At 41.5% G+C, this 144179-nt stretch overlaps 1 protein-coding gene across 2 annotated transcripts; it reads left to right on the top strand.

Moving 5' to 3' along the window:
- The first annotated feature begins 48596 nt into the window (after positions 1 to 48596).
- PUF60 (poly(U) binding splicing factor 60) lies at positions 48597 to 118478 on the top strand. 2 transcript variants are annotated; one of them, XM_073680035.1, is made up of 11 exons: positions 48597 to 48749; positions 51253 to 51348; positions 62226 to 62315; positions 62762 to 62812; positions 115181 to 115342; positions 115604 to 115696; positions 115905 to 116118; positions 116379 to 116569; positions 116751 to 116886; positions 117705 to 117940; positions 118052 to 118478. In XM_073680035.1, exons 1-11 carry the CDS (start codon positions 48696 to 48698, stop codon positions 118349 to 118351), a joined length of 1623 nt encoding a protein of 540 aa, XP_073536136.1. In that variant the 5' UTR covers positions 48597 to 48695; the 3' UTR covers positions 118352 to 118478. The 2 variants fall into 2 exon arrangements, with proteins under 2 accessions (XP_073536136.1, XP_073536138.1); XM_073680037.1 differs by lacking the exon at positions 62762 to 62812.
- The last annotated feature ends 25701 nt before the right edge of the window (positions 118479 to 144179 follow it).

The raw sequence follows: 144179 nt of genomic DNA, 5'->3' as shown, positions 1-144179 counted from the left end.
GTATTATATATATATATGTGTACAGTATTATATATATATGTGTACAGTATTATATATATGTGTGTACAGTATTATATATATATGTGTACAGTGTTATATATATGTGTGTGCAGTATTATATATATGTGTGCACAGTATTATATATATATGTGTACAGTATTATATATATATGTGTGTACAGTATTATATGTGTGTACAGTATTATATTTGTGTGTACAGTATTATATGTGTGTACAGTATTATATATATGTGTGTACAGTATTATATATATGTGTGTACAGTATTATATATATGTGTGTACAGTATTATATATATATGTGTACAGTATTATATATATGTGTGTACAGTATTATATATATGTGTACAGTATTATATATATATGTGTGTACAGTATTATATGTGTGTACAGTATTATATGTGTGTACAGTATTATATATATGTGTGTACAGTATTATATATATATGTGTACAGTATTATATATATATGTGTGTACAGTATTATATATATGTGTGTACAGTATTATATATATATGTGTGTACAGTATTATATGTGTGTGTACAGTATTATATGTGTGTGTACAGTATTATATATATGTGTGTACAGTATTATATATATATATGTGTACAGTATTATATATATATGTGTGTACAGTATTATATATATGTGTGTACAGTATTATATATATATGTGTACAGTATTATATATATGTGTGTACAGTATTATATATATGTGTACAGTATTATATATATATGTGTGTACAGTATTATATATGTGTGTACAGTATTATTATATATGTGTGTACAGTGTTATATATATGTGTGTACAGTATTATATGTGTGTACAGTATTATATATGTGTGTACAGTATTATATATATGTGTGTACAGTATTATATATATGTGTACAGTATTATATATATGTGTGTACAGTGTTATATATATGTGTGTACAGTATTATATATATGTGTGTACAGTATTATATGTGTGTACAGTATTATATATATGTGTGTACAGTATTATATGTGTGTACAGTATTATATGTGTGTACAGTATTATATATATGTGTGTACAGTATTATATATATGTGTACAGTGTTATATATATGTGTGTGTACAGTATTATATATATGTGTACAGTATTATATATATGTGTGTACAGTGTTATATATATGTGTACAGTATTATATATATGTGTACATTATTATATATGTGTGTACAGTATTATATATATGTGTGTACAGAATTATATATATATGTGTACAGTATTATATATATATGTGTGTACAGTATTATATATGTGTGTACAGTATTATATATATGTGTGTACAGTTATATGTAATATATATATGTGTGTACAGTATTATATATATGTGTACAGTATTATATATATGTGTGTACAGTATTATATGTGGGAACAGTGTTATATATATATGTGTGTACAGTATTATATATGTGTACAGTATTATATATATGTACAGTATTATATACATGTGTGTACAGTATTATATATATGTGTACAGTATTATATATATATGTGTACAGTATATATATATATATGTGTACAGTATTATATATATATGTGTGTACAGTATTATATATATGTGTGTACAGTATTATATATGTGTGTACAGTATTATATATATATGTGTACAGTATTATATATTGGTGTGTACAGTATTATATATGTGTGTACAGTATTATATGTGTGTACAGTATTATATATATGTGTACAGTATTATATATGTGTGTGTACAGTATTATATATATGTGTGTACAGTATTATATATGTGTGTACAGTATTATATATATGTGTGTACAGTGTTATATATATGTGTGTACAGTATTATATATATGTGTGTACAGTATTATATATATATGTGTACAGTGTTATATATATATGTGTGTACAGTATTATATATATGTGTACAGTATTATATGTGTGTAAAGTATTATATATATATATGTACAGTATTATATATATATATGTGTGTACAGTGTTATATATATATATGTGTACAGTATTATATATATGTGTGTACAGTGTTCTATATATATGTGTACAGTATTATATATATGTGTGTACAGTATTATATATATATGTGTACAGTATTATATATATGTGTGTACAGTGTTATATATATATATGATATATATATGTGTACAGTATTATATATATGTGTGTACAGTATTATATATGTGTACAGTATTATATATATATGTGTGTACAGTATTATATATATGTATGTACAGTGTTATATATATGTGTGTACAGTATTATATATGTGTACAGTATTATATATATATGTGTGTACAGTGTTATATATATATGTGTACAGTATTATATATATGTATGTACAGTATTATATATGTGTGTACAGTATTATGTGTGTACAGTATTATATATATGTGTGTACAGTATTATATATATGTGTGTACAGTATTATGTGTGTACAGTATTATATATATGTGTGTACAGTATTATGTGTGTACAGTATTATATATATGTGTGTATAGTATTATATATATGTGTGTACAGTATTATGTGTGTACAGTATTATATATGTGTGTACAGTATTATGTGTGTACAGTATTATATATATGTGTGTACAGTATTATATATGTGTGTACAGTATTATATATATGTACAGTATTATATATATATGTGTACAGTATTATATATATGTGTGTACAGTATTATATATTTGTGTGTACAGTGTTATATATATGTGTGTACAGTATTATATATATGTGTGTACAGTATTATATATGTGTACAGTGTTATATATATATGTGTGTACAGTATTATATGTGTACAGTATTATATATATGTGTGTACAGTATTATATATGTGTGTGTACAGTGTTATATATATGTGTGTACAGTATTATATATATGTGTGTACAGTATTATATATGTGTACAGTGTTATATATATATGTGTGTACAGTATTATGTGTGTACAGCATTATATATATGTGTGTACAGTATTATATATATGTGTGTACAGTATTATATATATGTACAGTATTATATATGTGTACAGTATTATGTGTGTACAGTATTATATATATGTACAGTATTATATATGTGTACAGTATTATGTGTGTACAGTATTATATATATGTACAGTATTATATATGTGTACAGTATTATGTGTGTACAGTATTATATATATGTGTGTACAGTATTATATATGTTTTTACAGTATTATATCTATGTGTGTACAGTATTATATATATATGTGTGTACAGTATTATATATGTGTGTACAGTATTATATGTATGTGTACAGTATTATATATATGTGTGCACAGTATTATATATATGTACAGTATTATATATATATATATATGTGTACAGTATTATATATATGTGTGTACAGTATTATATATGTGTGTACAGTATTATATATATGTGTGCACAGTATTATATATATGTACAGTATTATATATATATGTGTACAGTATTATATATATGTGTGTACAGTATTATATATGTGTGTGTACAGTGTTATATATATGTGTGTACAGTATTATATATATGTGTGTACAGTATTATATATGTGTACAGTGTTATATATATATGTGTGTACAGTATTATATATGTGTGTGTACAGTGTTATATATATGTGTGTACAGTATTATATATATGTGTACAGTATTATATGTGTGTACAGTGTTATATATATGTATGTACAGTATTATATATATGTGTACAGTATTATATATGTGTACAGTGTTATATATATATGTGTGTACAGTATTATATATATGTGTGTACAGTATTATATATATGTGTACAGTATTATATATGTGTACAGTGTTATATATATATGTGTGCACAGTATTATATATATGTACAGTATTATATATATATGTGTACAGTATTATATATATGTGTGTACAGTATTATATATGTGTGTGTACAGTGTTATATATATGTGTGTACAGTATTATATATATATGTGTACAGTATTATATATATGTGTGTACAGTATTATATATATATGTGTACAGTGTTATATATATGTGTGTACAGTATTATATATATATGTGTACAGTATTATATATATGTGTGTACAGTATTATATATATATGTGTACAGTGTTATATATATGTGTGTACAGTATTATATATATGTGTGTACAGTGTTATATATATGTGTGTACAGTATTATATATATGTGTGTACAGTGTTATATATATATGTGTGTACAGTATAATATATATATGTGTGTACAGTATTATATATATGTGTACAGTATTATATATATGTGTGTACAGTATTATATATATGTGTACAGTATTATATGTGTGTACAGTGTTATATATATATGTGTGTACAGTATTATATATGTGTAAAGTATTATATGTGTGTACAGTGTTATATATATATGTGTACAGTATTATATATGTGTAAAGTATTATATATATGTGTACAGTATTATATATATGTGTGTACAGTATTATATATATATGTGTACAGTATTATATGTGTACAGTATTATATATATGTGTGTACAGTATTATATATATGTATGTACAGTGTTATATATATGTGTGTACAGTATTATATATATATGTGTGTACAGTATTATATATATGTGTACAGTATTATATATATGTGTGCACAGTATTATATATATGTGTACAGTATTATATATATGTGTGCACAGTATTATATATGTGTACAGTATTATATATATATGTGTGTACAGTGTTATATATGTGTGTGTACAGTGTTATATATATGTGTGTACAGTATTATATATATATGTGTGTACAGTATTATATATATATGTGTACAGTATTATATATATGTGTGTACAGTGTTATATATATATGTGTACAGTATTATATATATGTGTACAGTATTATCTATATGTGTACAGTATTATATATATGTGTGTACAGTATTATATATATATGTGTACAGTATTATATAGGTGTGTACAGTGTTATATATATGTGTGTACAGTATTATATATATGTGTGTACAGTATTATATATGTGTACAGTATTATATATATGTGTACAGTATTATATATATATGTGTGTACAGTGTTATATATATATGTGTGTACAGTATTATATGTGTACAGTATTATATATATGTGTACAGTATTATATATATATATATATATGTGTGTACAGTATTATATGTGTACAGTATTATATATATATGTGTGTACAGTATTATATATGTGTACAGTATTATATATGTGTACAGTATTATATATATGTGTGTACAGTATTATATATATGTGTGTACAGTGTTATATATATATGTGTGTACAGTATTATATGTGTACAGTATTATATATATATGTGTGTACAGTATTATATATATGTGTGTACAGTATTATATATATGTGTGTACAGTATTATATATGGGTATAGTATTATATATATGTGTGTACAGTATTATATATATGTGTACAGTATTATATATATATATGTGTGTACAGTATTATATATATATATATGTGTGTACAGTATTATATATATATGTGTGTACAGTATTATATGTGTGTACAGTATTATATATATGTGTGTACAGTATTATATATATGTGTACAGTATTATATATATATATATGTACAGTATTATATGTATGTGTGTACAGTATTATATATATATGTGTGTACAGTATTATATATGTGTACAGTATTATATATATGTGTGTACAGTATTATATATATGTGTACAGTATTATATATATATGTACAGTATTATATGTATGTGTGTACAGTATTATATATATATGTGTACAGTATTATATATGTGTACAGTATTATATATATGTGTGTACAGTATTATATATATATGTGTGTACAGTATTATATGTGTGTGTACAGTATTATATGTGTGTACAGTGTTATATATATATGTGTGTACAGTATTATATATGTGTGTGTACAGTGTTATATATATGTGTGTACAGTATTATATATATGTGTACAGTATTATATATATGTGTGTACAGTGTTATATATATATGTGTACAGTTTTATATATATATGTGTACAGTATTATCTATATGTGTACAGTATTATATATATATGTGTGTACAGTATTAAATATATGTGTGTGTACAGTATTATATATATGTGTGTACAGTGTTATATATATGTGTGTACAGTATTATATATATATGTACAGTATTATATATATATATGTGTGTACAGTGTTATATATGTGTGTGTACAGTGTTATATATATGTGTGTACAGTATTATATATATGTGTACAGTATTATATATATATATGTGTGTACAGTATTATATATATGTGTGTACAGTGTTATATATATGTGTGTACAGTATTATATATATATGTGTGTACAGTGTTATATATGTGTACAGTATTATATATATGTGTACAGTATTATATATATGTGTGTACAGTATTATATATATATGTGTGTACAGTGTTATATATATGTGTGTACAGTATTATATATATGTGTACAGTATTATATATATGTGTACAGTATTATATATATATGTGTGTACAGTATTAAATATATGTGTGTGTACAGTATTATATATATGTGTGTACAGTATTATATATATATGTGTGTACAGTGTTATATATATGTGTGTACAGTATTATATATATGTGTACAGTATTATATGTGTGTACAGTATTATATATATGTGTGTACAGTATTATATATATGTGTGTACAGTATTATATATATGTGTGTACAGTGTTATATATATGTGTGTACAGTATTATATATATATGTGTACAGTATTATATATATGTGTGTACAGTGTTATATATATATGTGTACAGTATTATATATATATGTGTACAGTATTATCTATATGTGTACAGTATTATATATATGTGTGTACAGTATTATATATATGTGTACAGTATTATATAGGTGTGTACAGTGTTATATATATGTGTGTACAGTATTATATATATGTGTGTACAGTATTATATATGTGTACAGTATTATATGTGTGTACAGTGTTATATATATATGTGTGTACAGTATTATATGTGTACAGTATTATATGTGTACAGTATTATATATATGTGTGTACAGTATTATATATGGGTATAGTATTATATATATGTGTGTACAGTATTATATATATGTATGTGTGTACAGTATTATATATATATATGTGTGTACAGTATTATATATATATGTGTGTACAGTATTATATGTGTGTACAGTATTATATATATATATGTGTGTACAGTATTATATGTGTCTACAGTATTATATATATATGTGTGTACAGTATTATATATATGTGTACAGTATTATATATATATGTACAGTATTATATGTATGTGTGTACAGTATTATATATATATGTGTGTGTACAGTATTATATATGTGTACAGTATTATATATATGTGTGTACAGTATTATATATATGTGTACAGTATTATATATATATATGTACAGTATTATATGTATGTGTGTACAGTATTATATATATATGTGTACAGTATTATATATGTGTACAGTATTATATATATGTGTGTACAGTATTATATATATATGTGTACAGTATTATATGTGTGTACAGTGTTATATATATGTGTGTACAGTATTATATATATGTGTACAGTATTATATGTGTGTACAGTGTTATATATATGTGTGTACAGTATTATATATGTGTGTGTACAGTGTTATATATGTGTGTACAGTATTATATATATGTGTACAGTATTATATATATGTGTGTACAGTGTTATATATATATGTGTACAGTATTATATATATATATGTGTACAGTATTATCTATATGTGTACAGTATTATATATATATATGTGTGTACAGTATTATATATATGTGTGTGTACAGTATTATATATATATGTGTGTACAGTGTTATATATATGTGTGTACAGTATTATATATATGTGTACAGTATTATATATGTGTACAGTATTATATATATATATATGTGTGTACAGTATTATATATATATATGTGTACAGTATTATTTATATGTGTGTACAGTATTATATATATATGTGTGTACAGTATTATATATGTGTACAGTATTATATGTGTGTACAGTGTTATATATATATGTGTGTACAGTATTATATGTGTACAGTATTATATATATGTGTGTACAGTATTATATATGTGTACAGTATTATATATGTGTGTACAGTATTATATATATGTGTACAGTATTATATATATATATGTGTGTACAGTATTATATATATATGTGTGTACAGTATTATATGTGTGTACAGTATTATATATATATGTGTGTACAGTATTATATGTGTGTACAGTATTATATATATAAGTGTGTACAGTATTATATATATATGTGTGTACAGTATTATATGTGTGTACAGTATTATATATATATGTGTGTACAGTATTATATATATATGTGTACAGTATTATATATATGTGTACAGTATTATATATATGTGTGTACAGTATTATATATGTGTGTACAGTATTATATATATGTACAGTATTATATATATATGTGTGTACAGTATTATATATATATGTGTGTACAGTATTATATATATGTGTACAGTATTATACATATATGTGTACAGTATTATATGTATGTGTGTACAGTATTATATATATATATGTGTACAGTATTATATATGTGTACAGTATTATATATATATGTGTGTACAGTATTATATGTGTGTGTACAGTATTATATGTGTGTACAGTGTTATATATATGTGTGTACAGTATTATATATGTGTGTGTACAGTGTTATATATATGTGTGTACAGTATTATATATATGTGTACAGTATTATATATATGTGTGGACAGTGTTATATATATATGTGTACAGTTTTATATATATATGTGTACAGTATTATCTATATGTGTACAGTATTATATATATATGTGTGTACAGTATTAAATATATGTGTGTGTACAGTATTATATATATGTGTGTACAGTGTTATATATATGTGTGTACAGTATTATATATATGTGTGTACAGTATTATATATATGTGTACAGTATTATATATATGTATGTGTGTACAGTGTTATATATGTGTGTGTACAGTGTTATATATGTGTGTACAGTATTATATATATGTGTACAGTATTATATATATGTGTGTACAGTGTTATATATATATGTGTACAGTATTATATATATATGTGTACAGTATTATCTATATGTGTACAGTATTATATATATGTGTGTACAGTATTATATATATATATGTGTACAGTATTATATAGGTGTGTACAGTGTTATATATATGTGTGTACAGTATTATATATATGTGTGTACAGTATTATATATGTGTACAGTATTATATGTGTGTACAGTGTTATATATATATGTGTGTACAGTATTATATGTGTACAGTATTATATATATGTGTGTACAGTATTATATATGGGTATAGTATTATATATATGTGTGTACAGTATTATATATATGTGTACAGTATTATATATATATATATGTGTGTACAGTATTATATATATATGTGTGTACAGTATTATATGTGTGTACAGTATTATATATATATATGTGTGTACAGTATTATATGTGTGTACAGTATTATATATATATGTGTGTACAGTATTATATATATGTGTACAGTATTATATATATGTACAGTATTATATGTATGTGTGTACAGTATTATATATATATGTGTGTACAGTATTATATATGTGTACAGTATTATATATATGTGTGTACAGTATTATATATATGTGTACAGTATTATATATATATATGTACAGTATTATATGTATGTGTGTACAGTATTATATATATATGTGTGCAGTATTATATATGTGTACAGTATTATATATATGTGTGTACAGTATTATATATATATGTGTACAGTATTATATGTGTGTGTACAGTATTATATGTGTGTACAGTGTTATATATATGTGTGTACAGTATTATATATGTGTGTGTACAGTGTTATATATGTGTGCACAGTATTATATATATGTGTACAGTATTATATATATGTGTGTACAGTGTTATATATATATGTGTACAGTATTATATATATATATGTGTACAGTATTATCTATATGTGTACAGTATTATATATATATATGTGTGTACAGTATTATATATATGTGTGTGTACAGTATTATATATATATGTGTGTACAGTGTTATATATATGTGTGTACAGTATTATATATATGTGTACAGTATTATATATGTGTACAGTATTATATATATATATATGTGTGTACAGTATTATATATATATATGTGTACAGTATTATTTATATGTGTGTACAGTATTATATATATATGTGTGTACAGTATTATATATGTGTACAGTATTATATGTGTGTACAGTGTTATATATATATGTGTGTACAGTATTATATGTGTACAGTATTATATATATGTGTGTACAGTATTATATATGTGTACAGTATTATATATGTGTGTACAGTATTATATATATGTGTACAGTATTATATATATATATATGTGTGTACAGTATTATATATATATGTGTGTACAGTATTATGTGTGTACAGTATTATATATATATATGTGTGTACAGTATTATATGTGTGTACAGTATTATATATATAAGTGTGTACAGTATTATATATATATGTGTGTACAGTATTATATGTGTGTACAGTATTATATATATATGTGTGTACAGTATTATATATATATGTGTACAGTGTTATATATATGTGTACAGTGTTATATATATGTGTACAGTATTATATATATATGTGTACAGTATTATATGTGTGTACAGTATTATATATATGTGTACAGTATTATATATATGTGTGTACAGTATTATATATGTGTGTACAGTATTATATATATGTACAGTATTATATATATATGTGTGTACAGTATTATATATATATGTGTGTACAGTATTATATATATGTGTACAGTATTATATATATATGTGTACAGTATTATATGTATGTGTGTACAGTATTATATATATATTTGTGTACAGTATTATATATATGTGTGTACAGTATTATATATATATGTGTGTACAGTATTATATGTGTGTGTACAGTATTATATGTGTGTACAGTATTATATATATGTGTGTACAGTATTATATATATATATATGTGTACAGTATTATATATATATGTGTACAGTATTATATATATGTGTACAGTATTATATATATGTGTGTACAGTATTATATATATATGTGTACAGTATTATATATATGTGTGTACAGTATTATATATATATGTGTACAGTGTTATATATATATGTGTACAGTATTATATGTATGTGTACAGTATTATATATATGTGTGTACAGTATTATATATATATGTGTACAGTATTATATATATGTGTACAGTATTATATATATATGTGTGTACAGTATTATCTATGTGTGTACAGTATTATATATATGTGTGTACAGTATTATATATATATATGTGTGTACAGTATTATATATGTGTGTACAGTATTATATATATATGTGTGTACAGTGTTATATATATGTGTGTACAGTATTATATATATGTGTGTACAGTATTATATGTGTGTACAGTATTATATATGTGTGTACAGTATTATATATATGTGTGTACAGTATTATATATATATGTGTACAGTATTATATATATGTGTGTACAGTGTTATATATATGTGTGTACAGTATTATATATATATGTGTACAGTATTATATGTGTGTACAGTATTATATATATGTGTACAGTATTATATATGTGTGTACAGTATTATATATATGTACAGTATTATATATATATGTGTGTACAGTATTATATATATGTGTGTACAGTATTATATATATATGTGTGTACAGTATTATATATATGTGTACAGTATTATATATATGTGTGTACAGTATTATATATGTGTGTACAGTATTATATATATGTACAGTATTATATATATATGTGTGTACAGTATTATATATATATGTGTGTACAGTATTATATATATGTGTACAGTATTATATATATATGTGTACAGTATTATATGTATGTGTACAGTATTATATATATATGTGTGTACAGTATTATATATATGTGTGTACAGTATTATATATATGTGTACAGTATTATATATATATATATATGTGTACAGTATTATATATATGTGTACAGTATTATATATATATGTGTGTACAGTATTATATATATGTGTGTACAGTATTATATATATGTGTACAGTATTATATATATATATGTGTACAGTATTATATATATGTACAGTATTATATATATATGTGTACAGTATTATATATATGTACAGTATTATATATATATGTGTGTACAGTATTATATATATATGTGTGTACAGTATTATATATATGTGTACAGTATTATATATATATATGTGTACAGTATTATATATATGTGTACAGTATTATATATATATGTGTGTACAGTATTATATATATGTGTGTACAGTATTATATATATATGTGTGTACAGTATTATATGTGTGTGTACAGTATTATATGTGTGTACAGTATTATATATATGTGTGTACAGTATTATATATATATATATGTGTACAGTATTATATATATATGTGTACAGTATTATATATATGTGTGTACAGTATTATATATATATGTGTACAGTGTTATATATATATGTGTACAGTATTATATATATGTGTACAGTATTATATATATATGTGTACAGTATTATATATATGTGTACAGTATTATATATATATGTGTGTACAGTATTATATGTGTGTACAGTATTATATATATGTGTGTACAGTATTATATATATATGTGTACAGTATTATATATATATGTGTGTACAGTATTATATATGTGTGTACAGTATTATATATATATGTGTGTACAGTGTTATATATATATGTGTGTACAGTATTATATATATGTGTGTACAGTATTATATGTGTGTACAGTATTATATATGTGTGTACAGTATTATATATGTGTGTGTACAGTATTATATATATATGTGTACAGTATTATATATATGTGTGTACAGTGTTATATATATGTGTGTACAGTATTATATATATGTGTGTACAGTATTATATGTGTGTACAGTATTATATATATGTGTGTACAGTATTATATATATGTGTGTACAGTATTATATGTGTGTACAGTATTATATATATGTGTGTACAGTGTTCTATATATATGTGTACAGTATTATATATATGTGTGTACAGTATTATATATATATGTGTACAGTATTATATATATATGTGTGTACAGTATTATATATATGTGTGTACAGTGTTATATATATGTGTGTACAGTATTATATATATGTGTACAGTATTATATATATGTGTGTACAGTATTATATGTGGGAACAGTGTTATATATATATGTGTGTACAGTATTATATATGTGTGTACAGTATTATATATATGTACAGTATTATATACATGTGTGTACAGTATTATATATATGTGTACAGTATTATATATATATGTGTACAGTATTATATATATATATGTGTACAGTATTATATATATATGTGTGTACAGTATTATATATATGTGTGTACAGTATTATATATGTGTGTACAGTATTATATATATATGTGTACAGTATTATATATATGTGTGTGTACAGTATTATATATATGTGTGTACAGTATTATATGTGTGTACAGTATTATATATATGTGTACAGTATTACATATATGTGTGTGTACAGTATTATATATATGTGTGTACAGTATTATATATGTGTGTACAGTATTATATATATGTGTGTACAGTGTTATATATATGTGTGTACAGTATTATATATATGTGTGTACAGTATTATATATATATGTGTACAGTGTTATATATATATGTGTGTACAGTATTATATATATGTGTACAGTATTATATGTGTGTAAAGTATTATATATATATGTACAGTATTATATATATATATATGTGTGTACAGTGTTATATATATATATGTGTACAGTATTATATATATGTGTGTACAGTGTTCTATATATATGTGTACAGTATTATATATATGTGTGTACAGTATTATATATATATGTGTACAGTATTATATATATGTGTGTACAGTGTTATATATATATATGTGTACAGTATTATATATATGTGTGTACAGTATTATATATGTGTACAGTATTATATATATGTGTGTACAGTATTATATATATGTATGTACAGTGTTATATATATGTGTGTACAGTATTATATATGTGTACAGTATTATATATATATGTGTGTACAGTGTTATATATATATGTGTACAGTATTATATATATGTATGTACAGTATTATATATGTGTGTACAGTATTATATATGTGTACAGTATTATATATATATGTGTGTACAGTGTTATATATATATGTGTACAGTATTATATATATGTGTGTACAGTGTTATATATATATGTGTACAGTATTATATATATATGTGTGTACAGTATTATATATATGTGTGTACAGTGTTATATATATATGTGTACAGTATTATATGTATGTGTGCACAGTATTATATATATGTGTGAACAGTATATATATATGTGTGTACAGTATTATGTGTGTACAGTATATATATATATGTGTACAGTATTATATGTGTGTACAGTATTATATATATGTGTGTAGTGTTATATATATATGTGTCCAGTATTATATATATGTGTGTCCAGTATTATATATATATGTGTGTACAGTATTATATGTGTGTACAGTGTTATATATATGTGTACAGTGTTTTATATATATGTGTACAGTATTATATATGTGTGTACAGTATTATATATGTGTACAGTATTATATATATATGTGTGTACAGTATTATATATATGTGTGTACAGTATTATATATATATGTGTACAGTATTATATATATGTGTACAGTGTTATATATATGTGTACAGTATTATATATATGTGTGTACAGTATTATATATATGTGTACAGTATTATATATATATGTGTACAGTATTATATATATGTGTACAGTGTTATATATATGTGTACAGTATTATATATATGTGTGTACAGTATTATATATATGTGTACAGTATTATATATATATGTGTACAGTATTATATATATGTGTACAGTGTTATATATGTGTACAGTATTATATATATGCGTACAGTATTATATATATGTGTGTGTACAGTATTATATATGTGTGTACAGTATTATATATATGTGTGTACAGTATTATATATATATATGTGTGTACAGTGTTATATATATATGTGTACAGTATTATATATATGTGTGTACAGTATTATATATATATGTGTACAGTGTTATATATATGTGTGTACAGTATTATATATATATGTGTACAGTATTATATGTGTGTATAGTATTATATATATGTGTACAGTGTTATATATATGTGTGTACAGTATTATATATATGTGTGTACAGTATTATATATATGTGTACAGTATTATATATATGTGTACAGTATTATATATATGTGTGTACAGTGTTATATATATGTGTACAGTATTATATATATGTGTGTACAGCATTATATATATGTGTGTACAGTGTTATATATATGTGTACAGTATTATATATATGTGTGTACAGTGTTATATATATGTGTACAGTATTATATATATGTGTGCACAGTATTATATATATGTGTACAGTATTATATATATGTGTACAGTATTATATATATATGTGTAAAGTATTATATATATGTGTGTACAGTGTTATATATATGTGTGTACAGTATTATATATATGTGTACAGTATTATATATATATGTGTACAGTATTATATATATGTATGTACAGTGTTATATATATGTGTGTACAGTATTATATATATGTGTGTACAGTATTATATATATGTGTGTACAGTATTATATATGTGTGTACAGTATTATATATATATGTGTGTACAGTGTTATATATATATATGTGTACAGTATTATATATATATGTGTGTGTACAGTATTATATATATGTGTACAGTATTATATATGTGTGTACAGTATTATATATATATGTGTGTACAGTGTTATATATATATGTGTGTACAGTGTTATATATATGTGTGTACAGTATTATATATATGTATGTACAGTGTTATATATATGTGTGTACAGTATTATATATATGTGTACAGTATTATATATATGTGTGTACAGTATTATATATATGTGTACAGTGTTATATATATGTGTGTACAGTATTATATATGTGTGTACAGTATTATATATATGTGTGTACAGAATTATATATATGTGTGTACAGTATTATATATGTGTGTACAGTATTATATATATGTGTGCACAGTATTATATATATGTACAGTATTATATATATATGTGTACAGTATTATATATATGTGTGTACAGTATTATATATGTGTGTGTACAGTATTATATATATGTGTGTACAGTATTATATGTATGTGTGAACAGTATATATATATGTGTGTACAGTATTATGTGTGTACAGTATATATATATGTGTACAGTATTATATGTGTGTACAGTATTATATATATGTGTAGTGTTATATATATATGTGTCCAGTATTATATATATGTGTGTACAGTATTATAGATGTGTGTAGTGTTATATATATATATGTGTCCAGTATTATATATATGTGTGTCCAGTATTATATATATATGTGTGTACAGTGTTTTATATATATGTGTACAGTATTATATATGTGTGTACAGTATTATATATGTGTACAGTATTATATATATGTGTGTACAGTATTATATATATGTGTGTACAGTATTATATATATGTGTACAGTGTTATATATGTGTACAGTATTATATATGTGTACAGTATTATATATATGTGTGTACAGTATTATATATATGTGTACAGTATTATATATATATGTGTACAGTATTATATATATGTGTACAGTGTTATATGTGTACAGTATTATATAAGTGTGTACAGTATTATATATATGTGTGTGTACAGTATTATATATGTGTGTACAGTATTATATATATGTGTGTACAGTGTTATATATATGTGTGTACAGTATTATATATATGTGTGTACAGTGTTATATATATGTGTGTACAGTATTATATATATGTGTGTACAGTATTATATATATGTGTACAGTATTATATGTGTGTATAGTATTATATATATGTGTACAGTGTTATATATATGTGTGTACAGTATTATATATATGTGTGTACAGTATTATATATGTGTACAGCATTATATATGTGTGTACAGTGTTATATATATGTGTACAGTATTATATATATGTGTGTACAGTGTTATATATATGTGTACAGTATTATATATATGTGTGCACAGTATTATATATATGTGTACAGTATTATATATATATATGTGTACAGTATTATATATATGTGTGTACAGTGTTATATATATGTGTGTACAGTATTATATATATGTGTGTACAGTATTATATATGTGTACAGTATTATATATATATGTGTGTACAGTATTATATATATGTGTACAGTGTTATATATATGTGTGTACAGTATTATATATATGTGTGTACAGTATTATATATATGTGTACAGTATTATATATATGTGTGTACAGTGTTATATATATATATGTGTGTACAGTATTATATATATATGTGTGTACAGTGTTTTATATATATGTGTGTACAGTATTATATATATGTGTGTACAGTATTATATATATGTGTGTACAGTTTTTTATATATATGTGTACAGTGTTATATATATGTATGTACAGTGTTATATATATGTATGTACAGTATTATATATATGTGTGTACAGTGTTATCTATATATGTGTGTACAGTATTATATATATGTGTGTACAGTGTTATATATATATGTGTGTACAGTATTATATATATGTATGTACAGTGTTATATATATGTATGTACAGTGTTATATATATGTGTGTACAGTGTTATATATATGTATGTACAGTGTTATATATATGTATGTACAGTATTATATATATGTGTGTACAGTGTTATATATATGTATGTACAGTGTTATATATATGTATGTACAGTATTATATATATGTGTGTACAGTGTTATATATATGTGTGTACAGTGTTATCTATATATGTGTGTACAGTATTATATATATGTGTGTACAGTATTATATATATGTGTGTACAGTATTATAGATATGTGTACAGTGTTATATATATGTGTACAGTATTATATATATGTGTACAGTGTTTTATATATATGTATGTACAGTATTATATATATGTGTGTACAGTGTTATCTATATATGTTTGTACAGTGTTATATATATGTGTGTACAGTGTTATCTATATATGTATGTACAGTGTTATATATATGTATGTACAGTATTATATATATGTGTACAGTGTTTTATATATATGTATGTACAGTATTATATATATGTGTGTACAGTATTATATATATATGTGTACAGTATTATAGATATGTGTACAGTGTTATATATATGTGTACAGTATTATATATATGTGTGTACAGTGTTATCTATATATGTATGTACAGTATTATATATATGTGTGTACAGTGTTATCTATATATGTGTGTACAGTATTATATATATGTGTGTACAGTGTTTTATATATATGTATGTACAGTATTATATATATGTGTGTACAGTATTATATATATATGTGTACAGTATTATAGATATGTGTACAGTGTTATATATATGTGTACAGTATTATATATGTGTGTACAGTATTATATATATGTGTACAGTATTATATATATATGTGTACAGTATTATATATATGTGTACAGTGTTATATATATGTGTACAGTATTATATATATGTGTGTACAGTATTATATATATGTGTACAGTATTATATATATATATATGTGTACAGTATTATATATATATGTGTGTACAGTATTATATATATGTGTGTACAGTGTTATATATATGTGTACAGTATTATATATATGTGTGCACAGTATTATATATATGTGTACAGTATTATATATATGTGTACAGTATTATATATATATGTGTAAAGTATTATATATATGTGTGTACAGTGTTATATATATGTGTGTACAGTATTATATATATGTGTACAGTATTATATATATATGTGTACAGTATTATATATATGTATGTACAGTGTTATATATATGTGTGTACAGTATTATATATATGTGTGTACAGTATTATATATATGTGTGTACAGTATTATATATGTGTGTACAGTATTATATATATATGTGTGTACAGTGTTATATATATATATGTGTACAGTATTATATATATATGTGTGTGTACAGTATTATATATATGTGTACAGTATTATATATGTGTGTACAGTATTATATATATATGTGTGTACAGTGTTATATATATATGTGTGTACAGTGTTATATATATGTGTGTACAGTATTATATATATGTATGTACAGTGTTATATATATGTGTGTACAGTATTATATATATGTGTACAGTATTATATATATGTGTGTACAGTATTATATATATGTGTACAGTGTTATATATATGTGTGTACAGTATTATATATGTGTGTACAGTATTATATATATGTGTGTACAGAATTATATATATGTGTGTACAGTATTATATATGTGTGTACAGTATTATATATATGTGTGCACAGTATTATATATATGTACAGTATTATATATATATGTGTACAGTATTATATATATGTGTGTACAGTATTATATATGTGTGTGTACAGTATTATATATATGTGTGTACAGTATTATATGTATGTGTGAACAGTATATATATATGTGTGTACAGTATTATGTGTGTACAGTATATATATATGTGTACAGTATTATATGTGTGTACAGTATTATATATATGTGTGTAGTGTTATATATATATGTGTCCAGTATTATATATATGTGTGTACAGTATTATAGATGTGTGTAGTGTTATATATATATATGTGTCCAGTATTATATATATGTGTGTCCAGTATTATATATATATGTGTGTACAGTGTTTTATATATATGTGTACAGTATTATATATGTGTGTACAGTATTATATATGTGTACAGTATTATATATATGTGTGTACAGTATTATATATATGTGTGTACAGTATTATATATATGTGTACAGTGTTATATATGTGTACAGTATTATATATGTGTACAGTATTATATATATGTGTGTACAGTATTATATATATGTGTACAGTATTATATATATATGTGTACAGTATTATATATATGTGTACAGTGTTATATGTGTACAGTATTATATAAGTGTGTACAGTATTATATATATGTGTGTGTACAGTATTATATATGTGTGTACAGTATTATATATATGTGTGTACAGTGTTATATATATGTGTGTACAGTATTATATATATGTGTGTACAGTGTTATATATATGTGTGTACAGTATTATATATATGTGTGTACAGTATTATATATATGTGTACAGTATTATATGTGTGTATAGTATTATATATATGTGTACAGTGTTATATATATGTGTGTACAGTATTATATATATGTGTGTACAGTATTATATATGTGTACAGCATTATATATGTGTGTACAGTGTTATATATATGTGTACAGTATTATATATATGTGTGTACAGTGTTATATATATGTGTACAGTATTATATATATGTGTGCACAGTATTATATATATGTGTACAGTATTATATATATATATGTGTACAGTATTATATATATGTGTGTACAGTGTTATATATATGTGTGTACAGTATTATATATATGTGTGTACAGTATTATATATGTGTACAGTATTATATATATATGTGTGTACAGTATTATATATATGTGTACAGTGTTATATATATGTGTGTACAGTATTATATATATGTGTGTACAGTATTATATATATGTGTACAGTATTATATATATGTGTGTACAGTGTTATATATATATATGTGTGTACAGTATTATATATATATGTGTGTACAGTGTTTTATATATATGTGTGTACAGTATTATATATATGTGTGTACAGTATTATATATATGTGTGTACAGTTTTTTATATATATGTGTACAGTGTTATATATATGTATGTACAGTGTTATATATATGTATGTACAGTATTATATATATGTGTGTACAGTGTTATCTATATATGTGTGTACAGTATTATATATATGTGTGTACAGTGTTATATATATATGTGTGTACAGTATTATATATATGTATGTACAGTGTTATATATATGTATGTACAGTGTTATATATATGTGTGTACAGTGTTATATATATGTATGTACAGTGTTATATATATGTATGTACAGTATTATATATATGTGTGTACAGTGTTATATATATGTATGTACAGTGTTATATATATGTATGTACAGTATTATATATATGTGTGTACAGTGTTATATATATGTGTGTACAGTGTTATCTATATATGTGTGTACAGTATTATATATATGTGTGTACAGTATTATATATATGTGTGTACAGTATTATAGATATGTGTACAGTGTTATATATATGTGTACAGTATTATATATATGTGTACAGTGTTTTATATATATGTATGTACAGTATTATATATATGTGTGTACAGTGTTATCTATATATGTTTGTACAGTGTTATATATATGTGTGTACAGTGTTATCTATATATGTATGTACAGTGTTATATATATGTATGTACAGTATTATATATATGTGTACAGTGTTTTATATATATGTATGTACAGTATTATATATATGTGTGTACAGTATTATATATATATGTGTACAGTATTATAGATATGTGTACAGTGTTATATATATGTGTACAGTATTATATATATGTGTGTACAGTGTTATCTATATATGTATGTACAGTGTTATCTATATATGTGTGTACAGTATTATATATATGTGTGTACAGTGTTTTATATATATGTATGTACAGTATTATATATATGTGTGTACAGTATTATATATATATGTGTACAGTATTATAGATATGTGTACAGTGTTATATATATGTGTACAGTATTATATATGTGTGTACAGTATTATATATATGTGTACAGTATTATATATATATGTGTACAGTATTATATATATGTGTACAGTGTTATATATATGTGTACAGTATTATATATATGTGTGTACAGTATTATATATATGTGTACAGTATTATATATATATATATGTGTACAGTATTATATATATATGTGTGTACAGTATTATATATATGTGTGTACAGTATTATATATATATGTGTACAGTATTATATATATGTGTGTACAGTATTATATATGTGTACAGTATTATATATATATGTGTGTACAGTGTTATATATATATGTGTACAGTATTATATATATATGTGTACAGTATTATATATATGTGTGTACAGTGTTATATATATGTGTACAGTATTATATATATGTGTGTACAGTATTATATATATGTGTACAGTATTATATATATATGTGTACAGTATTATATATATGTGTACAGTGTTATATATGTGTACAGTATTATATATATGTGTGTACAGTATTATATATATGTGTACAGTATTATATATATGTGTGTGTACAGTATTATATATGTGTGTACAGTATTATATATATGTGTGTACAGTATTATATGTGTGTAGAGTATTATATATATGTGTACAGTATTATATATATATATGTGTGTACAGTGTTATATATATGTGTGCACAGTATTATATATATGTGTGTACAGTATTATATATATATGTGTACAGTATTATGTGTGTACAGTATTATATATATATATGTGTACAGTGTTATATATATGTGTGTACAGTATTATATATATGTGTGTACAGTATTATATATGTGTACAGTATTATATATATGTGTGTACAGCATTATATATATGTTTGTACAGTGTTATATATATGTGTACAGTATTATATATGTGTGTACAGTGTTATATATATGTGTACAGTATTATATATGTGTGCACAGTATTATATATATGTGTACAGTATTATATATATGTGTGTACAGTATTATATATATATGTGTGTACAGTATTATATATATGTGTGTACAGTGTTATATATATGTTTGTACAGTATTATATATATGTGTGTACAGTATTATATATGTGTGTACAGTATTATATATATGTGTGTACAGTGTTATATATATGTGTACAGTATTATATATGTGTGCACAGTATTATATATATGTGTACAGTATTATATATATATGTGTACAGTATTATATATATATGTGTGTACAGTATTATATATATGTGTGTACAGTGTTATATATATGTTTGTACAGTATTATATATATGTGTGTACAGTATTATATATGTGTGTACAGTATTATATATATGTGTGTACAGTGTTATATATATGTGTGTACAGTATTATATATATGTGTGTACAGTATTATATATATGTGTGTACAGTGTTATATATATATGTGTACAGTATTATATATATGTGTGTACAGTGTTTTATATATATGTGTGTACAGTATTATATATATATGTGTACAGTATTATATATATATGTACAGTATTATATATATGTGTGTGTACAGTATTATTTATATGTGTACAGTATTATATATATGTGTGTACAGTATTATCTATATGTGTACAGTATTATATATATGTGTGTACAGTATTATATATATGTGTGTACAGTATTATATATATGTGTACAGTATTATATATATGTGTGTACAGTGTTATATATATATGTGTACAGTATTATATATATGTGTGTACAGTGTTTTATATATATGTGTGTACAGTATTATATATATGTGTGTACAGTTTTTTATATATATGTGTGTACAGTATTATATATATGTGTGAACAGTGTTATATATATGTATGTACAGTGTTATATATATGTATGTACAGTATTATATATATGTGTGTACAGTGTTATATATATATGTGTGTACAGTATTATATATATGTGTGTACAGTGTTATATATATATGTGTACAGTATTATATATGTGTGTACAGTATTATATATATGTGTGTACAGTGTTATATATATATGTGTGTACAGTATTATATATATGTGTGTACAGTATTATATATGTGTACAGTATTATATATATATGTGTGTACAGTATTATATATATGTGTACAGTATTATATATATATATGTGTGTACAGTATTATATATATGTGTGTACAGTATTATATATATGTATGTACAGTGTTATATATATGTATGTACAGTATTATATATATGTGTGTACAGTGTTATATATATATGTGTGTACAGTATTATATATATGTGTGTACAGTGTTATATATATGTGTGTACAGTATTATATATATGTGTACAGTATTATATATATATATGTGTGTACAGTATTATATATATGTGTGTACAGTATTATATATATGTATGTACAGTGTTATATATATGTATGTACAGTATTATATATATGTGTGTACAGTGTTATATATATATGTGTGTACAGTATTATATATATGTTTGTACAGTATTATATATATGTGTGCACAGTATTATATATGTGTACAGTATTATATATATATGTGTGTACAGTATTATATATATGTGTGTACAGTATTATATATATGTGTACAGTATTATATATATATATGTGTGTACAGTATTATATATATATGTGTACAGTATTATATATATATGTGTGTACGGTGTTATATATGTGTACAGTATTATATATGTGTACAGTATTATATATATGTGTACAGTGTTATATATATGTGTGTACAGTATTATATATATGTGTGTACAGTATTATATACATGTGTGTACAGTGTTATATATATGTGTGTACAGTATTATATATATGTGTGTATAGTGTTTATATATATGTGTGTACAGTATTATATATATGTGTGTACAGTATTATATATATATGTGTGTACAGTGTTATATATATGTGTGTACAGTATTATATATATATATGTGTACAGTATTATATATATGTGTACAGTATTATATATATATGTGTGTACAGTGTTATATATATGTGTGTACAGTATTATATATATGTGTGTACAGTATTATATATATATGTGCACAGTATTATATATATGTGTATACAGTATTATATGTGTGTACAGTGTTATATATATGTGTGTACAGTATTATATATATGTGTGTACAGTATTATATATATATGTGTACAGTATTATATATATGTGTGTACAGTATTATATATATGTGTACAGTGTTATATATGTGTGTACAGTATTATATATATTTGTACAGTATTATATATATGTGTGTACAGTATTATATATATGTGTGTAGAGTGTTACATATGAGTGTACAGTATTATATATGTGTGTACAGTGTTATATGTGTACAGTGTTATATATATGTGTACAGTATTATATATATATGTGTACAGTATTATATGTGTGTACAGTATTATATATATGTGTACAGTATTATATATATGTGTGTACAGTATTATGTGTGTACAGTATTATATATATGTGTGTACAGTATTATGTGTGTACAGTATTATATATATGTGTGTACAGTATTATATATATGTGTGTACAGTATTATGTGTGTACAGTATTATATATATGTGTGTACAGTATTATGTGTGTACAGTATTATATATATGTGTGTACAGTATTATGTGTGTACAGTATTATATATATGTGTGTATAGTATTATATATATGTGTGTACAGTATTATGTGTGTACAGTATTATATATGTGTGTACAGTATTATGTGTGTACAGTATTATATATATGTGTGTACAGTATTATATATGTGTGTACAGTATTATATATATGTACAGTATTATATATATATGTGTACAGTATTATATATATGTGTGTACAGTATTATATATGTGTGTGTACAGTGTTATATATATGTGTGTACAGTATTATATATATGTGTGTACAGTATTATATATGTGTACAGTGTTATATATATATGTGTGTACAGTATTATATGTGTACAGTATTATATATATGTGTGTACAGTATTATATATGTGTGTGTACAGTGTTATATATATGTGTGTACAGTATTATATATATGTGTGTACAGTATTATATATGTGTACAGTGTTATATATATATGTGTGTACAGTATTATGTGTGTACAGCATTATATATATGTGTGTACAGTATTATATATATGTGTGTACAGTATTATATATATGTACAGTATTATATATGTGTACAGTATTATGTGTGTACAGTATTATATATATGTACAGTATTATATATGTGTACAGTATTATGTGTGTACAGTATTATATATATGTACAGTATTATATATGTGTACAGTATTATGTGTGTACAGTATTATATATATGTACAGTATTATATGTGTGTACAGTATTATATATGTTTTTACAGTATTATATCTATGTGTGTACAGTATTATATATATATGTGTGTACAGTATTATATATGTGTGTACAGTATTATATGTATGTGTACAGTATTATATATATGTGTGCACAGTATTATATATATGTACAGTATTATATATATATATATGTGTACAGTATTATATATATGTGTGTACAGTATTATATATGTGTGTACAGTATTATATATATGTGTGCACAGTATTATATATATGTACAGTATTATATATATATGTGTACAGTATTATATATATGTGTGTACAGTATTATATATGTGTGTGTACAGTGTTATATATATGTGTGTACAGTATTATATATATGTGTGTACAGTATTATATATGTGTACAGTGTTATATATATATGTGTGTACAGTATTATATATGTGTGTGTACAGTGTTATATATATGTGTGTACAGTATTATATATATGTGTACAGTATTATATGTGTGTACAGTGTTATATATATGTATGTACAGTATTATATATATGTGTACAGTATTATATATGTGTACAGTGTTATATATATATGTGTGTACAGTATTATATATATGTGTGTACAGTATTATATATATGTGTACAGTATTATATATGTGTACAGTGTTATATATATATGTGTGCACAGTATTATATATATGTACAGTATTATATATATATGTGTACAGTATTATATATATGTGTGTACAGTATTATATATGTGTGTGTACAGTGTTATATATATGTGTGTACAGTATTATATATATATGTGTACAGTATTATATATATGTGTGTACAGTATTATATATATATGTGTACAGTGTTATATATATGTGTGTACAGTATTATATATATATGTGTACAGTATTATATATATGTGTGTCCAGTATTATATATATATATATGTACAGTATTATATATATATGTGTGTACAGTGTTATATATATGTGTGTACAGTATTATATATATGTGTGTACAGTGTTATATATATATGTGTGTACAGTATTATATATATATGTGTGTACAGTATTATATATATGTGTACAGTATTATATATATGTGTGTACAGTATTATATATATGTGTACAGTATTATATGTGTGTACAGTGTTATATATATATGTGTGTACAGTATTATATATGTGTAAAGTATTATATGTGTGTACAGTGTTATATATATATGTGTACAGTATTATATATGTGTAAAGTATTATATATATGTGTACAGTATTATATATATGTGTGTACAGTATTATATATATATGTGTACAGTATTATATATATGTGTGTACAGTATTATATATATGTATGTACAGTGTTATATATATGTGTGTACAGTATTATATATATATGTGTGTACAGCATTATATATATGTGTGTACAGTATTATATATATGTGTGTACAGTATTATATATATGTGTACAGTATTATATATATGTGTGCACAGTATTATATATATGTGTACAGTATTATATATATGTGTGCACAGTATTATATATGTGTACAGTATTATATATATATGTGTGTACAGTGTTATATATGTGTGTGTACAGTGTTATATATATGTGTGTACAGTATTATATATATATGTGTGTACAGTATTATATATATATGTGTACAGTATTATATATATGTGTGTACAGTGTTATATATATATGTGTACAGTATTATATATATGTGTACAGTATTATCTATATGTGTACAGTATTATATATATGTGTGTACAGTATTATATATATATGTGTACAGTATTATATAGGTGTGTACAGTGTTATATATATGTGTGTACAGTATTATATATATGTGTGTACAGTATTATATATGTGTACAGTATTATATATATATATATGTGTGTACAGTGTTATATATATATGTGTGTACAGTATTATATGTGTACAGTATTATATATATGTGTACAGTATTATATATATATATATGTGTGTACAGTATTATATGTGTACAGTATTATATATATATGTGTGTACAGTATTATATATGTGTACAGTATTATATATATGTGTACAGTATTATATATATGTGTGTACAGTATTATATATATGTGTGTACAGTGTTATATATATATGTGTGTACAGTATTATATGTGTACAGTATTATATATATATGTGTGTACAGTATTATATATATGTGTGTACAGTATTATATATATGTGTGTACAGTATTATATATGGGTATAGTATTATATATATGTGTGTACAGTATTATATATATGTGTACAGTATTATATATATATATGTGTGTACAGTATTATATATATATATATGTGTGTACAGTATTATATATATATGTGTGTACAGTATTATATGTGTGTACAGTATTATATATATGTGTGTACAGTATTATATATATGTGTACAGTATTATATATATATATATGTACAGTATTATATGTATGTGTGTACAGTATTATATATATATGTGTGTACAGTATTATATATGTGTACAGTATTATATATATGTGTGTACAGTATTATATATATGTGTACAGTATTATATATATATGTACAGTATTATATGTATGTGTGTACAGTATTATATATATATGTGTACAGTATTATATATGTGTACAGTATTATATATATGTGTGTACAGTATTATATATATATGTGTGTACAGTATTATATGTGTGTGTACAGTATTATATGTGTGTACAGTGTTATATATATGTGTGTACAGTATTATATATGTGTGTGTACAGTGTTATATATATGTGTGTACAGTATTATATATATGTGTACAGTATTATATATATGTGTGTACAGTGTTATATATGTATGTGTACAGTTTTATATATATATGTGTACAGTATTATCTATATGTGTACAGTATTATATATATATGTGTGTACAGTATTAAATATATGTGTGTGTACAGTATTATATATATGTGTGTACAGTGTTATATATATGTGTGTACAGTATTATATATATATGTACAGTATTATATATATATATGTGTGTACAGTGTTATATATGTGTGTGTACAGTGTTATATATATGTGTGTACAGTATTATATATATGTGTACAGTATTATATATATATATGTGTGTACAGTATTATATATATGTGTGTACAGTGTTATATATATGTGTGTACAGTATTATATATATATGTGTGTACAGTGTTATATATGTGTACAGTATTATATATATGTGTACAGTATTATATATATGTGTGTACAGTATTATATATATATGTGTGTACAGTGTTATATATATGTGTGTACAGTATTATATATATGTGTACAGTATTATATATATGTGTACAGTATTATATATATATGTGTGTACAGTATTAAATATATGTGTGTGTACAGTATTATATATATGTGTGTACAGTATTATATATATATGTGTGTACAGTGTTATATATATGTGTGTACAGTATTATATATATGTGTACAGTATTATATGTGTGTACAGTATTATATATATATGTGTGTACAGTATTATATATATGTGTGTACAGTATTATATATATATGTGTGTACAGTGTTATATATATGTGTGTACAGTATTATATATATATGTGTACAGTATTATATATATGTGTGTACAGTGTTATATATATATGTGTACAGTATTATATATATATGTGTACAGTATTATCTATATGTGTACAGTATTATATATATGTGTGTACAGTATTATATATATGTGTACAGTATTATATAGGTGTGTACAGTGTTATATATATGTGTGTACAGTATTATATATATGTGTGTACAGTATTATATATGTGTACAGTATTATATGTGTGTACAGTGTTATATATATATGTGTGTACAGTATTATATGTGTACAGTATTATATGTGTACAGTATTATATATATGTGTGTACAGTATTATATATGGGTATAGTATTATATATATGTGTGTACAGTATTATATATATGTGTACAGTATTATATATATATATGTGTGTACAGTATTATATGTGTGTACAGTATTATATATATATATGTGTACAGTATTATATATATGTGTGTACAGTATTATATATATGTGTGTACAGTATTATATATATGTGTACAGTATTATATATGTGTACAGTATTATATATATATATATGTGTGTACAGTATTATATGTGTGTACAGTATTATATATATATATGTGTGTACAGTATTATATGTGTCTACAGTATTATATATATATGTGTGTACAGTATTATATATATGTGTACAGTATTATATATATATGTACAGTATTATATGTATGTGTGTACAGTATTATATATATATGTGTGTGTACAGTATTATATATGTGTACAGTATTATATATATGTGTGTACAGTATTATATATATGTGTACAGTATTATATATATATATGTACAGTATTATATGTATGTGTGTACAGTATTATATATATGTGTACAGTATTATATATGTGTACAGTATTATATATATGTGTGTACAGTATTATATATATATGTGTACAGTATTATATGTGTATACAGTGTTATATATATGTGTGTACAGTATTATATATATGTGTACAGTATTATATGTGTGTACAGTGTTATATATATGTGTGTACAGTGTTATATATGTGTGTACAGTATTATATATATGTGTACAGTATTATATATATGTGTGTACAGTGTTATATATATATGTGTACAGTATTATATATATATATGTGTACAGTATTATCTATATGTGTACAGTATTATATATATATATGTGTGTACAGTATTATATATATGTGTGTGTACAGTATTATATATATATGTGTGTACAGTGTTATATATATGTGTGTACAGTATTATATATATGTGTACAGTATTATATATGTGTACAGTATTATATATATATATATGTGTGTACAGTATTATATATATATATATGTGTACAGTATTATTTATATGTGTGTACAGTATTATATATATATGTGTGTACAGTATTATATATGTGTACAGTATTATATGTGTGTACAGTGTTATATATATATGTGTGTACGGTATTATATGTGTACAGTATTATATATATGTGTGTACAGTATTATATATGTGTACAGTATTATATATGTGTGTACAGTATTATATATATGTGTACAGTATTATATATATATATGTGTGTACAGTATTATATATATGTGTGTACAGTATTATATGTGTGTACAGTATTATATATATATGTGTGTACAGTATTATATGTGTGTACAGTATTATATATATAAGTGTGTACAGTATTATATATATATGTGTGTACAGTATTATATGTGTGTACAGTATTATATATATATGTGTGTACAGTATTATATATATATGTGTACAGTATTATATATATGTGTACAGTATTATATGTGTGTACAGTATTATATATATGTGTACAGTATTATATATATGTGTGTACAGTATTATATATGTGTGTACAGTATTATATATATGTACAGTATTATATATATATGTGTGTACAGTATTATATATATATGTGTGTACAGTATTATATATATGTGTACAGTATTATATATATATGTGTACAGTATTATATGTATGTGTGTACAGTATTATATATATATTTGTGTACAGTATTATATATATGTGTACAGTATTATATATATATATGTACAGTATTATATGTATGTGTGTACAGTATTATATATATATGTGTACAGTATTATATATGTGTACAGTATTATATATATATGTGTGTACAGTATTATATGTGTGTGTACAGTATTATATGTGTGTACAGTGTTATATATATGTGTGTACAGTATTATATATGTGTGTGTACAGTGTTATATATATGTGTGTACAGTATTATATATATGTGTACAGTATTATATATATATGTGTGTACAGTATTAAATATATGTGTGTGTACAGTATTATATATATGTGTGTACAGTGTTATATATATGTGTGTACAGTATTATATATATGTGTGTACAGTATTATATATATGTGTACAGTATTATATATATGTATGTGTGTACAGTGTTATATATGTGTGTGTACAGTGTTATATATGTGTGTACAGTATTATATATATGTGTACAGTATTATATATATGTGTGTACAGTGTTATATATATATGTGTACAGTATTATATATATATGTGTACAGTATTATCTATATGTGTACAGTATTATATATATGTGTGTACAGTATTATATATATATGTGTACAGTATTATCTATATGTGTACAGTATTATATATATATGTGTGTACAGTATTAAATATATGTGTGTGTACAGTATTATATATATGTGTGTACAGTGTTATATATATGTGTGTACAGTATTATATATATGTGTGTACAGTATTATATATATGTGTACAGTATTATATATATGTATGTGTGTACAGTGTTATATATGTGTGTGTACAGTGTTATATATGTGTGTACAGTATTATATATATGTGTACAGTATTATATATATGTGTGTACAGTGTTATATATATATGTGTACAGTATTATATATATATGTGTACAGTATTATCTATATGTGTACAGTATTATATATATGTGTGTACAGTATTATATATATATGTGTACAGTATTATATAGGTGTGTACAGTGTTATATATATGTGTGTACAGTATTATATATATGTGTGTACAGTATTATATATGTGTACAGTATTATATGTGTGTACAGTGTTATATATATATGTGTGTACAGTATTATATGTGTACAGTATTATATATATGTGTGTACAGTATTATATATGGGTATAGTATTATATATATGTGTGTACAGTATTATATATATGTGTACAGTATTATATATATATGTGTGTACAGTATTATATATATATGTGTGTACAGTATTATATGTGTGTACAGTATTATATATATATATGTGTGTACAGTATTATATGTGTGTACAGTATTATATATATATGTGTGTACAGTATTATATATATGTGTACAGTATTATATATATGTACAGTATTATATGTATGTGTGTACAGTATTATATATATATGTGTGTACAGTATTATATATGTGTACAGTATTATATATATGTGTGTACAGTATTATATATATGTGTACAGTATTATATATATATATGTACAGTATTATATGTATGTGTGTACAGTATTATATATATATGTGTACAGTATTATATATGTGTACAGTATTATATATATGTGTGTACAGTATTATATATATATGTGTACAGTATTATATGTGTGTGTACAGTATTATATGTGTGTACAGTGTTATATATATGTGTGTACAGTATTATATATGTGTGTGTACAGTGTTATATATGTGTGCACAGTATTATATATATGTGTACAGTATTATATATATGTGTGTACAGTGTTATATATATATGTGTACAGTATTATATATATATATGTGTACAGTATTATCTATATGTGTACAGTATTATATATATATATGTGTGTACAGTATTATATATATGTGTGTGTACAGTATTATATATATATGTGTGTACAGTGTTATATATATGTGTGTACAGTATTATATATATGTGTACAGTATTATATATGTGTACAGTATTATATATATATATATGTGTGTACAGTATTATATATATATATGTGTACAGTATTATTTATATGTGTGTACAGTATTATATATATATGTGTGTACAGTATTATATATGTGTACAGTATTATATGTGTGTACAGTGTTATATATATATGTGTGTACAGTATTATATGTGTACAGTATTATATATATGTGTGTACAGTATTATATATGTGTACAGTATTATATATGTGTGTACAGTATTATATATATGTGTACAGTATTATATATATATATGTGTGTACAGTATTATATATATATGTGTGTACAGTATTATGTGTGTACAGTATTATATATATATGTGTGTACAGTATTATATGTGTGTACAGTATTATATATATGTGTGTACAGTATTATATGTGTGTACAGTATTATATATATATGTGTGTACAGTATTATATATATGTGTACAGTATTATATATATGTACAGTATTATATGTATGTGTGTACAGTATTATATATATATGTGTGTACAGTATTATATATGTGTACAGTATTATATATATGTGTGTACAGTATTATATATATGTGTACAGTATTATATATATATATGTACAGTATTATATGTATGTGTGTACAGTATTATATATATATGTGTACAGTATTATATATGTGTACAGTATTATATATATGTGTGTACAGTATTATATATATATGTGTACAGTATTATATGTGTGTGTACAGTATTATATGTGTGTACAGTGTTATATATATGTGTGTACAGTATTATATATGTGTGTGTACAGTGTTATATATGTGTGCACAGTATTATATATATGTGTACAGTATTATATATATGTGTGTACAGTGTTATATATATATGTGTACAGTATTATATATATATATGTGTACAGTATTATCTATATGTGTACAGTATTATATATATATATGTGTGTACAGTATTATATATATGTGTGTGTACAGTATTATATATATATGTGTGTACAGTGTTATATATATGTGTGTACAGTATTATATATATGTGTACAGTATTATATATGTGTACAGTATTATATATATATATATGTGTGTACAGTATTATATATATATATGTGTACAGTATTATTTATATGTGTGTACAGTATTATATATATGTGTGTACAGTATTATATATGTGTACAGTATTATATGTGTGTACAGTGTTATATATATATGTGTGTACAGTATTATATGTGTACAGTATTATATATATGTGTGTACAGTATTATATATGTGTACAGTATTATATATGTGTGTACAGTATTATATATATGTGTACAGTATTATATATATATATGTGTGTACAGTATTATATATATATGTGTGTACAGTATTATGTGTGTACAGTATTATATATATATGTGTGTACAGTATTATATGTGTGTACAGTATTATATATATATATGTGTACAGTATTATATATATGTGTGTACAGTATTATATATATATGTGTGTACAGTATTATATGTGTACAGTATTATATATATATGTGTGTACAGTATTATATATATGTGTACAGTGTTATATATATGTGTACAGTGTTATATATATGTGTACAGTATTATATATATATGTGTACAGTATTATATGTGTGTACAGTATTATATATATGTGTACAGTATTATGTATATGTGTGTACAGTATTATATATGTGTGTACAGTATTATATATATGTACAGTATTATATATATATGTGTGTACAGTATATATATATATGTGTGTACAGTATTATATATATGTGTAAAGTATTATATATATATGTGTACAGTATTATATGTATGTGTGTACAGTATTATATATATATTTGTGTACAGTATTATATATATGTGTGTACAGTATTATATATATATGTGTGTACAGTATTATATGTGTGTGTACAGTATTATATGTGTGTACAGTATTATATATATGTGTGTACAGTATTATATATATATATATATGTGTACAGTATTATATATATGTGTACAGTATTATATATATGTGTGTACAGTATTATATATATATGTGTACAGTATTATATATATGTGTGTACAGTATTATATATATATGTGTACAGTGTTATATATATATGTGTACAGTATTATATGTATGTGTACAGTATTATATATATGTGTGTACAGTATTATATATATATGTGTACAGTATTATATATATGTGTACAGTATTATATATATATGTGTGTACAGTATTATCTATGTGTGTACAGTATTATATATATGTGTGTACAGTATTATATATATATATGTGTGTACAGTATTATATATGTGTGTACAGTATTATATATATGTGTGTACAGTGTTATATATATATGTGTGTACAGTATTATATATATGTGTGTACAGTATTATATGTGTGTACAGTATTATATATGTGTGTACAGTATTATATATATGTGTGTACAGTATTATATATATATGTGTACAGTATTATATATATGTGTGTACAGTGTTATATATATGTGTGTACAGTATTATATATATATGTGTACAGTATTATATGTGTGTACAGTATTATATATATGTGTACAGTATTATATATGTGTGTACAGTATTATATATATGTACAGTATTATATATATATGTGTGTACAGTATTATATATATGTGTGTACAGTATTATATATATATGTGTGTACAGTATTATATATATGTGTACAGTATTATATATATGTGTGTACAGTATTATATATGTGTGTACAGTATTATATATATGTACAGTATTATATATATATGTGTGTACAGTATTATATATATATGTGTGTACAGTATTATATATATGTGTACAGTATTATATATATATATATGTGTACAGTATTATATGTATATGTACAGTATTATATATATATGTGTGTACAGTATTATATATATGTGTGTACAGTATTATATATATGTGTACAGTATTATATATATATATGTGTACAGTATTATATATATGTACAGTATTATATATATATATGTGTACAGTATTATATATATGTACAGTATTATATATATATGTGTGTACAGTATTATATATATATGTGTGTACAGTATTATATATATGTGTACAGTATTATATATATATATGTGTACAGTATTATATATATGTGTACAGTATTATATATATATGTGTGTACAGTATTATATATATGTGTGTACAGTATTATATATATATGTGTGTACAGTATTATATGTGTGTGTACAGTATTATATGTGTGTACAGTATTATATATATGTGTGTACAGTATTATATATATATATATGTGTACAGTATTATATATATATGTGTACAGTATTATATATATGTGTGTACAGTATTATATATATATGTGTACAGTGTTATATATATATGTGTACAGTGTTATATATATGTGTACAGTATTATATATATATGTGTACAGTATTATATATATGTGTACAGTATTATATATATATGTGTGTACAGTATTATATGTGTGTACAGTATTATATGTGTGTACAGTATTATATATATGTGTGTACAGTATTATATATATATGTGTACAGTATTATATATATGTGTGTACAGTATTATATATGTGTGTACAGTATTATATATATATGTGTGTACAGTGTTATATATATATGTGTGTACAGTATTATATATATGTGTGTACAGTATTATATGTGTGTACAGTATTATATATGTGTGTACAGTATTATATATGTGTGTGTACAGTATTATATATATATGTGTACAGTATTATATATATGTGTGTACAGTGTTATATATATGTGTGTACAGTATTATATATATGTGTGTACAGTATTATATGTGTGTACAGTATTATATATATGTGTGTACAGTATTATATATATGTGTGTACAGTATTATATGTGTGTACAGTATTATATATATGTGTGTACAGTGTTCTATATATATGTGTACAGTATTATATATATGTGTGTACAGTATTATATATATATGTGTACAGTATTATATATATATGTGTGTACAGTATTATATATGTGTGTACAGTATTATATATATATGTGTGTACAGTGTTATATATATATGTGTGTACAGTATTATATATATGTATGTACAGTATTATATGTGTGTACAGTATTATATATGTGTGTACAGTATTATATATGTGTGTGTACAGTATTATATATATATGTGTACAGTATTATATATATGTGTACAGTGTTATATATATGTGTGTGTACAGTATTATATATATGTGTACAGTATTATATATATGTGTGTACAGTGTTATATATATGTGTACAGTATTATATATGTGTGTACAGTATTATATATATGTGTGTACAGTATTATATATATGTGTGTACAGTATTATATATATATGTGTGTACAGTATTATATATGTGTGTACAGTATTATATATATGTGTGTACAGTGTTATATATATGTGTGTACAGTATTATATATATGTGTACAGTATTATATATATGTGTGTACAGTATTATATGTGGGAACAGTGTTATATATATGTGTGTACAGTATTATATATATGTGTACAGTATTATATATATGTGTGTACAGTATTTTATATGTGTGTACAATATTATATATATGTACAGTATTATATACATATGTGTACAGTATTATATATATGTGTACAGTATTATATATATATGTGTACAGTATTATATATATATGTGTGTACAGTATTATATATGTGTGTACAGTATTATATATATATGTGTACAGTGTTATATATATGTGTACAGTATTATATATATGTGTGTGTACAGTATTATATATATGTGTGTACAGTATTATATATATGTGTGTACAGTGTTATATATATATATGTGTGTACAGTATTATATATATATGTGTACAGTATTATATATGTGTGTACAGTATTATATATATATGTGTACAGTATTATATATGTGTGTGTACAGTATTATATATATGTGTGTACAGTATTATATGTGTGTAAAGTATTATATATATGTGTGTACAGTATTATATATATATATGTACAGTATTATATATATATGTGTGTACAGTATTATATATATGTGTACAGTATTATATGTGTGTAAAGTATTATATATATATATGTACAGTATTATATATATATATATGTGTGTACAGTGTTATATATATATATATATGTGTACAGTATTATATATATGTGTGTACAGTGTTATATATATAAGTGTACAGTATTATATATATGTGTACAGTATTATATATATGTGTGTACAGTATATATATATATATGTGTACAGTATTATATATATGTGTGTACAGTATTATATATGTGTACAGTATTATATATATATGTGTGTACAGTATTATATATATGTGTACAGTATTATATATATGTGTGTACAGTGTCATATATATGTGTGTACAGTATTATATATATGTGTGTACAGTGTTATATATATGTGTGTACAGTATTATATATATGTGTGTACAGTATTATATATATGTGTACAGTATTATATATATGTGTGTACAGTGTCATATATATGTGTGTACAGTATTATATATATGTGTGTACAGTGTTTTATATATGTGTACAGTATTATATATATGTGTACAGTATTATATATATGTGTACAGTATTATATATATGTGTGTACAGTATTATATATATGTGTGTACAGTGTTATATATATATATGTGTACAGTATATGTATGTGTGCACAGTATTATATATATGTGTGAACAGTATATATATATGTGTGTACAGTATTATGTGTGTGTACAGTATTATGTATATGTTTGTAGTGTTATATATATATGTGTCCAGTATTATATATATGTGTGTACAGTATTGTATATATGTGTGTAGTGTTATATATATATGTGTCCAGTATTATATATATGTGTGTACAGTATTATATATATGTGTACAGTATTATATATATGTGTGTACAGTGTTTTATATATATGTGTACAGTATTATATATATGTGTGTACAGTATTATATATGTGTACAGTATTATATATATATAGGTGTGTACAGTATTATATATATGTGTGTACAGTATTATATATATGTGTACAGTGTTATATATATGTGTACAGTATTATATATATGTGTGTACAGTATTATATATATGTGTGTACAGTGTTTTATATATATGTGTACAGTATTATATATATGTGTGTACAGTATTATATATGTGTACAGTATTATATATATGTGTGTGTACAGTATTATATATATGTGTGTACAGTATTATATATATGTGTACAGTGTTATATATATGTGTACAGTATTATATATATGTGTGTACAGTATTATATATATGTGTGTACAGTATTATATATGTGTGTACAGTATTATATATATGTGTACAGTATTATATATATGTGTGTACAGTATTATATATATGTGTACAGTATTATATATATGTGTACAGTATTATATATATGTGTGTACAGTGTTTTATATATATGTGTACAGTATTATATATATGTGTGTACAGTATTATATATATATGTGTGTACAGTGTTATATATATGTGTGTACAGTGTTATATATATGTGTGTGTACAGTATTATATATATGTGTGTACAGTATTATATATATGTGTGTACAGTATTATATATATGTGTACAGTATTATATATATGTGTACAGTGTTATATATATGTGTACAGTATTATATATATGTGTGTGTACAGTATTATATATATGTGTGTACAGTATTATATATATGTGTACAGTGTTATATATATGTGTACAGTATTATATATATGTGTGTACAGTATTATATATGTGTGTACAGTATTATATATATATATGTGTGTACAGTATTATATATATATGTGTGTACAGTGTTATATATATGTGTGTACAGTATTATATATATATGTGTGTGTACAGTATTATATATATATGTGTACAGTATTATATGTGTGTACAGTATTATATATATGTGTGTGTACAGTATTATATATATGTGTGTACAGTATTATATATATGTGTACAGTGTTATATATATGTGTACAGTATTATATATATGTGTGTACAGTATTATATATGTGTGTACAGTATTATATATATATATATGTGTGTACAGTATTATATATATATGTGTGTACAGTGTTATATATATGTGTGTACAGTATTATATATATGTGTACAGTGTTATATATATGTGTACAGTATTATATGTGTGTACAGTATTATATATATGTGTACAGTGTTATATATATGTGTACAGTATTATATGTGTGTACAGTATTATATATATGTGTACAGTGTTATATATATGTGTACAGTATTATATATATATGTGTGTACAGTATTATATATATGTGTACAGTATTATATATATATGTGTGTACAGTATTATATATATGTGTACAGTATTATATATATGTGTACAGTATTATATATATATGTGTACAGTATTATATATATGTGTACAGTATTATATATATGTGTGTACAGTATTATATATATGTGTACAGTATTATATATATGTGTACAGTATTATATATATATGTGTGTACAGTATTATATATATGTGTGTACAGTATTATATATGTGTACAGTATTATATATATATATGTGTGTACAGTATTATATATATGTGTGTACAGTGTTATATATGTGTACAGTATTATATATATGTGTGTACAGTATTATATATATGTGTACAGTATTATATATATGTGTACAGTATTATATATATATGTGTACAGTATTATATATATGTGAGTACAGTGTTATATATAAGTGTGTACAGTATTATATATATGTGTGTACAGTATTATATATATGTGTGTACAGTATTATATATGTGTACAGTATTATATATATATATGTGTGTACAGTATTATATATATGTGTGTACAGTGTTATATATGTGTACAGTATTATATATATGTGTACAGTATTATATATATATATGTGTGTACAGTGTTATATATATATGTGTGTACAGTATTATATATATATGTGTGTACAGTGTTATATATATATGTGTGTACAGTATTATATATATATGTGTGCACAGTATTATATATATGTGTACAGTATTATATATATATGTGTACAGTATTATATATATGTGAGTACAGTGTTATATATAAGTGTGTACAGTATTATATATATATGTGTGTACAGTATTATATATATGTGTGTACAGTGTTATATATATGTGTGTATAGTATTATATATATGTGTACAGTATTATATATATGTGTGTACAGTGTTATATATATATGTGTGTACAGTATTATATATATGTGTGTACAGTGTTTTATATATATGTGTGTACAGTATTATATATATGTGTGTACAGTGTTATATATATGTGTGTGTACAGTATTATATATATGTGTGTACAGTTTTTTATATATATGTGTGTACAGTATTATATATATGTGTGTACAGTGTTATATATATGTGCGTACAGTATTATATATATGTGTGTACAGTATTATATATATGTATGTACAGTGTTATATATATATGTGTACAGTATTATATATATGTGTGTACAGTATTATATATATGTGTGTACAGTGTTTTATATATATGTGTGTACAGTATTATATATATGTGTGTACAGTATTATATATGTGTACAGTATTATATATATATGTGTGTACAGTATTATATATATATATATATATGTGTACAGTATTATATATATATATGTGTGTACAGTATTATATATATATGCGTACAGTATTATATATATGTGTGTAGTGTTATATATGTGTACAGTATTATATGTGTACAGTATTATATATATGTGTGTACAGTATTATATATATATGTGTGCACAGTATTATATATACATGTGTGTACAGTGTTATATATATGTGTGTATAGTGTTTTATATATATGTGTGTACAGTATTATATATATGTGTGTACAGTATTATATATGTGTACAGTATTATATATATATATATATGTGTGTACAGTGTTATATATATGTGTGTACACTATTATATATATATATGTGTACAGTATTATATATATATGTGTGTACAGTATTATATATATATGTGTACAGTATTATATATATGTGTGTACAGTATTATATATATATGTGCACAGTATTATATATATGTGTGTACAGTATTATATGTGTGTACAGTATTATATATATGTGTGTACAGTATTATATATATGTGTACAGTGTTATATATGTGTGTACAGTATTATATATGTGTGTACAGTATTATATATATGTGTGTACAGTATTATATATATGTGTACAGTATTATGTATGTGTACAGTATTATATATATGTGTGTAGAGTGTTACATATGAGTGTACAGTATTATATATGTGTGTACAGTGTTATATATATGTGTACAGTATTATATATATATGTGTACAGTATTATATGTGTGTACAGTATTATATATATATGTGTACAGTATTATATATATGTGTGTACAGCATTATGTGTGTACAGTATTATATATATGTGTGTACAGTATTATGTGTGTACAGTATTATATATATGTGTGTACAGTATTATATATATGTGTGTACAGTATTATGTGTGTACAGTATTATATATATGTGTGTACAGTATTATATATGTGTGTGTACAGTATTATATATATGTGTGTACAGTATTATATATATGTGTGCGTACAGTATTATATATATGTGTACAGTATTATATATATGTGTGTACAGTATTATATATGTGTGTACAGTATTATATGTGTGTACAGTATTATATATATATGTGTGTACAGTATTATATGTGTGTACAGTATTATATATATGTGTACAGTATTATATATATATGTGTACAGTATTATATATATGTGTGTACAGTATTATATATATGTGTACAGTATTATATATATGTGTACAGTATTATATATATATGTGTGTACAGTATTATATATATGTGTGTACAGTATTATATATATGTGTACAGTATTATATATGTGTGTACAGTATTATATATATGTGTGCACAGTATTATATATATGTGTGTACAGTATTATATATATGTGTACAGTATTATATATATATGTGTACAGTATTATATATATATGTGTGTACAGTATTATATATATGTGTGTACAGTATTATATGTATGTGTACAGTATTATATATATATGTGTGTACAGTATTATATATATGTGTACAGTATTATATATGTGTGTACAGTATTATATATATGTGTGCACAGTATTATATATATGTGTGTACAGTATTATATATATGTGTGTACAGTATTATATGTATGTGTACAGTATTATATATATATGTGTACAGTATTATATATATGTGTACAGTATTATATATGTGTGTACAGTATTATATATATGTGTACAGTATTATATATATGTGTGTACAGTATTATATATATGTGTACAGTATTATATATATAGGTGTACAGTATTATATATATGTGTACAGTATTATATATATGTACAGTATTATATATATGTGTGTACAGTATATATGTGTACAGTATTATATATATATGTGTGTACAGTATTATATATATGTGTACAGTATTATATATATATGTGTACAGTATTATATATATGTGTACAGTATTATATATATATGTGTGTACAGTATTATATATATGTGTACAGTATTATATATATATGTGTACAGTATTAAATATATGTATGTACAGTATTATATATATGTGTGTACAGTATTATATATATATGTGTGTACAGTATTATATATATGTGTACAGTATTATATATATATGTGTACAGTATTATATATATGTGTACAGTATTATATATATGTGTGTACAGTATTATATATATGTGTGCACAGTATTATATATATATGTGTACAGTATTATATATGTGTACAGTATTATATATATATGTGTACAGTATTATATATGTGTGTACAGTATTATATATATGTGTGCACAGTATTATATATATATGTGTACAGTATTATATATATGTGTACAGTATTATATATATGTGTACAGTATTATATATATGTGTGTACAGTATTATATATATGTGTACAGTATTATATATATATGTGTACAGTATTATATATATGTGTGTACAGTATTATATATATGTGTACAGTATTATATATATATGTGTACAGTATTATATATATGTGTACAGTATTATATATATGTGTGTACAGTATTATATATATGTGTACAGTATTATATATATGTGTGTACAGTATTATATATATGTGTACAGTATTATATATATATGTGTGTACAGTATTTTATATATGTGTACAGTATTATATATATATGTGTGTACAGTATTATATATATGTGTACAGTATTATATATATATGTGTGTACAGTATTATATATATATGTGTGTACAGTATTATATATATGTGTACAGTATTATATATATATGTGTACAGTATTATATATATGTGTACAGTATTATATATATGTGTACAGTATTATATATGTGTACAGTATTATATATGTGTGTGTACAGTATTACATATATGTGTGTACAGTATTATATATATGTGTGTACAGTATTATATATATATGTGTGTACAGTATTATATATATGTGTGTACAGTATTATATATATATGTGTGTACAGTATTATATATATGTGTGTACAGTATTATATATATGTGTGTACAGTGTTATATATATATGTGTACAGTATTATATATATGTGTGTACAGTATTATATATATGTGTACAGTATTATATATATGTGTGTACAGTATTATATATGTGTACAGTATTATATATATGTGTACAGTATTATATATATATGTGTACAGTATTATATATATGTGTGTATAGTATTATATATATATGTGTACAGTATTATATATATGTGTGTACAGTATTATATATATATGTGTGTACAGTATTATATATATGTGTGTACAGTATTATATATATGTGTACAGTATTATATATATGTGTGTACAGTATTATATATATGTGTACAGTATTATATATATATGTGTGTACAGTATTATATATATGTGTACAGTATTATATATATGTGTGTACAGTATTATATATATGTGTACAGTATTATATATATGTGTGTACAGTATTATATATATGTGTACAGTATTATATATATGTGTGTACAGTATTATATATATATGTGTACAGTATTATATATATGTGTGTACAGTATTATATATATGTGTGTACAGTATTATATATATATGTGTGTACAGTATTATATATATGTGTACAGTATTATATATATGTGTGTACAGTATTATATATATATATGTGTACAGTATTATATATATGTGTGTACAGTATTATATATATGTGTGTACAGTATTATATATATGTGTACAGTATTATATATATGTGTGTACAGTATTATATATATATGTGTACAGTATTATATATATGTGTACAGTATTATATATATGTGTGTACAGTATTATATATATGTGTACAGTATTATATATATATGTGTGTACAGTATTATATATATGTGTACAGTATTATATATATATGTGTGTACAGTATTATATATATGTGTACAGTATTATATATATGTGTGTACAGTATTATATATATGTGTACAGTATTATATATATATGTGTACAGTATTATATATATATGTGTACAGTGTTATATATATATGTGTGTACAGTATTATATATATATGTGTACAGTATTATATATATATGTGTACAGTATTATATATATGTGTGTACAGTATTATATATATATATGTGTACAGTATTATATATATATGTGTGTACAGTATTATATATATGTGTGTACAGTATTATATATATATGTGTACAGTATTATATATATATGTGTGTACAGTATTATATATATGTGTACAGTATTATATATATATGTGTGTACAGTATTATATATATATATGTGTACAGTATTATATATATATGTGTACAGTATTATATATATGTGTACAGTATTATATATATATGTGTACAGTATTATATATATGTGTACAGTATTATATATATATGTGTGTACAGTATTATATATATGTGTGTACAGTATTATATATATGTGTACAGTATTATATATATATGTGTGTACAGTATTATATATATGTGTGTACAGTATTATATATATGTGTACAGTATTATATATATATGTGTGTACAGTATTATATATATGTGTACAGTATTATATATATATGTGTGTACAGTATTATATATATGTGTACAGTATTATATATATGTGTGTACAGTATTATATATATGTGTACAGTATTATATATATGTGTACAGTATTATATATATGTGTGTACAGTATTATATATATGTGTACAGTATTATATATATATGTGTACAGTATTATATATATGTGTACAGTATTATATATATATGTGTGTACAGTATTATATATATGTGTGTACAGTATTATATATATGTGTACAGTATTATATATATATGTGTGTACAGTATTATATATATATGTGTGTACAGTATTATATATATGTGTACAGTATTATATATATATGTGTGTACAGTATTATATATATGTGTGTACAGTATTATATATATGTGTACAGTATTATATATATGTGTGTACAGTATTATATGTGTACAGTATTATATATATGTGTACAGTATTATATATATATGTGTGTACAGTATTATATATATGTGTGTACAGTGTTATATATATATGTGTGTACAGTATTATATATATATGTGTACAGTATTATATATATGTGTGTACAGTATTATATATATGTGTACAGTATTATATATATATGTGTGTACAGTATTATATATATGTGTGTACAGTATTATATATATGTGTACAGTATTATATATATATGTGTGTACAGTATTATATATATGTGTACAGTATTATATATATGTGTACAGTATTATATATATATGTGTACAGTATTATATATATGTGTACAGTATTATATATATGTGTGTACAGTATTATATATATGTGTACAGTATTATATATATGTGTGTACAGTATTATATATATGTGTACAGTATTATATATATATGTGTGTGTACAGTATTATATATATATGTGTGTGTACAGTATTATATATATATGTGTGTACAGTATTATATATATGTGTACAGTATTATATATATATGTGTGTGTACAGTATTATATATATGTGTGTACAGTATTATATATATGTGTACAGTATTATATATATATGTGTGTGTACAGTATTATATATATGTGTGTACAGTATTATATATATGTGTACAGTATTATATATATATGTGTGTACAGTATTATATATATGTGTACAGTATTATATATATGTGTACAGTATTATATATATATGTGTACAGTATTATATATATGTGTACAGTATTATATATATGTGTGTACAGTATTATATATATGTGTACAGTATTATATATATGTGTGTACAGTATTATATATATGTGTACAGTATTATATATATATGTGTGTGTACAGTATTATATATATATGTGTGTACAGTATTATATATATGTGTGTACAGTATTATATATATGTGTACAGTATTATATATATATGTGTGTGTACAGTATTATATATATGTGTGTACAGTATTATATATATGTGTACAGTATTATATATATATATGTGTACAGTATTATATATATGTGTGTACAGTATTATATATATGTGTGTACAGTATTATATATATATGTGTGTGTACAGTATTATATATATATGTGTGTACAGTATTATATATATATGTGTGTACAGTATTATATATGTGTGTACAGTATTATATATATGTGTGTACAGTATTATATATATATGTGTACAGTATTATATATATATGTGTGTACAGTATTATATATATATGTGTACAGTATTATATATATATGTGTGTACAGTATTATCTGTGACTCTGCTTTTGTGTTCTGCGTTTGTATCAGTTATAAATAAAGTTAGAAGAAATTAAAAAAAAAAACAATCACCTCTCGCCCAGTGCATTCTCGCGGGAGCGGCAGACACGTGACTTCCTGCTTCCTTCTCTCGTTCTTCCTCTGTACTGTGGATCTCGCGATACTCATGGATTTGCTGCTACTGAGCCCGGAGCATCGGATGGCGGCTGCGGTTATGTTGGTGAGTCCGAACCGGAGACCTGATGTGTGAGGAAGGCGAAGAGGAGTGAGGGGAGACGGGGGGCGGCGGAGAGGAGAGACGGGGGGCGGCGGAGAGTAGAGACGGGGGGCGGCGGAGAGGAGCGAGGGGAGACGGGGGGCGGCGGAGAGGAGTGAGGGGAGACGGGGGGCGGCGGAGAGGAGAGACGGGGGGCGGCGGAGAGTAGAGACGGGGGGCGGCGGAGAGGAGCGAGGGGAGACGGGGGGCGGCGGAGAGGAGTGAGGGGAGACGGGGGGGCGGCGGAGAGGAGCGAGGAGAGACGGGGGGCGGCGGAGAGGAGAGACGGGGGGCGGCGGAGAGGAGCGAGGGGAGACGGGGGGCGGCGGAGAGGAGAGACGGGGGGCGGCGGAGAGGAGCGAGGGGAGACGGGGGGCGGCGGAGAGGAGAGACGGGGGGCGGCGGAGAGGAGCGAGGGGAGACGGGGGGGCGGCGGAGAGGAGCGAGGAGAGACGGGGGGCGGCGGAGAGGAGCGAGGGGAGACGGGGGGCGCGGCGGAGAGGAGCGAGGGGAGACGGGGGGCGGCGGAGAGGAGCGAGGAGAGACGGGGGGCGGCGGAGAGGAGCGAGGAGAGACGGGGGGCGGCGGAGAGGAGCGAGGAGAGACGGGGGGCGGCGGAGAGGAGCGAGGGGAGACGGGGGGGCGGCGGTGAGGAGCGAGGGGAGACGGGGGGCGCGGCGGAGAGGAGCGAGGGGAGACGGGGGGTGGCGGAGAGAAGCGAGGGGAGACGGGCGGCGGAGAGAAGCGAGGGGAGACGGGCGGCGGAGAGAAGCGAGGAGAGACGGGGGGCGGCGGAGAGGAGCGAGGAGAGACGGGGAGGCGGCGGAGAGGAGCGAGGGGAGACGGGGGGTGGCGGAGAGAAGCGAGGGGAGACGGGCGGCGGAGAGAAGCGAGGAGAGACGGGGGGCGGCGGAGAGGAGCGAGGAGAGACGGGGGGGCGGCGGAGAGGAGCGAGGGGAGACGGGGGGTGGCGGAGAGAAGCGAGGGGAGACGGGGGGCGGCGGAGAGAAGCGAGGAGAGACGGGGGGGCGGCGGAGAGGAGCGAGGGGAGACGGGGGGGCGGCGGAGAGGAGCGAGGAGAGACGGGGGGGCGGCGGAGAGGAGCGAGGAGAGACGGGGGGGCGGCGGTGAGGAGCGAGGGGAGACGGGTGGCGGCTTAGAGGAGCGAGGAGAGACGGGGGGCGGCGGAGAGGAGCGAGGGGAGACGGGGGGCGCGGCGGAGAGGAGCGAGGGGAGACGGGCGCGGCGGAGAGGAGCGAGGGGAGACGGGGGGCGCGGCGGAGAGGAGCGAGGGGAGACGGTGGGGGCGGCGGAGAGGAGCGAGGGGAGACGGGGGGGCGGCGGAGAGGAGCGAGGGGAGACGGGGGGGCGGCGGAGAGGAGCGAGGGGAGACGGGGGGGCGGCGGAGAGGAGCGAGGGGAGACGGGGGGGCGGCGGAGAGGAGCGAGGGGAGACGGGGGGCGGCGGAGAGGAGCGAGGGGAGACGGGGGGTGGCGGAGAGAAGCGAGGGGAGACGGGCGGCGGAGAGAAGCGAGGAGAGACGGGGGGCGGCGGAGAGGAGCGAGGAGAGACGGGGGGGCGGCGGAGAGGAGCGAGGGGAGACGGGGGGTGGCGGAGAGAAGCGAGGGGAGACGGGGGGCGGCGGAGAGAAGCGAGGAGAGACGGGGGGGCGGCGGAGAGGAGCGAGGGGAGACGGGGGGGCGGCGGAGAGGAGCGAGGAGAGACGGGGGGCGGCGGAGAGGAGCGAGGAGAGACGGGGGGGCGGCGGTGAGGAGCGAGGGGAGACGGGTGGCGGCTTAGAGGAGCGAGGAGAGACGGGGGGCGGCGGAGAGGAGCGAGGGGAGACGGGGGGCGCGGCGGAGAGGAGCGAGGGGAGACGGGCGCGGCGGAGAGGAGCGAGGGGAGACGGGGGGGCGCGGCGGAGAGGAGCGAGGGGAGACGGTGGGGGCGGCGGAGAGAAGCGAGGGGGGGCGGCGGAGAGGAGCGAGGGGGGGCGGCGGAGAGGAGCGAGGGGAGACGGGGGGGGCAGCGGAGAGGAGCGAGGGGAGACGGGGGGGCGGCGGAGAGGAGCGAGGGGAGACGGGGGGGCGGCGGAGAGGAGCGAGGGGAGACGGGGGGGCGGCGGAGAGGAGCGAGGGAGACGGGGGGGCGGCGGAGAGGAGCGAGGGGAGACTGGGGGGGCGGCGGAGAGGGGAGACGGTGGGCGGCGGAGAGGAGCGAGGGGAGACGGGAGGCGGCGGAGACGAGCGAGGGGAGACTGGGGGGGCTGCTTAGAGGAGCAGGGGTAAACGGGGGGGGGTGCGGCGGAGGGGAGACGGGGGGGCTGCAGAGAGGAGTGGGGGTAGACGGGGTGGCGTAGAATTTCCGTCTGTCCGGCCGCGCTGTCGCCGGCGGCTCTTGCTGTGGTCTGCCGTCCGGCGTTTCTTGTGTAGACAGAATTTCTAAGGTGTCTCTTCCTTCCTTACAGGGCGGTGACACCATTAAATTGGATAATGGACAGAGCACCTCGTCTAAGCTTGGGCTTCCCCCTCTCACCCCAGAGCAGCAGGAGGCGTTGCAGAAGGTAAGCTCCCCCTACCCTTGTAGGAAAGACATGAAGCCCCCGCACACTGCTGCTGTATCCCTCTGCTCACTGAGAGTGTCGCCCCCTGCTGGGTCTTCTGTCTGGGAGCGCTGGATGCTTTGTGCTGTCTTTACTGGTTTCTGGAGCTGCTGATAACTTTCTACTTTGTGGAGTTTTCTGGAAAAATAATAATAATAAAAAAAAATAATGTTTGTGTCTGCGTCTCCTGTCACCTCGCTGATGTGTGGTGCGGGATGAGGGCAACGCCATTTGTTAAGGTTTTTGTTTGTCCCTTTCCCCTCATCCACCAGAGAAGTTCAGTTGTCAGATAACCGTCTCCTGTGACTATTGTGAGTGGTCTCTGATATCTCCTCCCGTGCACCTCTGGTCGGCTCTGCTGCTCCACATATGTGGGATGGGCCAATGCAGATGGTGGTCGTGTGGTGTCTGTCCCGTGGCACAACGGAGGGCAGCAGCTTCAGTGACTACACATGGTGGTTGTTGCCAGTGGTCACCAGCCTGTGCCGTGCGTCCGTCTGCGTTTTTCTGAATTTCCGCTTGTTAGTGTGTGGCGACTGGGGGTCTCAGGGAGACGCGGTTACTGGGGGGGAGGCCCCTAGGCAAGACGCGGCGACTGAAGGGGAGGCCCCTCGGGGAGACGCGGCGACTGGGGCGGAGGCCCCTCGGGGAGACCTGGGGGGGGGGGGGGGGGCCTCCTGTTTTGTGAGTCAACAAGCCACAGGGCCCACACAATGGTTAATCAACATTTTGGCAAACATTCATTGTTCTTACCCTGAGTCACTGTCCCTCTTGACACATACAGTACAGACCAAAAGTTTGGACACACCTCATTTAAAGATTTTTCTGTATTTTCATGACTATGAAAATTGTACATTCACACTGAAGGCATCAAAACTATGAATTACCACATGTGGAATTATATACTTAACAAAAAAGTGTGAAACAACTGAAAATATGTCTTATATTCTAGGTTCTTCACAGTAACCACCTTTTGCTTTGATGACTGCTTTGCACACTCTCGGCATTCTCTTGATGAGCTTCAGGAGGTAGTCACCGGAAGTGGTCTTCCAACAATCTTGAAGGAGTTCCCAGAGATGCTTAGCACTTGTTGGCCCTTTTGCCTTCACTCTGCGGTCCAGCTCACCCCAAACCATCTCGATTGGGTTCAGGTCTGGTGACTGTGGAGGCCAGGTCATCTGGCGTAGCCCCCCATCACTCTCCTTCTTGGTCAAATAGCCCTTACACAGCCTGGAGGTGTTTGGGGTCATTGTCCTGTTGAAAAATAAATGATGGTCCAACTAAACGCAAACCGGATGGAATAGCATGCCGCTGCAAGATGCTGTGGTAGCCATGCTGGTTCAGTATGCCTTCAATTTTGAATAAATCCCCAACAGTGTCACCAGCAAAGCCCCCCACACCATCACACCTCCTCCTCCATGCTTCACGGTGGGAACCAGGCATGTAGAGTCCATCCGTTCACCTTTTCTGCGTCGCACAAGGACACGGTGGTTGGAACCAAAGATCTCAAATTTGGACTCATCAGACCAAAGCACAGATTTCCACTGGTCTAATGTCCATTCCTTGTGTTCTTTAGCCCAAACAAGTCTCTTCTGCTTGTTGCCTGTCCTTAGCAGTGGTTTCCTAGCAGCTATTTTACCATGAAGGCCGGCTGCACAAAGTCTCCTCTTAACAGTTGTTGTAGAGATGTGTCTGCTGCTAGAACTCTGTGTGGCATTGACCTGGTCTCTAATCTGAGCTGCTGTTAACCTGCGATTTCTGAGGCTGGTGACTCGGATAAACTTATCCTCAGAAGCAGAGGTGACTCTTGGTCTTCCTTTCTTGGGGCAGTCCTCATGTGAACCAGTTTCTTTGTAGCGCTTGATGGTTTTTGCAACTGCACTTGGGGACACTTTCAAAGTTTTCCCAATTTTTCGCACTGACTGACCTTCATTTCTTAAAGTAATGATGGCCACTCGTTTTTCTTTACTTAGCTGCTTTTTTCTTGCCGTAACACAAATTCTAACAGTCTATTCAGTAGGACTATCAGCTGTGTATCCACCAGAGTTCTGCACAACACAACTGATGGTCCCAACCCCATTTATAAAGCAAGAAATCCCACTTATTAAACCTGACAGGGCACACCTGTGAAGTGAAGACCATTTCCGGTGACTACCTCTTGAAGCTCATCAAGAGAATGCCAAGAGTGTGCAAAGCCGTCATCAAAGCAAAAGGTGGCTACTGTGAAGACCCTAGAATATAAGACATATTTTGAGTTGTTTCACACTTTTTTGTTAAGTATATAATTCCACATGTGGTAATTCATAGTTTTGATGCCTTCAGTGTGAATGTACAATTCTCATAGTCATGAAAATACAGAAAAATCTTTAAATGAGAAGGTGTGTCAAACTTTTGGTCTGTAATGTACATTGTAAAGTCATCACATACACTATTGTGTATTTCTTTTGGCTTAATAAATCTAGCTGTCTGGCTAATTAAGATGAGAAGCTGTGTCGTCACACATCTATGAAGTAAAGTTTGGGGCTCTTCTCTCACTTTCCCTTTTTGATGTATGGCGGGATCCTGACCCTCCCAGTGGCAGATCTTGGCCTTGTGGTGGATTCTTCCTGCTCCGCGCTGAATACACATGCTCGCTCACATAAGATTAGTGTACATGTGTAAAAGGAGCGTGAGGAGGAGTAGCTGTGGGCTGCCGCCGGCATGTGGCCGGGGGAGGAATCGCTGGGTGGTCACCTGCCGGCAGATCACCCCTCTTCCCTCAGAGATGATCATACAGGTGAGGAGGAGCATGCATGGCTTATGGAAAGGAGACTGCGGTGTCAGAGCCGGCTGTGCGTGCCAACGGTCGGCCTCGCTGCAGCGTTTATGGCCGCACTGTTACACGTATGACCACACGCCGTCCTACAGTCAGCACTGTGATAATCATGCTGTGCAGATCAGGGGCAACGGTGCCTACATGAGGGTCTTGACTTTACTGCGGTTTTGTGATGCCATAACTGTGATGACCCGGGGTCTTAGACACCACAGTGAGGGTAAAACAGTGCGGCAATACTTTATGGAACCACAAAGCGGACAGTAAACACACAGAACAGTCCCAGCAAATACCCAAGATGGTGCAACATTACACAGTCTCACCCTTCCTAATCCGCCCGCCGGGGATAGAACAGCTGCAACTTTGGAGACTTACAGGGCCGACTACCTCAACCAGTGGCCTCCCGCTTCTGGTGGGCCCCCACAGAGAGGAGGTAGCTGCAAGCTTAGGAAGCTAGCAGTCTATCGTGGTACAAGACTAGGAGACTCGAGGGTCCCACCCTGACCTCTCCGAGAGTTTCTATGGGGCCAGATGACTGGCTGGTCCCAATCTGGCTTCTCCGAAGGTCTCCATAGGTTCCGGGCGACCGGAGTGTCCTTCCTGGCAACCCCAAACAACATATCCATGGGGCCAGGTGACTTCATCGTCCCAACCTGGTCTCCCCAAATGCATCCATGTCTCTCTGATGGTCAGTGGAGCAGATCCGGACATTTCCAGTCGGGGCCATATATCCTTAGGCTGGAATCATGCAGAATCCAAAGCTGTGCCTCTTTGGATAAAGCCATGCTACCAAGCTGATGGTCTGAAGAGAGTCTGAACCTTGACTCTCCCTGTAATGTCTATTTCTAATTTCTGTCCCAAGTCTCTCTGCTACAGAAGCATATCTCCTTTTTAAGTCCACATCCACGGTTGGGGGGGAAAGGGAAGGTCTCATTGAGCATTTAATGAATTTGCTTAGTTTGTCCTCCTGTCTTGTGAGTCAATAAGCCACATGGTCCATAAAGGTTAATCAACATAATTAGCAAACATTCATTGTTCCACAGAGCAATAGAAGTCAACACAATGATAATAGTGTATTTCTCTTGGATTAACAAATCTAAACGTCTGGCTGATAAAGAGTTTAAGCTGAATCGTCACAGTCATCATTACAGAGTAAACCTATTTCATGTTTCACCAATAAAGAAACAAAAGTGCCCCCCGCCCCATCTGTGCCCCACGGACCTCCTGCATCCCCCCCATCTATCATTACTGTTCAAGCTTCATGTGTCACCGCTTGTATGCGATGGTGGTAACGGTCCCTTCCAATGCCCCCGCAAGAGAGGCCGCTGCCACTGGGTCTCACCCATGTGGAGGGTGGGCTCAGGAGAAATGGTGACTGACAAACAGTCATGAAAAAAAACTAAGTACACCCTCTTTGATTTTTATGGTTTTGCGGTCTTAAAATCTGTTAAATCCATGTTACACCGTGCCCTTTTTTATGGACCAAAAACCTAGGCCAAAATGTTAAAGCAGCATGTGATAAATTAAGTACACCCCATGAATCAGTAACGTATTAGAAACAGGTCTAGCAGCCCCGCAGAGCCTCCATGTGTGCCGTGCGAGCCCCGCAGAGCCTCCATGTGTGCCGTGCGAGCCCCGCAGAGCCTCCATGTGTGCCGTGCGAGCCGTGCGAGCCCCGCAGAGCCTCCATGTGTGCCGTGCGAGCCCCACAGAGCCTCCATGTGTGCCGTGCGAGCCCCGCAGAGCCTCCATGTGTGCCGTGCGAGCCCCGCAGAGCCTCCATGTGTGCCGTGCGAGCCCCGCAGAGCCTCCATGTGTGCCGTGCGAGCCCCGCAGAGCCTCCATGTGTGCCGTGCGAGCCCCGCAGAGCCTCCATGTGTGCCGTGGCATGTAAAAGTTTGGGCACCTCTGGTCAAAATTCCTGTTGTTGTGAATAGTTAAAGGGAATCTGTCCCCCCTGGGACCTATCTGACCTCTACTATGGGCGTACAGGTGACAGAAATGTGACTCTACACTCACCTGTACGGCCCATATTACAGGTCTGATTGCAGAGAAATCTCTTTTTGTAAACTCCCTTTTGCACAGGCTTGGCATCCGGGGGACACCATGAAATCCCCGCATATCTGTTTATTTTTCCCCGAAATCCCCGCCTCTCTGCTCAGTCACCATATTCCCCCTCCCCTGCACAGGGTCCTGTGACTGCACTGTGCTCCCTGACTTCCGGGCATGCGCAGAGCGCCGCTCACATAGAGCTCACATAGCGCGCGCTTTGCTCCCTCCCGGCCCCGTCTCTGTGCTCTGCACCGCAGGTTTCTATTGTTCAGGAGTCGGGAAGTGACAGTGACTCCCCGGCGCCTGCGCAATAGATTCCTGCGGCGCAGAGCACAGAGACGGGGCCGGGATGAAATAAAGCGCGCGCTATGTGAGCTCTATGTGAGCGGCGCTCTGCGCATGCCCGGAGGTCAGGGAGCACAGTGCATGGTAACGAAGCTCATAGGCGGGGATTTCTTGGCGTCTGGGGGACGCCACACCTGTGCAAAACGGAGTTTATAAAAACAGATTTCTCTGCAATTAAACCTCTACTCTGGGCCACTTATCTATACCCTGTACGCCCATAGTCTGATATCTCCCAGGGGGGACACATTCCATTAAGCAAGTTGAAGATGAAATGATCTAAAGGGCCGAAAGTTACAGATCACACATTTCCTTATATATATTTTCATCTTTTACATTTTAAAAATTACAAAAAGGAAAATGGGCCGATACAAAAGTTTGTGCCCCCGGCATGGTCAGTACCTAGTAGCGCCCCCTGCATGGTCAGTACCTAGTAGCGCCCCCTTTTGCAGTATCACAGCTTGTAAACACTTTTTGCAGCCAGACAAGAGTCTTTCCGTTCTTGTTTGAGGGATTTTCCTCCGTTCTTGCTTGGAGAATTCCTCCAGATCTGTGAGATTCCTGGGGCGTCTTGCCTCCTCTGCTATTTTGAGGTCACAGATTTTCAATGATGTTCAGATCAGGGGACTGTGAGGGTCATTGTAAAACCTTCAGCTTGCTCCTTCTGAGGTCGTCTATTGTGGATTGTGACGTGTGTTTAGGATCATTCTCCATGTGTAGAATCATCCTCTTCAGCTTCAGCTTTTTTACAGATGGTGTTATGTTTGCATCAAGAATTTGTTGAAATTTCATTGAATCCATTCTTCCCTCTACCCGTGAAATGTTCCCTGAGCCATTGGCTGCAACACAACCCCAGAGCATGATTGATCCTCCCCCATGCTTAATGGTTGGCAGGATGTTCTTTTCCTGTAATCCTGTGCCCTTTTTTCTCCACACATACCTGTGATCATTGTGGCCACAGAGGTCTATGTTACCTCATTGGTCCACAGGACTTGATATAAAATGCATCCGGCTTGTTTAGATTTTCTTTTGCACTTCTGAGGCTGAATTTTATGGTGAGGACTCAGGAGAGGTTTTCTTCTTCTTCTTCCATGAAGGCCATATTTGTGCAGGTGTCTCTGAGCAGTAGAACAATGGAACACAACTCCAGAGTCTGATAAATCTTTCTGAAGGTCTTTTGCAGTCAAGCGGGGGTTCTGATCTGTCTCTCTGGCAATCCTATTAGCATAACTCACTGATATTTTGCTTGGTCTTCCAGACCTTATCTTGACCTCCACTGGTCCTGGTAACTGCCATTTCTTAATCGCATTTCTAACTGAGGAAAGGGCAACTTGGAAACGCTCTGCCATCTTCTTGTATCGTCTCCTGCTTTGTGGCCCCCACCGTTCTCCGAGCTCGGCAGATGCTTAGAAGACCCCATGGCTGCTGTCTGGTGGCACAAGGTTAGAGGGGGGTTTATAAAGCTGGACATCTGCATCCCCGGCCCTTCCTAACGATGATGGTGAGCAAGCCATAACCCCAACAGGCTAATTAAGGTTTGAAAGGGTGCCTAAACTTTTGCATCGGCCCATTTTCCTTTTTGTAATTTTTAAAATGTAAAAGATGAAAATATATATAAGGAAATGTGTCATCTGTAACTTTCGGCCTTTTAGATCATTTCATCTTCAACTTGCTTCACTGTTCAATAACAGTAATTTTGACCAGGGGCGCAGAAACTTTTACATGTCACTGTATACATACAACGATGACATGCACATGAAATAAACCACCGCGCCGTATCCTGTCCTCGCTCCCGCTTGCCCGGCGCTCTTCTGCGCTGATTCTCGGCGTTTGCTGTCTCACGTTCTGATTGGTGGAGGACGGCGCCGGCGGCCCCTCATCCACCAGTGTATTCACCTCCTGAGGATGTGGCGGCCTCATGGTGCGTCTCGTGGGCCACGTGGGCTGTCATCGGCCCCCCGGCTGCCCCAGTCTGCGGGCCGCAGCTTGCCCGGGTCTGCTCTCCGGCATTGTGTTTATAGACGTCTGAATGCAGCAGACGGCACAGACCTCTGCTTTTCTGGAGGGGCTCGCACTCGCTGATGAGCGGCTAGCTGTGTTATGTCCTGGTGCGTATTACCATGGAATTCACAGAGGGTGTACTAAGTTTTCCTCATGATTGTATGTGATGTTTATGGCAGTTTTGTGATGTCCGGAGAGGAGCGGTCACGGTCGTCGTCGTCTCCTCCTCTTCCTCTCCTGTATAATGGCGTTGTATCTTTCAGATGCTGCGGGGGCTTCAGTCCTGCCGGTATTGGGGGCGGTCAGACACCGTAAGATCAGGACTCTGCTAGAGGAGACAGATTGGGTGGATATTGGTCTGATTGGGTAGAAATTGGTCAGAAATCTGTTATGTGAAAAGGAAAGTTACGGTAAAGTGCACATGTGATGAAACCGGCTTCAGGGCCAAGGCGGTGACTGCCAGCTTTACCCTCGCTATGACCATGGTATAACCGGCCGCCACTATTATTCAGGTCACTGATTCCCAGTCCGGACTGTTAATAGTTTGTATTAATAATCAATCCATCTGATAAATGACTGATCAGCCGTATGATTGCCGACCTCCTCCCGTCACCGCATGGATATAGGTCTACACTGCTGACTCAATACTACGCCTGATATAAAGCTCCAAATCCCCTAAGTGGACTGTGATTTACAGGATCACATGCCAGCTCTCTGCCTCCACCACCGGGGGGAGCTCTCTGCCTCCACCACCGGGGGGCGCTCCCTGCCTCCTCCCGTCACCGCATGGTTATAGGTCTACACTGCTGACTCAATACTACGCCTGATATAAAGCTCCAAATCCCCTAAGTGGACTGTGATTTACAGGATCACATGCCAGCTCTCTGCCTCCACCACCGGGGGGCGCTCCCTGCCTCCACCCGCCACCGGGGGGGGCGCTCCCTGCCTCCACCCGCCACCGGGGGGGGCGCTCCCTGCCTCCACCCGCCACCGGGGGGGGCGCTCCCTGCCTCCACCCGCCACCGGGGGGGGCGCTCCCTGCCTCCACCCACCACCGGGGGGGGGGGGCGCTCCCTGCCTCCACCACCGGGGGGGGGGGGCGCTCCCTGCCTCCACCACCGGGGGGGGGGGGCGCTCCCTGCCTCCACCACCGGGGGGGGGGGGGGGCGCTCCCTGCCTCCACCACCGGGGGGGGGGCGCTCCCTGCCTCCACCACCGGGGGGGGGGGCGCTCCCTGCCTCCACCACCGGGGGGGGGGGCGCTCCCTGTCTCCACCCGCAACCGGGGGGGGGGGGGGCGCTCCCTGCCTCCACCCGCAACCGGGGGGGGCGCTCCCTGCCTCCACCACGGGGGGGGCGCTCCCTGCCTCCACCACGGGGGGGGCGCTCCCTGCCTCCACCACGGGGGGGGGCGCTCCCTGCCTCCACCACGGGGGGGGGGGGCGCTCCCTGCCTCCACCACGGGGGGGGGGCGCTCCCTGCCTCCACCACGGGGGGGGGCGCTCCCTGCCTCCACCACGGGGGGGGCGCTCCCTGCCTCCACCACGGGGGGGGCGCTCCCTGCCTCCACCACGGGGGGGGCGCTCCCTGCCTCCACCACGGGGGGCGCTCCCTGCCTCCACCACGGGGGGCGCTCCCTGCCTCCACCCGCCGCCGGGGGGAGCTCCCTGCCTCCACCCGTCACCGCATGGTTATAGGTCTACACTGCTGACTCAATACTACGCCTGATATAAAGCTCCAAATCCCCTAAGTGGACGGTGATTTACAGGATCACATGCCAGCTCCCTGCCTCCACCACCGGGGGGCGCTCCCTGCCTCCACCCGCCACCGGGGGGGGGGGGGGGGCGCTCCCTGCCTCCACCCGCCACCGGGGGGGGGGCGCTCCCTGCCTCCACCCGCCACCGGGGGGGGGGTGCTCCCTGCCTCCACCCGCCATCGGGGGGGGCGCTCCCTGCCTCCACCCGCCACCGGGGGGGCGCTCCCCGCCCTATTGTTGACCAGAGTATCTGTATACAGGGAGCTCCCCCTAGTGGTGGCTGCAGACAGAATCTTATCATGTATCTCTGTATACAGGGAGCTCCCCCTAGTGGTGGCTGCAGACAGAATCTTATCATGTATCTCTGTATACAGGGAGCTCCTCCTAGTGGTGGCTGCAGACAGGATCTTATCATGTATCTCTGTATACAGGGAGCTCCCCCTAGTGGTGGCTGCAGACAGGATCTTATCATGTATCTCTGTGTACAGGGAGCTCCCCCTAGTGGTGGCTGCAGACAGGATCTTATCATGTATGTCTGTGTACAGGGAGCTCCCCCTAGTGGTGGCTGCAGACAGATTCTTATCATGTATGTCTGTATACAGGGAGCTCCCCCTAGTGGTGGCTGCAGACAGGATCTTATCATGTATCTCTGTATACAGGGAGCTCCTCCTAGTGGTGACTGCAGACAGAATCTTATCATGTATCTCTGTATACAGGGAGCTCCCCCTAGTGGTGACTGCAGACAGGACCTTATCATGTATCTCTGTATACAGGGAGCTCCCCCTAGTGGTGACTGCAGACAGGATCCTATCATGTATATCTGTATACAGGGAGCTCCCCCTAGTGGTGGCTGCAGACAGGATCTTATCATGTATCTCTGTATACAGGGAGCTCCCTCTAGTGGTGGCTGCAGACAGGATCTTATCATGTATCTCTGTATACAGGGAGCTCCCCCTAGTGGTGGCTGCAGACAGGATCTTATCATGTATCTCTGTATACAGGGAGCTCCCCCTAGTGGTGGCTGCAGACAGAATCTTATCATGTATCTCTGTATACAGGGAGTTCCCCCTAGTGGTGGATGCAGACAGTACCTTATCATGTATCTCTGTATACAGGGAGCTCCCCCTAGTGGTGGATGCAGACAGAATCTTATCATGTATCTCTGTATACTGGGTGCTCCCCCTAGTGGTGGCTGCAGACAGGATCTTATCATGTATCTCTGTATACAGGGAGCTCCCCCTAGTGGTGGCTGCAGATAGAATGTTATCCTGTATCTCTCTATATAGGAGCTCCCCCTAGTGGCCGGCATGTTCTCTTCTTAGTGCATTTCTGTTCTGGGGGTTTGGAGGGTTGCATCACACAGTGTTTCTATGGTCAGCGCAGAGCGTTGAGCGCTTCCCCTGTGTATATGGCTGGCGGTACTTCCAGGTGACTCTCCGGGGGTGGAAGGTGTAGTACTTGATGCCGGGGCTTGCTGTCTCTCTGGTGGCGTTTGTTGGTTTCGGTCTGTGGTGGGAAGCGGCCAGGCCTCCGTCTGTTCTTGCTTCTGTAGGTACGTACCCCCGACCATCATGTCAGAATCATAATTGGTTCATTGTCACTAAAACCAGCGCCAGAACCTCCTTGGGCTTCTCCCGCTTCTATTTTATAGAGCTCCCCCCAGTGCTGGAAGACCACCGAGAGTGGGACAGGTGACCCTCCTGGCCCAAGTCCTAGAGAGGTAAGGTGAGGGCGCCCTGTAGGGCGACTCTGGACCGAAGCTGCCGGACGTGGAGACGTGTCGCCAGCCCTGGTGCCCCCTCTGAAGTCTTGACCCCTTGTGCTTACAGCTGCCCGTTTCGCCCTCTTCTCATGTTTCTTTATGGCTTCTTCATAGGCGAAGAAATACGCGATGGAGCAAAGTATCAAGAGCGTGTTGGTGAAGCAAACCATCGCCCACCAGCACCAGCAGCTCACCAACCTCCAGGTAGGTGGCGTCCTCTCGCCCAGCATCTTCTGGCCTCCTGGACTCGGGGCGCACACCGCCGCGGCGCTGCTTACCCTCCTGCCTTTTATTTCCTCCCTTTCTTTATAAGTTTATCGTGATGTGGATTATTTTTGAGAGTGAAGTGCTATAACTCCGAGAGGTCCTCTCCCCTCCCCCCGATGGGTGAATACCATGGCCACCTCTAGACTATTGTATGTGGATTGTTTTCCTCCCACGGCTGTATGCCCACCAGCCCCGGACCCTCCAGCCCCAATTGAAGTGTTTTTGTCACCTACTAGTCGCCAATAAGCCCCTCTCGGAGGAAAACGCAGAGCCCCCCATTGTTTCTACAGGTTCCCTGTTACTTGTGTCTACTTGAATCTAGAGCAGAGGCCGGAGTGCGGCGGAGCGGCAGCGGACTGAACTCTGTCTTTACTGTCTTTCAGATGGCAGCAGTGACAATGAGCTTTGGAGATCCACTCTCACCTTTACAATCGGTCAATAGAAATATTCACTTCTTCTGGGGCACCATCCTGTGTGGTGGGAGGCGGGGGGCTGGTGTGTGGACCTGAGGAGGAGGGAGGAGGGGGCTTTGGTGTAACAACCTGTCACGAGGGCATTAGAAATGTACCCAAGGTGGAAGGTAAGGGGTCACCACGTCACGGTGGGGTCACCACGTCACGGTGCCGTCACTGCAGATGTAGGAGAGAAGAGGCGCACGGCAGCGGGAATCACGCACAGCTTCCATTGCACCTCATAAGTGTCCGTCTATAAGAAGGGGGTCGCACATTCATCTGGTCAGGTCGCCATAGAGCGGGGCGACAAGGGGGGAGGGGACCTGCACCCTTATATTCAGTGCTGTGCAGAAGTCTCAGGCCGCTGCAGCGGAGTCAGGAGCTCCAGACACAGAAGTGTTAATAGATTATCAATGAGCAAAATCCGAGCAATGACGAGAAATGTAAATAATCAGCATCTGTGACCGCCCGTCACCTCCATCATCAGTATCTGGTGATCGCCCATCACCTCCATCATCAGTTTCTGGTGACTGCCCATCACCTCCGTCGTCAGTATCTGGTGACCGCCCATCCCCTCCATCATCAGTATCTGGTGACCGCCCATCCCCTCCATCATCAGTATCTGGTGACCGCCCATCCCCTCCATCATCAGTATCTGGTGGCCGCCCGTCACCTCCATCATCAGTATCTGGTGACCGCCCGTCCCCTCCGTCGTCAGTATCTGGTGACTGCCTGTCGCTTCCATCATCAGTCTGACTAGATACTGACGATGGAGGCGGCGGGCGGCCACCAGATAATGACGACGGAGGCGGCGGGCGGCCACCAGATACTGACGACGGAGGCGGCGGGCTGCCACCAGATACTGATGATGGAGGTGACGGGCTGCCACCAGATACTGATGATGGAGGTGACGGGCGGCCACCGGATACTGATGATGGAGATGACGGGCGGCCACCGGATACTGATGATGGAGATGACGGGCGGCCACCAGATACTGATGATGGAGGTGACGGGCGGCCACCAGATACTGATGATGGAGGTGACGGGCGGTCACCAGATACTGACGACGGAGGCGGCGGGCGGCCACCACCTACTGGCGGCGGGCGGCCACCACCTACTGGCGGCGGAGGGGACGGGCGGTCACCACCTACTGCTCGGCTTCTGCTCATTGATAATACTCTCTTAACCCTTCTGTGTCTGGAGCTCCTGACTCTGCAGCGTTTATCTGGCACCGGCCTGAGGCTTCTGTACATTACTGTATGTGGGGATGATGGGCGGTGCAGGGACCTGTGCCCCTATATTCAGTGCTGTGCAGAAGTCTCAGGCCGCTGCAGCGGAGTCAGGAGCTCCAGACACAGAAGGGTTAATAGATTATCAATGAGCAAAATCCGAGCAATGACGAGAAATGTAAATAATCAGCATCTGTGACCGCCCGTCACCTCCATCATCAGTATCTGGTGATCGCCCGTCACCTCCATCATCAGTATCTGGTGACTGCCCGTCCTCTCCATCATCAGTATCTGGTGACTGCCCGTCCTCTCCATCATCAGTATCTGGTGACCGCCCGTCACCTCCATCCTCAGTATCTGGTGACCTCCCGTCACCTCCATCATCAGTATCTGGTGACCGCCCGTCACCTCCATCATCAGTATCTGGTGACCGCCCGTCACCTCCATCATCAGTATCTGGTGACCGCCCGTCACCTCCATCATCAGTATCTGGTGACCGCCCGTCACCTCCATCATCAGTATCTGGTGACCGCCCGTCACCTCCATCATCAGTATCTGGTGACCGCCCGTCACCTCCATCATCAGTATCTGGTGACCGCCCGTCACCTCCATCATCAGTATCTGGTGACCGCCCGCCGTCACCTCCATCCTCAGTATCTGGTGACTGCCCGTCGTCACCTCCATCCTCAGTATCTGGTGACTGCCCGTCGTCACCTCCATCCTCAGTATCTGGTGACTGCCCGTCACCTCCATCCTCAGTATCTGGTGACCGCCCGTCACCTCCATCATCAGTATCTGGTGACCGCCCGTCACCTCCATCATTAGTATCTGGTGACCGCCCGCCGTCACCTCCATCATTAGTATCTGGTGACCGCCCGCCGTCACCTCCATCCTCAGTATCTGGTGACCGCCCGCCGTCACCTCCATCCTCAGTATCTGGTGTCCGCCCGTCACCTCCATCCTCAGTATCTGGTGACCGCCCGTCACCTCCATCATCAGTATCTGGTGACCGCCCGTCACCTCCATCATCAGTATCTGGTGACTGCCCGTTCCCTCCATCATCAGTATCTGGTGACTGCCCGTTCCCTCCATCATCAGTATCTGGTGACTGCCCGTTCCCTCCATCATCAGTATCTGGTGACTGCCCGTCACCTCCATCATCAGTATCTGGTGACTGCCCGTCTCCTCCATCATCAGTATCTGGTGACTGCCCGTAACCTCCGTCGTCAGTCTGACTAGATACAACCGAGGCGACGGGCGGCCGCCGCCTACTGGCGACGGAGGGGACGGGCGGCCGCCGCCTACTGGCGACGGAGGGGACGGGCGGTCACCACCTACTGGCGACGGAGGGGGCGGGCGGCCACCACCTACTGGCGGCTGGCTGCCACCTCCTACTGGGGGCGGGCGGCCACCACCTACTGGGGGCGGGCGGCCACCACCTACTGGGGGCGGGCGGCCACCACCTACTGGGGGCGGGCGGCCACCACCTACTGGGGGCGGGCGGCCACCACCTACTGGGGGCGGGCGGCCACCACCTACTGGGGGCGGGCGGCCACCACCTACTGGGGGCGGGCGGCCACCACCTACTGGCGGCGGGCGGCCACCACCTACTGGCGACGGAGGGGACGGGCGGTCACCACCTACTGGCGACGGAGGGGACGGGCGGTCACCACCTACTGGCGACGGAGGGGACGGGCGGTCACCACCTACTGCTCGGCTTCTGCTCATTGAGAATACTCTCTTAACCCTTCTGTGTCTGGAGCTCCTGACTGCAGCGGTTATCTGGCACTGGCCTGAGGCTTCTGTACATTACTGTATGTGGGGATGATGGGCGGTGCAGGGACCTGCGTCCCTATATACTGTGCTGTGATGATGATAGGGGGGCGGTGACCTGCAGGAAGAGGGCTATGTATACAGTATACGCTGTATGTGCGGTGTAGACTCCTTCTCTCTATGGTGCCCTCCTGCTCTCCTTCCTCTGCTGGCCCTTGTAGGTATCGGGGCTGATTTACTAAACTTTTCTAACTTTTTGACTTTGCAAGCTTTGACTGGTCGGGGTTATTTTCCACGTTGTTTCCGGCCTGTGATCCGTGTGCGCGACCATATTAGATACGCCTTATTGTATGAATAGCGGAGAGAAGGCAGGACGGCACGAGAGCAAACCGGGACGTGCGCTGTCTGACAACCCATCAGAGCACAATGTCCCGGCCCAAGCAGCTTTGTAAACCTAAGTGTGCCACAAACGGACGTGCGAGTATCGGGAAGGGGCTGGGGAGGTGATCAGTGATGAATGAGAGGAAACGTCCAAGACCACAACAGAAGACAGGTCATAATCTCAGGACCTCTAATAAGAAAGGCGGAGCCCGGCGCTGACCCCAAACCCCAATATTATTTAGGATATGTCAGAAATGTCCAACAGATGCAAATCCCATCACTAGGACAGACATGATGTCCTACTCAGCACCTGCAGAAATGGAGCTGGGGCCGTGTATGGGAGACACAGAACTACCGTAATCTGTAAAAACATCAATGTCATCAGCTCCAACCAGCTGCACTCACTATTCTGCTGGTGCAGTCACTGTGTACATACATTACATTACTGATCCTGAGTTACATCCTGTATTATACTCCAGAGCTGCACTCACTATTCTGCTGATGCAGTCACTGTGTACATACATTACATTACTGATCCTGAGTAACATCCTGTATTATACTCCAGAGCTGCACTCACTATTCTGCTGGTGCATTCACTGTGTACATACATTACTGATCTTGAGTTACTTCCTGTATTATACCCCAGAGCTGCACTCACTATTCTGCTGGTGCAGTCACTGTGTACATACATTACATTACTGATCCTGAGTTACATCCTGTATTATACCCCAGAGCTGCACTCACTATTCTGCTGGTGCAGTCACTGTGTACATACATTACTGATCCTGAGTTACCTCCTGTATTATACTCCAGAGCTGCACTCACTATTCTGCTGGTGCAGTCACTGTGTACATACATTACATTACTGATCCTGAGTTACATCCTGTATTATACTCCAGAGCTGCACTCACTATTCTGCTGATGCAGTCACTGTGTACATACATTACATTACTGATCCTGAGTAACATCCTGTATTATACTCCAGAGCTGCACTCACTATTCTGCTGGTGCATTCACTGTGTACATACATTACTGATCTTGAGTTACTTCCTGTATTATACCCCAGAGCTGCACTCACTATTCTGCTGGTGCAGTCACTGTGTACATACATTACATTACTGATCCTGAGTTACATCCTGTATTATACCCCAGAGCTGCACTCACTATTCTGCTGGTGCAGTCACTGTGTACATACATTACTGATCCTGAGTTACCTCCTGTATTATACTCCAGAGCTGCACTCACTATTCTGCTGGTGCAGTCACTGTGTACATACATTACATTACTGATCCTGAGTTACCTCCTGTATTATCCTCCAGAGCTGCACTCACTATTCTGCTGGTGGAGTCACTGTGTACATACATTACATTACTGATCCTGAGTTACATCCTGTATTATACTCCAGAGCAGCGCTCACTATTCTGCTGGTGCAGTCACTGTGTACGTACATTACATTACTGATCCTGAGTTACCTCCTGTATTATACTCCAGAGCTGCACTCACTATTCTGGTGCAGTCACTGTGTACATACATTACTGATCCTGAGTTACCTCCTGTATTATACTCCAGAGCTGCACTCACTATTCTGCTGCTGCAGTCACTGTGTACATACATTACATTACTGATCCTGAGTTACATCCTGTATTATACTCCAGAGCAGCGCTCACTATTCTGCTGGTGCAGTCACTGTGTACGTACATTACATTACTGATCCTGAGTTACCTCCTGTATTATACTCCAGAGCTGCACTCACTATTCTGCTGGTACAGTCACTGTGTACATACATTACTGATCCTGAGTTACCTCCTGTATTATACTCCAGAGCTGCACACACTATTCTGCTGGTGCAGTCACTGTGTACATACATTACTGATCCTGAGTTACATCCTGTATTATACTCCAGAGCTGCATTCACTATTCTGCTGGTGCAGTCACTGTGTACATACATTACTGATCCTGAGTTACCTCCTGTATTATACCCCAGAGCTGCACTCACTATTCTGCTGGTGCAGTCACTGTGTACATACATTACATTACTGATGCTGAGTTACATCCTGTATTATATTCCAGAGCTGCACTCACTATTCTGCTGGTGCAGTCACTGTGTACATACATTACATTACTGATCCTGAGTTACATCCTGTATTATACTCCAGAGCTGCACTCACTATTCTGCTGGTGCAGTCACTGTGTACATACATTACATTACTGATCCTGAGTTACCTCCTGTATTATACTCCATAGCTGCACTCACTATTCTGCTGGTGCAGTCACTGTGTACATACATTACATTACTGATCCTGAGTTACCTCCTGTATTATACTCCAGAGCTGCACTCACTATTCTGCTGGTGCAGTCACTGTGTACATACATTACATTACTGATCCGGAGTTACATCCTGTATTATACTCCAGAGCTGCACTCACTATTCTGCTGGTGCAGTCACTGTGTACATACATTACATTACTGATCCTGAGTTACATCCTGTATTATGCCGTAGAGTTGCTGTCACGACTCTCTTGTCGGTTATCTCGGGGCCTGTGGGTCCTTCACTGTCTCTAACACTAGTGTTACCCTGGCAATCCACTTCTCCTTGGATTACTTCTGAAGGTGAAGATGCCGGGGCCACATACCTTGCTGAGCTCCTGAATCCGCCCTCAGTCTGTTTCCTCTCCCACCCAGGGAAGAGGAGAGTTGTAGTGCATGGTAATACACCAACCAGACTAACAAGGTAATACAAACAGGGATAAAGGAAAATACCAGTCATACAAATATGTTCTCACAAACTACAGAGGAAAACATCGGGGAGTGAAGGTTGGGGAAAAACCAAAGTAGAAGAGGATTTGCACCCAACCAAACCCAAGCAAGAGACTTAGATAAAACCACCAAACTCCTCCTCAAACAACAACTCTCCACCAACTCCTGAACCATGGAGCAATGAAGCTAGCTCTGGTAATGCCTGCTAGCCCGAGCCCAGTATAAATAGGAGAGAGGAGTGGTCAACTCAGAACAGCTGAGAGCCTTAATGCGGGTAATCTTCCAGGAGCTCTCAACTGAAATCATTAACCCATGCACTGCAAGAAGAAACCTGCATCGTTTAATATGAAGGTGAAGTGCTTCTAATCCGTGCAGGAGTAGGAGAAACCAGACGCTGCGGTCTTCTGGCTCCTATCTGTCGCAGTAAACCCGTGACAGCATTCCTCCTTCTCTGAGGGACCTCCGGAACCTTAGGCCCGGGTTTTTCAGGGTGTGCCGCGTGAAAACACCCGATCAACCTGACCGCATGGACGTCAGATGCTGGTACCCGTATCCTCTCCTCGGGACCGTAACCCTTCCAGTGTACCAGGTACTGAAGAGACCAACGAAACAACCGAGAGTCAATGATCTTGGCAATCGCTGAAGAAAGCGACAGATGTATCCTCAAACGAGCGCAAAACGCCTTCCAAAATTTGGAAATTGCACCTCCTGAACAGAAACAATATCAGTAGGAATGTGATTTTACAACCTCGTTGATGAAAGTTTGTGCTAATGTCTTGGCGTTGGGTAAAGCAGGTAGCGCAATTAACCACCACCCCCAAAATGACAGTAATACCTGCCGACACCGGGAGATCAGTGATGAAATGTACTGATAAAGGAGTCCAAGGAGAACCAGACGGACGAGTGTGAGGGGTCTCCGAACGCGCACAAAAACTATAGGCAGCTACGTACTCCCAGATATCTCGATGTACCCCCAGACCACCAAAACTGCGGCTTAAGGAGATCTGTGGTGGCTTTACTACAAGGATGTCCGGCCAAGACAGATCACGATTCTATAGTCTGCTCTTTGGCAGCTTGGCCCCCGGAATAAGATGAGCGGCGCAGCAGAGTTGTGCAGCGTAAGCCACCGTAGTCCAAGAACCGCAGGAGAGGCCGGACCCTCTAGCACAGAAGTCAATACATTCTGAGTGCACGGCCCCTACTTGTAGATGTATTCATAGAATCATAGAATGGTAGAGTTGGAAGGGACCTCCTGGGTCATCTGGTCCAACCCCCTGCTCAAAGCAGGATTCACTAGATCATCTCAGACAGATGTCTGTCCAGCCTCTGTTTGAAGACGTCCATTGAAGGGGAACTCACCACCTCTCGTGGCAGCCTGTTCCACTCATTAATCACCCTAACTGTCAAAAAGTTTTTTCTAATATCTAATCTGTGTCTCCTCCCATTTAGTTTCATCCCATTGCTTCTAGTCTTTCCTTGTGCAAATGAGAATAAAGATGATCCTTCTACAATGTGACAGCCCTTGACATATTTGTAGACAGCTATGAAGTCTCCTCTCAGTCTTCTTTTTTGCAAGCTAAACATTCCCAAATCCTGCAACCGTTCCTCATAGGACATGGTTTGCAGACCAGTCACCATTCTGGTCGCTCTTCTCTGAACTTGCTCCAGTTTGTCTATGTCTTTTTTAAAATGTGGTGCCCAAAACTGTACACAGTATTCCAGATGAGGTCTGACCAAAGAGGAGTAAAGACCGATAATGACTTCACGTGATCTAGACTCTATGCTTCTGTTAATACATCCCAGAATTGTATTTGCCTTTTTTGCTGCTGCATCACACTGTTGACTCATGTTCAGTCTATGATCTATTAGTATACCTAAGTCTTTTTCACATGTACTGTTGCTTAGCTCTATTCCTCCCATTCTGTATATACTTTTTTCATTTTTATTGCCCAGATGTAGTACTTTGCATTTTTCCCTGTTAAAAACCATTCTGTTGGTTGCTGCCCACTGCTCCAGTTTATTTAGGTCTTTTTGAATCCTCTCTCTCTCTTCTCTAGTATTAGCTATCCCTCCTAGCTTTGTGTCATCAGCAAATTTAATCAGTTTACCCTCAATTCCTTCATCTAAATCATTGATAAAGATGTTGAACAATACAGGTCCCAGGACGGAGCCCTGTGGTACCCCACTTGAGACATTCATCCAGCTGGATGTGAAGCCATTTACAACCACCCTTTGAGTCCGATCACTAAGCCAGTTATGAATCCACCTAACAGTTGCCTGGTCCATTGCATACTTGGTCATTTTTTCAATAAGGATGATGTGAGATACTTTGTCAAATGCTTTGCTGAAATCAAGATATACTATATCTACAGCATTTCCCTGATCCACCCAGTCAGTGATTCTGTCATAGAAGGAAATTAAGTTAGTCTGACATGACTTGTTAGTTACAAACCCATGCTGACTCTGGTTAATCACTTCATTCTTACCCATGTACTTACATACATGTTGTTTAATAATTTGTTCAAAGATCTTTCCTGGTATAGAAGTCAGACTCACCGGCCTATAGTTCCCTGGGTCCACCTTCTTCCCCTTTTTGAAGATAGGAACAACATTTGCTCTTCTCCAGTCTTCTGGGACTTCTCCTGTTCTCCAAGAATTTTCAAAGATTATGGAGAGTGGTTCTAAAATTTCTTCTACGATCTCCTTCAGTACTCTGGGGTGTAATTCATCTGGACCTGGAGACTTGAACTCATTTATGTTAGCTAAATATTCCCTCACAATCTTTCTGTTTACTGATAACTTGGATTCCTCTATTCCTTTAAAAGGACAGTGAAGATCAGTTGATGTTACATTTTCTTTCTGAGAGAAAACAGATGCAAAATAGGAATTAAAAAGTTCGGCCTTCTCAACATCCTCTCTTACCATTTCTCCATTTTCATTCTGTAAAAATCCTATAGCATCTTTGACTTTTCTTTTACTTTTGACATACCCCCAAAATCCTTTTTTATTGCTTTTGACATCTCTTGCAAGCCTTAATTCATTGTCAGCTTTAGCTAACCTGATACATGCCCTGCAGGATCTGCAGACTGCATTATAATCTTCTTTAGATATGCCTCCCTCTTTCCATTTAATAAACATTTCTTTCTTTCTTTTTAGCATGTGTTTAAGTTCTGTGTTCATCCATCCTGGTTTCCTTAAATGCTTCCCATTCTTCCTACTTTTCGGGATTGTTAACGATTGTGCTTTGAGAATCTCATTTTTAAAAATTTCCCATCCTTCCTGGACATTTTTGTCCTTAAGGACATCCAGCCATTGGATCCCTCCTATTCTCTTTCTGAGTCTCTTAAAATCTGCCTTTCTAAAATCTAACCTTGAAGTTTGAGTCTTCACATGTCTTCCTCCTCTAGTTATCCAAAATTCTATAATAGCATGATCGCTGCCTCCTAGGGTCCCAGCCACCTTTACCTCCTCAACCATTTCCTCCCTGTTTATAAGGATTAGATCCAAAGTAGCAGATCCCCTTGTTTTCTCCCCTACCTTTTGGAAGATAAAGTTGTCAGCAAGAGAGGATAAGAATTTGCTTGACCTGTTAGTTTTACTTGAGAGAGATTCCCAACAAATGTCTGGATAGTTGAAATCTCCCATGACCACTACGTCATATTTTTTGGAGAACTTGGTCATTTGATACATAAAGAGTTCATCCATATCTTCAGCTTGCCCAGGTGGCCTGTAGTAAATGCCTACAATGGTGTCCTTTCCGTTGTTCTCTCCTTGTATTCTTACCCAGACAGTTCCCACAGAACTCCCAGTCTCTGAAGCTTCAATCTCTGTGCAGATATTCGCTTTTCTAACATACAATGCGACACCTCCTCCTCGTTTATCAAGTCTGTTTCTTGCAAATAAGTTGTATCCTTTTAGCCTTTTATTCCAATCATGTGTATCGTCCCACCAAGTTTCAGTGATTCCAATGACATCATATTCCTTTTCCTGCATTAGTAGTTCCAATTCTCCTTGTTTGTTGCCCATGCTTTGTGCATTTGTATAAAAACATTTTAGTTTGTGATTGGTTTCTCTTCCTCCCATATTTTTATTATTTAAATTGTTTTGTCTTTGTTCTTCCTTTCCACTTCCAGTAGCAGAGATCTCAATAGTATTTGTCAGCTGTATGGCTTTTTCTGGCCTTTTGCTTCCCTTCCCACATTGTTCTGGTATAAAGCTCTTCTGATGAGTGTAGCAAGGCGACTTCCAAATACATGTTTTCCAGTCTTCGTAAGGTGACCCCATCTCTAGCAAGTAGTCCATCGTATAGGTAATTCATTCCGTGATCCAGAAATCCAAATCCTTGTTGACGGCACCATCGACGTAGCCAGTTGTTCACCTGTAGAATCTTATTCCACCTCATTGTTCCATGGCCATCCACTGGGAGGATGGATGAGAAGACCACCTGCGCTCCCAATTCTTTCACTTTCTTGCCTAAGTCTTCAAAGTCACTGCAGATGGTTTCCAGGTCCTTTCTTGCGGTGTCATTTGTCCCCACATGTATTAGCAGGAATGGGTAGTGATCTGTAGGTCTGAAGAGTCTTGATATCCTGTCAGACACATGTATAATTTTTGCTCCTGGAAGACAGCACATTTCTCTTGAGGTTATGTCTGGTCTGCAGATAGCGGCCTCTGTTCCTCTTAACAGGGAATCCCCTATGACCACCACTCTCCGTTTTTTCTTCACAACATTCTTCTTTCTCCATCCAGGAGGATTCTGAGGGCTTACAAGGTTATTCATTGCTGGCAAAGTCTTATCTTGCTGTATTTCTTCATGGTTCTCCTGCGTGAGAGCCTGGTACTGGTTCCTGAGCAGTATGGCTGCTGACTGCCTCTCGATCCTCCTGCTTCTCTGGGTCACAGGCTTCCATTCCTCTGTTTCCTCAGGTGCAGAGAGAATTTCTTCTCTTTCTGAATCATGAAGAGATAATTCTGCTCTGTCTAAGAACTCTTCACCTTCCTTAATGATTTTCAAGGTAGTTAACCTCTCTTCTAGATTTCGCAACTTTTCCTCCAACAGGGACACAAGCTGCATTTCTGGCATGTGAAGTTTGGCTTTTCCACTGGCAAGTCTGTGAACATGTAGCAGGATATGCAGCTCACCAAATGGCTCCTGGACTCTTCCATGTTCTTATTGTTAATGTTCTGAAAACAGTGAAAAAAGCTTAAAAAAAAAGCTTCAAAATGCGCGCGCCGGTAGGCGCGCGGTTTACCGATGTCCTCTTTTCAGCTCCAACAGCCAAAATCCAGTGTTCTTTGAGCTCGCGGAGACTCTTCACTTACCCCAAAATGCAGTGGGAATATGCAAATTATCTCCTCAGGACTCCTCCCCTGGACCACTTGAGTAAAATGCTCCGGCTCAAAGGTACGGAGTCAATGGCGATTATGGGAATTGGTCTATACAATGTATGTGGTTTGAGGGTCTGGACCTGGACGAATCTAGCGTCAATCAAATTAAACCCTGCCCCACTGTCCAGAGAGGCTGAAAGTACCATCTTATTTTTGCCCCGATGGATCTCAGCCGGTAGAAAGAATTGTGACCTACCCACTGAGGAGATATGTACACCGGATTGCTAACCTCCCCGCAACCCGGGTGCCTTAGTTTTCTGGCGGTTTTTTTGTGGTGTTGTAGGGAAGGACAAGCGCCCAAAAAATGACCCTTTCCACCACGGTAAAAACACACTCCACCTTTACTCTGAACTACAGTTTGACCAACAGAACGAGTCGCCCCACCCAACTGCATGGGTTCCTCAGATGACTCAGACCAAGGTTCCCGTGACCCCAGACCCCTGACAATTTTACTGTCTCTGGTGAAGACTACGACCCATTCGTAGAGCCGGAGACCTAGCTGCCGCAAGGGAAACCGGAGTCTCATGCAAAGCAAATGCATACTTTATAGATAGCCCTTGACAGAACTGACTACGGAGCGCAGGGTCATTCCACTTAGTATTTGACCACCTCAGAAACTGAGCAATACTGCCCTGCCAGCCGGTCTCTGCCAAAGCTGACGTAGTGAGGACTCGGTCAGGGTCGTCATATATATGACCCAGCGCCTGGAGGAACTCATCAACCGTCTAAAGCAACAGAGAGTCGGCTGGGAGAGAAAATCTCTTGGGATGGGTGTCACCCTGAAGGAGGGAAATTAAAATTACCCAACCGTTGCGCCTCGATTCCTGAGGAGTGAAGACTTCCATTAAAGTTTGGTTTACAGGCTTCCAAAAGACAACAAACTTGTCCCATCCCCCAGAAAACCTGTCGGGCAAAGCGATTTTGAGCTCCACTAGGGGTTGCCTTAGCATCACTGTCCCCAAAACTGACAGGTTAGGGTGCTGCAAAGCTACTATGCATAGGTCAGCCACCTCCGGGCTAAGTTGCTGCAGTTGCACTGGCAAAACAGTTACTGGATCCATGATGGATGAAAAAAAAAATGGTTACGGCCAGAGTTAGTCACGACTCTGTTGTCGGGTATCCCAGGTGCAGGGCCTCCTACCCTGTCCCTAATGCTAGGGGCGCCCTAGCTATCCCTTTTCCTCAGATTACTTCTAATGGTGAGGACACCGGGGCCACGTACCTTGCTAGGCTCCTGAATCCACCCTCAGTCTGTTCCCTACTCCGACCCAGGGAAGAGGGCAATACACTTACAAGGTAATACAGGGATAAAGGAAAATACTAATCTTACAAATATGCTCTCACAAACGACAGATAAAAACATCGGGGAGTGGAAGATGAGGAAAACCCAAAGTAGGAAGAGAAGATTTGCACACAACCAAAATCAAGCAACAGTCTCCGATAAATCCACCAAATTCCTTCTCCAGCAACTAAACTTCACCAACTCCTAAATCTTGCAGCATGAAGCTAGCTCTGGCAATGAGTGCTTGCCAGAGTCCAGTATAAATAGGAGACAAAAGTGGCCAACATTGAATACATGAGAGCCTTAATGCAGGTAAGTTTCCAGGAGCTCACAGCTGAGCAGATTAACCCCTTCACTGCTAGAAGAAACCTGCATCGTTTAATATGAAGGTGAATTGCTTGTAATCAGAGCAGGAGTAGGAGAAATCAGACGCTGCGGTCTGCTGGCAACTATCTGTCACTTTAAACCCGTGACAGCTGCACTCACTATTCTGCTGGTGTAGTCACTGTGTACATACATTACATTACTGATCCTGAGTTACATCCTGTATTATACCCCAGAGCTGCACTCACTATTCTGCTGGTGCAGTCACTGTGTACATACATTACTGATCCTGAGTTACATCCTGTATTATACTCCAGAGCTGCACTCACTATTCTGCTGGTGCAGTCACTGTGTACATACATTACATTACTGATCCTGAGTTACCTCCTGTATTATCCTCCAGAGCTGCACTCACTATTCTGCTGGTGGAGTCACTGTGTACATACATTACATTACTGATCCTGAGTTACATCCTGTATTATACTCCAGAGCAGCGCTCACTATTCTGCTGGTGCAGTCACTGTGTACGTACATTACATTACTGATCCTGAGTTACCTCCTGTATTATACTCCAGAGCTGCACTCACTATTCTGGTGCAGTCACTGTGTACATACATTACTGATCCTGAGTTACCTCCTGTATTATACTCCAGAGCTGCACTCACTATTCTGCTGCTGCAGTCACTGTGTACATACATTACATTACTGATCCTGAGTTACCTCCTGTATTATACTCCAGAGCTGCACTCGCTATTCTGCTGCTGCAGTCACTGTGTACATACATTACATTACTGATCCTGAGTTACATCCTGTATTATACCCCAGAGCTGCACTCACTATTCTGCTGGTGCAGTCACTGTGTACATACATTACATTACTGATCCTGAGTTACATCCTGCATTATACTCCAGAGCTGCACTCACTATTCTGCTGGTACAGTCACTGTGTACATACATTACTGATCCTGAGTTACCTCTTGTATTATACTCCAGAGCTGCACACACTATTCTGCTGGTGCAGTCACTGTGTACATACATTACTGATCCTGAGTTACATCCTGTATTATACTCCAGAGCTGCACTCACTATTCTGCTGGTGCAGTCACTGTGTACATACATTACTGATCCTGAGTTACCTCCTGTATTATACCCCAGAGCTGCACTCACTATTCTGTTGGTGCAGTCACTGTGTACATACATTACATTACTGATCCTGAGTTACATCCTGTATTATACTCCAGAGCTGCACTCACTATTCTGCTGGTGCAGTCACTGTGTACATACATTATATTACTGATCCTGAGTTACATCCTGTATTATACTCCAGAGCTGCACTCACTATTCTGCTGGTGCAGTCACTGTGTACATACATTATATTACTGATCCTGAGTTACATCCTGTATTATACTCCAGAGCTGCACTCACTATTCTGCTGGTGCAGTCACTGTGTACATACATTATATTACTGATCCTGAGTTACATCCTGTATTATACTTCAGAGCTGCACTCACTATTCTGCTGGTGCAGTCACTGTGTACATACATTACTGATCTTGAGTTACTTCCTGTATTATACCCCAGAGCTGCACTCACTATTCTGCTGGTACAGTCACTGTGTACATACATTACTGATCCTGAGTTACCTCCTGTATTATCCTCCAGAGCTGCACTCACTATTCTGCTGGTGCAGTCACTATGTACATACATTACATTACTGATCCTGAGTTAAATCCTGTATTATACTCCAGATCTGCGCTCACTATTCTGCTGGTGCAGTCACTGTGTACATACATTACATTACTGATCCTGAGTTACATCCTGTATTATACTCCAGATCTGCGCTCACTATTCTGCTGGAGCAGTCACTGTGTACATACATTACATTACTGATCCTGAGTTACATCCTGTATTATACTCCAGAGCTGCACTCACTATTCTGCTAGTGCAGTCACTGTGTACATACATTACATTACTGATCCTGAGTTACATCCTGTATTATACTCCAGAGCTGCACTCACTATTCTGCTAGTGCAGTCACTGTGTACATACATTACATTACTGATCCTGAGTTACATCCTGTATTATACCCCAGAGCTGCACTCACTATTCTGCTGGTGCAGTCACTGTGTACATACATTACTGATCCTGAGTTACATCCTATATTATACTCCAGAGCTGCACTCACTATTCTGCTAGTGCAGTCACTGTGTACATACATTACATTACTGATCCTGAGTTACATCCTGTATTATACTCCAGAGCTGCACTCACTATTCTGCTAGTGCAGTCACTGTGTACATACATTACTGATCCTGAGTTACATCCTGTATTATACTCCAGAGCTGCACTCACTATTCTGCTAGTGCAGTCACTGTGTACATACATTACATTACTGATCCTGAGTTACCTCCTGTATTATACTCCAGAGCTGCACTCACTATTCTGCTGGTGCAGTCACTGTGTACATACATTACATTACTGATCCTGAGTTACATCCTGTATTATACTCCAGAGCTGCACTCACTATTCTGCTGGTGCAGTCACTGTGTACATACATTACATTACTGATCCTGAGTTACATCCTGTATTATACTCCAGAGCTGCACTCACTATTCTGCTGGTGCAGTCACTGTGCACATACATTACATTACTGATCCTGAGTTACATCCTGTATTATACTCCAGAGCTGCACTCACTATTCTGCTGGTGCAGTCACTGTGTACATACATTACATTACTGATCCTGAGTTACATCCTGTATTATACCCCAGAGCTGCACTCACTATTCTGCTGGTGCAGTCACTGTGTACATACATTACTGATCCTGAGTTACCTCCTGTATTATACTCCAGAGCTGCACTCACTATTCTGCTGGTGCAGTCACTGTGTACATACATTACATTACTGATCCTGAGTTACATCCTGTATTATACTTCAGAGCTGCACTCACTATTCTGCTGGTGCAGTCACTGTGTACATACATTACTGATCCTGAGTTACATCCTGTATTATACTCCAGAGCTGCACTCACTATTCTGCTAGTGCAGTCACTGTGTACATACATTACATTACTGATCCTGAGTTACCTCCTGTATTATACTCCAGAGCTGCACTCACTATTCTGCTGGTGCAGTCATTGTGTACATACATTACATTACTGATCCTGAGTTACATCCTGTATTATACTCCAGAGCTGCACTCACTATTCTGCTGGTGCAGTCACTGTGTACATACATTACATTACTGATCCTGAGTTACATCCTGTATTATACTCCAGAGCTGCACTCACTATTCTGCTGGTGCAGTCACTGTGCACATACATTACATTACTGATCCTGAGTTACATCCTGTATTATACTCCAGAGCTGCACTCACTATTCTGCTGGTGCAGTCACTGTGTACATACATTACATTACTGATCCTGAGTTACATCCTGTATTATACCCCAGAGCTGCACTCACTATTCTGCTGGTGCAGTCACTGTGTACATACATTACTGATCCTGAGTTACCTCCTGTATTATACTCCAGAGCTGCACTCACTATTCTGCTGGTGCAGTCACTGTGTACATACATTACATTACTGATCCTGAGTTACATCCTGTATTATACTTCAGAGCTGCACTCACTATTCTGCTGGTGCAGTCACTGTGTACATACATTACTGATCTTGAGTTACCTCCTGTATTATACCCCAGAGCTGCACTCACTATTCTGCTGATGCAGTCACTGTGTACATACATTACATTACTGATCCTGAGTTACATCCTGTATTATACTTCAGAGCTGCACTCACTATTCTGCTGGTGCAGTCACTGTGTACATACATTACTGATCTTGAGTTACCTCCTGTATTATACCCCAGAGCTGCACTCACTATTCTGCTGATGCAGTCACTGTGTACATACATTACATTACTGATCCAGAGTTACATCCTGTATTATACTCCAGAGCTGCACTCACTATTCTGCTGGTGCAGTCACTGTGTACATACATTACTGATCTTGAGTTACCTCCTGTATTATACCCCAGAGCTGCACTCACTATTCTGCTGATGCAGTCACTGTGTACATACATTACATTACTGATCCTGAGTTACATCCTGTATTATACTCCAGAGCTGCACTCACTATTCTGCTGGTGCAGTCACTGTGTACATACATTACATTACTGATCCTGAGTTACCTCCTATATTATACTCCAGAGCTGCACTCACTATTCTGCTGGTGCAGTCACTGTGTACATACATTACATTACTGATCCTGAGTTACCTCCTGTATTATACTCCAGAGCTGCACTCACTATTCTGCTGGTGCAGTCACTGTGGACATACATTACATTACTGATCCTGAGTTACATCCTGTATTATACTCCAGAGCTGCACTCACTATTCTGCTGGTGCAGTCACTGTGTACATACATTACTGATCTTGAGTTACCACCTGTATTATACCCCAGAGCTGCACTCACTATTCTGCTGGTGCAGTCACTGTGTACATACATTACATTACTGATCCTGAGTTACCTCCTGTATTATACTCCTGAGCTGCACTCAGTATTCTGCTGGTGGAGTCACTGTGTACATACATTACTGATCTTGAGTTACCTCCTGTATTATACCCCAGAGCTGCACTCACTATTCTGCTGCTGCAGTCACTGTGTATATACATTACATTACTGATCCTGAGTTACCTCCTGTATTATACTCCTGAGCTGCACTCACTATTCTGCTGGTGGAGTCACTGTATACATACATTACATTACTGATCCTGAGTTACCCTCCTGTATTATACTCCAGAGCTGCACTCACTATTCTGCTGGTGGTGTCACTGTGTACATACATTACATTACTGATCCTGAGTTACATCCTATATTATACTCCAGAGCTGCACTCACTATTCTACTGGTGCTGTCACTGTGTACATACATTACATTACTGATCCTGAGTTACATCCTGTATTATACTCCAGAGCTGCACTCACTATTCTGCTAGTGCAGTCACTGTGTACATACATTACATTACTGATCCTGAGTTACATCCTGTATTATACCCCAGAGCTGCACTCACTATTCTGCTGGTGCAGTCACTGTGTACATACATTACATTACTGATCCTGAGTTAACTCCTGTATTATCCTCCAGAGCTGCACTCACTATTCTGCTGGTGCAGTCACTGTGTACATACATTACTGATCCTGAGTTACCTCCTGTATTATACTCCAGAGCTGCACTCACTATTCTGCTGCTGCAGTCACTGTGTACATACATTACTGATCCTGAGTTACATCCTGTATTATACTCCAGAGCTGCACTCACTATTCTGCTGGTGCAGTCACTGTGTACATACATTACATTACTGATCCTGAGTTAACTCCTGTATTATCCTCCAGAGCTGCACTCACTATTCTGCTGGTGCAGTCACTGTGTACATACATTACTGATCCTGAGTTACCTCCTGTATTATACTCCAGAGCTGCACTCACTATTCTGCTGCTGCAGTCACTGTGTACATACATAACATTACTGATCCTGAGTTACCTCCTGTATTATCCTCCAGAGCTGCACTCACTATTCTGCTGGTGGAGTCACTGTGTACATACATTACATTACTGATCCTGAGTTACATCCTGTATTATACTCCAGAGCAGCGCTCACTATTCTGCTGGTGCAGTCACTGTGTACGTACATTACATTACTGATCCTGAGTTACCTCCTGTATTATACTCCAGAGCTGCACTCACTATTCTGCTGGTGCAGTCACTGTGTACATACATTACTGATCCTGAGTTACCTCCTGTATTATACTCCAGAGCTGCACTCACTATTCTGCTGGTGCAGTCACTATGTACATACATTACATTACTGATCCTGAGTTACCTCCTGTATTATACCCCAGAGCTGCACTCACTATTCTGCTAGTGCAGTCACTGTGTACATACATTACATTACTGATCCTGAGTTACATCCTGTATTATACTCCAGAGCTGCACTCACTATTCTGGTGCAGTCACTGTGTACATACATTACATTACTGATCCTGAGTTACCTCCTGTATTATCCTCCAGAGCTGCACTCACTATTCTGCTGGTGGAGTCACTGTGTACATACATTACATTACTGATCCTGAGTTACATCCTGTATTATACTCCAGAGCTGCACTCACTATTCTGCTGGTGCAGTCACTGTGTACATACATTACATTACTGATCCTGAGTTACATCCTGTATTATACTCCAGAGCTGCACTCACTATTCTGCTGGTGCAGTCACTGTGTACATACATTACATTACTGATCCTGAGTTACATCCTGTATTATACTCCAGAGCTGCACTCACTATTCTGCTGGTGCAGTCACTGTGTACATACATTACATTACTGATCCTGAGTTACATCCTGTATTATACTCCAGAGCTGCACTCACTATTCTGCTGGTGCAGTCACTGTGTACATACATTACATTACTGATCCTGAGTTACATCCTGTATTATACCCCAGAGCTGCACTCACTATTCTGCTGGTGCAGTCACTGTGTACATACATTACTGATCCTGAGTTACCTCCTGTATTATACCCCAGAGCTGCACTCACTATTCTGCTGCTGCAGTCACTGTGTACATACATTACATTACTGATCCGGAGTTACCTCCTGTATTATACTCCAGAGCTGCACTCACTATTCTGCTGGTGCAGTCACTGTGTACATACATTACATTACTGATCCTGAGTTACATCCTGTATTATACTCCAGAGCTGCACTCACTATTCTGCTGGTGCAGTCACTGTGTACATACATTACTGATCCTGAGTTACCTCCTGTATTATACCCCAGAGCTGCACTCAGTATTCTGCTGGTGCAGTCACTGTGTACATAAATTACTGATCCTGAGTTACCTCCTGTATTATACCCCAGAGCTGCACTCACTATTCTGCTGGTGCAGTCACTGTGTACATACATTACTGATCCTGAGTTACATCCTGTATTATACTCCAGAGCTGCACTCACTATTCTGCTGGTGCAGTCACTGTGTGCATACATTACTGATCCTGAGTTACATCCTGTATTATACTCCAGAGCTGCGCTCACTATTCTGCTAGTGCAGTCACTGTGTACATACATTACATTACTGATCCAGAGTTACCTCCTGTATTATACTCCAGAGCTGCACTCACTATTCTGCTGGTGCAGTCACTGTGTACATACATTACATTACTGATCCTGAGTTACCTCCTGTATTATACTCCAGAGCTGCACTCACTATTCTGCTGGTGCAGTCACTGTGTACATACATTGCATTACTGATCCTGAGTTACCTCCTGTATTATACCCCAGAGCTGCACTCACTATTCTGCTGGTGCAGTCACTGTGTACATACATTACTGATCCTGAGTTACATCCTGTATTATACTCCAGAGCTGCACTCACTATTCTGCTGGTGCAGTCACTGTGTACATACATTACATTACTGATCCAGAGTTACATCCTGTATTATACTCCAGAGCTGCACTCACTATTCTGCTGGTGCAGTCACTGTGTACATACATTACATTACTGATCCTGAGTTACATCCTGTATTATACTCCAGAGCTGCGCTCACTATTCTGCTGGTGCAGTCACTGTGTACATACATTACATTACTGATCCTGAGTTACCTCCTGTATTATACTCCAGAGCTGCACTCACTATTCTGCTGGTGCAGTCACTGTGTACATACATTACATTACTGATCCTGAGTTACCTCCTGTATTATACTCCAGAGCTGCACTCACTATTCTGCTGGTGCAGTCACTGTGTACATACAGGAGGTAACACAGGATCAGTAATGTAATGTATGTACACAGTGACTGCACCAGCAGAATAGTGAGTGCAGCTCTGGAGTATAATACAGGAGGTAACTCAGGATCAGTAATGTAATGTATTATACTCCAGAGCTGCACTCACTATTCTGCTGGTGCAGTCACTGTGTACATACATTACATTACTGATCCTGAGTTACATCCTGTATTATACTCCAGAGCTGCGCTCACTATTCTGCTGGTGCAGTCACTGTGTACATACATTACATTACTGATCCTGAGTTACATCCTGTATTATACTCCAGAGCTGCGCTCACTATTCTGCTGGTGCAGTCACTGTGTACATACATTACATTACTGATCCTGAGTTACATCCTGTATTATACTCCAGAGCTGCACTCACTATTCTGCTGGTGCAGTCACTGTGTACATACATTACATTACTGATCCTGAGTTACATCCTGTATTATACTCCAGAGCTGCACTCACTATTCTGCTGGTGCAGTCACTGTGTACACGCATTACATTACTGATCCTGAGTTACATCCTGTATTATACTCCAGAGCTACACTCACTATTCTGCTGGTGCAGTCACTGTGTACATATATTACATTACTGATCCTGAGTTACCCCCTGTATTATACTCCAGAGCTGCACTCACTATTCTGCTGGTGCAGTCACTGTGTACATACATTACATTACTGATCCTGAGTTACATCCTGTATTATACTCCAGAGCAGCACTCACTATTCTGCTGGTGCAGTCACTGTGTACATACATTACTGATCCTGAGTTACATCCTGTATTATACTCCAGAGCTGCGCTCACTATTCTGCTGGTGCAGTCACTGTGTACATACATTACATTACTGATCCAGAGTTACCTCCTGTATTATACTCCAGAGCTGCACTCACTATTCTGCTGGTGCAGTCACTGTGTACATACATTACATTACTGATCCTGAGTTACCTCCTGTATTATACTCCAGAGCTGCACTCACTATTCTGCTGGTGCAGTCACTGTGTACATACATTGCATTACTGATCCTGAGTTACCTCCTGTATTATACCCCAGAGCTGCACTCACTATTCTGCTGGTGCAGTCACTGTGTACATACATTACTGATCCTGAGTTACATCCTGTATTATACTCCAGAGCTGCACTCACTATTCTGCTGGTGCAGTCACTGTGTACATACATTACTGATCCTGAGTTACATCCTGTATTATACTCCAGAGCTGCACTCACTATTCTGCTGGTGCAGTCACTGTGTACATACATTACATTACTGATCCTGAGTTGCATCCTGTATTATACTCCAGAGCTGGACTCACTATTCTGCTGGTGCAGTCACCGTGTACATACATTGCATTACTGATCCAGAGTTACATCCTGTATTATACTCCAGAGCTGCACTCACTATTCTGCTGGTGCAGTCACCGTGTACATACATTGCATTACTGATCCTGAGTTACATCCTGTATTATACTCCAGAGCTGCACTCACTATTCTGCTGGTGCAGTCACTGTGTACATACATTACATTACTGATCCAGAGTTACATCCTGTATTATACTCCAGAGCTGCACTCACTATTCTGCTGGTGCAGTCACTGTGTACATACATTACATTACTGATCCTGAGTTACATCCTGTATTATACTCCAGAGCTGCGCTCACTATTCTGCTGGTGCAGTCACTGTGTACATACATTACATTACTGATCCTGAGTTACCTCCTGTATTATACGTCAGAGCTGCACTCACTATTCTGCTGGTGCAGTCACTGTGTACATACATTACATTACTGATCCGGAGTTACCTCCTGTATTATACTCCAGAACTGCACTCACTATTCTGCTGGTGCAGTCACTGTGTACATACATTACTGATCCTGAGTTACATCCTGTATTATACTCCAGAGCTGCGCTCACTATTCTGCTGGTGCAGTCACTGTGTACATACATTACATTACTGATCCTGAGTTACATCCTGTATTATACTCCAGAGCTGCGCTCACTATTCTGCTGGTGCAGTCACTGTGTACATACATTACATTACTGATCCTGAGTTACATCCTGTATTATACTCCAGAGCTGCACTCACTATTCTGCTGGTGCAGTCACTGTGTACATACATTACATTACTGATCCTGAGTTACCTCCTGTATTATACTCCAGAGCTGCACTCACTATTCTGCTGGTGCAGTCACTGTGTACATACATTACATTACTGATCCTGAGTTACCTCCTGTATTATACTCCAGAGCTGCACTCACTATTCTGCTGGTGCAGTCACTGTGTACATACAGGAGGTAACACAGGATCAGTAATGTAATGTATGTACACAGTGACTGCACCAGCAGAATAGTGAGTGCAGCTCTGGAGTATAATACAGGAGGTAACTCAGGATCAGTAATGTAATGTATTATACTCCAGAGCTGCACTCACTATTCTGCTGGTGCAGTCACTGTGTACATACATTACATTACTGATCCTGAGTTACATCCTGTATTATACTCCAGAGCTGCGCTCACTATTCTGCTGGTGCAGTCACTGTGTACATACATTACATTACTGATCCTGAGTTACATCCTGTATTATACTCCAGAGCTGCGCTCACTATTCTGCTGGTGCAGTCACTGTGTACATACATTACATTACTGATCCTGAGTTACATCCTGTATTATACTCCAGAGCTGCACTCACTATTCTGCTGGTGCAGTCACTGTGTACATACATTACATTACTGATCCTGAGTTACATCCTGTATTATACTCCAGAGCTGCACTCACTATTCTGCTGGTGCAGTCACTGTGTACACGCATTACATTACTGATCCTGAGTTACATCCTGTATTATACTCCAGAGCTACACTCACTATTCTGCTGGTGCAGTCACTGTGTACATATATTACATTACTGATCCTGAGTTACCCCCTGTATTATACTCCAGAGCTGCACTCACTATTCTGCTGGTGCAGTCACTGTGTACATACATTACATTACTGATCCTGAGTTACATCCTGTATTATACTCCAGAGCAGCACTCACTATTCTGCTGGTGCAGTCACTGTGTACATACATTACATTACTGATCCGGAGTTACCTCCTGTATTATACTCCAGAACTGCACTCACTATTCTGCTGGTGCAGTCACTGTGTACATACATTACTGATCCTGAGTTACCTCCTGTATTATACCCCAGAGCTGCACTCAGTATTCTGCTGGTGCAGTCACTGTGTACATAAATTACTGATCCTGAGTTACCTCCTGTATTATACCCCAGAGCTGCACTCACTATTCTGCTGGTGCAGTCACTGTGTACATACATTACTGATCCTGAGTTACATCCTGTATTATACTCCAGAGCTGCACTCACTATTCTGCTGGTGCAGTCACTGTGTACATACATTACTGATCCTGAGTTACATCCTGTATTATACTCCAGAGCTGCGCTCACTATTCTGCTGGTGCAGTCACTGTGTACATACATTACATTACTGATCCAGAGTTACCTCCTGTATTATACTCCAGAGCTGCACTCACTATTCTGCTGGTGCAGTCACTGTGTACATACATTACATTACTGATCCTGAGTTACCTCCTGTATTATACTCCAGAGCTGCACTCACTATTCTGCTGGTGCAGTCACTGTGTACATACATTGCATTACTGATCCTGAGTTACCTCCTGTATTATACCCCAGAGCTGCACTCACTATTCTGCTGGTGCAGTCACTGTGTACATACATTACTGATCCTGAGTTACATCCTGTATTATACTCCAGAGCTGCACTCACTATTCTGCTGGTGCAGTCACTGTGTACATACATTACTGATCCTGAGTTACATCCTGTATTATACTCCAGAGCTGCACTCACTATTCTGCTGGTGCAGTCACTGTGTACATACATTACATTACTGATCCTGAGTTGCATCCTGTATTATACTCCAGAGCTGGACTCACTATTCTGCTGGTGCAGTCACCGTGTACATACATTGCATTACTGATCCAGAGTTACATCCTGTATTATACTCCAGAGCTGCACTCACTATTCTGCTGGTGCAGTCACTGTGTACATACATTACATTACTGATCCAGAGTTACATCCTGTATTATACTCCAGAGCTGCACTCACTATTCTGCTGGTGCAGTCACTGTGTACATACATTACATTACTGATCCTGAGTTACATCCTGTATTATACTCCAGAGCTGCGCTCACTATTCTGCTGGTGCAGTCACTGTGTACATACATTACATTACTGATCCTGAGTTACCTCCTGTATTATACTCCAGAGCTGCACTCACTATTCTGCTGGTGCAGTCACTGTGTACATACATTACATTACTGATCCTGAGTTACCTCCTGTATTATACTCCAGAGCTGCACTCACTATTCTGCTGGTGCAGTCACTGTGTACATACAGGAGGTAACACAGGATCAGTAATGTAATGTATGTACACAGTGACTGCACCAGCAGAATAGTGAGTGCAGCTCTGGAGTATAATACAGGAGGTAACTCAGGATCAGTAATGTAATGTATTATACTCCAGAGCTGCACTCACTATTCTGCTGGTGCAGTCACTGTGTACATACATTACATTACTGATCCTGAGTTACATCCTGTATTATACTCCAGAGCTGCGCTCACTATTCTGCTGGTGCAGTCACTGTGTACATACATTACATTACTGATCCTGAGTTACATCCTGTATTATACTCCAGAGCTGCGCTCACTATTCTGCTGGTGCAGTCACTGTGTACATACATTACATTACTGATCCTGAGTTACATCCTGTATTATACTCCAGAGCTGCACTCACTATTCTGCTGGTGCAGTCACTGTGTACATACATTACATTACTGATCCTGAGTTACATCCTGTATTATACTCCAGAGCTGTACTCACTATTCTGCTGGTGCAGTCACTGTGTACACGCATTACATTACTGATCCTGAGTTACATCCTGTATTATACTCCAGAGCTACACTCACTATTCTGCTGGTGCAGTCACTGTGTACATATATTACATTACTGATCCTGAGTTACCCCCTGTATTATACTCCAGAGCTGCACTCACTATTCTGCTGGTGCAGTCACTGTGTACATACATTACATTACTGATCCTGAGTTACATCCTGTATTATACTCCAGAGCAGCACTCACTATTCTGCTGGTGCAGTCACTGTGTACATACATTACATTACTGATCCGGAGTTACATCCTGTATTATACTCCAGAGCAGCACTCACTATTCTGCTGGTGGAGTCACTGTGTACATACATTACATTACTGATCCTGAGTTACCCCTTGTATTATACTCCAGAGCTGCACTCACTATTCTGCTGGTGGAGTCACTGTGTACATAAATTACATTACTGATCCTGAGTTACCTCCTGTATTATACTCCAGAGCTGCACTCACTATTCTGCTGGTGCAGTCACTGTGTACATACATTACATTACTGAACCTGAGTTACATCCTGTATTATACTCCAGAGCTGCACTCACTATTCTGCTGGTGCAGTCACTGTGTACATACATTACATTACTGATCCTGAGTTACATCCTGTATTATACTCCAGAGCTGCACTCACTATTCTGCTGGTGCAGTCACTGTATATATACATTACATTACTGATCCTGAGTTACATCCTGTATTATACTCCAGAGCTGCACTCACTATTCTACTGGTGCAGTCACTGTGTACATACATTACATTACTGATCCTGAGTTACCTCCTGTATTATCCTCCAGAGCTGCACTCACTATTCTGCTGGTGGAGTCACTGTGTACATACATTACATTACTGATCCTGAGTTACATCCTGTATTATACTCCAGAGCAGCGCTCACTATTCTGCTGGTGCAGTCACTGTGTACGTACATTACATTACTGATCCTGAGTTACCTCCTGTATTATACTCCAGAGCTGCACTCACTATTCTGCTGGTGCAGTCACTGTGTACATACATTACTGATCCTGAGTTACCTCCTGTATTATACTCCAAAGCTGCACTCACTATTCTGCTGGTGCAGTCACTATGTACATACATTACATTACTGATCCTGAGTTACATCCTGTATTATACCCCAGAGCTGCACTCACTATTCTGCTGGTGCAGTCACTGTGTACATACATTACATTACTGATCCTGAGTTACCTCCTGTATTATACTCCAGAGCTGCTCTCACTATTCTGGTGCAGTCACTGTGTACATACATTACATTACTGATCCTGAGTTACCTCCTGTATTATCCTCCAGAGCTGCACTCACTATTCTGCTGGTGGAGTCACTGTGTACATACATTACATTACTCATCCGGAGTTACCTCCTGTATTATACTCCAGAGCTGCACTCACTATTCTGCTGGTGCAGTCACTGTGTACATACATTACATTACTGATCCTGAGTTACCTCCTGTATTATACTCCAGAACTGCACTCACTATTCTGCTGGTGCAGTCACTGTGTACATACATTACATTACTGATCCTGAGTTACCTCCTGTATTATACTCCAGAGCTGCACTCACTATTCTGCTGGTGCAGTCACTGTGTACATACATTACATTACTGATCCGGAGTTACATCCTGTATTATACTCCAGAGCTGCACTCACTATTCTGCTGGTGCAGTCACTGTGTACATACATTACATTACTGATCCTGAGTTACCTCCTGTATTATACTCCAGAACTGCACTCACTATTCTGCTGGTGCAGTCACTGTGTACATACATTACATTACTCATCCGGAGTTACCTCCTGTATTATACTCCAGAGCTGCACTCACTATTCTGCTGGTGCAGTCACTGTGTACATACATTACATTACTGATCCGGAGTTACATCCTGTATTATACTCCAGAGCTGCACTCACTATTCTGCTGGTGCAGTCACTGTGTACATACATTACTGATCCTGAGTTACCTCCTGTATTATACCCCAGAGCTGCACTCAGTATTCTGCTGGTGCAGTCACTGTGTACATAAATTACTGATCCTGAGTTACCTCCTGTATTATACCCCAGAGCTGCACTCACTATTCTGCTGGTGCAGTTACTGTGTACATACATTACTGATCCTGAGTTACATCCTGTATTATACTCCAGAGCTGCACTCACTATTCTGCTGGTGCAGTCACTGTGTACATACATTACATTACTGACCCTGAGTTACCTCCTGTATTATACGTCAGAGCTGCACTCACTATTCTGCTGGTGCAGTCACTGTGTACATACATTACATTACTGATCCTGAGTTACCTCCTGTATTATACTCCAGAGCTGCACTCACTATTCTGCTGGTGCAGTCACTGTGTACATACATTACTGATCCTGAGTTACCTCCTGTATTATACTCCAGAGCTGCACTCACTATTCTGCTGGTGCAGTCACTGTGTACATACATTACATTACTGATCCTGAGTTACATCCTGTATTATACTCCAGAGCTGCTCTCACTATTCTGGTGCAGTCACTGTGTACATACATTACATTACTGATCCTGAGTTACCTCCTGTATTATCCTCCAGAGCTGCACTCACTATTCTGCTGGTGGAGTCACTGTGTACATACATTACATTACTGATCCGGAGTTACCTCCTGTATTATACTCCAGAGCTGCACTCACTATTCTGCTGGTGCAGTCACTGTGTACATACATTACATTACTGATCCTGAGTTACCTCCTGTATTATACTCCAGAGCTGCACTCACTATTCTGCTAGTGCAGTCACTGTGTACATACATTACATTACTGATCCTGAGTTACATCCTGTATTATACTCCAGAACTGCACTCACTATTCTGCTGGTGCAGTCACTGTGTACATACATTACTGATCCTGAGTTACCTCCTGTATTATACCCCAGAGCTGCACTCAGTATTCTGCTGGTGCAGTCACTGTGTACATAAATTACTGATCCTGAGTTACCTCCTGTATTATACCCCAGAGCTGCACTCACTATTCTGCTGGTGCAGTTACTGTGTACATACATTACTGATCCTGAGTTACATCCTGTATTATACTCCAGAGCTGCACTTACTATTCTGCTGGTGCAGTCACTGTGTACATACATTACTGATCCTGAGTTACCTCCTGTATTATACTCCAGAGCTGCACTCACTATTCTGCTGGTGCAGTCACTGTGTACATACATTACATTACTGATCCTGAGTTACCTCCTGTATTATACTCCAGAGCTGCACTCACTATTCTGCTGGTGCAGTCACTGTGTACATACATTACATTACTGATCCTGAGTTACCTCCTGTATTATACCCCAGAGCTGCACTCACTATTCTCCTGGTGCAGTCACTGTGTACATACATTACTGATCCTGAGTTACATCCTGTATTATACTCCAGAGCTGCACTCACTATTCTGCTGGTGCAGTCACTGTGTACATACATTACATTACTGATCCTGAGTTACATCCTGTATTATACCCCAGAGCTGCACTCACTATTCTGCTGGTGCAGTCACTGTGTACATACATTCCTGATCCGGAGTTACATCCTGTATTATACTCCAGAGCTGCACTCACTATTCTGCTGGTGCAGTCACTGTGTACATACATTACATTACTGATCCTGAGTTGCATCCTGTATTATACTCCAGAGCTGCACTCACTATTCTGCTGGTGCAGTCACCGTGTACATACATTGCATTACTGATCCAGAGTTACATCCTGTATTATACTCCAGAGCTGCACTCACACTTCTGCTGGTGCAGTCACTGTGTACATACATTACATTACTGATCCTGAGTTACATCCTGTATTATACTCCAGAGCTGCACTCACTATTCTGCTGGTGCAGTCACTGTGTACATACATTACATTACTGATCCAGAGTTACATCCTGTATTATACTCCAGAGCTGCACTCACTATTCTGCTGGTGCAGTCACTGTGTACATACATTACATTACTGATCCTGAGTTAACTCCTGTATTATACTCCAGAGCTGCACTCACTATTCTGCTGTTGCAGTCACTGTGTACATACATTACATTACTGATCCTGAGTTACCTCCTGTATTATACTCCAGAGCTGCGCTCACTATTCTGCTGGTGCAGTCACTGTGTACATACATTACATTACTGATCCTGAGTTACGTCCTGTATTATACTCCAGAGCTGCACTCACTATTCTGCTGGTGCAGTCACTGTGTACATACAGGAGGTAACACAGGATCAGTAATGTAATGTATGTACACAGTGACTGCACCAGCAGAATAGTGAGTGCAGCTCTGGAGTATAATACAGGAGGTAACTCAGGATCAGTAATGTAATGTATTATACTCCAGAGCTGCACTCACTATTCTGCTGGTGCAGTCACTGTGTACATACATTACATTACTGATCCTGAGTTACATCCTGTATTATACTCCAGAGCTGCGCTCACTATTCTGCTGGTGCAGTCACTGTGTACATACATTACATTACTGATCCTGAGTTACCTCCTGTATTATACTCCAGAGCTGCGCTCACTATTCTGCTGGTGCAGTCACTGTGTACATACATTACATTACTGATCCTGAGTTACGTCCTGTATTATACTCCAGAGCTGCACTCACTATTCTGCTGGTGCAGTCACTGTGTACATACAGGAGGTAACACAGGATCAGTAATGTAATGTATGTACACAGTGACTGCACCAGCAGAATAGTGAGTGCAGCTCTGGAGTATAATACAGGAGGTAACTCAGGATCAGTAATGTAATGTATTATACTCCAGAGCTGCACTCACTATTCTGCTGGTGCAGTCACTGTGTACATACATTACATTACTGATCCTGAGTTACATCCTGTATTATACTCCAGAGCTGCGCTCACTATTCTGCTGGTGCAGTCACTGTGTACATACATTACATTACTGATCCTGAGTTACATCCTGTATTATACTCCAGAGCTGCGCTCACTATTCTGCTGGTGCAGTCACTGTGTACATACATTACATTACTGATCCTGAGTTACATCCTGTATTATACTCCAGAGCTGCACTCACTATTCTGCTGGTGCAGTCACTGTGTACATACATTACATTACTGATCCTGAGTTACCTCCTGTATTATACTCCAGAGCTGCACTCACTATTCTGCTGGTGCAGTCACTGTGTACATACATTACATTACTGATCCTGAGTTACATCCTGTATTATACTCCAGAGCTGCACTCACTATTCTGCTGGTGCAGTCACTGTGTACATACATTACATTACTGATCCTGAGTTACCTCCTGTATTATACTCCAGAGCTGCACTCACTATTCTGCTGGTGCAGTCACTGTGTACATACATTACATTACTGATCCTGAGTTACCTCCTGTATTATACCCCAGAGCTGCACTCACTATTCTGCTGGTGCAGTCACTGTGTACATACATTACATTACTGATCCAGAGTTACATCCTGTATTATACTCCAGAGCTGCACTCACTATTCTGCTGGTGCAGTCACTGTGTACATACATTACATTACTGAACCTGAGTTACATCCTGTATTATACTCCAGAGCTGCACTCACTATTCTGCTGGTGCAGTCACTGTGTACATACATTACATTACTGATCCTGAGTTACATCCTGTATTATACTCCAGAACTGCACTCACTATTCTGCTGGTGCAGTCACTGTGTACATACATTACATTACTGATCCTGAGTTACATCCTGTAATATACTCCAGAGCTGCACTCACTATTCTGCTGGTGCAGTCACTGTGTACATACATTGCATTACTGATCCTGAGTTACCTCCTGTATTATACCCCAGAGCTGCACTCACTATTCTGCTGGTGCAGTCACTGTGTACATACATTACATTACTGATCCTGAGTTACATCCTGTATTATACTCCAGAGCTGCGCTCACTATTCTGCTGGTGCAGTCACTGTGTACATACATTACATTACTGATCCTGAGTTACCTCCTGTATTATACTCCAGAGCTGCGCTCACTATTCTGCTGGTGCAGTCACTGTGTACATACATTACATTACTGATCCTGAGTTACCTCCTGTATTATACTCCAGAGCTGCACTCACTATTCTGCTGGTGCAGTCACTGTGTACATACATTACATTACTGATCCTGAGTTACATCCTGTATTATACCCCAGAGCTGCACTCACTATTCTGCTGGTGCAGTCACTGTGTACATACATTACATTACATTACTGATCCTGAGTTACCTCCTGTATTATACTCCAGAGCTGCTCTCACTATTCTAGTGCAGTCACTGTGTACATACATTACATTACTGATCCTGAGTTACCTCCTGTATTATCCTCCAGAGCTGCACTCACTATTCTGCTGGTGGAGTCACTGTGTACATACATTACATTACTGATCCGGAGTTACCTCCTGTATTATACTCCAGAGCTGCACTCACTATTCTGCTGGTGCAGTCACTGTGTACATACATTACATTACTGATCCTGAGTTACCTCCTGTATTATACTCCAGAGCTGCGCTCACTATTCTGCTGGTGCAGTCACTGTGTACATACATTACATTACTGATCCTGAGTTACCTCCTGTATTATACTCCAGAGCTGCACTCACTATTCTGCTGGTGCAGTCACTGTGTACATACAGGAGGTAACACAGGATCAGTAATGTAATGTATGTACACAGTGACTGCACCAGCAGAATAGTGAGTGCAGCTCTGGAGTATAATACAGGAGGTAACTCAGGATCAGTAATGTAATGTATTATACTCCAGAGCTGCACTCACTATTCTGCTGGTGCAGTCACTGTGTACATACATTACATTACTGATCCTGAGTTACCTCCTGTATTATACTCCAGAGCTGCACTCACTATTCTGCTGGTGCAGTCACTGTGTACATACATTACATTACTGATCCTGAGTTACATCCTGTATTATACCCCAGAGCTGCACTCACTATTCTGCTGGTGCAGTCACTGTGTACATACATTACATTACATTACTGATCCTGAGTTACCTCCTGTATTATACTCCAGAGCTGCTCTCACTATTCTGGTGCAGTCACTGTGTACATACATTACATTACTGATCCTGAGTTACCTCCTGTATTATCCTCCAGAGCTGCACTCACTATTCTGCTGGTGGAGTCACTGTGTACATACATTACATTACTGATCCGGAGTTACCTCCTGTATTATACTCCAGAGCTGCACTCACTATTCTGCTGGTGCAGTCACTGTGTACATACATTACATTACTGATCCTGAGTTACCTCCTGTATTATACTCCAGAACTGCACTCACTATTCTGCTGGTGCAGTCACTGTGTACATACATTACATTACTGATCCGGAGTTACATCCTGTATTATACTCCAGAGCTGCACTCACTATTCTGCTGGTGCAGTCACTGTGTACATACATTACTGATCCGGAGTTACCTCCTGTATTATACCCCAGAGCTGCACTCAGTATTCTGCTGGTGCAGTCACTGTGTACATACATTACATTACTGATCCTGAGTTACCTCCTGTATTATACTCCAGAGCTGCACTCACTATTCTGCTGGTGCAGTCACTGTGTACATAAATTACTGATCCTGAGTTACCTCCTGTATTATACCCCAGAGCTGCACTCACTATTCTGCTGGTGCAGTTACTGTGTACATACATTACTGATCCTGAGTTACATCCTGTATTATACTCCAGAGCTGCACTCACTATTCTGCTGGTGCAGTCACTGTGTACATACATTACATTACATTACTGACCCTGAGTTACCTCCTGTATTATACGTCAGAGCTGCACTCACTATTCTGCTGGTGCAGTCACTGTGTACATACATTACTGATCCTGAGTTACCTCCTGTATTATACTCCAGAGCTGCACTCACTATTCTGCTGGTGCAGTCACTGTGTACATACATTACTGATCCTGAGTTACCTCCTGTATTATACTCCAGAGCTGCACTCACTATTCTGCTGGTGCAGTCACTGTGTACATACATTACATTACTGATCCTGAGTTACATCCTGTATTATACTCCAGAGCTGCTCTCACTATTCTGGTGCAGTCACTGTGTACATACATTACATTACTGATCCTGAGTTACCTCCTGTATTATCCTCCAGAGCTGCACTCACTATTCTGCTGGTGGAGTCACTGTGTACATACATTACATTACTGATCCGGAGTTACCTCCTGTATTATACTCCAGAGCTGCACTCACTATTCTGCTGGTGCAGTCACTGTGTACATACATTACATTACTGATCCTGAGTTACCTCCTGTATTATACTCCAGAACTGCACTCACTATTCTGCTGGTGCAGTCACTGTGTACATACATTACTGATCCTGAGTTACCTCCTGTATTATACCCCAGAGCTGCACTCAGTATTCTGCTGGTGCAGTCACTGTGTACATAAATTACTGATCCTGAGTTACCTCCTGTATTATACCCCAGAGCTGCACTCACTATTCTGCTGGTGCAGTTACTGTGTACATACATTACTGATCCTGAGTTACATCCTGTATTATACTCCAGAGCTGCACTCACTATTCTGCTGGTGCAGTCACTGTGTACATACATTACATTACTGATCCTGAGTTACATCCTGTATTATACCCCAGAGCTGCACTCACTATTCTGCTGGTGCAGTCACTGTGTACATACATTCCTGATCCGGAGTTACATCCTGTATTATACTCCAGAGCTGCACTCACTATTCTGCTGGTGCAGTCACTGTGTACATACATTACATTACTGATCCTGAGTTGCATCCTGTATTATACTCCAGAGCTGCACTCACTATTCTGCTGGTGCAGTCACCGTGTACATACATTGCATTACTGATCCAGAGTTACATCCTGTATTATACTCCAGAGCTGCACTCACACTTCTGCTGGTGCAGTCACTGTGTACATACATTACATTACTGATCCTGAGTTACATCCTGTATTATACTCCAGAGCTGCACTCACTATTCTGCTGGTGCAGTCACTGTGTACATACATTACATTACTGATCCAGAGTTACATCCTGTATTATACTCCAGAGCTGCACTCACTATTCTGCTGGTGCAGTCACTGTGTACATACATTACATTACTGATCCTGAGTTACATCCTGTATTATACTCCAGAGCTGCGCTCACTATTCTGCTGGTGCAGTCACTGTGTACATACATTACATTACTGATCCTGAGTTACCTCCTGTATTATACTCCAGAGCTGCACTCACTATTATGCTGTTGCAGTCACTGTGTACATACATTACATTACTGATCCTGAGTTACCTCCTGTATTATACTCCAGAGCTGCGCTCACTATTCTGCTGGTGCAGTCACTGTGTACATACATTACATTACTGATCCTGAGTTACGTCCTGTATTATACTCCAGAGCTGCACTCACTATTCTGCTGGTGCAGTCACTGTGTACATACAGGAGGTAACACATGATCAGTAATGTAATGTATGTACACAGTGACTGCACCAGCAGAATAGTGAGTGCAGCTCTGGAGTATAATACAGGATGTAACTCAGGATCAGTAATGTAATGTATGTACACAGTGACTGCACCAGCAGAATAGTGAGTGCAGCTCTGGAGTATAATACATTACATTACTGATCCTGAGTTACCTCCTGTATTATACTCCAGAGCTGCACTCACTATTCTGCTGGTGCAGTCACTGTGTACATACAGGAGGTAACACAGGATCAGTAATGTAATGTATGTACACAGTGACTGCACCAGCAGAATAGTGAGTGCAGCTCTGGAGTATAATACAGGAGGTAACTCAGGATCAGTAATGTAATGTATTATACTCCAGAGCTGCACTCACTATTCTGCTGGTGCAGTCACTGTGTACATACATTACATTACTGATCCTGAGTTACATCCTGTATTATACTCCAGAGCTGCGCTCACTATTCTGCTGGTGCAGTCACTGTGTACATACATTACATTACTGATCCTGAGTTACATCCTGTATTATACTCCAGAGCTGCGCTCACTATTCTGCTGGTGCAGTCACTGTGTACATACATTACATTACTGATCCTGAGTTACATCCTGTATTATACTCCAGAGCTGCACTCACTATTCTGCTGGTGGAGTCACTGTGTACATACATTACTGATCCTGAGTTACCTCCTGTATTATACTCCAGAGCTGCACTCACTATTCTGCTGGTGCAGTCACTGTGTACATACATTACATTACTGATCCTGAGTTACCTCCTGTATTATACTCCAGAGCTGCACTCACTATTCTGCTGGTGCAGTCACTGTGTACATACATTACTGATCCAGAGTTACATCCTGTATTATACTCCAGAGCTGCACTCACTATTCTGCTGGTGCAGTCACTGTATATATACATTACATTACTGATCCTGAGTTACATCCTGTATTATACTCCAGAGCTGCACTCACTATTCTGCTGGTGCAGTCACTGTGTACATACATTACATTACTGATCCTGAGTTACATCCTGTATTATACTCCAGAGCTGCACTCACTATTCTGCTGGTGCAGTCACTGTGTACATATATTACATTACTGATCCTGAGTTATCTCCTGTATTATACTCCAGAGCTGCACTCACTATTCTGCTGGTGGAGTCACTGTGTACATACATTACATTACTGATCCTGAGTTACCTCCTGTATTATTCTCCAGAGCTGCACTCACTATTCTGCTGGTGCAGTCACTGTGTACATACATTACATTACTGATCCTGAGTTACATCCTGTATTATACTCCAGAGCTGCACTCACTATTCTGCTGGTGCAGTCACTGTGTACATACATTACATTACTGATCCTGAGTTACACCCTGTATTATACTCCAGAGCTGCCCTCACTATTCTGCTGGTGCAGTCACTGTGTACATACATTACATTACTGATCCCGAGTTACATCCTGTATTATCCTCCAGAGCTGCACTCACTATTCTGCTGGTGCAGTCACTGTGTACATACATTACATTACTGATCCTGAGTTACATCCTGTATTATACTCCAGAGCTGCACTCACTATTCTGCTGGTGCAGTCACTGTGTACATACATTACATTACTGATCCCGAGTTACATCCTGTATTATCCTCCAGAGCTGCACTCACTATTCTGCTGGTGCAGTCACTGTGTACATACATTACATTACTGATCCTGAGTTACCTCCTGTATTATACCTCAGAGCAGCACTCACTATTCTGCTGGTGCAGTCACTGTGTACATACATTACTGATCCTGAGTTACATCCTGTATTATACTCCAGAGCTGCACTCACTATTCTGCTGGTGCAGTCACTGTGTACATACATTACATTACTGATCCTGAGTTACATCCTGTATTATACTCCAGAGCTGCACTCACTATTCTGCTGGTGCAGTCACTGTGTACATACATTATATTACTGATCCTGAGTTACCTCCTGTATTATACTCCAGAGCTGCACTCACTATTCTGCTGGTGCAGTCACTGTGTACATATATTACATTACTGATCCTGAGTTACCTCCTGTATTATACTCCAGAGCTGCACTCACTATTCTGCTGTAGGGTTTCTTGTGGACCTGCAGCTCTCTCCCTTCATGGATTGTGGGTGCGTTGAGCTTTTCCTCAGTCCGTGTACAGATATACTTCCTGATACTGGTGTAAACGCTCTGCAGGAGCAGGGGCTGCTGGGAGATTTCAGCAGTGGATTAGCTTTCTGTGGTGCACGGTGTAGTCCTGTACGTTGTATTCAACGTTTTGCACGCTGCGAGCACCTGCAGGCCGACCATGAAGCGACGCCTTCATACCTGCAGGTCCTTCGCTTGGCTCCGGATGACGACTCGACACCACAAAATGTATATGGATGGAGACAGCAGCACAGAGTATTTAAGCCCCTTGGCCTTGTATGTGGATGAGGGGAGGATTAGTGGAGCCGATGCTGGATCTTGTGTCTGTGACTGGGGTCTCCCGGTGCCGCTCGCCTCCTGCTGCCTCTCCCACGTCCACTGCGCCTTTTCTTTTTTATTAAAGTGTTTCCTTCTTGGACATTTATAGCAAATCCACGTCCTCGGCGGTAACTATCTTTATAGGGGGCTTCGCACCCATGGTGACACCTGCCGATCCCCCAGCATTGGCTATGACTGCAGCCTGGGGAGATATCCCATTCTTTACCCTGGATGTTTATAGGGCTCCCACGTGGGGCGGAGGGATTCCCTATATACATGGGAGGCTCCTATAGAAACAAAAGACCCTAAATACAGTGACAAAGATGGGAAAACTCAGTGCAGTCAGTCCATACTGTGCTCAGGGCAAGGAAAATGTAAGTGAACCCAAGACATCAAGAACTAATTGTCAAAAGGTTTTTCCGTGGAGGAAATGAGGGCTGGAGAGGAGGAGGAAATGAGGGCTGGAGAGGAGGAGGAAATGAGGGCTGGAGAGGAGGAGGAAATGAGGGCTGGAGAGGAGGAGGAAATGAGGGCTGGAGAGGAGGAGGAAGAGAGGGCTGGAGAGGAGGAGGAGGAAGAGAGGGCTGGAGAGGAGGAGGAGGAAGAGAGGGCTGGAGAGGAGGAGGAAGAGAGGGCTGGAGAGGAGGAGGAGGAAGAGAGGGCTGGGGAGGAGGAGGAGGAGAGGGCTGGAGAGGAGGAGGAGGAAGAGAGGGCTGGAGAGGAGGAGGAGGAAGAGAGGGCTGGAGAGGAGGAGGAGGAAGAGAGGGCTGGAGAGGAGGAGGAGGAAGAGAGGGCTGGGGAGGAGGAGGAGGAGAGGGCTGGAGAGAGGAGGAGGAGGAGAGGGCTGGAGAGGAGGAGAGAGAGAGGGCTGGGGAGGAGGAGGAAGAGAGGGCTGGAGAGGAGGAGGAAGAGGGCTGGAGAGGAGGAGGAGGAAGAGGGCTGGAGAGGAGGAGGAGGAAGAGAGGGCTGGAGAGGAGGAGGAGGAAGAGAGGGCTGGAGAGGAGGAGGAGGAAGAGAGGGCTGGAGAGGAGGAGGAAGAGAGGGCTGGAGAGGAGGAGGAAGAGAGGGCTGGGGAGGAGGAGGAAGAGAGGCTGGGGAGGAGGAGGAAGAGAGGGCTGGGGAGGAGGAGGAGGAAGAGAGGGCTGGAGAGGAGGAGGAGGAAGAGAGGGCTGGAGAGGAGGAGGAAGAGAGGGCTGGAGAGGAGGAGGAAGAGAGGGCTGGGGAGGAGGAGGAAGAGAGGGCTGGGGAGGAGGAGGAGGAGAGGGTTGGGGAGGAGGAGGAAGAGAGGGCTGGAGAGGAGGAGGAAGAGAGGGCTGGGGAGGAGGAGGAAGAGAGGGCTGGGGAGGAGGAGGAGGAGAGGGTTGGGGAGGAGGAGGAGGAGAGGGCTTGGGAGGAGGAGGAGGAGAGGGCTGGGGAGGAGGAGGAGGAGAGGGCTGGAGAGGAGGAGAGGGCTGGAGAGGAGGAGGAGAGGGCTGGAGAGGAGGAGGAGAGGGCTGGAGGAGGAGGAGGAGGAAGAGAGGGCTGGGGAGGAGGAGGAGGAGAGGGTTGGGGAGGAGGAGGAGGAGAGGGCTGGGGAGGAGGAGGAGGAGAGGGCTGGGGAGGAGGAGGAGGAGAGGGCTGGAGAGGAGGAGGAGAGGGCTGGAGAGGAGGAGGAGGAAGAGAGGGCTGGGGAGGAGGAGGAAGAGAGGGCTGGAGAGGAGGAGGAGGAAGAGAGGGCTGGAGAGGAGGAGGAGGAGGAAGAGAGGGCTGGAGAGGAGGAGGAGGAGGAAGAGAGGGCTGGAGAGGAGGAGGAGGAAGAGAGGGCTGGAGAGGAGGAGGAAGAGAGGGCTGGAGAGGAGGAGGAAGAGAGGGCTGGGGAGGAGGAGGAAGAGAGGGCTGGGGAGGAGGAGGAAGAGAGGGCTGGAGAGGAGGAGGAGGAGGAAGAGAGGGCTGGAGAGGAGGAGGAAGAGAGGGCTGGAGAGGAGGAGGAAGAGAGGGCTGGAGAGGAGGAGGAAGAGAGGGCTGGGGAGGAGGAGGAGGAGAGGGCTGGAGAGGAGGAGGAGAGGGCTGGAGAGGAGGAGGAGAGGGCTGGAGAGGAGGAGGAGAGGGCTGGAGAGGAGGAGGAGGAAGAGAGGGCTGGAGAGGAGGAGGAAGAGGAAGAGAGGGCTGGAGAGGAGGAGGAGGAAGAGAGGGCTGGGGAGGAGGAGGAAGAGAGGGCTGGGGAGGAGGAGGAAGAGAGGGCTGGAGAGGAGGAGGAAGAGGGCTGGAGAGGAGGAGGAGGAAGAGAGGGCTGGGGAGGAGGAGGAAGAGAGGGCTGGAGAGGAGGAGGAAGAGAGGGCTGGGGAGGAGGAGGAAGAGAGGGCTGGGGAGGAGGAGGAGGAGAGGGCTGGGGAGGAGGAGGAGGAGAGGGCTGGGGAGGAGGAGGAGGAGAGGGCTGGGGAGGAGGAGGAGGAGAGGGCTGGGGAGGAGGAGGAGAGGGCTGGGGAGGAGGAGGAGGAGAGGGCTGGAGAGGAGGAGGAGAGGGCTGGGGAGGAGGAGGAAGAGAGGGCTGGGGAGGAGGAGGAGGAAGAGAGGGCTGGGGAGGAGGAGAGGAAGAGAGGGCTGGAGAGGAGGAGGAAGAGAGGGCTGGAGAGGAGGAGGAAGAGAGGGCTGGGGAGGAGGAGGAAGAGAGGGCTGGGGAGGAGGAGGAGGAGAGGGCTGGGGAGGAGGAGGAGGAGAGGGCTGGGGAGGAGGAGGAGGGAGAGGGCTGGGGAGGAGAGGGCTGGGGAGGAGGAGGAGGAGAGGGCTGGAGAGGAGGAGGAGAGGGCTGGAGAGGAGGAGGAGAGGGCTGGAGAGGAGGAGGAGGAAGAGAGGGCTGGGGAGGAGGAGGAAGAGAGGGCTGGGGAGGAGGAGGAAGAGAGGGCTGGAGAGGAGGAGGAGGAAGAGAGGGCTGGAGAGGAGGAGGAGGAAGAGAGGGCTGGAGAGGAGGAGGAGGAAGAGAGGGCTGGAGAGGAGGAGGAAGAGAGGGCTGGAGAGGAGGAGGAAGAGAGGGCTGGAGAGGAGGAGGAAGAGAGGGCTGGGGAGGAGGAGGAAGAGAGGGCTGGAGAGGAGGAGGAAGAGAGGGCTGGGGAGGAGGAGGAAGAGAGGGCTGGAGAGGAGGAGGAAGAGAGGGCTGGAGAGGAGGAGGAAGAGAGGGCTGGAGAGGAGGAGGAAGAGAGGGCTGGAGAGGAGGAGGAGGAGGAAGAGAGGGCTGGAGAGGAGGAGGAGGAGGAAGAGAGGGCTGGAGAGGAGGAGGAGGAGGAAGAGAGGGCTGGAGAGGAGGAGGAGGAGGAAGAGAGGGCTGGAGAGGAGGAGGAAGAGAGGGCTGGAGAGGAGGAGGAAGAGAGGGCTGGGGAGGAGGAGGAAGAGAGGGCTGGGGAGGAGGAGGAAGAGAGGGCTGGGGAGGAGGAGGAAGAGAGGGTTGGAGAGGAGGGAGAAGAGAGGGCTGGAGAGGAGGAAGAAGAGAGGGCTGGGGAGGAGGAAGAGAGGGCTGGGGAGGAGGAGGAGAGGGCTGGGGAGGAGGAGGAGAGGGCTGGAGAGGAGGAGGAGAGGGCTGGAGAGGAGGAGGAGGAAGAGAGGGCTGGAGAGGAGGAGGAAGAGGGCTGGAGAGGAGGAGGAGGAGGGCTGGAGAGGAGGAGGAGGAAGAGAGGGCTGGAGAGGAGGAGGAAGAGAGGGCTGGAGAGGAAGAGAGGGCTGGAGAGGAAGAGAGGGCTGGAGAGGAGGACGAGGAATAGAGGGCTGAGAGGAGGAGGAGGAAGAGAGGGCTGGAGAGGAGGAGGAGGAAGAGAGGGCTGGAGAGGAGGAGGAGGAAGAGAGGGCTGGAGAGGAGGAGGAGGAAGAGAGGGCTGGAGAGGAGGAGGAGGAAGAGAGGGCTGGAGAGGAGGAGGAGGAAGAGAGGGCTGGAGAGGAGGAGGAGGAAGAGAGGGCTGGAGAGGAGGAGGAGGAAGAGAGGGCTGGAGAGGAGGAGGAGGGAAGAGAGGGCTGGAGAGGAGGAGGAGGAGGAGAGGGCTGGAGAGGAGGAGAGGGCTGGAGAGGAAGAGAGGGCTGGAGAGGAGACGAGGAATAGAGGGCTGGAGAGGAGGACGAGGAATAGAGGGCTGGAGAGGAGGAGGAGGAAGAGAGGGCTGGAGAGGAGGAGGAGGAAGAGAGGGCTGGAGAGGAGGAGGAGGAAGAGAGGGCTGGAGAGGAGGAGGAGGAAGAGAGGGCTGGAGAGGAGGAGGAGGAAGAGAGGGCTGGAGAGGAGGAGGAGGAAGAGAGGGCTGGAGAGGAGGAGGAGGAAGAGAGGGCTGGAGAGGAGGAGGAGGAAGAGAGGGCTGGAGAGGAGGAGGAGGAAGAGAGGGCTGGAGAGGAGGAGGAGGAAGAGAGGGCTGGAGAGGAGGAGGAGGAAGAGAGGGCTGGAGAGGAGGAGGAGGAAGAGAGGGCTGGAGAGGAGGAGGAGGAAGAGAGGGCTGGAGAGGAGGAGGAGGAAGAGAGGGCTGGAGAGGAGGAGGAGGAAGAGAGGGCTGGAGAGGAGGAGGAGGAAGAGAGGGCTGGAGAGGAGGAGGAGGAAGAGAGGGCTGGAGAGGAGGAGGAGGAAGAGAGGGCTGGAGAGGAGGAGGAGGAAGAGAGGGCTGGAGAGGAGGAGGAGGAAGAGAGGGCTGGAGAGGAGGAGGAGAAAGAGAGGGCTGGAGAGGAGGAGGAGGAAGAGAGGGCTGGAGAGGAGGAGGAGGAAGAGAGGGCTGGAGAGGAGGAGGAGGAAGAGAGGGCTGGAGAGGAGGAGGAGGAAGAGAGGGCTGGAGAGGAGGAGGAGGAAGAGAGGGCTGGAGAGGAGGAGGAGGAAGAGAGGGCTGGAGAGGAGGAGGAGGAAGAGAGGGCTGGAGAGGAGGAGGAGGAAGAGAGGGCTGGAGAGGAGGAGGAGGAAGAGAGGGCTGGAGAGGAGGAGGAGGAAGAGAGGGCTGGAGAGGAGGAGGAGGAAGAGAGGGCTGGAGAGGAGGAGGAGGAAGAGAGGGCTGGAGAGGAGGAGGAGGAGGAAGAGAGGGCTGGAGAGGAGGAGGAGGAGGAAGAGAGGGCTGGAGAGGAGGAGGAGGAAGAGAGGGCTGGAGAGGAGGAGGAGGAGGAAGAGAGGGCTGGAGAGGAGGAGGAGGAGGAAGAGAGGGCTGGAGAGGAGGAGGAGGAGGAAGAGAGGGCTGGAGAGGAGGAGGAGGAGGAAGAGAGGGCTGGAGAGGAGGAGGAGGAGGAAGAGAGGGCTGGAGAGGAGGAGGAGGAGGAAGAGAGGGCTGGAGAGGAGGAGGAGGAGGAAGAGAGGGCTGGAGAGGAGGAGGAGGAGGAAGAGAGGGCTGGAGAGGAGGAGGAGGAGGAAGAGAGGGCTGGAGAGGAGGAGGAGGAGGAAGAGAGGGCTGGAGAGGAGGAGGAGGAGGAAGAGAGGGCTGGAGAGGAGGAGGAGGAGGAGGAAGAGAGGGCTGGAGAGGAGGAGGAGGAGGAAGAGAGGGCTGGAGAGGAGGAGGAGGAGGAGGAAGAGAGGGCTGGAGAGGAGGAGGAAGAGAGGGCTGGAGAGGAGGAGGAAGAGAGGGCTGGAGAGGAGGAGGAAGAGAGGGCTGGAGAGGAGGAGGAAGAGAGGGCTGGAGAGGAGGAGGAGGAGGAGGAAGAGAGGGCTGGAGAGGAGGAGGAGGAGGAGGAAGAGAGGGCTGGAGAGGAGGAGGAGGAGGAGGAAGAGAGGGCTGGAGAGGAGGAGGAGGAGGAGGAAGAGAGGGCTGGAGAGGAGGAGGAGGAGGAAGAGAGGGCTGGAGAGGAGGAGGAGGAAGAGAGGGCTGGAGGTTATTTTAGGACTCTCGTCCGTGAAATAAAGGCACACACTGCCTGGTTCCTGCCCTCTCTCCTGGCCAGTGTCAGCCCTGCCTCCAGGACACATGACACTGGGTAATGTTACAAAAGCTGAAACTAGGGAGTGCGTCAGTCCACGGTCACACATTTCTACAAGGCAGGAATATTCAAGACTAGGGCTGTCTCCAGGGCTGTCTCCAGGGCTGTCTCCAGGGCTGTCTCCAGGGCTGTCTCCAGGGCTGTCTCCAGGGCTGTCTCCAGGGCTGTCTCCAGGGCTGGACATCTTGATCACTTCAAGAGCACAATGGGCGATTCAGAAAGGGAGAGAAGTCAGGGGTAGCAGCAAAAGCTCCTTCGCCACCGTGCAGACTGTAAAGCCTCTGATCACGTGTCCGCTGCTGCAAAACATTGAGCAAGAGCCGGCTCCAGGAGGAGGAGGAGGAGGCCGCTGCGTCTCCAGAAGAACTGAATGTTCCCCAATGCTCCCAGGACGGAGGAGATAAGACGAGGCGACTCAGAGCCGCACCGAAATCCTCTGAAACGTGGGGGGAAAACCTCTGTGTTTTGAAGATGTCGAGTTCCAACATTAACATCTTGGAGGTCTCGTGTTCAGACATTAACCCTGTGAAGGGGCCTCGTCCGGACGTTAACCCTGTGGCGATGCCGCGTCCGCACCTGAAGAGCGTTCTGCACATCTCAGAAATCAGCTGAAGCTTCAGGGAGGAGCTCCAGTTTTCCTCCTCGCCAGCATGCGTCTTATCTACAGCTACAAGTCCTTAAATATAGGGGTTCACTTAGTTTTCTCCCTGCACTGTGGATGATTGCTCATTACAGTGAATGATGGGTTCACCGGTCTGTGGTTTCCTTACATTGTCTATAATGGGAACCTACTTCTTAATCGCTGCAGAAATAGAGGGGTGAAGAAGGAAGTAATTCCTGTTTGGTTCCAGGGAGTGAGTGTCAGACCTGCCTCTTGGGACCCCCGGCCTAACGGAGGCGCACTCGGGGTCTACACCGACTAATAGTTGTAGCTGTGACTCCACGTTAGAGTGGACCCCACAGTTCCTAACCTTCATCTCTGCTTTATGAGCTGCCGCTTACATTCCCTACAGCGCGGCCTTTACACCTCTGTCTACACTGTGCAGAATCCCCAGCAGTGCGGAGGTCGCCAGATCATCCTTTCCTGAACTTTTCCCACCTCCACCTGTATAAACCTGCATGCTGATTGGCTGAAGCAGGTCAGGTGATATGTAATGAGAGGTGTGGCCTCAGGATACCCCGCTTTTTAGAAGGGTGTGCAGAATTGTTAGGAGCTTGTTCTCCAAAAATGAGCCAGAAAAGAAATGTACAGTGCCCTGCAAAAGTCTTCATACCCCACAAACTTTTTCGCACTTTTTTTTTCTCGTTACAGCCACAAACTTAAATGTAGGTTATTGGGATTTTCTGTGATACAAAGTAAGGAGTATTAGTGAGGAAATGATACGAGGTCACTGATTATTCTACAAATATAGATCTGACCATTGTGCCGTGCGTTAGTATTCAGCCCCCGAGTCACTACTATGTAGGACCACCTCTCACTGTGATCACTGCTGCAGTCTTTTGGGGTCTGTCTCCACCTTTCTCTGCAGTCTTTTGGGGTCTGTCTCCACCTTTCTCTGCAGTCTTTTGGGGTCTGTCTCCACCTTTCTCTGCTGCAGTCTTTTGGGGTCTGTCTCTCCACCTTTCTCTGCTGCAGTCTTTTGGGGTCTGTCTCTCCACCTTTCTCTGCTGCAGTCTTTTGGGGTCTGTCTCTCCAGCTTTCTCTGCTGCAGTCTTTTGGGGTCTTTTACATTTAGAAAAAGTTCTCCTGTGGTCTCCTCTGACCAGAGCCTCTTCTTCTACATGCTCACTGTGTCACCTTCATGGCTTACTGAAAACGGTAGGCTTTAAAAAAATGGCTTTTTTTTCTTGACGCTCTTCCATAAAGGCCAGATTTGTGGAGTATACGACGAATAGTTCTCCTGTGGACAGATTCTCCCCCTGAGCTGGGGATCTGCAGCTCCTTCAGTGACCATGGGATTCTTGGCTTCTCTAATTAGTGCTCTACTTGCTTGGGATGTCTGGTTAGGCGGACGACCAGGTCTTGGTAGCTTTGTAGTTGTGCCATACTCCCATGTTTAGATGTTGGATTGATGCTCCATGAAGTGTTCAGCACTTGGGCTATTTTTTATAACTTAACCCTGCTTTCGTCTTCAATTTATCCCTGACCTGTCTGGTGTGCTCCGTGGTTTTCAGCTTTATCCCTGGCCTGTCTGGTGAGCTCCTTGGTTTTCAGCTTTATCCCTGACCTGTCTGGTGTGCTCCTTGGTTTTCAGCTTTATCACTGACCTGTCTGGTGAGCTCCTTGGTTTTCAGCTTTATCCCTGACCTGTCTGGTGAGCTCCTTGGTTTTCAGCTTTATCCCTGACCTGTCTGGTGAGCTCCTTTGTTTTCAGCTTTATCCCTGACCTGTCTGGTGTGCACCTTGGTTTTCAGCTTAATCCCTGACCTGTCTGGTGAGCTCCTTGGTTTTAATGAACCTCTGAGGCCTTCACAGAGCAGCTGTGGTTATACTGAGGATAAATCACACCCAGGTGGACTCAGTGTGCTAATTATGTGACTTATGGAGACGATTGGTCACTTAGGATTTTATTTAGGGGCATCCGTCTACAGGGGGTTGAATACAAATGCACAATGTTCAGATTTATACGTGTAAATAATTACCATAGTAAACCATGTATCCTTTCCTTTACACATCACAAATGCTCGTTACTTTGTATCACAGAAAATCCCAATAAAATACATTTCAGTTTGTGGGTGTAACGTGAAAGATGTGGAAACATTTATGGGGTGTGAAGACATTTTCAAGGCGCTGTACTTGACTCTGAAAAGTAACCGATTGCTCCCAGTCTACAGAGGACGCAGCTCCTGCAAAATGTCAAGATATTGGGGCGATCACAAAACCAGCAAAACTTTTGTTGCAAATGGGGAGCAAAGAACGTGAGCCAAAAAAAGCCGCCGAAAAACACCAAAGACACAAGAAGAAGCCGATCTGCAGCCTCCAAGGAGGCCAGAAGTACAAGGTGCTCAGTGCTGAGAGACACAGCTGAGGAGGAGGTCGAGCCCGACCACCACTGAGCAAGACACAGAAGTACAAGGTGCTCAGAGACATGGCCGAGGTGAGGAGGCTGAGCCCGACCACCACTGAGCGAGACACAGAAGTACAAGGTGCTCAGAGACACAGCCGAGGTGAGGAGGCCGAGACCGACCACCACTGAGCGAGACACAGAAGTACAAGCTGCTCAGAGACACAGCCGAGGTGAGGAGGCTGAGACCGACCACCACTGAGCAAGACACAGAAGGACAAGGTGCTCAGAGACACAGCCGAGGTGAGGAGGCCGAGACCGACCACCACTGAGCAAGAAACAGAAGTACAAGCTGCTCAGAGACACAGCCGAGGTGAGGAGGCCGAGCCCGACCACCACTGAGCAATACTCAGAAGGACAAGGTGCTCAGAGACATGGCCGAGGTGAGGAGGCTGAGCCCGACCACCACTGAGCAAGACACAGAAGTACAAGGTGCTCAGAGACACGGCTGAGGTGAGGAGGCTGAGCCCGACCACCACTGAGCAAGACACAGAAGTACAAGGTGCTCAGAGACACGGCTGAGGTGAGGAGGCTGAGGTGAGGAGGCTGAGCCCGACCACCACTGAGCAAGACACAGAAGTACAAGCTGCTCAGAGACACAGCCGAGGTGAGGAGGCCGAGACCGACCACCACTGAGCAAGACACAGAAATACAAGGTGTTCAGTGCTCAGAGACACGGCCGAGGTGAGGAGGCTGAGCCCGACCACCACTGAGCAAGACATAGAAATACAAGGTGCTCAGAGAGAGAGCCGAGGTGAGGAGGCCGAGACCGACCACCACTTAGTAAGACACAGAAGTGGACAAGTAAAGACTAGGCCACGAAATATCTGATACAGATTGTTCACAGGTTTTATGGACTAATGAGATGAGAGCGACTCTGGATGGGCTGGAGCTGATCAGCCGGGCACAGACCTCCACTTCCCCTCAGACCCCAGCGAGGTGGAGGTGGGCACTGCTATGGGCCGGGATTATTACAGAGGAGCTCTTTGGACCCTTTTCGGGTTTAAGATGGATCACAGTCATCTCCCAAACCTCCTGCCGCTGATTAGAAGACACTACCAGCAGTGGAGCAGGAATTAGACTGCGTCTCTCCAGAAATCCAGGACTGTTCTGCAGGACAAGTCTCCATTGCAGCATCTCAGTCTCCACTGCTCGGGGCCAAGAAAGGCCACAAAGATGGAGAATAATGACCCGGCCCCGTCCTCTCCGGACCTAAACCCTAGTGAGAACTTGTGGCCCTTACAGAGAGATTTCTCATGAAGGAGAACAGTCCCCTCTCTGAGCCGTGTCTGGGGCTGTGGTGTAAGAAGCTGCAGCCTAATAGTCAGTCCTGATTCATATTAAATGTGTTTCTAAAACGGTGATGCAAGTTTTGGCATTGTAGACATTTACCAAAACACACTCCAGATCCAGTTCTATCATCAAACTGGGCTTAAAGTGCCGACTCTCAGCTTTAATCTGAGGGGGTTCACATCCTTATTGGGGGGAAGGGTTTAGGCATTACAGCTCTGTAATATGGAGCTGCCTCTTTATAAAGGGACCAAAAGTACTTAGACAATTATCTCAGAAGCTCTTTACTGGGCTGCATGGGCTTTTCCATCGTTAATCCTTCATCAATTAAGCAGGTAAAAGGTCAAGGTGCAGCATTTGCATTTGGAAGCTGTTTGCTGTGAACCCACAACATGCGGACAAAAGAGCTCTCAATGGAAGAGAAACGGACCATTGTTAGGCTAAAAAAAAAAAGGAATAAATTCATCAGAGGGCAAAAATATTCGTACTGGCCAAATCAACGTTTGTACATTCTGAAAAAAACTCAGAATGGCCTGGACGTCCCCGGAAGACACCAGGGATGGATGATCGCACAATCCTTCCCATGGTGAAGAAAATCCCCTTAACAACATCCCTCTTCAATTGAAGACCACCCTCCAGGAAGTCCTCCATAAACAGAAGACATAAGAGCAAATACCGAGGGGTCACCACAAGGTGCAAACCATTAATCAGCCAGAAAATAGAAAGGCCGGATTAGACTTTACCAAAAACATCTAAAGAAGCCGCCAGGGCTGGAAAAGCAAAACCAAGATCACCCTGCACCAGAATGATGGAAGGAGAAAGTCTGGAGACTGCTTGGAGCGGCTCCTGATCCTCGGCACATCCCATGTAACACATGGTGGAGGCGGTGTGATGGCGCGGACATGCATGGCTGCCAACGGGGCAGGGTCACCAGTGGTTACTGATGATGATGAGACTGAAGACAGAAGCAGCCGGATGAATCCTGTGTGTACAGGGCGAGACTGTCTGCTCAGATTCACCCAAATCCAGCAAGGATGATTGGAGGCTTCACAGGACAGACGGACCATGACCCAAAACATCCTGAGAAAGCAAAGACGGGGAATGTTCTGCAATGGCTTAATCCTCACCAGATCTCAGCCCATCGAGCCGTATTTCACCGGCTGAAGGCAAAGGGTAGAAAGAGCCACAAACAAGCGACAACTGAAGTCACTGCAGGAAAGGCGGCAAAGCCTCACACCGGAGGAGGCCAGCGATGGTGACAGCCGTGGCCTCCAGACTTCAGGCCATCATTGCTGCAAAGCCTCACACCGGAGGAGGCCAGCGATGGTGCCGGCCATGCCCTCCAGACTTCAGACCATCATTGCTGCAAAGCCTCACACTGAAGAAAACCAGCGATGGTGACGGCATGGCCTCCAGACTCCAGGCCGTCATTGCTGCAAAGCCTCACACCGGAGGAGACCAGCGATGGTGACGGCCATGGCCTCCAGACTCCAGGCCATCATTGCTACAAAGTCTCACACCGGAGGAGACCAGCGATGGTGACGGCCATGGCCTCCAGACTTCAGGCCGTCATTGCTGCAAAGCCTCACACCGGAGGAGACCAGCGATGGTGACATCCATGGCCTCCAGACTTCAGGACGTCATTACTGCAAAGCCTCACACCGGAAGAGGCCAGCGTCATTGCTGCAGAACCTCACACAGGAGACCAGCGATGGTGACGGCCATGGCCCCCAGACTTCAGCCCGTCATTGCTGCAAAGCCTCACACCGGAGGAGACCAGCGATGGTGACGTCCATGGCCTCCAGACTTCAGGCCGTCATTGCTGCAAAGCCTCACACCGGAGGAGACCAGCGATGGTGACATCCATGGCCTCCAGACTTCAGGCCATCATTGCTGCAAAGGGTTCAACATCGACATTTTATTTATGGAAAATTTAATTTGTCCGCTTACTTCTGAGACCCTGAAATGAGGAGGATTTGTAGAAAAATGGCAGCAATTCCTGAACGTGCCAATGTAGACTGAGGCACTCGCTCCGGCTGTGTTATCCCCGTCCTCTCTGTAGATTGAGGCGTTCGCTCCGGCTGTGTTATCCCCGTCCTCTCTGTAGATTGAGGCGTTCGCTCCGGCTGTGTTATCCCCGTCCTCTCTGTAGATTGAGGCGTTCGCTCCGGCTGTGTTATCCCCGTCCTCTGTAGACTGAGGCGCTCGCTCCGGCCATGTTATCCCCGTCCTTTCTGTAGACTGAGGCGCTCCCTTCGGCTGTTTTATCCCCAACCTTTTTGTAGATTGAGATGCTCACTCCGGCCGTGTTATCCCCGTCCTCTCAGTGGACTGAGGCGCTCGCTCCGGGGCTTTGTTATCCCCGTCCTCTCTGTAGATTGAGGCGCTCGCTCTGGCCGTGTTATCCCCGTCCTCTCAGTGGACTGAGGCGCTCGCTCCGGGGCTTTGTTATCCCCGTCCTCTCTGTAGATTGAGGCGCTCGCTCTGGCCGTGTTATCCCCGTTCTCTCTGTAGATTGAGGCGCTCGCTCTGGCCGTGTTATCCCCGTCCTCTCTGTAGATTGAGGCGCTCTCTCCGGCTGTGTTATCCTTGTCCTCTCTGTAGATTGAGGCGCTCGCTCCGGCTGTGTTATCCCCGTCCTCTCTGTAGATTTAGGCGCTCGCTCTGGCTGTGTTATCCCCGTCCTCTCAGTGGGCTGAGGCACTCGCTCTGGCTGTGTTATCCCCGTCCTCTCAGTGGACTGAGGCGCTCGCTCCGGCTGTGTTATCCCCGTCCTCTCTGTAGATTGAGGCGCTCGCTCCGGCTGTGTTATCCCCGTCCTCTCTGTAGATTGAGGCGCTCGCTCCGGCTGTGTTATCCCCGTCCTCTCAGTGGGCTGAGGCGCTCGCTCTGGCTGTGTTATCCCTGTCCTCTCAGTGGGCTGAGGCGCTCACTCTGTGTTATCCCCGTCCTCTCTGTAGATTGAGGCGCTCGCTCTGGCTGTGTTATCCCCGTCCTCTCAGTGGGCTGAGGCGCTCGCTCTGTGTTATCCCCGTCCTCTCTGTAGATTGAGGCGCTCGCTCTGGCTGTGTTATCCCCGTCCTCTCAGTGGACTGAGGCGCTCGCTCCGGCTGTGTTATCCCCGTCCTCTCTGTAGATTGAGGCGCTCGCTCCGGCTGTGTTATCCCCGTCCTCTCAGTGGGCTGAGGCGCTCGCTCTGGCTGTGTTATCCCCGTCCTCTCAGTGGGCTGAGGCGCTCGCTCTGTGTTATCCCCGTCCTCTCTGTAGATTGAGGCGCTCGCTCTGGCTGTGTTATCCCCGTCCTCTCAGTGGGCTGAGGCGCTCGCTCTGTGTTATCCCCGTCCTCTCTGTAGATTGAGACGCTCGCTCTGGCTGTGTTATCCCCGTCCTCTCAGTGGTCTGAGGCGCTCGCTCCGGCTGTGTTATCCCCGTCCTCTCTGTAGATTGAGGCGCTCGCTCCGGCTGTGTTATCCCCGTCCTCTCAGTGGGCTGAGGCGCTCGCTCTGGCTGTGTTATCCCCGTCTTCTCAGTGGGCTGAGGCGCTCGCTCCGGCTGTGTTATCCCCGTCCTCTCAGTGGGCTGAGGCGCTCGCTCTGGCTGTGTTATCCCCGTCCTCTCAGTGGTCTGAGGCGCTCGCTCTGGCTGTGTTATCCCCGTCCTCTCAGTGGACTGAGGCGCTCGCTCTGGCTGTGTTATCCCCGTCCTCTCTGTAGAGAGGCGCTCGCTCCGGCTGTGTTATCCCCATCCTCTCTGTAGATTGAGGCGCTCGCTCCGGCTGTGTTATCCCCGTCCTCTCAATGGGCTGAGGCGCTCGCTCTGGCTGTGTTATCCCCTTCCTCTCTGTAGACTGAAGTGCTCGCTCCCGTCAGTGCCTCTCAGGGGTTATAATAGCTCAGTAATGGCTGCTCCTTTATCTGTTGCAGTTTACCCTTTGTTGACCATGTCTGTATTATCTCGGGCAGGTAGCGGGTGCCCACTCAGGGGAAGGATCCATTTTTAGGCGGGTAGTAGTACTCTTTCTTGGCCGGCTGAGGAGGTGCGGAGATTGGAGGTAACGAGTCCTGGTCCTGTGATTTCTCACGTGTCTCTAACCAGTTTCCTCCTCCTGCAGGTCGGGAAGGGCTGTCCGCGGCCTCCGCTGGCAGCACTCACAATTGGGCGGTGGTGAGATACTGGGGTTAATTGTCCTGTGGATGGGGAGGTGGTCGGGGTCGAGGATGATGAGATTTAAGTTTTTTGCTCATGGCTCCTGTCGGTGGCGCTGCTCCTGATTGCTGGATTTTCTCTCCTAGATCGCTGCCCAGCGGCAACGTGCCCTCGCCATAATGTGCCGAGTCTACGTTGGCTCCATCTACTACGAGCTGGGAGAAGATACCATTCGACAGGCCTTTGCACCTTTTGGACCTATTAAAAGTATCGACATGTCCTGGGACTCGGTCACAATGAAGCACAAGGTAAGTAAAACCTAAAAGCATAAGTGATGTCCGGCCTCGGACGTGCCTTCCATGATCCTGCGGGACTCGAGCTGTCCACGTACATCCTTCTGCAGCTACATTCGGTGTTGTCAGCTGGGAAACATCTCAGGAGACGGCACCTTTTATTATTAGGGAGTTCGTTTTATGCTTATCCAGATCATCCGGCGACTTGTAGGAGGTGGTCGCCATCTCGGCCGCCTGCCGGAGCTGCATCTTCATTCTTCTCTCGTCTTCCTCCAGGGATTTGCGTTTGTGGAGTACGAGGTCCCGGAGGCTGCGCAGCTGGCACTGGAGCAGATGAACTCCGTCATGTTGGGCGGAAGGAACATAAAGGTGAGAGTATGGCGCTTATATCGCTGCGGATCCCATGTTATAGCAGCCTGGTCAGATTCCGGTCCTGGCAGCTTGGTGGTTTCCATCATTGCGTGCCCTGGCACCGCTTCATGCAGACCCCCACAAGCAATGTCACCCCACATAACGTCATGGACCCCCGTCCTCTGCAGGTTCTTGGCTTCACATGCCGTGGTCTCTCTCCCTCCAGGTGGGCAGACCCAGTAACATTGGCCAGGCGCAGCCCATCATCGACCAGCTGGCAGAGGAGGCACGTTCCTTCAACAGGATCTACGTGGCCTCTGTCCACCAGGACTTATCCGACGACGACATCAAGAGCGTGTTTGAGGCCTTTGGAAAGATTAAGTCATGTATGTTAGCCCGGGACCCCACGACAGGCAAACACAAAGGTTACGGCTTTATAGGTGAGTGCTCCCGTAGGGCGAGCTGTGGGTGTCGGATGCTTTACGGGTGAAGTATTTGTGCTAGTTCTGCAGCCGGGACTGAGCTGCGTTACCAGACACGGGTGCTGGCGAGAGCCATGCCATGTCTGCACTTGGGGTGAATGCGGCCACAGTCATTGGCGCATTCTGCAGCCCCCATGCATATCGCATTGTCTGCACCACATGTAAAATGAAGGGGGCCCTGCCCCGAGAGCTCACCGCCTTCCTTCCCCTACTTCCAGAGTATGAGAAGGCGCAGTCCTCGCAGGATGCCGTTTCCTCCATGAACTTGTTTGATTTGGGTGGTCAGTATCTCCGAGTAGGAAAAGCAGTAACGCCGCCCATGCCCCTGCTGACGCCCGCCACACCTGGAGGTCTGCCGCCCGCTGCTGCGGTAGCTGCCGCCGCTGCCACCGCCAAGATCACAGCTCAGGTGAGGAGGACTATGGCTTCATGTTTTCTGGGGTGGTGGGGCTCCGACTCCAACTTGTGTCCTTTCAGTGGCTGCTGCGTCCTGTATGGCGCGGCTCCCTCTCTCTCACTACGTTGCCTCTTGTGCCATTTTCTTCGTCACAGATGTTTATTTGACCTTGTGTTGCTTCTTTCTCCTGTAGGAAGCAGTAGCCGGAGCGGCGGTCCTCGGCACGCTGACCAGTCCTGGGCTTGTCACACCGGCACTAACCCTGGCACAGCCACTTGGGGCATTACCTCAGGCAGTGATGGCAGCACAGGCCCCGGGGGTTATTACAGGTAGGTGACCGGTGTGGGATGGGGAACCGATTGTACCACCACAGAGGCCATTAATCAATGCGGTACCAGGAGGCACAAGACTGATTTGTAATACAGTTATCTGATACCCATCAGGCAGCTCAGTCCTGTCCTCTGTCCTGTCCTCTGTCCCGTCCCCTGTCCCGTCCCCTGTCCCGTCCCCTGTCCCGTCCCCTGTCCCGTCCCCTGTCCCGTCCCCTGTCCCGTCCCCTGTCCCGTCCCCTGTCCCGTCCCCTGTCCCGTCCCCTGTCCCGTCCCCTGTCCCGTCCCCTGTCCCGTCCCCTGTCCCGTCCCCTGTCCCGTCCCCTGTCCCGTCCTCTGTCCCGTCCTCTGTCCCGTCCTCTGTCCCGTCCTCTGTCCCGTCCTCTGTCCCGTCCTCTGTCCCGTCCTCTGTCCCGTCCTCTGTCCCGTCCTCTGTCCCGTCCTCTGTCCCGTCCTCTGTCCCGTCCTCTGTCCCGTCCTCTGTCCCGTCCTCTGTCCCGTCCTCTGTCCCGTCCTCTGTCCCGTCCTCTGTCCCGTCCTCTGTCCCGTCCTCTGTCCCGTCCTCTGTCCCGTCCCCGTCCCCCGTCCCCGTCCCCCGTCCCCGTCCCCCGTCCCCCGTGTAAAGTAGTCTATTTGTAAAGTGTGTGCACTAATGATGCAGTGTTCTCAAGATTTTATACTATGGCTTAATCTGGAGAAGAAAGCACAGGGCGGTCTCCTTACCCCTGTTTGGGGGCGGTCTCCTTACCCTTTTTCACTCCGGTTCTTTTGTCTGCACTTTTTGGTGTTTTTTCTTAATGGTCTTGCCTTTGCTTTAGGTGTGACCCCAGTACGGCCGACACTACCAGTGGCTATCCCCCAGGTGGGGCTGGTGAACCCCATACTGTCCAGCCCCCCAGCCCTGGCGCAGATGGAAGCTAAGAAGGATAAGGAAGAGGAGGAGTTGGTGCCGGAGTCGGAGCGGCCGGAGATGCTGAGCGAGCAGGAGCATATGAGCATCTCGGGGAGCAGCGCCCGGCACATGGTGATGCAGAAGCTCATGCGCAAGCAGGAGGTGAGAGGCAGGAGCTCTGCAGGCCCGTCGGGAGGGGTCTTTGGAGGGCCCGCCGGGAGGGGTCATTGGAGGGCCGCAACGTTTGTCATCCATGTCTCTTGTCTCCCTCAGTCCACAGTCATGGTTTTACGTAACATGGTGGATCCCAGAGATATTGACGACGACTTGGAGGGGGAGGTAACGGAGGAATGTGGAAAGTTTGGCGCTGTCAACCGGGTGATCATTTATCAGGAAAAGCAGGGAGAGGAGGAAGACGCCGAAATCATTGTTAAAATATTTGTGGAGTTCTCCATGGCCAGCGAGACGCACAAAGCCATCCAGGCGCTGAATGGACGCTGGTTCGCTGGACGCAAAGTGGTGGCCGAAGTTTATGACCAAGAAAGGTTCGACAACAGTGATCTATCAGCGTGAGCCCCGGACTATCACCCCCATCCTCCCCCATCTGTCCATGTACTGTTTATTTTTTATCAATGATTGTGAATTTGTCCTTATTCTGCTGCGTAGAATTCTGGGTAATAAAATGTCTGCTTTTTTTTTTTTTTTTTTTCTTCTTCTCTTTGTCGTCCATTTCACTGATAATTCCAGCTGCTTGTACGTAGGGAGGCGTTCGCTATGGATCCCCTAGTATCAGTGCCAAGCCTTGTATTACTATAATTTCCACTGCAGCTCATAATCCCTTCCAAGCATGCACCTGCCATTTACTGCACTTATCGGGTGTGGAGGTCCGAGCCCTGCCGGGGGTAACCCCATAAATGCCACTATAAGGGGCCTCTGGGAGTACGCCGTGCTGGGTGCCCATCGGCCTCCTCCTCTAAGGGGGTCTATGTGTTTTCATGGCAGTGGGGGGGCTTGGTGAATGCCCCCATGACTTTAATGTTGGTCCTCCTGTGAAAGTCCGCCACGTGCAGGGGTTCATAGGGGACCTCGCTGTTAGCGCCGCCCTATAGAAGAAACGATAAGACGCTCAAAAGCCGCAGAAAACCCTTCACTATTGCACTTTCACACTCGCTGACAGCACCGTGTACATGGTGTGGGTGGGCATCGCCTCCCGTCAGCGGAGACGTGATCCTGGGGGCTCCTCTGGCCGCCGGCCCCACAAGCCGCCGGCCATAGGAGTCTTGTTCCACTACTGGATGGTCTTGGACCGCTGCCGCCGCTCAGTGTCAGGGTGTCGGCGATCTTCTTATGGCCTCGACATCTTTATGTGGAGCAAGAAGTCTATTGATCTGATTCTCAAAGAGTTCTGTAAGTATGAGAGAAGAGGAGAGCGAGACCCCCACATTTACCACCCTGCTCCTCGTTGACACCTGGTGACGCTAAGGAGTCACATGACACAGCGAGGGAAAAGGGCTAATTGGGCACATCAGACATCAAGCCCCGGGGTTAGTAATGGAGAGGGGTCTATCAGACATCAAGCCCTGGGGTTAGTAATGGAGAGGGGTCTATCAGACATCAAGCCCCGGGGTAAGTAATGGAGAGGTGTCTATCACACATCAAGCCCCAGGGTCAGTAATGGAGAGGGGTCTATCAGACTTCAAGCCCTGGGGTCAGTAATGGAGAGGGGTCTATCACACATCAAGCCCCAGGGTCAGTAATGGAGAGGGGTCTATCACACTTCAAGCCCTGGGGTCAGTAATGGAGAGGGGTCTATCAGACATCGAGCCCCGGGGTCAGTAATGGAGAGGGGTCTATCAGACATTGAGCCCCGGGGTCAGTAATGGAGAGGGGTCTATCAGACATCAAGCCCTGGGGTCTGTAATGGAGAGGGGTCTATCAGACATCAAGCCCTGGGGTTAGTAATGGAGAGGGGTCTATCAGACATCAAGCCCTGGGGTCAGTAATGGAGAGGGGTCTATCAGACATCAAGCCCTGGGGTCAGTAATGGAGAGGGGTCTATCAGACATCAAGCCCTGGGGATAGTAATGGAGAGGGGTCTATCGGACATCAAGCCCCGGGGTCAGTAATGGAGAGGGGTCTATCGGACATCAAGCCCCGGGGTCAGTAATGGAGAGGGGTCTATCGGACATCAAGCCCCGGGGTCAGTAATGGAGAGGGGTCTATCGGACATCAAGTCGCGGGGTCAGTAATGGAGAGGGGTCTATCGGACATCAAGCCCTGGGGATAGTAATGGAGAGGGGTCTATCGGACATCAAGCCCCGGGGTCAGTAATGGAGAGGGGTCTATCGGACATCAAGCCCCGGGGTCAGTAATGGAGAGGGGTCTATCGGACATCAAGCTCCGGAGTCAGTAATGGAGAGGGGTCTATCGGACATCAAGCCCCGGGGTCAGTAATGGAGAGGGGTCTATCGGATATCAAGCCCCGGGGTCAGTAATGGAGAGGGGTCTATCGGACATCAAGCCCCGGGGTCAGTAATGGAGAGGGGTCTATCGGACATCAAGCCCCGGGGTCAGTAATGGAGAGGGGTCTATCGGACATCAAGCTCCGGAGTCAGTAATGGAGAGGGGTCTATCGGACATCAAGCCCCGGGGTTAGTAATGGAGAGGGGTCTATCAGACATCAAGCCCCGGGGTCAGTAACGGAGAGGGGTCTATCAGACATCAAGCCCCGGGGTCAGTAATGGAGAGGGGTCTATCAGACATCAAGCCCCGGGGTCAGTAATGGAGAGAGGTCTATCAGACATCAAGCCCTGGGGCTAGTAATGGAGAGGGGTATATCAGACATCAAGCCCTGGGGTTAGTAATGGAGAGGGGTTGTTCAGACATCAAGCCCAGGGGAAAGTAATGGAGAGGGGTCTATCAGACATCAAGCCCTGGGGCTAGTAATGGAGAGGGGTCTGTCAGAAAGAAAGCCCAGGGGTCAGTAATGGAGAGGGGTCTATCAGACATCAAGCCATGGGGATAGTAATGGAGAGGGGTCTATCAGACATCAAGCCCCGGGGTCAGTAATAGAGAGGGGTCTATCAGACATCAAGCCCCGGGGTCAGTAATGGAGAGGTGTCTATCAGACATCGAGCCCCTGGGTTAGTAATGGAGAGGGGTCTATCAGACCTCAAGCCCCGGGATCAGTAATGGAGAGGGGTCTATCAGACATCAAGCCCCTGGGTTAGTAATGGAGAGGGGTCTATCAGACATCAAGCCCCGGGGTTAGTAATGGAGAGGGGTCTATCAGACATCAAGCCCCGGGGTAAGTAATGGAGAGGTGTCTATCACACATCAAGCCCCAGGGTCAGTAATGGAGAGGGGTCTATCAGACTTCAAGCCCCGGGGTCAGTAATGGAGAGGGGTCTATCAGACATCAAGCCCTGGGGTTAGTAATGGAGAGGGGTCTATCAGACATCAAGCCCTGGGGTCAGTAATGGAGAGGGGTCTATCAGACATCAAGCCCTGGGGTCAGTAATGGAGAGGGGTCTATCAGACATCAAGCCCTGGGGATAGTAATGGAGAGGGGTCTATCAGACATCAAGCCCCGGGGTCAGTAATGGAGAGGGGTCTATCGGACATCAAGCCCCGGGGTCAGTAATGGAGAGGGGTCTATCAGACATCAAGCCCCGGGGTCAGTAATGGAGAGGGGTCTATCAGACATCAAGTCGCGGGGTCAGTAATGGAGAGGGGTCTATCGGACATCAAGCCCTGGGGATAGTAATGGAGAGGGGTCTATCGGACATCAAGCCCCGGGGTCAGTAATGGAGAGGGGTCTATCGGACATCAAGCCCCGGGGTCAGTAATGGAGAGGGGTCTATCGGACATCAAGCTCCGGAGTCAGTAATGGAGAGGGGTCTATCGGACATCAAGCCCCGGGGTCAGTAATGGAGAGGGGTCTATCGGATATCAAGCCCCGGGGTCAGTAATGGAGAGGGGTCTATCGGACATCAAGCCGCGGGGTCAGTAATGGAGAGGGGTCTATCGGACATCAAGCCCCGGGGTCAGTAATGGTGAGGGGTCAGTAATGGAGAGGGGTCTATCGGACATCAAGCCCCGGGGTCAGTAATGGAGAGGGGTCTATCGGACATCAAGCCCCGGGGTAAGTAATGGAGAGGGGTCAGTAATGGAGAGGGGTCAGTAATGGAGAGGGGTCTATCAGACATCAAGCCCTGGGGTCAGTAATGGAGAGGGGTCTATCAGACATCAAGCCCTGGGGTCAGTAATGGAGAGGGGTCTATCAGACATCAAGCCCTGGGGTTAGTAATGGAGAGGGGTCTATCGGACATCAAGCCCCGGGGTCAGTAATGGAGAGGGGTCTATCAGACATCAAGCCCCAGAGTCAGTAATGGAGAGGGGTCTATCAGACATCAAGCCCCGGGGTTAGTAATGGAGAGGGGTCTATCAGACATCAAGCCCTGGGGTCAGTAATGGAGAGGGGTCTATCAGACATCAAGCCCCGGGGTCAGTAATGGAGAGGGGTCTATCAGACATCAAGCCCTGGGGTTAGTAATGGAGAGAGGTCTATCAGACATCAAGCCCCAGGGTCAGTAATGGAGATGGGTCTATCAGACATCAAGCCCCGGGTCAGTAATGGAGAGGGGTCTATCAGACATCAAGCCCCGGGGTTAGTAATGGAGAGGGGTCTATCAGACATCAAGCCCCAGGGTCAGTAATGGAGAGGGGTCTATCAGACATGAAGCCCTGGGGTTAGTAATGGAGAGAGGTCTATCAGTCATCAAGCCCTGGGGTCAGTAATGGAGAGGGGTCTATCACACATCAAGCCCCGGGGTCAGTAATGGAGAGGTGTCTATCACACATCAAGCCCTGGGGTCAGTAATGGAGAGGGGTCTATCAGACATCAAGCCCTGGGGTCAGTAATGGAGAGGGGTCTATCAGACATCAAGCCCTGGGGTCAGTAATGGAGAGGGGTCTATCAGACATCAAGCCCCGGGGTTAGTAATGGAGAGGGGTCTATCACACATCAAGCCCTGGGGTCAGTAATGGAGAGGGGTCTATCAGACATCAAGCCCCGGGGTCAGTAATGGAGAGGGGTCTATCGGACATCAAGCTCCGGAGTCAGTAATGGAGAGGGGTCTATCGGACATCAAGCCCCGGGGTTAGTAATGGAGAGGGGTCTATCAGACATCAAGCCCCGGGGTCAGTAACGGAGAGGGGTCTATCAGACATCAAGCCCCGGGGTCAGTAATGGAGAGGGGTCTATCAGACATCAAGCCCCGGGGTCAGTAATGGAGAGAGGTCTATCAGACATCAAGCCCTGGGGCTAGTAATGGAGAGGGGTATATCAGACATCAAGCCCTGGGGTTAGTAATGGAGAGGGGTTGTTCAGACATCAAGCCCAGGGGAAAGTAATGGAGAGGGGTCTATCAGACATCAAGCCCTGGGGCTAGTAATGGAGAGGGGTCTGTCAGAAAAAAAGCCCAGGGGTCAGTAATGGAGAGGGGTCTATCAGACATCAAGCCATGGGGATAGTAATGGAGAGGGGTCTATCAGACATCAAGCCCCGGGGTCAGTAATAGAGAGGGGTCTATCAGACATCAAGCCCCGGGGTCAGTAATGGAGAGGTGTCTATCAGACATCGAGCCCCTGGGTTAGTAATGGAGAGGGGTCTATCAGACCTCAAGCCCCGGGATCAGTAATGGAGAGGGGTCTATCAGACATCAAGCCCCTGGGTTAGTAATGGACAGGGGTCTATCAGACATCAAGCCCTGGGGACAGTAATGGAGAGGGGTCTATCAGACATCAAGCCCTGGGGTCAGTAATGGAGAGGGGTCTATCAGACATCAAGCCCTGGGGATAGTAATGGAGAGGGGTCTATCAGACATCAAGCCCCGGGGTCAGTAATGGAGAGGGGTCTATCGGACATCAAGCCCCGGGGTCAGTAATGGAGAGGGGTCTATCAGACATCAAGCCCCGGGGTCAGTAATGGAGAGGGGTCTATCAGACATCAAGTCGCGGGGTCAGTAATGGAGAGGGGTCTATCGGACATCAAGCCCTGGGGATAGTAATGGAGAGGGGTCTATCGGACATCAAGCCCCGGGGTCAGTAATGGAGAGGGGTCTATCGGACATCAAGCCCCGGGGTCAGTAATGGAGAGGGGTCTATCGGACATCAAGCTCCGGAGTCAGTAATGGAGAGGGGTCTATCGGACATCAAGCCCCGGGGTCAGTAATGGAGAGGGGTCTATCGGATATCAAGCCCCGGGGTCAGTAATGGAGAGGGGTCTATCGGACATCAAGCCGCGGGGTCAGTAATGGAGAGGGGTCTATCGGACATCAAGCCCCGGGGTCAGTAATGGAGAGGGGTCAGTAATGGAGAGGGGTCTATCGGACATCAAGCCCCGGGGTCAGTAATGGAGAGGGGTCTATCGGACATCAAGCCCCGGGGTCAGTAATGGAGAGGGGTCAGTAATGGAGAGGGGTCTATCAGACATCAAGCCCTGGGGTCAGTAATGGAGAGGGGTCTATCAGACATCAAGCCCTGGGGTCAGTAATGGAGAGGGGTCTATCAGACATCAAGCCCTGGGGTTAGTAATGGAGAGGGGTCTATCGGACATCAAGCCCCGGGGTCAGTAATGGAGAGGGGTCTATCAGACATCAAGCCCCAGAGTCAGTAATGGAGAGGGGTCTATCAGACATCAAGCCCCGGGGTTAGTAATGGAGAGGGGTCTATCAGACATCAAGCCCTGGGGTCAGTAATGGAGAGGGGTCTATCAGACATCAAGCCCCGGGGTCAGTAATGGAGAGGGGTCTATCAGACATCAAGCCCTGGGGTTAGTAATGGAGAGAGGTCTATCAGACATCAAGCCCCAGGGTCAGTAATGGAGAGGGGTCTATCAGACATCAAGCCCCGGGTCAGTAATGGAGAGGGGTCTATCAGACATCAAGCCCCGGGGTTAGTAATGGAGAGGGGTCTATCAGACATCAAGCCCCAGGGTCAGTAATGGAGAGGGGTCTATCAGACATGAAGCCCTGGGGTTAGTAATGGAGAGAGGTCTATCAGTCATCAAGCCCTGGGGTCAGTAATGGAGAGGGGTCTGTCACACATCAAGCCCCGGGGTCAGTAATGGAGAGGTGTCTATCACACATCAAGCCCTGGGGTCAGTAATGGAGAGGGGTCTATCAGACATCAAGCCCTGGGGTCAGTAATGGAGAGGGGTCTATCAGACATCAAGCCCTGGGGTCAGTAATGGAGAGGGGTCTATCAGACATCAAGCCCCGGGGTTAGTAATGGAGAGGGGTCTATCACACATCAAGCCCTGGGGTCAGTAATGGAGAGGGGTCTATCAGACATCAAGCCCCGGGGTCAGTAATGGAGAGAGGTCTATCAGACATCAAGCCCCGGGGTCAGTAATGGAGAGGTGTCTATCAGACATCAAGCCCCAGGGTCAGTAATGGAGAGAGGTCTATCAGACATCAAGCCCCGGGGTTAGTAATGGAGAGGCGTCTATCAGACATCAAGCCCTGGGGTTAGTAATGGAGAGAGGTCTATCAGACATCAAGCCCTGGGGTTAGTAATGGAGAGGGGTCTATCGGACATCAAGCCCCGGGGTCAGTAATGGAGAGGGGTCTATCGGACATCAAGCCCCGGGGTCAGTAATGGAGAGGGGTCAGTAATGGAGAGGGGTCTATCGGACATCAAGCCCCGGGGTCAGTAATGGAGAGGGGTCTATCGGACATCAAGCCCCGGGGTCAGTAATGGAGAGGGGTTAGTAATGGAGAGGGATCTATCAGACATCAAGCCCCAGAGTCAGTAATGGAGAGGGGTCTATCAGACATCAAGCCCTGGGGTCAGTAATGGAGAGGGGTCTATCAGACATCAAGCCCCGGGGTCAGTAATGGAGAGGGGTCTATCAGACATCAAGCCCTGGGGTTAGTAATGGAGAGGGGTCTATCAGACATCAAGCCCCAGGGTCAGTAATGGAGAGGGGTCTATCAGACATCAAGCCCCGGGGTTAGTAATGGAGAGGCGTCTATCAGACATTAAGCCCCGGGGTTAATAATGGAGAGGGGTCTATCAGACATCAAGCCCTGGGGTTAGTAATGGAGAGGGGTCTATCAGACATCAAGCCCTGGGGTTAGTAATGGAGAGGGGTCTATCAGACGTCAAGCCCTGGGGTCAGTAATGAAGAGGGGTCTATCAGACATCAAGCCCCGGGGTTAGTAATGGAGAGGGGTCTATCAGACATCAAGCCCTGGGGTTAGCAATGGAGAGGGTCTATCAGACGTCAAGCCCCGGGGTCAGTAATGTAAAGGGGTCTATCAGACGTCAAGCCCTGGGGTCAGTAATGAAGAGGGGTCTATCGGACATCAAGCCCCGGGGTTAGTAATGGAGAGGGGTCTAACAGAGATCAAGCTCTGGGGTTAGTAATGGAGGGGAGTCTATCAGACATCAAGGCCTGGGGTCAGTAATGGAGAGGGGTCTATGAGACATCAAGCTCTGGGGTTAGTAATGGAGAGGGGTCTATCAGACATCAAGCCCCGGGGTCAGTAATGGAGAGGGGTCTATCAGACATCAAGCCCTGGGGCTAGTAATGGAGAGGAGTCTATCAGACATCAAGCCCTGGGGTCAGTAATGGAGAGGGGTCTATCAGACATCAAGCCCTGGGGTTAGTAATGGAGAGGAGTCTATCAGAAATCAAGCCCTGGGGTCAGTAATGGAGAGGGGTCTATCAGACATCAAGCCCTGGGGTTAGTAATGGAGAGGTGTCTATCAGATATCGAGCCCCGGGGTCAGTAATGGAGAGGGGTCTATCAGACAACAAGCCCTGGGGTTAGTAATGGAGAGGGGTCTATCAGACATCAAGCCCCGGGGTTAGTAATGGAGAGGGGTCTATCAGACATCAAGCCCTGGGGTCAGTAATGGAGAGGGGTCTATCAGACTTCAAGCCCCGGGGTCAGTAATGGAGAGGGGTCTATCAGACATCAAGCCCCGGGGTCAGTAATGGAGAGGTGTCTATCAGACATCGAGCCCCGGGGTTAGTAATGGAGAGGGGTCTATCAGACATCAAGCCCCGGGGTCAGTAATGGAGAGGGGTCTATCAGACATCAAGCCCCGGGGTCAGTAATGGAGAGGGGTCTATCAGACATCAAGCCCCGGGGTCAGTAATGGAGAGGTGTCTATCAGACATCGATCCCCGGGGTTAGTATTGGAGAGGGGTCTATCAGACATCAACCTCTGGGGTTAGTAATGGAGAGGGGTCTATCAGACATCAAGCCCCGGGGTTAGTAATGGAGAGGGGTCTATCAGACATCAAGCCCCGGGGTAAGTAATGGAGAGGTGTCTATCACACATCAAGCCCCAGGGTCAGTAATGGAGAGGGGTCTATCAGACTTGAAGCCCTGGGGTCAGTAATGGAGAGGAGTCTATCAGACATCGAGCCCCGGGGTCAGTAATGGAGAGGGGTCTATCAGACATTGAGCCCCGGGGTTAGTAATGGTGAGGGGTCTATCAGACATCGAGCCCCGGGGTCAGTAATGGAGAGGAGTCTATCAGACATCAAGCCCTGGGGTTAGTAATGGAGAGGGGTCTATCAGACATCAAGCCCCGGGGTTAATAATGGAGAGGGGTCTATCAGACATCAAGCCCCGGGGTTAATAATGGAGAGGGGTCTATCAGACATCAAGCCCCGGGGTCAGTAATGGAGAGGGGTCTATCGGACATCAAGCCCCGGGGTCAGTAATGGAGAGGGGTCTATCGGACATCAAGCCCCGGGGTCAGTAATGGAGAGGGGTTAGTAATGGAGAGGGATCTATCAGACATCAAGCCCCAGAGTCAGTAATGGAGAGGGGTCTATCAGACATCAAGCCCTGGGGTCAGTAATGGAGAGGGGTCTATCAGACATCAAGCCCCGGGGTCAGTAATGGAGAGGGGTCTATCAGACATCAAGCCCTGGGGTTAGTAATGGAGAGGGGTCTATCAGACATCAAGCCCCAGGGTCAGTAATGGAGAGGGGTCTATCAGACATCAAGCCCCGGGGTTAGTAATGGAGAGGCGTCTATCAGACATTAAGCCCCGGGGTTAATAATGGAGAGGGGTCTATCAGACATCAAGCCCTGGGGTTAGTAATGGAGAGGGGTCTATCAGACATCAAGCCCTGGGGTTAGTAATGGAGAGGGGTCTATCAGACGTCAAGCCCTGGGGTCAGTAATGAAGAGGGGTCTATCAGACATCAAGCCCCGGGGTTAGTAATGGAGAGGGGTCTATCAGACATCAAGCCCTGGGGTTAGTAATGGAGAGGGTCTATCAGACGTCAAGCCCCGGGGTCAGTAATGTAAAGGGGTCTATCAGACGTCAAGCCCTGGGGTCAGTAATGAAGAGGGGTCTATCGGACATCAAGCCCCGGGGTCAGTAATGGAGAGAGGTCTATCAGACATCAAGCCCCGGGGTTAGTAATGGAGAGGGGTGTATCAGACATCAAGCCCCGGGGTAAGTAATGGAGAGGTGTCTATCACACATCAAGCCCCAGGGTCAGTAATGGAGAGGGGTCTATCAGACTTCAAGCCCTGGGGTCAGTAATGGAGAGGGGTCTATCAGACATCGAGCCCCGGGGTCAGTAATGGAGAGGGGTCTATCAGACATTGAGCCCCGGGGTTAGTAATGGTGAGGGGTCTATCAGACATCGAGCCCCGGGGTCAGTAATGGAGAGGAGTCTATCAGACATCAAGCCCTGGGGTTAGTAATGGAGAGGGGTCTATCAGACATCAAGCCCCGGGGTTAATAATGGAGAGGGGTCTATCAGACATCAAGCCCCGGGGTTAATAATGGAGAGTGGTCTATCAGACATCAAGCCCCGGGGTCAGTAATGGAGAGGAGTCTATCAGACATCAAGCCCTGGGGTTAGTAATGGAGAGGGGTCTATCAGACATCAAGCCCCGGGGTTAATAATGGAGAGGGGTCTATCAGACATCAAGTCCCGGGGTCAGTAATGGAGAGGTGTCTATCACACATCAAGCCCTGGGGTCAGTAATGAAGAGAGGTCTATCAGACATCAAGCCCCGGGGTTAGTAATGGAGAGGCGTCTATCAGACATCAAGCTCCAGGGTCAGTAATGGAGAGGGGTCTATCAGACATCAAGCCCCAGGGTCAGTAATGGAGAGAGGTCTATCAGACATCAAGCCCCGGGGTTAGTAATGGAGAGGCGTCTATCAGACATCAAGCCCCGGGGTTAATAATGGAGAGGGGTCTATCAGACATCCAGCCCTGGGGTTATTAATGGAGAGGGGTCTATCAGAGATCAAGCTCTGGGGTCAGTAATGGAGAGGGGTCTATCAGACATCAAGCCCTGGGGTTAGTAATGGAGAGGGGTCTATCAGACATCAAGCCCCGGGGTCAGTAATGGAGAGGGGTCTATCAGACATCAAGCCCTGGGGCTAGTAATAGAGAGGGGTCTATCAGACATCAAGCCCTGGGGTTAGTAATGGAGAGGGGTCTAACAGAGATCAAGCTCTGGGGTTAGTAATGGAGGGGAGTCTATCAGACATCAAGGCCTGGGGTCAGTAATGGAGAGGGGTCTATGAGACATCAAGCTCTGGGGTTAGTAATGGAGAGGGGTCTATCAGACATCAAGCCCCGGGGTCAGTAATGGAGAGGGGTCTATCAGACATCAAGCCCTGGGGCTAGTAATGGAGAGGAGTCTATCAGACATCAAGCCCTGGGGTCAGTAATGGAGAGGGGTCTATCAGACATCAAGCCCTGGGGTTAGTAATGGAGAGGAGTCTATCAGACATCAAGCCCTGGGGTCAGTAATGGAGAGGGGTCTATCAGACATCAAGCCCTGGGGTCAGTAATGGAGAGGTGTCTATCAGATATCGAGCCCCGGGGTCAGTAATGGAGAGGTGTCTATCAGACATCGAGCCCCGGGGTTAGTAATGGAGAGGGGTCTATCAGACATCAAGCCCTGGGGTTAGTAATGGAGAGGGGTCTATCAGACATCAAGCCCTGGGGTTAGTAATGGAGAGGGGTCTATCAGACAACAAGCCCTGGGGTTAGTAATGGAGAGGGGTCTATCAGACATCAAGCCCCGGGGTTAGTAATGGAGAGGGGTCTATCAGACATCAAGCCCTGGGGTCAGTAATGGAGAGGGGTCTATCAGACTTCAAGCCCCGGGGTCAGTAATGGAGAGGGGTCTATCAGACATCAAGCCCCGGGGTCAGTAATGGAGAGGTGTCTATCAGACATCGAGCCCCGGGGTTAGTAATGGAGAGGGGTCTATCAGACATCAAGCCCCGGGGTCAGTAATGGAGAGGGGTCTATCAGACATCAAGCCCCGGGGTCAGTAATGGAGAGGGGTCTATCAGACATCAAGCCCCGGGGTCAGTAATGGAGAGGTGTCTATCAGACATCAAGCCCCGGGGTTAGTAATGGAGAGGGGTCTATCAGACATCAAGCCCTGGGGTTAGTAATGGAGAGGGTCTATCAGACGTCAAGCCCCGGGGTCAGTAATGTAAAGGGGTCTATCAGATGTCAAGCCCTGGGGTCAGTAATGAAGAGGGGTCTATCGGACATCAAGCCCCGGGGTCAGTAATGGAGAGAGGTCTATCAGACATCAAGCCCCGGGGTTAGTAATGGAGAGGGGTCTATCAGACATCAAGCCCCGGGGTAAGTAATGGAGAGGTGTCTATCACACATCAAGCCCCAGGGTCAGTAATGGAGAGGGGTCTATCAGACTTCAAGCCCTGGGGTCAGTAATGGAGAGGGGTCTATCAGACATCGAGCCCCGGGGTCAGTAATTGAGAGGGGTCTATCAGACATTGAGCCCCGGGGTTAGTAATGGTGAGGGGTCTATCAGACATCGAGCCCCGGGGTCAGTAATGGAGAGGAGTCTATCAGACATCAAGCCCTGGGGTTAGTAATGGAGAGGGGTCTATCAGACATCAAGCCCCGGGGTTAATAATGGAGAGGGGTCTATCAGACATCAAGCCCCGGGGTTAATAATGGAGAGTGGTCTATCAGACATCAAGCCCCGGGGTCAGTAATGGAGAGGAGTCTATCAGACATCAAGCCCTGGGGTTAGTAATGGAGAGGGGTCTATCAGACATCAAGCCCCGGGGTTAATAATGGAGAGGGGTCTATCAGACATCAAGTCCCGGGGTCAGTAATGGAGAGGTGTCTATCACACATCAAGCCCTGGGGTCAGTAATGAAGAGAGGTCTATCAGACATCAAGCCCCGGGGTTAGTAATGGAGAGGCGTCTATCAGACATCAAGCTCCAGGGTCAGTAATGGAGAGGGGTCTATCAGACATCAAGCCCCAGGGTCAGTAATGGAGAGAGGTCTATCAGACATCAAGCCCCGGGGTTAGTAATGGAGAGGCGTCTATCAGACATCAAGCCCCGGGGTTAATAATGGAGAGGGGTCTATCAGACATCCAGCCCTGGGGTTATTAATGGAGAGGGGTCTATCAGAGATCAAGCTCTGGGGTCAGTAATGGAGAGGGGTCTATCAGACATCAAGCCCTGGGGTTAGTAATGGAGAGGGGTCTATCAGACATCAAGCCCCGGGGTCAGTAATGGAGAGGGGTCTATCAGACATCAAGCCCTGGGGCTAGTAATAGAGAGGGGTCTATCAGACATCAAGCCCTGGGGTTAGTAATGGAGAGGGGTCTATCACACATCAAGCCCCGGGGTCAGTAATGGAGAGGTGTCTATCAGACATCAAGGCCTGGGGTCAGTAATGGAGAGGGGTCTATGAGACATCAAGCTCTGGGGTTAGTAATGGAGAGGGGTCTATCAGACATCAAGCCCCGGGGTCAGTAATGGAGAGGGGTCTATCAGACATCAAGCCCTGGGGCTAGTAATGGAGAGGAGTCTATCAGACATCAAGCCCTGGGGTCAGTAATGGAGAGGGGTCTATCAGACATCAAGCCCTGGGGTTAGTAATGGAGAGGAGTCTATCAGACATCAAGCCCTGGGTTCAGTAATGGAGAGGGGTCTATCAGACATCAAGCCCTGGGGTTAGTAATGGAGAGGTGTCTATCAGATATCGAGCCCCGGGGTCAGTAATGGAGAGGTGTCTATCAGACATCGAGCCCCGGGGTTAGTAATGGAGAGGGGTCTATCAGACATCAAGCCCTGGGGTTAGTAATGGAGAGGGGTCTATCAGACATCAAGCCCTGGGGTTAGTAATGGAGAGGGGTCTATCAGACAACAAGCCCTGGGGTTAGTAATGGAGAGGGGTCTATCAGACATCAAGCCCCGGGGTTAGTAATGGAGAGGGGTCTATCAGACATCAAGCCCTGGGGTCAGTAATGGAGAGGGGTCTATTAGACTTCAAGCCCCGGGGTCAGTAATGGAGAGGGGTCTATCAGACATCAAGCCCCGGGGTCAGTAATGGAGAGGTGTCTATCAGACATCGAGCCCCGGGGTTAGTAATGGAGAGGGGTCTATCAGACATCAAGCCCCGGGGTCAGTAATGGAGAGGGGTCTATCAGACATCAAGCCCCGGGGTCAGTAATGGAGAGGGGTCTATCAGACATCAAGCCCCGGGGTCAGTAATGGAGAGGTGTCTATCAGACATCGATCCCCGGGGTTAGTATTGGAGAGGGGTCTATCAGAGCTCAAGCCCCGGGATCAGTAATGGAGAGGGGTCTATCAGACATCAAGCCCCGGGGTTAGTAATGGAGAGGGGTCTATCAGACATCAACCTCTGGGGTTAGTAATGGAGAGGGGTCTATCAGACATCAAGCCCCGGGGTTAGTAATGGAGAGGGGTCTATCAGACATCAAGCCCCGGGGTAAGTAATGGAGAGGTGTCTATCACACATCAAGCCCCAGGGTCAGTAATGGAGAGGGGTCTATCAGACTTCAAGCCCTGGGGTCAGTAATGGAGAGGGGTCTATCAGACATCGAGCCCCGGGGTCAGTAATGGAGAGGGGTCTATCAGACATTGAGCCCCGGGGTTAGTAATGGTGAGGGGTCTATCAGACATCGAGCCCCGGGGTCAGTAATGGAGAGGAGTCTATCAGACATCAAGCCCTGAGGTTAGTAATGGAGAGGGGTCTATCAGACATCAAGCCCCGGGGTTAATAATGGAGAGGGGTCTATCAGACATCAAGCCCCGGGGTTAATAATGGAGAGGGGTCTATCAGACATCAAGCCCCGGTGTCAGTAATGGAGAGGAGTCTATCAGACATCAAGCCCTGGGATTAGTAATGGAGAGGGGTCTATCAGACATCAAGCCCCGGGGTTAATAATGGAGAGGGGTCTATCAGACATCAAGTCCCGGGGTCAGTAATGGAGAGGTGTCTATCACACATTAAGCCCTGGGGTCAGTAATGAAGAGAGGTCTATCAGACATCAAGCCCCGGGGTTAGTAATGGAGAGGAGTCTATCAGACATCAAGCCCCAGGGTCAGTAATGGAGAGGGGTCTATCAGACATGAAGCTCTGGGGTTAGTAATGGAGAGCGGTCTATCAGTCATCAAGCCCTGGGGTCAGTAATGGAGAGGGGTCTATCACACATCAAGCCCCGGGGTCAGTAATGGAGAGGTGTCTATCACACATCAAGCCCTGGGGTCAGTAATGGAGAGGGGTCTATCAGACATCAAGCCCTGGGGTCAGTAATGGAGAGGGGTCTATCAGACATCAAGCCCTGGGGTCAGTAATGGAGAGGGGTCGATCAGACATCAAGCCCCGGGGTTAGTAATGGAGAGGGGTCTATCACACATCAAGCCCTGGGGTCAGTAATGGAGAGGGGTCTATCAGACATCAAGCCCCGGGGTCAGTAATGGAGAGAGGTCTATCAGACATCAAGCCCCGGGGTTAGTAATGGAGAGGTGTCTATCAGACATCAAGCCCTGGGGTCAGTAATGGAGAGGGGTCTATCAGACATCAAGCCCCAGGGTCAGTAATGGAGAGAGGTCTATCAGACATCAAGCCCCGGGGTTAGTAATGGAGAGGCGTCTATCAGACATCAAGCCCCGGGGTTAATAATGGAGAGGGGTCTATCAGACATCAAGCCCCGGGGTTAGTAATGGAGAGGGGTCTATCAGACATCAAGCCCCAGGGTCAGTAATGGAGAGGTGTCTATCAGACATCAAGCCCCGGGGTTAGTAATGGAGAGGCGTCTATCAGACATTAAGCCCCGGGGTTAATAATGGAGAGGGGTCTATCAGACATCAAGCCCTGGGGTTAGTAATGGAGAGGGGTCTATCAGACATCAAGCCCTGGGGTTAGTAATGGAGAGGGGTCTATCAGACGTCAAGCCCTCGGGTCAGTAATGAAGAGGGGTCTATCAGACATCAAGCCCCGGGGTTAGTAATGGAGAGGGGTCTATCAGACATCAAGCCCTGGGGTTAGTAATGGAGAGGGTCTATCAGACGTCAAGCCCCGGGGTTAGTAATGTAAAGGGGTCTATCAGACGTCAAGCCCTGGGGTCAGTAATGAAGAGGGGTCTATCGGACATCAAGCCCCGGGGTCAGTAATGGAGAGTGGTCTATCAGACATCAAGCCCCGGGGTTAGTAATGGAGAGGGGTCTATCAGACATCAAGCCCCGGGGTAAGTAATGGAGAGGTGTCTATCACACATCAAGCCCCAGGGTCAGTAATGGAGAGGGGTCTATCAGACTTCAAGCCCTGGGGTCAGTAATGGAGAGGGGTCTATCAGACATCGAGCCCCGGGGTCAGTAATGGAGAGGGGTCTATCAGACATTGAGCCCCGGGGTTAGTAATGGTGAGGGGTCTATCAGACATCGAGCCCCGGGGTCAGTAATGGAGAGGAGTCTATCAGACATCAAGCCCTGGGGTTAGTAATGGAGAGGGGTCTATCAGACATCAAGCCCCGGGGTTAATAATGGAGAGGGGTCTATCAGACATCAAGCCCCGGGGTTAATAATGGAGAGTGGTCTATCAGACATCAAGCCCCGGGGTCAGTAATGGAGAGGAGTCTATCAGACATCAAGCCCTGGGGTTAGTAATGGAGAGGGGTCTATCAGACATCAAGCCCCGGGGTTAGTAATGGAGAGGCGTCTATCAGACATCAAGCTCCAGGGTCAGTAATGGAGAGGGGTCTATCAGACATCAAGCCCCAGGGTCAGTAATGGAGAGAGGTCTATCAGACATCAAGCCCCGGGGTTAGTAATGGAGAGGCGTCTATCAGACATCAAGCCCCGGGGTTAATAATGGAGAGGGGTCTATCAGACATCCAGCCCTGAGGTTATTAATGGAGAGGGGTCTATCAGAGATCAAGCTCTGGGGTCAGTAATGGAGAGGGGTCTATCAGACATCAAGCCCTGGGGTTAGTAATGGAGAGGGGTCTATCAGACATCAAGCCCCGGGGTCAGTAATGGAGAGGGGTCTATCAGACATCAAGCCCTGGGGCTAGTAATAGAGAGGGGTCTATCAGACATCAAGCCCTGGGGTTAGTAATGGAGAGGGGTCTAACAGAGATCAAGCTCTGGGGTTAGTAATGGAGGGGAGTCTATCAGACATCAAGGCCTGGGGTCAGTAATGGAGAGGGGTCTATGAGACATCAAGCTCTGGGGTTAGTAATGGAGAGGGGTCTATCAGACATCAAGCCCCGGGGTCAGTAATGGAGAGGGGTCTATCAGACATCAAGCCCTGGGGCTAGTAATGGAGAGGGGTCTATCAGACATCAAGCCCTGGGGTTAGTAATGGAGAGGAGTCTATCAGACATCAAGCCCTGGGGTCAGTAATGGAGAGGGGTCTATCAGACATCAAGCCCTGGGGTTAGTAATGGAGAGGTGTCTATCAGATATCGAGCCCCGGGGTCAGTAATGGAGAGGTGTCTATCAGACATCGAGCCCCGGGGTTAGTAATGGAGAGGGGTCTATCAGACATCAAGCCCTGGGGTTAGTAATGGAGAGGGGTCTATCAGACATCAAGCCCTGGGGTTAGTAATGGAGAGGGGTCTATCAGACAACAAGCCCTGGGGTTAGTAATGGAGAGGGGTCTATCAGACATCAAGCCCCGGGGTTAGTAATGGAGAGGGGTCTATCAGACATCAAGCCCTGGGGTCAGTAATGGAGAGGGGTCTATCAGACTTCAAGCCCCGGGGTCAGTAATGGAGAGGGGTCTATCAGACATCAAGCCCCGGGGTCAGTAATGGAGAGGTGTCTATCAGACATCGAGCCCCGGGGTTAGTAATGGAGAGGGGTCTATCAGACATCAAGCCCCGGGGTCAGTAATGGAGAGGGGTCTATCAGACATCAAGCCCCGGGGTCAGTAATGGAGAGGTGTCTATCAGACATCGATCCCCGGGGTTAGTATTGGAGAGGGGTCTATCAGAGCTCAAGCCCCGGGATCAGTAATGGAGAGGGGTCTATCAGACATCAAGCCCTGGGGTCAGTAATGGAGAGGGGTCTATCAGACTTCAAGCCCCGGGGTCAGTAATGGAGAGGGGTCTATCAGACATCAAGCCCCGGGGTCAGTAATGGAGAGGGGTCTATCAGACATCGAGCCCCGGGGTCAGTAATTGAGAGGGGTCTATCAGACATTGAGCCCTGGGGTCAGTAATGGAGAGGGGTCTATCAGACATCAAGCCTCGGGTCAGTAATGGAGAGGGGTCTATCGGACATCAAGCCCCGGGGTCAGTAATGGAGAGAGGTCTATCAGACATCAAGCCCTGGGGTTAGTAATGGAGAGGGGTCTATCAGACATCAAGCACCGGGGTTAGTAATGGAGAGGTGTCTATCAGACATCGATCCCCGGGGTTAGTATTGTAGAGGGGTCTATCAGAGCTCAAGCCCCGGGATCAGTAATGGAGAGGGGTCTATCAGACATCAAGCCCCGGGGTTAGTAATGGAGAGGGGTCTATCAGACATCAACCTCTGGGGTTAGTAATGGAGAGGGGTCTATCAGACATCAAGCCCTGGGATCAGTAATGGAGAGGGGTTCTATCAGACATCAAGCCCTGGGGTCAGTAATGGAGAGGGGTCTATCAGACATCAAGCCCCGGGGTCAGTAATGGAGAGGGGTCTATCGGACATCAAGCCCCGGGGTCAGTAATGGAGAGAGGTCTATCAGACATCAAGCCCTGGGGTTAGTAATGGAGAGGGGTCTATCAGACATCAAGCTCTGGGGTTAGTAATGGAGAGGGGTCTATCAGACATCAAGCCCCGGGGTCAGTAATGGAGAGGGGTCTATCAGACATCAAGCCCTGGGGCTAGTAATGGAGAGGGGTCTATCAGACATCAAGCCCTGGGGTTAGTAATGGAGAGGAGTCTATCAGACATCAAGCCCTGGGGTCAGTAATGGAGAGGGGTCTATCAGACATCAAGCCCTGGGGTTAGTAATGGAGAGGTGTCTATCAGATATCGAGCCCCGGGGTCAGTAATGGAGAGGTGTCTATCAGACATCGAGCCCCGGGGTTAGTAATGGAGAGGGGTCTATCAGACATCAAGCCCTGGGGTTAGTAATGGAGAGGGGTCTATCAGACATCAAGCCCTGGGGTTAGTAATGGAGAGGGGTCTATCAGACAACAAGCCCTGGGGTTAGTAATGGAGAGGGGTCTATCAGACATCAAGCCCCGGGGTTAGTAATGGAGAGGGGTCTATCAGACATCAAGCCCTGGGGTCAGTAATGGAGAGGGGTCTATCAGACTTCAAGCCCCGGGGTCAGTAATGGAGAGGGGTCTATCAGACATCAAGCCCCGGGGTCAGTAATGGAGAGGTGTCTATCAGACATCGAGCCCCGGGGTTAGTAATGGAGAGGGGTCTATCAGACATCAAGCCCCGGGGTCAGTAATGGAGAGGGGTCTATCAGACATCAAGCCCCGGGGTCAGTAATGGAGAGGTGTCTATCAGACATCGATCCCCGGGGTTAGTATTGGAGAGGGGTCTATCAGAGCTCAAGCCCCGGGATCAGTAATGGAGAGGGGTCTATCAGACATCAAGCCCTGGGGTCAGTAATGGAGAGGGGTCTATCAGACTTCAAGCCCCGGGGTCAGTAATGGAGAGGGGTCTATCAGACATCAAGCCCCGGGGTCAGTAATGGAGAGGGGTCTATCAGACATCGAGCCCCGGGGTCAGTAATTGAGAGGGGTCTATCAGACATTGAGCCCTGGGGTCAGTAATGGAGAGGGGTCTATCAGACATCAAGCCTCGGGTCAGTAATGGAGAGGGGTCTATCGGACATCAAGCCCCGGGGTCAGTAATGGAGAGAGGTCTATCAGACATCAAGCCCTGGGGTTAGTAATGGAGAGGGGTCTATCAGACATCAAGCACCGGGGTTAGTAATGGAGAGGTGTCTATCAGACATCGATCCCCGGGGTTAGTATTGTAGAGGGGTCTATCAGAGCTCAAGCCCCGGGATCAGTAATGGAGAGGGGTCTATCAGACATCAAGCCCCGGGGTTAGTAATGGAGAGGGGTCTATCAGACATCAACCTCTGGGGTTAGTAATGGAGAGGGGTCTATCAGACATCAAGCCCTGGGATCAGTAATGGAGAGGGGTTCTATCAGACATCAAGCCCTGGGGTCAGTAATGGAGAGGGGTCTATCAGACATCAAGCCCCGGGGTCAGTAATGGAGAGGGGTCTATCGGACATCAAGCCCCGGGGTCAGTAATGGAGAGAGGTCTATCAGACATCAAGCCCTGGGGTTAGTAATGGAGAGGGGTCTATCAGACATCAAGCACCGGGGTTAGTAATGGAGAGGAGTCTATCAGACATCAAGCACCGGGGTTAGTAATGGAGAGGAGTCTATCAGACATCAAGCCCTGGGGTTAGTAATGGAGAGGGGTCTATCAGACATCAAGCCCCGGGGTCAGTAATGGAGAGGGGTCTATCAGACATCAAGCCCTGGGGTTAGTAATGGAGAGTGGTCTATCAGACATCAAGCCCTGGGGTTAGTAATGGAGAGGGGTCTATCAGACAACAAGCCCTGGGGTTAGTAATGGAGAGGGGACTATCAGACATCAAGCCCTGGGGTTAGTAATGGAGAGGAGTCTATCAGACATCAATCCCTGGGGTCAGTAATGGAGAGGGGTCTATCAGACATCAAGCCCTGGGGTCAGTAATGGAGAGGTGTCTATCAAGACATCAAGCCCCGGGGTCAGTAATGGAGAGGGGTCTATCGGACATCAAGCCCCGGGGTCAGTAATGGAGAGAGGTCTATCAGACATCAAGCCCTGGGGTTAGTAATGGAGAGGGGTCTATCAGACATCAAGCACCGGGGTTAGTAATGGAGAGGAGTCTATCAGACATCAAGCACCGGGGTTAGTAATGGAGAGGAGTCTATCAGACATCAAGCCCTGGGGTTAGTAATGGAGAGGGGTCTATCAGACATCAAGCCCCGGGGTCAGTAATGGAGAGGGGTCTATCAGACATCAAGCCCTGGGGTTAGTAATGGAGAGTGGTCTATCAGACATCAAGCCCTGGGGTTAGTAATGGAGAGGGGTCTATCAGACCTCAAGCCCCGGGATCAGTAATGGAGAGGGGTCTATCAGACAACAAGCCCCGGGGTTAGTAATGGAGAGGGGTCTATCAGACATCAAGCTCTGGGGTCAGTAATGGAGAGGGGTCTATCAGACATCAAGCCCCGGGGTCAGTAATGGAGAGGTGTCTATCAGACATCGAGCCCCGGGGTTAGTAATGGAGAGGGGTCTATCAGACCTGAAGCCCCGGGATCAGTAATGGAGAGGGGTCTATCAGACATCAAGCCCCGGGGTTAGTAATGGAGAGGGGTCTATCAGACATCAAGCTCTGGGGTTAGTAATGGAGAGGAGTCTATCAGACATGAAGCCTCGGGTCAGTAATGGAGAGGGGTTTATCAGACATCAAGCCCCGGGGTCAGTAATGGCGAGGGGTCTATCAGAGATCAAGCCCTGAGGTCAGTAATGGAGTGGGGTCTATCAGACATCAAGCCCTGGGGTTAGTAATGGGATCGGTCTATCAGACATCAAGCCCTGGGGTCAGTAATGGAGAGGGGTCTATCAGACATCAAGCCCTGGGGTCAGTAATGGAGAGGGGTCTATCAGACATGAAGCCTCGGGTCAGTAATGGAGAGGGGTTTATCAGACATCAAGCACCGGGGTTAGTAATGGAGAGGAGTCTATCAGAGATCAAGCCCTTGGGTCAGTAATGGAGAGGGGTTTCTCAGACATCAAGCCCTGGGGTCAGTAATGGAGAGGGGTCTATCAGACATCGAGCCCTGGGGTCCGTAATGGAGAGGGGTCTATCAGACATCAAGCCCTGGGGTCAGTAATGGAGAGGGGTCTATCAGACATCAAGCCCTGGGGTCAGTAATGGAGAGGGGTCTATAAGACATCAAGCCCCGGGGTCAGTAATGGAGAGGAGTCTATCAGACATCAAGCCCTGGGGTTTGTAATGGAGGGGGGTCTATTAGACATCAAGCCCCGGGGTTAGTAATGGAGAGGAGTCTATCAGACATCAAGCCCTGGGATCAGTAATGGAGAGGGGTGTATCAGACATCAAGCCCCTGGGTCAGTAATGGAGAGGGGTCTATCAGACATGAAGCCTCGGGTCAGTAATGGAGAGGGGTCTATCAGACATCAAGCCCCGGGGTCAGTAATGGAGAGGGGTCTATCGGACATCAAGCCCCGGGGTCAGTAATGGAGAGAGATCTATCAGACATCAAGCCCTGGGGTTAGTAATGGAGAGGGGTCTATCAGACATCAAGCACCGGGGTTAGTAATGGAGAGGAGTCTATCAGACATCAAGCCCTGGGGTTAGTAATGGAGAGGGGTATATCAGACATCGAGCCCGGGGTCAGTAATGGAGAGAGGTCTATCAGACATCAAGCCCCGGGGTCAGTAATGGAGAGGGGTCTATCAGACATCAAGCCCTGGGGTCAGTAATGGAGAGGTGTCTATCAGACATCAAGCCCTGGGGTTAGTAATGGAGAGGGGTCTATCAGACATCAAACCCTGCGGTCAGTAATGGAGAGAGGTCTATCAGACATCAAACCCTGGGGTTAGTATTGGAGAGGAGTCTATCAGACATCAAGCCCCGGGGTTAGTAATGGAGAGGGGTCTATCAGACATCAAGCCCCGGGGTTAGTAATGGAGAGGGGTCTATCAGACATCAAGCCCCGGGGTTAGTAATGGAGAGGGTTCTATCAGACATCAAGCCCTGGGGTCAGTAATGGAGAGGGGTCTATCAGACATCAAGCCCCGGGGTTAGTAATGGAGAGGAGTCTATCAGACATCAAGCCCTGGGGTTAGTAATGGAGAGGGGTCTATCAGACATCAAGTCCTGGGGTCAGTTAATGGAGAGGAGTCTATCAGACATCAAGGCCTGGGGTTAGTAATGGAGAGGGGTCTATCAGACATCAAGCTCTGGGGTTAGTAATGGAGAGGGGTCTATCAGACATCGAGCCCCGGGGTTAGTAATGGAGAGGGGTCTATCAGACCTCAAGCCCCGGGATCAGTAATGGAGAGGGGTCTATCAGACAACAAGCCCCGGGGTTAGTAATGGAGAGGGGTCTATCAGACATCAAGCTCTGGGGTTAGTAATGGAGAGGGGTCTATCAGACATCAAGCCCTGGGATCAGTAATGGAGAGGCGTCTATCAGACATCAAGCCCCGGGGTCAGTAATGGCGAGGGGTCTATCAGACATCAAGCCCTGGGGTCAGTAATGGAGAGGGGTCTATCAGACATGAAGCCTCGGGTCAGTAATGGAGAGGGGTTTATCAGACATCAAGCACCGGGTTTAGTAATGGAGAGGAGTCTATCAGAGATCAAGCCCTGGGGTCAGTAATGGAGAGGGGTCTATCAGACATCAAGCCCTGGGGTTAGTAATGGGATCGGTCTATCAGACATCAAGCCCTGGGGTCAGTAATGGAGAGGGGTCTATCAGACATCAAGCCCTGGGGTCAGTAATGGAGAGGGGTCTATCAGACATGAAGCCTCGGGTCAGTAATGGAGAGGGGTTTATCAGACATCAAGCACCGGGGTTAGTAATGGAGAGGAGTCTATCAGAGATCAAGCCCTGGGGTCAGTAATGGAGAGGGGTCTATCAGACATCAAGCCCTGGGGTCAGTAATGGAGAGGGGTCTATCAGACATCGAGCCCTGGGGTCCGTAATGGAGAGGGGTCTATCAGACATCAAGCCCTGGGGTCAGTAATGGAGAGGGGTCTATCAGACATCAAGCCCTGGGGTCAGTAATGGAGAGGGGTCTATAAGACATCAAGCCCCGGGGTCAGTAATGGAGAGGAGTCTATCATACATCAAGCCCTGGGGTTAGTAATGGAGGGGGGTCTATTAGACATCAAGCCCTGGGGTTAGTAATGGAGAGGTGTCTATCAGACATCAAGCCCTGGGATCAGTAATGGAGAGGGGTCTATCAGACATCAAGCCCCGGGGTCAGTAATGGAGAGGGGTCTATCAGACATGAAGCCTCGGGTCAGTAATGGAGAGGGGTCTATCAGACATCAAGCCCCGGGGTCAGTAATGGAGAGGGGTCTATCGGACATCAAGCCCCGGGGTCAGTAATGGAGAGAGGTGTATCAGACATCAAGCCCTGGGGTTAGTAATGGAGAGGGGTCTATCAGACATCAAGCACCGGGGTTAGTAATGGAGAGGAGTCTATCAGACATCAAGCCCTGGGGTTAGTAATGGAGAGGGGTCTATCAGACATCGAGCCCCGGGGTCAGTAATGGAGAGGGGTCTATCAGACATCAAGCCCTGTGGTCAGTAATAGAGAGGGGTCTATCAGACATCGAGCCCCTGGGTCAGTAATGGAGAGTTGTCTATCACACATCAAGCCCCGGGGTCAGTAATGGAGAGGGGTCTATCAGACATCAAGTCCTGGGGTCAGTAATGGAGAGGTGTCTATCAGACATCAAGCCCTGGGGTTAGTAATGGAGAGGGGTCTATCAGACATCAAACCCTGGGGTCAGTAATGGAGAGAGGTCTATCAGACATCAAACCCTGGGGTTAGTAATGGAGAGGAGTCTATCAGACATCAAGCCCTGGGGTCAGTAATGGAGAGGGGTCTATCAGACATCAAGCCCTGGGGTTAGTAATGGGATCGGTCTATCAGACATCAAGCCCTGGGGTCAGTAATGGAGAGGGGTCTATCAGACATCAAGCCCTGGGGTCAGTAATGGAGAGGGGTCTATCAGACATGAAGCCTCGGGTCAGTAATGGAGAGGGGTTTATCAGACATCAAGCACCGGGGTTAGTAATGGAGAGGAGTCTATCAGAGATCAAGCCCTGGGGTCAGTAATGGAGAGGGGTCTATCAGACATCAAGCCCTGGGGTCAGTAATGGAGAGGGGTCTATCAGACATCGAGCCCTGGGGTCCGTAATGGAGAGGGGTCTATCAGACATCAAGCCCTGGGGTCAGTAATGGAGAGGGGTCTATCAGACATCAAGCCCTGGGGTCAGTAATGGAGAGGGGTCTATAAGACATCAAGCCCCGGGGTCAGTAATGGAGAGGAGTCTATCATACATCAAGCCCTGGGGTTAGTAATGGAGGGGGGTCTATTAGACATCAAGCCCCGGGGTTAGTAATGGAGAGGTGTCTATCAGACATCAAGCCCTGGGATCAGTAATGGAGAGGGGTCTATCAGACATCAAGCCCCGGGGTCAGTAATGGAGAGGGGTCTATCAGACATGAAGCCTCGGGTCAGTAATGGAGAGGGGTCTATCAGACATCAAGCCCCGGGGTCAGTAATGGAGAGGGGTCTATCGGACATCAAGCCCCGGGGTCAGTAATGGAGAGAGGTGTATCAGACATCAAGCCCTGGGGTTAGTAATGGAGAGGGGTCTATCAGACATCAAGCACCGGGGTTAGTAATGGAGAGGAGTCTATCAGACATCAAGCCCTGGGGTTAGTAATGGAGAGGGGTCTATCAGACATCGAGCCCCGGGGTCAGTAATGGAGAGGGGTCTATCAGACATCAAGCCCTGGGGTCAGTAATAGAGAGGGGTCTATCAGACATCGAGCCCCTGGGTCAGTAATGGAGAGTTGTCTATCACACATCAAGCCCCGGGGTCAGTAATGGAGAGGGGTCTATCAGACATCAAGTCCTGGGGTCAGTAATGGAGAGGTGTCTATCAGACATCAAGCCCTGGGGTTAGTAATGGAGAGGGGTCTATCAGACATCAAACCCTGGGGTCAGTAATGGAGAGAGGTCTATCAGACATCAAACCCTGGGGTTAGTAATGGAGAGGAGTCTATCAGACATCAAGCCCCGGGGTTAGTAATGGAGAGGGGTCTATCAGACATCAAGCCCCGGGGTTAGTAATGGAGAGGGGTCTATCAGACATCAAGCCCCGGGGTTAGTAATGGAGAGGGGTCTATCAGACATCAAGCTCTGGGGTCAGTAATGGAGAGGGGTCTATCAGACATCAAGCCCCGGGGTTAGTAATGGAGAGGAGTCTATCAGACATCAAGCCCTGGGGTTAGTAATGGAGA

The sequence above is a fragment of the Phyllobates terribilis genome, unplaced genomic scaffold (genome assembly GCF_046119375.1).
Source record: "Phyllobates terribilis strain yellow unplaced genomic scaffold, ASM4611937v1 Scaffold_4__5_contigs__length_816908805, whole genome shotgun sequence".
In the NCBI taxonomy this organism is placed as follows: domain Eukaryota; kingdom Metazoa; phylum Chordata; class Amphibia; order Anura; family Dendrobatidae; genus Phyllobates; species Phyllobates terribilis.
Note: the sequence above shows the minus strand (reverse complement) of the source record. Positions and strands in the feature narration are given on the sequence as shown.

Coding starts and splice junctions, on each gene's coding strand:
- PUF60 (XM_073680035.1), top strand. CDS start 48,696: ATGGATTTGCTGCTACTGAGCCCGGAGCATCGGATGGCGGCTGCGGTT. Junction 115,697..115,904: donor TGGGCGGAAGGAACATAAAG/GTGAGAGTATGG, acceptor CTCTCCCTCCAG/GTGGGCAGACCCAGTAACAT. Junction 116,570..116,750: donor CCGCCAAGATCACAGCTCAG/GTGAGGAGGACT, acceptor TTTCTCCTGTAG/GAAGCAGTAGCCGGAGCGGC.